Consider the following 139118-nt stretch of genomic DNA (forward strand, 5'->3'; position numbering starts at 1 on the left):
ATAGCTATGCAGATGATACACACATTTACATTATCATTTCACCAGGAGACTATGCTCCAATTAAAACCCTGAGTAAGTGCATCGAACAAATCAATGACTGGATGAGTCAGAACTTTCTCCAATTAAACAAAGACAAAACTGAGGTCATTCTTTTTGGAACAAAGGAGGAGCGACAAAAAGTCAGTCCTGGGCCTCAGTCAGCAAAGTTCAAAACAACAGCTAACGCCAGAAACCTAGGTGTAGTCATGGACTCTACTATTGTGGTGTATTAGATCTGTTCAGTTAGTAACTCTCTGAGGTCATAGAGAGTGCAGGGAAGATGTCGTTCAGGGGCCATATGGTGGGCAATCGCATATCGCAAAACAACGTCCGAAATACGTTAGGGGGCCCCTATGAACGGACACATGTCACTTAGTGAGGCATACATTGTCATTGATTACCTCCTGTGAGCACACACACTTTGGATATGCACACACATTTTCTTCTATAAATTGTATGCACAAAGACAGTTCGGGGGGACTTCCACAATTGGCTATGGAAACCTCGTATTGCCCGTGTTGGTGTATGATACTATGCTGTTGTAATAAACCTTATTATATACAAGCTGGTGTCTCCGGAGACTTCTTCATCATCTTCACAAACATCGCTACAAGATATACTTCACTATCACCTGAAGAACATATCTAGGATTAAAGGACTAATGTCACAGCAGGATCTAGAAAAACTTGTCCATGCTTTTATCTTCAACAGACTGGACTACTGTAACGGTGTCTTCACAGGTCTCACTAAGAAATCCATCAGAAATCTGCAGCTGATTCAGAACGCTGCGGCTCGATTCCTCACTAACACGAAGAGAGTGGATCATCACATTACTCCAGTTCTGAAGTCTTTACACTGGCTTCCTGTCTGTCAAATAATTGATTTCAAAGTTCTGCTGCTGGTTTATAAAGCATTGAATGGTTTAGTCCCAAAATACATTTGTGATCTCCTGCTACATTATGAACTATCCAGAACTCTCAGGTCTTCTGGGGCGGGTCAGCTTTCTGTCCCCAGACTTAGAACTAAACAAGGAGAAGCAGCATTCAGTTATTATGCTCCAAATATCTGTAACAAACTCCCAGAACACCGCAGGTCCGCTGCTACTCTTACTACTTTTAAATCCAGGCTGAAAACATCTGTTTTTGCAGCCTTTTTTAATTGAACTGTTCTTATGTAACATTGCACTGTAACCTTTATTCTGCATTCTAACTTTTATTCATGTATGTTATACCTGTTTTTCAAATGCCTTTTTATAATGTGTTCATGCTGCAGTATTTCTAAATGCTCTTAATGTCTTTCATTTTTGTAAAGCACTTTGAATTGCCTTGTGTTGAAAGGTGCTATATAAATAAACTTGCCTTGCAGTAGAGGCCTGGCAGAGCATCACCAGGGAGAAACCCCATCGTTTAGTGATGTCTATGGGATTTGCAACCAAAAATGAAAAGTGACAATTTTATTTATGATTATGTAACTTTGTCCAATTACTTTTGGTCCTTTTAAAAACAGGACACCATGTTTAAAATGTGTTGGAATTCCTACACCATTCACCTGCTATGGATGTAAATACCCTCAAAATAAATCTGAAAGTCTGCACTTAAAGCACATATTGAATGGTTGATTTCAAGTCCATTGTGGTGGTGTACAGAGCCAGCATTATGAAAATTGGGTCAATGTCCAAATATTTATGGACCTGACTATATTTTTATTGTCTTCTTTAGGCGTTTGTGAAACACAGTGATTCAGTGCTGTTACGTTATGATAAACACACAAGTTAATGTGCAGGATTCTTCTGCTTTCCTGAATAATTGTACTTGAATAATCTATATTGGTTAAGTCCTCTCAAATAAATAGAATGACAACGAAAAAGAGAAACACTCAAAGCAAGAAAACATCTAGAGGATCATTTTTATTTATTTATGTACAGAATATAGTAAAGACCAAACAATAAGAGGGACTAACATCCTCTGGCTGCCCTGGTGTTGTTGCTAGTCTAATAGCTGACAGTCTTGGCGGGCTTTGTATCATCCTGGTCAGCTTCCAGGTAACGGAATCGGCGATGGCGACGTAAAATCTCGATTGCCTTCTGTTCTACAGTGGAAGGGGTGATGCCTAGATCCTCAAGACCAGGGAGTCCTGGGTACTTCAGGTCTGTTGCATGAAACTTGCAATTAAAAAGCACAGTGCAGCGTTAGTGTTGGCTTGTGAGGCTCCATAGTTGGTGGCGCAATCCCAAAAGTTGATGTCGTTTCAAAATCTTGGTTGTCTTACCCTCTCGATTTTGTCTGCGGTTGTCCAGGGCTCGAATGGGCTCATTGCGAAAAACTGAGCAGCAAGGCTAAAAGCAAAAAAAGAAACAACTATAACATGATTGTACGGTTACTAGTTGTTCTGTAAGAGGATATATTGATGAGCAGGTTGCTGTTTGTGGTTGTATAGTGTTCAATCAGCACACAATACACATGTTAACCAATTCTGGAGAATTTGAAATGAGAAAAAAAAAAAAACTCTAAAGAACCGGCTTGTGTGTGTTCATACCTTTGGTGTGGTTGAGTTAAGTTTAAAAAATAGGATTAGTTTTCTTATATAAAGCACTTACTGGTAGAGTGGGCGTGGCAGGGGGTAGGCCACAAAAGGTCTGTGTGCCACAGCGTAGATGTACTCCACCAGGTCATGCAGGAGGTAACGGTTGGGACTAGAAACCAGGATAAAAGAAGAAAAAAAAACTGGTTACAGAAGAGAACCCTCCATGCAAGTCTTTGCTGACACTTACAAATGCAGGTAATTAACCACAGACGACAAGATATTTGGAAAAAGGTGTTCCATTCTTCAAGGGACAAACCCTGCACACAAGGTACTCCTTTCAGATGCTCGCCTGCCGTTTTTCCAGCAACCCCGATCCGGAGCTGGAGCTGATAAAGATCTGGTTTTTCGTGTTTCCGCCAAGCTGACCACACTTGGATGCCCAGCAAGATCCAAGAACCAAATACGTCACGCTTACGTCGGAGCGGGGTGAGATTAACCTGAGTTTAACAGTTCATGGCGAGTACAGAAAATAAAAGTAACAAGCAGTAGCGCTGAGCAAAATGACTGGAACCACACACACAGAAAATAAACTTAAAGTCAGGCAACACTAACCAGACTGAGTGTGATTCTGTTTATTATAATTATGGCAACTTCTTTTCTTCAGGACAGAAACCTTAGGGACTACAGAAGGAGTGTTTTTTGCATAGTGAGATGCTTTTTTATTTTTCCCCTTCTTGTGTGGACAAAGGCTAAATCTGACCTAATGGTTATAATGGCGTGGAGTGATCTTGCCATAAATTAAATATGTAAATAATTTGTTTTGTGTTATTACTGTAGACTTTCACGATTGCTTTACTCCCAGAGCAAGGTTTTCAAACAAAGGGATTATTTAAGGGCTGACCACTACCTACCCAACTAAAGCGTATGTCTTTCCATTAGCATCCGGGTCTCTGATTGCATTGACAATGGCCTTGGCCACATCCACCACCTGCAGGAGGAAAGAGACGGTTAAGTCAGGTTTGTTTTTTTTTTTTTTAATTATTACTGTCTATCATTTCCTCAAGACAAACAAAGGGAACAAGACACTGTTTCTCCTTGGAAATTCCTTCCGTCTTAAGGCAACTTAACTTGAAGTTAGGCGTTTAACAGAGACTCAGATGCTTAGCAATTGCTGGATATTTAAATGTGTTATAAAGGGATAGCTTTCAGAATAGTGTAATCCTTTTAAATAAACTTACATGAACAGGCTGCTTCACGGTCTTCTTCCCCTGAGATATGAGTGGAACGGCATTGCCAAACCAACGCATGTCTGAAAAAGATTTGAAGCAATACATAACATTGAGTTAAACTCTTCGAACTGTTCCAGGCTGTTCTTTAAAAATACCAAGATGTATTTCTCTGAGACTGGCACACTGCCATTCAAGCCTTACCACTCACAAACAATAACCTTACTTGCAAAATAGTTAAAGAACCTGTCCTCCCTGCCAAACATCTCTGAGGGCTTCATGATGATTGTGTCCGGAAACTCATCTCTCACTGCTGCCTCTCCTACTGCCTAGGGAATAAACATCAATGACATTTTTAGAGGTTCACTTTTTACTGGCATGTAACCAACATGCCACAGACACACACTATGTACTATTTGAAAGAGAGGGAAACAACCCTCTACCTTGTTCCTCAGGTATTTGGACGGGCTGCGTATGTCGGCGTTGAGGTGAGATATGTGGACGAGCTTCTCGATGCCGGCCTCTCTGGCTGCCTTGGCAATCTGCTGAGGGATGCTCACGAACACATCCTCGAAGCGATAGTTACTTTAAACAAAAAGAGCAGAAATACTTGCTTGTGAATGTTTACCTTCAATTCTCACGGCCATTCAGCATTGTTCTCTTACTAACATCGCAGAGACAGCTTTAATTCTATTTCATGTGAACAACAAAATACAACATAAATCTAGGGATGCACTGATGCAGAGGCAGTACATCGGCCAATAGAACAAAATTAAAATGACAGATGTAATTTTTCCCAAGAAATACACAAAATGAATGAATGAATTAATCATAGTTCAGTACATTTGTGTGATGATTTTGTGATCATTCAAATTAAGTGTGATGTAGGGTTTATGAACATGTTACTTCCCTAGTACAAAAAAATAAAGAGAAAAATATTAACATTGGCCAAATTGTAATGCTCAACACTGGTATTGGCTGGTATTTTTAACCAACTATACCTTGTCTCCCACTCTCTGCCCACCAGGTTGATGACAACATTAGAGTGCTCCAAAGCCCGTTTGATGGAGTCTTTGTTCCTGGCATCCCACTCCTGCAAAGAGACCGAAAGGAGACAACGAGTTTGCATTTCATTTAAGGCTCAAAATAGTTTTTTATATCGAGCACTTATTTACATTATTCCTGCAAGATTCCTGTGTGTCCGTGTTGATCTCACCATGAAAAGGATCTGTCCAAGATCACCCATGGGTCTAAGGTACATGACGTCATACTGATCGCAGCGGTGAGGGATTACAACCTGAGAGCCAATCCTACCTGCAAATCATCATTTGATAAACGCATGCAATCAGATCTTTGAGTAAGGAGCTAAGAGAGGAGAACACAGGGGTCATTTGTTTTTGAATAGCTTACTTGGAATATGATGCAACAATACTTACAAAAGCATAATACCAACATTTAAATGAACTGCAGTGATAGACTCCAAAATATATGTGCCCTTTCTGGAGGTTTTCTTTACATTGTTGTCTGGTTATCAAGAACTAAAATATGCAAGATTAAAAATCAGCTCTTGTCAGCCACTGAATTCAAACACGTGATCACAGCTGAGATTATATTTTATAGGTGATATAGCACGCATGGGGGGAAGTTTTCAAGCACCAGCTCAAGTAAATAAACAAATGTGTTGAAGATGAAGCAAATATTGTCGTGTGGGAAGTGATTTTACATCCATATTGCACAGTATATGTTAAACTCACCAAGCCTGTTGACCACGTATCGCCCCAGGAATCCTGTGGCACCAAACACCGTTGCCGCTATTCCACTCGAGGAGGAGCGTCCTCCTTTCCCCTTGGGGAGGACAGCATGGTGGAGCTTCCTCTGCTGGACTGTGGTGACAGAGGCTGCTGACAACACAGCAGGGGAGTAGCCACCTGTAGCGGAACACATCAGGTGATCAGATTCAACCTCACTTCATGCTGGTTATGTTTATATTTTTGGAATTGTTTTTATTGAGGGTTGTCAAATTGTTACTGAAGCTTGCTTTGGTTTAACCACATCCATCAAACCATCTATCATCTATCTATCTATCTAATAGGGCTGTCAAAGTTCTCTGTGACATTGGTTTTATCGATGCTATTGCCAAATGCGGGAAAATTGTCCGACTTCATGCAAAGGTTTCAGAAATCTTGTTATAATGTAGTTTTTTAATTTTTTTTTTACAAATGTGTCATGTAATTATTTTTTATACAGCATCACACATGTATGTTTTACACCCCCCCTCCCAAAATACAAACACTATTGTGTTAAGCATGATTAATCAGTTTATTATTGTTTTTAATACATAAAAACAAAACACGGAAGGGTGTTTTTAATTGCCTAATTTAAAACACCCACAGACTACAGCATTGAAATCACATTTTTACAAAGCATTGCATTGTTATGGTATTTTACACTACTATTTTTTGTTGCCTCTCTCTCTCATTACACACTACAAAACTAGCTATAAGTAATAGGAAACTGGTGAATGCACTGAGCAGATGAAATGAGCAATAAGACGTATTTTAGGGATCCATGCTTACTTAAGAAAAATACAATTCCAAACAGAAACTGTGATGCAAAATGACAAGACACGAAACAAACGGTAGCTCAGTGTCACTGTGCAGACACATTATTAACAGCATCGTTAGTGCAAAACAACAGACACGTTATTAAGTCATGTTAAGAACTGGGATTGTACATTTATGAAAAACTGTCACGTTGATTAATATCTTTTCAGCCACTAAATCAGACGTCACGTCAAGATGGACAAATGGAAAGGACAATTGCTAAAGCTCACCCAAACGTAACGCAATACCTTCAATTTAGAATGCATGCAAAGATTCAGGTGGTAATCTAGTAAAGTAACGCAGCTGATAGTATTTTAAATAATCAAAAACTTTAATTGTAAACTAGAAGCTCACTAAAGCCCATGCTAGCAGGCAACTAGCCGAGCCTGTTAGCAAGGTCACTCAAGCCGAATGTGTAGTCTAACTGTGAGCCTGGGTTCGCAAGACATGTGTAAAGATCTTAAATCACACCATAATACTTTAAGTTATTATTGTAGTTATCAAATGCACACTGATTTGACATTACTCACTTGAAATCCTTGGAAGGACACTCACAGGACGGCTAATCAGCGCTAAGGTCGCCATCTTTCCGACTACGGAAACCCGCGTGGGCCAAAACACGCATGTGTCAATTCACCACAGTGGCACACGGAGGAAATCCCAAAACGAAAGGTTGTTGTCCTTTACAAATGATAGGCTATCAAAAAACTCTTCACAAAATGCAGCGTCTGGTTTATGAAAGAAACAAACAACATGGGCATTGGGCAATATGGGAAAGGCCTCTGAAGAAATCTATTGTGCATGTTTTAATGGTGTGAAGTCGGGACGTAGCTTTATTTTGCTGTGATCATTAATTTACATGGTCGTGAAAAAGGAATATTTATGTTATAATTTGGACTGTTTGCATGAAGTTTTCTAAACCGTGGCTGATGCTGTACTGAAGGAACCAATAGCCCATATGAAGTAACAACCATTAAAAATAAAGTTCAGTGTGTATCTGTTAAATAGGAAATATTTTTCAATAACCGTTAAACCAGTCGTGGTTATAATTTGAGGTATTTCATGGCATTGTGTGTCTATATATTTTCCAGCACTAATGGCGTTATGATTAGGGACAGACCATACCATTGATTCAATAGTCCTGGGCTAAGGATAGACAGTCGATTCTAGTCCCATCTCTACTTCAGCCTCTATCAATTCTGACTGGCCCCAAACGATATGGAGTGTACCTCCAATATATATGAATATAATTTATTTATTTATTCAAAATTCTATAAAAGATATCTTGAATTACTAATTTAATGCACTGAACTGAAAAACTCCAAGTAAAGGAGGTCCAACCCACTCCTGTCATCACCTGTTCCTGTACACAGCAGCAGGTGACAGCACATTAACATGTATCAGCCATTCAGAGCTCCTGCTGCTGATGGCACACAGCTCACACATCTTTAACCATATAGAGCAAATTGAAAACTGTAGATGTTTAAATGGAGGCAGATCCTTTATGCAGGAATTGATACAAATTAGAAAATGTAGCATGTAGTCTGATTCAGATTTCAATATTGTGCCATCATTGCCTCAGTGTCATTTAAAGTTGAAGCAAGGAAACAAAAACACAAAGGTGAAGATGAAATGATGAAATATTAAAGAATATGTTCTTTGAAACAACATTTTATTTTATCATAAAAGACAAAAAGACATAATAATTCATATAACTATAACATCACTTTTTGTTATTATTGGGATATGTTAATCGATAGTGAGGGCAAGGGTCTGAATTCACTTTAAATTGGATCTCTGTTGACGACAAAAGACATAAACCAATTGTAAAACGCTGGTTAATAAGGTATGTTATGGCATAACCGTATGTTTTGGTAATGTTAGATGAGTCATCATTTTGTCAGAAAAAGGGATCCTGGCAGGGTCTGAACCTGTTGATTTGTTTCTAATCTGAATGTATACACACATCATTAAAGTGCAAGATTCCTAATACTGCAAGGCACAAACTATCAAGAACACGGTTGTCTTTTTGTTTCTAATATAAAAATAACGCAGACATACAAACAATATTTTCATACAGTTACACCACAACAAGTAAAACCTTGTCTAAACCCTCAACAAATATCTGAAATATTTTCTTAAAATATGTTTTATCATACACAAACATAGGAAATTACAGAAGACATATAAATATACAATAGATTCTATTACATATTTTATGATTGTTGGATGCAGATGTTTAACAACGTTGAAACAGAATCAAACATATTCCAAAATAAATACATTAAATCATCAACAATCTACTGCATTACACAATTAAAAAGTTAATGAAAGTAGTTTTATGTGTCAACATGATTTAAAAAAATCTTTTTTTGGCTCAGCCTTTATTGCACACACTTCTCTAATATTTTACCTATATTGAGTTAATGCTAAAATGTCCAAAATAAAAAGAAAATAATATAATAACAAAGATTAGGTAGCTTTTATACCCATGCACGTATCATGTACTGCTTTTTATCACAGAAACTAAAACTGTTTATGGAGACAGAAACAGCCAATAGCTGATGCTGTACTTTGAATTTTAACCATTTGATCTAATTAACATGTGCATCTTTGTGTGGCAAACAATTGTGACACATACAAAAAATACAAAATAAAGCCTGCAACTGCATCTTAAAAAAATTACAACTGGTTGACTTTACTGTCATACAAAGTTCCATAGAATAAAATAAAACACTGTAGCTGTAGACTTAAAACAATAAATAGAAGATGTCCATCTTTGCTGATGATCAGTGTGTCCCGTATACATTAATATTTATATTCAATAAGTGGAAACTGGTTTGTGTTCTTCCTGTCCGTAGAAAACATCCACTTCTTTCAACCTTGAAAGTCCGACTCATGCATGTTGTTCTGTAACGTCACGTAGAGACTGAAACAACATGGCAGAGTTTGTAGTAAATGAGAACACGTATTCTCATAAATTAAATTGTGTGCAGGGACAACAAAATGCAACATTCTCTTAGCTGTCCATTTACTTCCACCTCACCAACTCTATCACTATAAACCTAAACAACATTTTTGACTTTTCATGAATGCAGCACGATTCGCTCTGCCTGTTACATGATGGGGGGCAAACACTGAGACGACTCCTGGCTATCTTCTCTCTCTGTTCCTGCTTCTTCTTGAGGCTGGATGATGATGTGAACGGGCCTCTCTCCACCCCCTTCTTGCTGCTTTGTATCTGTAGAGCGCTTGCCCTCATTTTCACACACCTCCTCTTCTGCTGAGGCCCCGATGGGTCGCAGTCGCTCTGCGGAGGCCATCTTTTTTCGTGGTGCTGTCCCGTCTCTCTTCAGTTTGTCCTTAGCGCTGCTCTCTGAGCTGACCTTCTCCACTGTCGAAAGAAACAAAGGAAATTAAATGGTAACTCAAGATAGATAAATAGATTCTTTATTATTCCATATGTGGGAAATAATTAAAACAAATTAAGAAGAGTCTACATTTCACCCATCCTATTATTAGGAGCAGTGGGCTGCCATTATGTACAGCTCCAGGTGAGCAGTGTAGGGGAAGGTGCCTTGCTCAGGGTCATTCTAAAACTTAAACCAGTGACCTTTCGGTTCCTAAACAAACCCTGCAGACTACCACCCCCCAATTGGCTCAGGTGAATTTAAACCCACTCTCTTGGTATGTCTGCTGCTTGGGTAGCAGTAAGACTCTGCTTTATTATAGCTGTTTGTATACTTTTCACTTCTTCTCCAAAATGCTACTTAATAAAGACGATGAGCTGGACCGCACTCTTACCAGGCTTACTGGTCGAACTGTCTGAGGCCTTCTTCCCTGTCGGCCTAGTTCTTGGTCGGACTTTGTTAAAATTTCCCTCCAGGATCCACTCATGCTGTAGCCCCTCATCTGGAGTCATGCGTTTGGTTGGGTCCCAACTGAAAACACCCAGAAAAATAATTACATTTTTCAAGTATATTTATATATATATATATATATATATATATATATATATATATACACAGTGGGGAGAACAAGTATTTGATACACTGCCGATTTTGCAGGTTTTCCCACTTACAAAACATGTAGAAGTCTGTAATTTTTTATCATAGGTACTCTTCAACTGTGAGAGACGGAATCTAAAACAAAAATCGAGAAAATCACATTGTATGATTTTTAAATAATTAATTTGCATTTTATTGCATGACATAAGTATTTGATCACCTACCAACCAGTAAGAATTCTGGCTCTCACAGACCTGTAGGTTTTTTTTAAAAAGCCCTCCTGTTCTCCACTCATTACTTTTATTAACTGCACCTGTTTGAACTTGTTACCTGTATAAAAGAGACCTGTCCACACACTCAATCAAACAGACTCCAACCTCTCCACAATGGCCAAGACCAGAGAGCTGTGTAAGGACAACAGGGATACAATTGTAGACCTGCACAAGGCTGGAATGGGCTACAGGACAATAGGCAAGCAGCTTGGTGAGAAGGCAACAACTGTTGGCGCAATTATTAGAAAATGGAAGAAGTTCAAGATGACGGTCAATCTCCCTCGGTCTGGGGCTCCATGCAAGATTTCACTTCGTGGGGCATCAATGATCATGAGGAAGGTGAGGGATCAGCCCAGAACTACACGGCAGGACCTGGTCAATGACCCGAACAGAGCTGGGACCACAGTCTCAAAGAAAACCATTAGTAACACACTACGCCGTCATGGATTAAAATCCTGCAGCGCACGCAAGGTCCCCCTGCTCAAGCCAGCGCATGTCCTGGCCCGTCTGAAGTTTGCCAATGACCATCTGGATGATCCAGAGGAGGAATGGGAGAAGGTCATGTGGTCTGATGAGACAAAAATAGAGCTTTTTGGTCTAAACTCCACTCGCCGTGTTTGGAGTAAGAAGAAGGATGAGCACAACCCCAAGAACACCATCCCAACCATGAAGCATGGAGGTGGACACATCATTCTTTGGGGATGCTTTTCTGCAAAGGGGACAGGATGACTGCACCGTATTGAGGGGAGGATGGATGGGGCCATGTATCGCAAGATCTTGGACAACAACCTCCTTCCCTCAGTAAGAGCATTGAAGATGGGTCGTGGCTGGGTCTTCCAGCATGACAACGACCCAAAACACACAGCCAGGGCAACTAAGGAGTGGCTCCGTAAGAAGCATCTCAAGGTCCTGGAGTGGCCTAGCCAGTCTCCAGACCTGAACCCAATAGAAAATCTTTGGAGGGAGCTGAAAGTCCGTATTGCCCAGTGACAGCCCGAAACCTGAAGGATCTGGAGAAGATCTGGATGAAGTGAGTGGGCCAAAATCCCTGCTGCAGTGTGTGCAAACCTGGTCAAGAACTACAGGAAACGTCTGCTCTCTGTAATTGCAAACAAAGGTTTCTGTACCAAATATTAAGTTCTGTTTTTCTGATGTATCAAATACTTATGTCATGCAGTAAAATGCTAATTAATTACTTAAAAATCATACAATGTGATTTTCTGGATTTTTGTTTTAGATTCCGTCTCTCACAGTTGAAGAGTACGTATGATAAAAATGACAGAATTACACATGTTTTGTAAGTGGGAAAACCTGCAAAATCGGCAGTGTATTAAATACTTGTTCTCCCCACTGTATATATATTTCAATTTGACCTTTAATACAGTACCAACTTAATTTGAAAGTCACATCCAGTGTTCTTACAGCACAATACATATAAAATAACGTAGATGCGAACATACGTGAGGCAGCGTTTGATGAAGTCTAGGAACAAAACGTCATTTGTTTTCAACGCAGCTGACAGTTCCTTGGAGTTTGGCCTCCTCTTCTTCCCCTTGCTGTTCGTGATGTTCCTGGGGTTTCCTTTGGAGTCTAAACACAATCATCAAACACAGTACAGATTGGCAAAGTTCCACCCTAGAAATGTATTAAACTTTTGAGAACATTAGTAATCCTATACTCGGGTAGAATCTTTGCAGAAATAAGACATATTAAAAAAGATACAAAAATGAAGATAAATACTCACCAAAGAACAACCTCCTCCTCGATGCTGACTGAACAAAGTCATTTGGAGGCATCCCAAGAACCTGTGAGTCAAGATATATATCAGAAATCTTAAGAACCTTGAGCAAATCAACAAGCATATTGTAAAATTGTTCCTGTATTTACATTTGCGAAAGGCACACAATTATTTCCATGTCTTACCTCCATTACGCAAGCTATTTGCTCCACTTCACTCTCTCCTGGGAAGAGAGGATAGCCTGTGTACAGTTCACCAAGGATGCAGCCCAGACTCCACATATCAATGGCCATGCTGTAGGGGTGACCCAGGATGACCTCTGGAGAGCGGTAGAAGCGACTCTGGATATATGTGTACACTAAAGGAAGAGACAGAAGAGACTTTGATAGATATACGTTTTCAGGATGTAACATTTCTTGGCATATTCAGACATGGTTCATATTGTTAAATGTTCTCTCAGTTGAGTCTTTAGCCCCTACCTCTTTGTTGTTCGTAACAGCTTGATCCAAAGTCCACCACCTTGATGTTCCCTGGCCCTCTCTGAGACAGCAGGATGTTTTCCTGTTCACAAGCAAAAGCAAAAAAGAAAGTTCAAACACTTTGCCTTTATATAATGCTACTGCACTATTATGCTCATCCACAAGATGGAGCAAAATTCACAGTTTATGTATGCAGATCATTTTGCAGTTGAAGTGAGTACCGGTTTGAGGTCACAGTGGATTATCTTCTCCCTGTGCAGCATCTGAAGGCACCGCAAGAGAGCATGGGTGAAGCGGCGGATGAGAGCGAGACTGAAGCCCTGGAAGTTGTTTTTTTTAATCAGCTCATACAAGTTCACCCTTAGGAGAGAAACATAATGGGATGTATGGTTAGCCTACAGTGCTGTTGAAACTGAACATTTTGTTTTGTTTCCCTTAGCTATAGAGAGGTATATGATGATGATATATATTTGATGAAGTGATGATGTATTTTTGTTAGCCGACCTGGAAGTTAGCATTGCAAGGGCTACCTTCACAAAAAGCTAATTGGAAATTGGATTTAATGGATTTTTAACTATTGCAGAGAATGAGTAACAAACAACCCATTTTAAATAGGGTAAACTCCACACATTAATACCAATTTTTAATAGTTTTAGCAAGAATGCAATTGGCAGAAGTTAAACGCTAACATTAGGCTATCAACAAACTACACAATGGTCGCAAGACGCCAACACTAAGCTAAAGGCGAACTCCTGTTCAACATGATGACGTTTAGTAGTCTCATTTAGTCCCTTTTTAGAAACCACATTTGTGAGGTAGTCATTAATAAAAAAAGAACACCTGTCCATGGAGCCAGGAGCAAAGGGTGCACTATTTTCATTAATGAACTTTGTTGCACATTATTCAACTTATTACACTACCCATACTAAATAAAGCAACAACTTGACTCAGAATATGAATTGAAAATATTTTTATTTGCCTAAAAATGATTGTATTTCCTCCACGAAGAAAAGAATACTCACTAACAAATATTAAAACAATGCCAGAGTCTGTGTGTGTTTATTTCCTGTCTACCTTCTTCTGTTGATTTCTCTGACATCCAATACTCTGTCTTTTCAACTCTTTTCCCTCTCTCCCTTGAATGTCCTTAGCAATTATTTTGCTTAGCAGCGGTGTGTTATCGAGTATTAACAACCTCTGAAGAATTAGCGCATTCAACTAGGCCGTGTAAAGAGCATGTACCACTGCTCTTATTTCAGGCCTCTAACCAAAAACCAATAACTTCACATCGAGGGAACCCAGAATTGCTAAAGTTCTAACTTACAGTATTTCCGGGGTTTGGGACTCATTCCTGCACCACTGTATGATTTCATATATTATTATTTATATCCACATACTTTTTTTTCATAAAATATTAAGAACTTCATGTTTCTTAACTAAATGATGAGGGAAAAAAGGCTGCTAAATCTGAAGTCCCTCTACATTTTACATCACCTTTCATATTACGTCCACTGTCAAGCGCATACTGACATTCAGAGGGATGGACAGTGTCCTCTTACTATTTTAGCTACTTCTAATAAGCATAAACTTCTTTAGAGTGTGTAACTTGAGCCTTCACACCATGAAGCAACAGGGGGTAAGAGATATGTCCCTAATCAAGGCCTTAAGTAAAGGATTCTGTGACAGTAATGTTAGACAAGGTGGCGGTCCAAGACGTCCTCTAAAGGTCATTCAGCCTGAGTGATACACACAACTATGTCCCTTCAGATGGATATCAGTTCCTAAAACACAGGCGGCTTAAGGTACACAGGTGATCACTTAACTCCTGATTACCTGTGGTCACATAGTAATATTACTGGGAAAAAAACGAGTCAGAAGAGCCTTTGATAACATGGTGCAGTGATATAAGCGTGTTGTTATTCTTGGGAAAGGTTGCATACCCGGAATACACTCAGATTAATTGTTCAGCAATGTGATAACTCATGACTGTACCAACCCGAGAAGCTCAAAGGAGATGCAGAGGTGATTTCGGAAGTAAAAGTACTCCTTCATGTGGATGACGTTGTGAAGGTTGTCTTTGTCTTTCCTCTTGATCACATCCAGGATCTTCAGCTCCACCAGGGCTTGGTGATGAAACCTACAGACACATGTACAGAAGCTGTTAGTTAACTGAAATTCAAAAGTATGTGATTGAGATTCATTTTTTATATATATTCTAAGAATGAAGGGGGAAGAAGACTTAAAGGGGCCCTATTATGCTTTTTGGGGTTGTACCTTTCCTGTAGTATGCTATATAGGTTTTTGTGCATGCAAATGGCCTGCAAAGGCTTAAATCCCAAAATTAATAGTGACATTACTGCATAACACTTGCACTTCTATTGGCTGGCACTCCAACACATTGTACGTGATAGGCTAAGGGGCGGGACATCTCCAGGCAGTTGACCAATTATTGCAGAGCTAACCAATTAGAGCAGACTGGGCTCTGGTTTCAGACAGAGGCTGAAAAGAGGTGCTGCAGCACAGGCAGTTCGAGAAAAATAAAGACCTTTTTGAACATTAAAGCATGTAAACATGTCACAGTAGAGGTACAAAACACACATATCAAGCCTGAAAATGTATCATTAAAGGGCCCCTTCAAATGCATTTATTCAAGATCTTTGAATCCGAAGTGGTGATAAATCCTTGGAATCTTTTTTTTATTTATTAAATTAACATTTCTGCTGATGTTTTTCTCCGCTGTAGAGGTTTTTCCAATCACACCACACCCTTAAATCCTTAAACATTCCTTTATGTGAAGAGTTTTTGATCCTCTCCCAGGAGAGATAAAATCGGCAAATGGGCAGAGTTTGCTCCCGCTATTTGTTTTCTGCATTATTAAAGTGGCGGTAGAACCTGATGGCTGCTGAGCTGAACTTACATGACCTTAACGATCACTCTGGCAGTCACTGCCCCAGTGATCCTGAGGGAATGACGACAGGTAAGATAACACCCAAGGGGTCGACTTCTATCATGCTAAAACAGGATCTCAGCAATTTGGCAGAATCGTTAAATGTAAAGTGAGCACGGGACCGGCATTTGGGAAAACCTCACAACAGAGTGTCAGACTTCAAGTGAATGCAAAAAGATAACTCCTTAAATGTGACACATGACTTATTCTATAGAGTGATATACTGTAATTTAAATACAAGAATAATACATCGTGTATTTTATACAAATATTCTAGATTAGAAAATTGAAAATCATTTGAGGAAAAGGTTCAATCATATGTAGCTGATTGAGAAGGAAATATTTCTGTGTACCTTTTCTTATTGCGTATCATCTTGATGGCTACCAGCTCATTGTTCTTGTGATCGAGACATTTGAGGACCTGCCCAAAGGAGCCTTTCCCGATCACTTCAAGCACTTCAAACCTGTAGCCAATATGGTCATGCAGCACCTTAAGGAGCAAGGAGAGCACAGTGAATATTTGAACAGACCTCAATATTATGTACTGCATGATTATATTGTTGAAAGTCACTTTGTGATGAAACCATAAGATCGATCTGAATCGTTATATCGATCAAATGATCAAACATGTAATATCATGGATGCAGAGTGGAAACCTTGGTATATATTATCATCTTTAAGATATGCATTTATTAAAAAAAAGAAGAGAAAAAACATGTTGTCTTGAGAAATGTTGCAATTTATAGTGAATACCACATTTCTGAAAATGATATGTATTAAAAAGATGTTATGTATGTTTTATCATTTAAATATCCAGAAGAGGACAGTAATACATTTATCAAATCAAATTAGAGTGGCTTTTTGTAAGTATATACAAATGTAACTGATCCAGATAAATGTGTACATGATTCATTCATGAACATTTTTAAAATTTGACAAATTTCCCTTTTTAAATATGCCAAACATTGTTAATTATAGAAATGTAATCTGTAATAGCTACTGTTAATGGTTTCTCATGCTCCCTCACACTGATCTGCTGTGTGTGCAGTGTTAACTGTGACAGTGGAAGCCTCAATGAGAGTCTAAACAATGGTCCATCACTCAGTCATAAACAGCTCATTCATTACATATCGCAAAGCACACACCTGTCTGTCAGTCACCGGATTTATACCAGATGATGACCTCAGTTCAGTTTATTGTGCCAAATATTAAACAATGAAGTCAGACCAACAGACTGTTTATGTCTGCAGCTCCAGGATTAAGGTCACATGAAGGCATCCGGTTGTGTAAAGGTCCGAGTTTTATAGAACTATGGTATTTATCGGTTTTATTTTATGACTGAACACTTTATAAACGTCATCATACGTCGTTAGATTCAATTACTATTATTGTTGTAGCTACAGTGTGAGTTTTGGTTCTTGCTAGCAATTCATGAAAGAAATGCTTCAGATACATTACAAAAATCATATTTAGTCACCTTCTCTCTGTCAAAGCTGACTCAAGCAACTGTTGGTGCGTTTCAGTATCTCTGGGAAATGTTTACATCTAACACTTGGGAGCGTTTGGACATTGAACAATAGTTAAAAAAAAACAACTATTGTCATATGTGACAAGGAAGACTTTTTCCTAAACAGTCTCTACTTGTAACCACCTATTTACACTGCAACAACTTGAAAACAAAATGACATGATTGTGACAGACCACCCATCTTACCCTGACGTAGCTTCCATGCTCATCATCATATCCATTGTTCTGCGGTGTTCCTTGGGAACCCTCGATCTTCTGAGAGCCCGAACCAAGGAACCAGATCTCTGCGTAGTCCATGATTTCCTCCTGCTCAAACTCTGTCATCCGGTCCTTGAAGTTCTTCAGTGCCTCTGCAACAGGAAGTAAGAGGAGGGGATGAGTCGCTATGTTATTGATCACATCTCTGCCAAAAGCAGAGGGTTGTGAACAGTTGACTTCAACGCCAGCTTTTTTTTACCGCATCAAAATTGTTCCTGAGTTATATGTTTGTGAGGCAACTCCCTCGAAAGATTTTAAAATGGAATGGAATAACATTTCTGTAATACACTGGATTTTTATCCACAATAACATACCCTTGGGGGACATGGGTAGCCTTTGTCCCTCGTATGCCTTCTCTTTCTCCAGCTTGTTGCTGATAATCTTGCTGTTGCGGGAGACGGACATTTTATCCATTGCTGCACCAAAGCGCATGCTGAACTGCTGAGCGGGCTTCTGCCTATCATCCTGTACAACAGACACACAGAGGAAGTCCCTTTGTAATTATGAGCAAAGAAAAGATTATGAAACTACAGTTGTGTGACCTTCACAATGTTTTTAATCTCTTAAAATTTGAGATATACAAGCCACTGATGTGTATTAGTGTATGAGAGCCTCACCGGGTGTGACTGATAGTTGTTTTGGCCCCCCTTGTTGGCAATTTGGGGCAGGATGCTGTCCGACTGCTGGTTCTGGTTTTTGGCATTGCTGACCACCACCTGGACCACAGGTGGCTCAAGCTGGGGCAGGGTCCCTACACCAGAACCAAACTTCTGTAAACAAGAGGAATTGTTTTAATTTCAGAGCCTTTAATGGAGGAATGTGTTACATTAAAAAAAAAAAACATTGACAACTTGGTGAGATGATGGAAGAAACATGATCTTCTGTCGTGTTTTTCAAATTCCAATAATGTATAGCAGTGCGACTTGGAAGAAGGAAGATTGCAGTGTAATTGGCATACAGAGAATATTTAGGAAAATCAAGAAAGACATTGGCCAACTTCCACAGCTAGAAGTCTTTTAGGATATTTTTCTGTGGGGAATAGTCCACTGTCTTTCAACACTACAGAATGAGAGGCACACCAACACACAACAAAATAACCATTTACAGGGAGTAGGTCATGGAGTGTGAAATCTTAAAGGTTTATTCTTTTTAGACTTACAACCTTGTTGTTACTTTTTTCCCAAGCATGTGTCTGTGTCTGACTGCATCTCGTCAGTTTTGTATTCTCCGCTAGTGATCTACATCTCTTCTTTATCTCCAGGGGCTCAGATGACCAGGACCCCCAGCAGGCCGCGGCTGGAATTACTGATCAGGTTGAGAGTGAAATTGGGACAAAGCCTGTGAGGCTGTGTCCTGACAAAGTCTGTCTGTGGCGACTCTGTGGGGGAGGTAAAGAGTAGCAAACTGCTTTTCACTGGCTGCCATCCTGCTTGCTCTACTAGCACGATTACATGTGTCACAGCTTTGCAAAGCTAAGCCCTGCCAATGACTGGCAAAATTAGACCTCTATGCTATGGCAGAGTTCTCTGGGAAAAATGTGATATCCCACCAGTATCCATATTAAGAGGAGCATTATTGATTATATGTAAGAGTATTTTCACTTACTGAGCTGCGATTCCACTCAAATGTCATGGGGAAAAGCTACCCTATTACTGCATGCTATCATGCAGCCTTCAGGGATGTATAAGCAACATAATATATGCTTTCATATTAATTATTAACAGCATGACAGGAAATAAAAAAAGGTTTCCCATCCTTTTGGTAGATCTGATATTCCATCTCATGTGTTTAGAGCTCCTGCAGGATCTGCCAACTTGGTAATGACGCATAGAGATAAGGCTAAATATAGGTTCAAGCACCTGCCACAACAGGCAAAGGAAGTAAACACAGTTGCGTGCCTGTGTACAGTCAGCGGGGGAATGCTGCTTAAGTAAACTGCACTTGTATCAATGAAAATCTGTGATGGGTTGCTCGGCATAACCACATGTGATGACAGACGGGTGAAATCACATCCATGTTTTTTTTAGGTAGTTAATAAATGTCCATATAAATGAGTTAGAACATCATCACGGATGTTTTAGTGCGACATTCAGTTTCTAAAGAGCAGCTCTGTCATAAATATAAACAAAATAATTAGTTCGTCCTATTTTTCGAATATGTAAATAAGTTTTATACGATTTATTTATTATATTTATTGTATTTCTAATTACATTTGTAAATGTCTTACTGTTGATTGTAACGTTTATCAGATTAAAAAAAAACGGTTTAATTAACATTTTTGTGATTGTGATTTATTATAGTTTTTTCTGAATTTTACAAAATGCTATCTGTTCTCATGAAGAGCTCTTGTATTCAAGCAATGAGAGTCAAATGTATCAATAACAATAGTCCATCTCACATTACTCCAACACTGAGGGGAAAGATGAGTGTTGATACATATTGTGGTTGGGGTCGTCCTGACCTGTGAACACGGTCGGTTTGTTCCAAGACGGTTTCCTTCTGCTGGGAGTCTGTGAGGGTGAGAGAAAGCCTCCGGTCGAGATGTCTGTGGGAGGAATGAGAGCAGTTAAATAGGAGAAAAAAAACACAAAAAGATGCTGTGACATAAGAATGTCATCTCCGAGATGAGATAAAGGAACTCCTATACCTTATCAGATATGGATTAAAGCAGACATAAATAATATTATGATTAATAATATTAATATTCAGGCTTCTTGATTTCGTACTGCGTGGATTCTGCATTCTCCTCAGAAACACACAGTATGTGGGCAGCAGAGCAAGATTGCAGGGAAAAAATAATAAACTGTGATCTTATAATAGATCACTTCTACAAAAACCTAGCAACAACGTCCCTCTCTCTCCAGTATTCTCTGTGTACCTGCTGGTTTGTGAACATGTGCATAAACATGTGTTTGGCAGTGGGTGTGAACATGCCTGTGCGCCTGTGCTCACTGCAGACCCAGCTCAACGTGTTAAAGGGAAGACAAAAAATTTAATAAAAGAACGGAGTTCCGGATATAAAAAAATAAAAATAAGTACCACGTGAACGTCTGCACGATTCTCTCTGACACCAAGCCAGCTTACACGTGCATCAATAATCAGCTGTTGGGGCGGACACCATATGGGTGAACTCAAGCTTAGCCCCATATGGGGATACGTGCTTAACACTCTCTGCCAGCCTGGCAGTCGGGGAAAGAGGCAGGGAGGGAGGGAGGGAGACTGAGTGGGGTGTTGTCCATGGGTGCTATATAAGAAATAGCTTCCAAATCATGATCTTATACTTAACCACAGATTGAGAGGCAACATCAGCTGTCACTGCAGTGTCGTTTAGAAAAGAAGGATGAGCCACTGAACTGACTCCTAACCTTCTGGGTCTCACTGCTCAATGGATAAAAACACATCCTACAAACAGGCACGGGCCGCGCTGCTCATATTGAAGTTTATATAATCTTTCAGTAAGAAAAACAACACGCAGCCATAGAAAGGAATGACACAACATTGTTGTCATGTGTTATTCCCAGGACCATGTTGAGTGGTAACAGGCTCCATGTGGGTCAATCTGGCAGGCTGGCTTCTAAAACACCTCCTGTAAACAGTCTGTGGTAAGCCTGGCTGATGAGCAATTAGCCATTGGAAACCCAGTTACATCATAGCTCGTGCCCAGGTGCTGTGCCATCACCATTATTTGTTGCTCTGATGTCCCAAAAGAATTATTTGTCCAAAAACTGCCAGAAAATATTGCACATTAACGTTAATTTTAATCTTCATTGAAAAAATGTTCAAACTATTTTTATAACGGATCGTAACTACTGAATATTAAATGATATAAAGAATTTGAACATCCCAAAAATCCTTATAACATTGTCAAAAGGTATGCCAAATGTAGTAACACAGTCAACATGATTAATACAAATGTACAATTCAAATACAGAAAATGTCACAAGGCAAAAGGGTTAAGATCCCAAACAACAGAGCATTCATATTTATCGATGTCAGTATCACCATCTAAAATGTAGTTTTGCAAGGGCAAAAGACATAATATTTCAAGTGCAGATTGGATTTTTTTTTTTTGTATGACACTAAATTCTCATCCCTGTGTAGACATACGGTAAATGCAGTCCATTTATAAAGGAAACATGATTGACTGCGTTTCCTCCTAATGTGCCGACAAGTTCAAATAAAGTGACAGAAATAGATGGAAGGGAAGACACGGAAACAGAAGTCAGGAGCAATGCTGAGATCTTCGTTGGCGGTACAGTATGACCATCACAGCAGGGGTCTGTCAGCCCATCTGGGGTCAGTTGGTCAGAAGGTCAGCAAAGCAATAAAACAACTGAGGGTAAACATCAACAAACTGTACATGTGTGCCTCGTATCACTATCAGCTGTCAGACATGCAGAGTCATTTTTCAATGTTCAATCACGCAGGCTGTTTACTGCAGGCATCAAATGTGACAGGATCAATCCATGTGTTATGGTAGTGGTTTGTAAAAGCTAGTCAAACTTACTTTGCTTTCTAAAACCAGTTAAAAATTCTACAAACCAAAAGCAGCAGGGGTTAAATTTACAAGTTTCCATGTAGGGTGTGAAAAATACACCAGAACACATATAGACTAACGGAATATGTCAGCACAACAAATGTGGTTAAACAACGACTGAAATAGAAATGGATCAGATTTTTCATCACATCTTGGCATGGCGTCAGGAGGAAGGGGGTGGAAAATAAAATAAGAATTCAAATGGCCAATATGAATAATTACAAAATGAGAATAGCTTGAAAATATCATCACGGATCAAAAAGATAAATGGAGAATGAACAGTTAAAAAGGTACAGATTCTTTTTTTTGCCATTGTAAAAGGACACCTGTGGAGGGATTTTCCCAAAAAGGAATTGGTCTGGAATGAAGCCCTGTATCTGGGCAAAACAAATTCTTATTCCGTGGAAAAGCAAATATAGGAAATATGTAAGTTAACTTTAGACAAGTTGATATTATGCTAGACCAGCCCTGCCATTAAAATACATTCATAGAGACACTCCCATTTACTATGAACAGCTTTCAAATTGACTATGAATATAAACCAGAAAACCACAGTCATAACATTATCAAAAGGAAACAAGTGTTTTACAACCAACCAATCCACTTGCTTACAAATCAAAGTGGCTCACCTTGTTGTTAATTTCTGGCAACATGCTGTGTTCTCACTGTCAGCCCTTATAATTGCTTGGCAATCCAAACTCAGAGGAGAGATTATAAAATCCAAGAAAGAATCATAGTATCCAAATATGTCATTCCAGCCTCAAAAACAAGACGCACTATCCAAAACTTCGCGAAGAGGACTGAATCAACACTGATGAGTACAATCCTGATGACTGATCTTATCCACCAATTCAAACCTGCAGGACTCCTGGTTTTACGCGCACGAGGGTAAATGCTCTGTCGTCAGAGAAGCGATTAGCGAGACAAGCTGTCGAGGGTCTCTGCCTTGGCGCGTTACTGCGACGGCTCCGAGGGAGCCACCTGTTCAGGTTTCTGCCGCGGACAGCCGGGGCTTTCCCGATATAGATCGCATTTATCCGCTTGCTGTCGTCCACCTACACCATGCGGTATGACTGATGCGCTCTCCAACACCGACGCTGAGCAGAGAGGGTTTCACACCGACGCACGTACGTCGTGGCCATACTCAATTTACAGAGGGTGTTATGAAGACCCCTGGCTGTTAAAATGAGCTCCAGCGAGGCTTTGCACCCGTAAAATTGTGTCACACTGGAAACATTTTATCGTGTGAAGAGATCAGACTCTAGCTTTACGTCAATGGTTTTTTCAATGGTTTCAACTTTGAGGGAGCTGCAAAATCAAAGGAAAACAGAGTTTAAATTGAGTCACTAAAGAAAATAACAACGATGCCTTTTAGGTTTGTATGCGTGGGAAAAATATATTATATCAACAGATCACCAGGTTTGAATTTAGTTTGAAAAAGAACAAAAGTTAAATACTATACTTTAAATAATAAGCGGCTTCTCTTGTAGGCCTACGTCATTAGCTCCATTCAATATGTTAAGTGATTATATGGATCTGTGCTCCCAAACCTGTCAGATTCAAAATAAAATATTGCTTTAAGACTATTAAAAGGAGTTTGCGTTAAAGGCAGACAATAAGAAAGAAACGTAATAATTCCTAATTTTCCTAAAACCGTCTAAACATTCTATATAAAGGCCTGAAAATATATACACTGACCCCCCCTAATACATCCTCGACATCCAGGAAACTATTACTACTATTTAACCGGGTTGGTGTCTCGAGTTTTTTTATGGCCAACACGCACCAATGCAAGACTGCAGGAAACATGTTTTCTGTTTAATTGATACAAACAAAATATTCTCCTGTTTTAAACCTGAACACTTTATTTTCTTGAGTCATGGAACAGACTTGACAGACAGACTTCAAAGTTTTCTCAAAGCAGAGAGCAGGTAATAACCTCAAATTCATAATCAGAGAACAGCCTTTATATAAGAATATTGTTCTCCAGAGACTAATTCCCAACACATACTACAACTCAGTTGCTTAATGCGATGAGGAGATGATTATGATTAGGTGACAGCTGTTTTGTAACAGCAGTGGCCACTACAGTAATCAGCCTCAGGACAGGATAAGCAACTGTTTCCACCCTCCTTATTACTCTCTCCTAATCTATTCCCTTATTCCCTAATCTGTTTCTGGTTAAGAAGTTAACTGTACAATAAAAAAACTGTGATCATGAAGTTAAATCCATGGAGCTAGATCAGACATATGTAAGGTGTTGTTAACAAGCATGCAACAACTGAAAAAGGATTTCTGAATTTCATTCAGCCCCTGCTGGTGGAGTGGCCCTTCAGGAGAGTGAGGAAACAGAGGGACAACAAGAGGAGAACAGGTTGCACTCTCAGGACTGGGAGGCTCTTTTAAATCTAGCCTGATTAATAACAACAAGGGCTGCAGCAGGAAGCATACATCTTATACAACCTAGAATACAGCTGGAGCCAAATAGATGCTCATTGTGCTGCCGTGATATAACTTTAGACACAGTCACACATTACTTTGCATCTTAAAATATCCCTACACTGCACCGTGCTTAGACATTTTTTTACTAAATGTGTTAAATCATATTGTCGAGAAACCACAGACTATATGGAGTAGGGCCTGACTACCTCAAACCTATGTTCTCGCTGACATAATAACTATCATTTGTCGACCGATAGCATTCAAGTGAGTGTTAATATTTAGCCCAAGCTAAATTCTCACCACCCAAAAAAATAAGCATATTTCGCAAAAGTCAAACTATTCCTTTAACATTTAAGCTTGCAGATAAAATGAAAGGTGCCAGTCATGCTCTAGCTCTGAAATGTACAGTATCTTCAGCATACATGAAACAGTTGGCTAAATCATCAAACCACCCGCAACAAGTCAGCCAATGCTCACCTGGGACAGTCATAATGCTCTGTGCATTTTGTCACCAAGGCGACAACGCAGCTGTTAGCAAAACAATGCAGATACAGTATATCTCACCATGGCAACTAATAATAAATCAAAGAAAGTGTCACAGTTCATGTTTTTCCGACATGAGCCAAAACGAGGACTTTGCTACCAGTGAGCAATTCTGAAAAGAAAGACTATAGGATTTGGAACAGGTAATAGAAAAAAAAGGGGGGAAGAAAGGAAAGAAATAGGTGGTTGCATCCTGTTGCCTCCAAGACATACCTCAGGCTGGACCCTCCTGTTCCTGCCCCAGCAGCAGCCCTGGAAGAGGCTAAAACCACAGCAGGCGTCTTCCCACATAGCACATCTCCCCCATGCTGTCACAAGCACACCCTGAATCCCACTTCAGCCTCTAGACAACATTTCCAGCCAGAGGGGAGGAAGTTACGCAGCAGGTCAGAGATCAGTTAGCCACCCTCAGAAGCAAAATGAATGATGCTGAAGGTGATGCTGATGGTGATGCCAGGGCTGCATTTCCTCCTGCTGTAAGTCTAGAAACTGCAAGTCATTGTGCTGCTCCTTTACTCCATTTGACGTAATCAAATTCTTCTTGAACTTGACAGAGCTTTGATGCTGCAAAGTACAGTTACGCTGGATCCCCACTGTCTTCTTCAGATGTGTCCGGAGAATATAACTTCTCAACGCAGAGCTTACTGTGGTTCCACCTAACTCTCCCCTACACTCTGGACTCTGATCAAACTCACATTCGGTTACATTCTCTTTGTTTGGGACCTTGGTGCCCCTTTGTTTTCCTCTGCGTCAGTTTCCTCCACACTATATTTCTTGGCTCCGGGATACAGACAGAGTAGAGAGGCAGGCTGCAGACAGACAGTGAGAGGATGCTTTCTGCTGTTTCTATAATGATAGAGGGAGTGCTCTCTGTCTTCAGTGCTGCCAGTGACGTATGGATTGGGACTCCACGAGGGACTCATCCTGAACCGGAGACAAAGCAGCAGGGGCCTGGCACTTTGCTTCCTGTATAGGATGCCTCTGGGAGGCAGGTAAGGAGAAGGAAGAGGGGGTTTAAGAGAGAGAGGTATCCTCCCAGGTGGGCTCTTCATGGGGCTGAGGAAGTCAGACAGGGAGGAGGTGCATCTCTAATGGGCCTCCCATGTGGTTAAACAGACGTCCGTCACTTTCCTCTGCCTCCTCACTTGCCACTGTATCTAGGAGACACCGGTAGAGGGGCTGTCAACTCCCCCACCTCCATTTGTTCTACCGTTCCCCACCTGCTTCGCTGCTGCCACAAAACCCCAGTGGGACGCAACAGACTTGCTGACAAATAGTGCGTAGGTGAAATCTTATCTCACCACACCCTGGCTACCCCTGGCCTCCTGCCTGCTGCACACAGCAACGGGGAACTGCAGAGCCCACAGCAGGCCAGGACACAGCGGCTGAGTATTTACACTGCTGATAGTCATAGGGGAAAAAAGTGTAGTAATGACCTCTATATGATATTTTTGATTATTACATTATTTACTGAAAAAGACTTGGTGATAAACGCTTCTACAACACATTTTCCACTGGTTATAAAACAGTTATAATTTAATACACATGCCTAATATATATATATGTATCGTACAAGCAAGAAGATTGGGGTTTTCCTTTTTCTAAATATTAATATTAATGCCTGTCATGGGTCAGAAAAGTAGTATAAGTGTATGGCGTATACTTGGGCAGCATCAGCAAAGGAAAGCATTTCTGATAAACTGAACAAATGAAAAAGCAAAAAGGGACAGTGATAGAGCGTGGGCAAAAAACAACAGTCAAACTTATTAGCCATTAAACAGAAGGAAAAGAATTGGAGCGATTCGAGACTTCACTGCAATTGTCTCTCTGCGCTCAGGACTGGTATTTATATGTATATTTCATTTTTTAGATACATTGTGGGACATTGCTTTTACATCAATATATGCATTTAAACTGGTGGCTTAAACAAAGCTAACTAATGCTTTAGTTAAAGTTGGGTGAATGAAGCTAATGTTAGCCACATTAGCCACAAAGCAAGCATTGCAAAGCTTTATGTGAGTTTGAGCATGATAAAGAACACACTGGAGAAAAGACTTTAGGCTAGTTTGTAAAAAAAGTGAAGAGGCTAGATCACCAAGTGAGTAAACCAACTCAAACCCAAATTCGCAGATTGCTATTCATCCTGTTGGCATTAAACAAATACAATGACAAATTGTATTACAATTACATTTTTTTTTTTGCATTGTTGCCACAAACAAATGTTCACTCTAGCCATACATGAGACGATGGTGCTAAAAAAACACTAACAGCTTTTGGGCCAAATAAATCAACATGATATGAAGTCCTTATAGTCACTTTAACAACCCAGAGTAGCTTTTCATTTTAAATGTTTTCAAATGAAAGGAGCCATCCTCGAGAGTGACTAGAAGTATCTTACATAACTTCTTCCCCTCTACTCACCTTGTTTTGGTTACATGAAAAATGTTGCTATTTCTGTAGCCTGAAGCTCCAGGCCACTGTATTTCATTACTGCCCTGTCAGCCATTCTTAAAGCTTATGTGACACACAGGGGTATCCTCTGTATCTCTGTTCCTCCTACATCTTGGGATTTTAATTCACATAAAGTAGTCCATGGCTTTATAACACAATCCTTTGACCAGGTGTTGGCCTGCATGGGTTGCACTCTTCCCAGGTTTTTAAACCAACTTTGAAAAATGAACAGCAGGTGGGTGAACGGACTCGAAACCGCGCCAAATAACCTCCCTGTAGATGACCAAAACCTGATGCTTAAATTCTTTTGGGTACTGGCTAATTGCTACAAGCTGCCAAACTCGGCAAACTGGAGAGAGGTGCGCTGCCAGCCAAAACAGACAGTATCAGAGTAACTCTCATTTGGCAAGAGAACAGTGTGGGTAGTTTGACCCGGCTTGCAGGCGGATTGCAGCATCTGCAGTTTTAGACGCAGAACATGCTTCTCAATGACAGGGTGTCACCATGTGAGATATGGGTCGAGTTCACAAGTTGACACAGGCAAAGTCACTTAAACACTCTCAGACATACAGACAATTATAGGCTCAACTGCGGCTTACATGATAATGGTGATGGGGATGGAAATGAGTCTGGATGAGCAGATTAACAAATCTAGTGGACCAAGACTTTTAAGAAACATAGTCAGGTGAGTTTTATTGACTCAACAAGACAACCGTCACATTGGAGCTGATGAACAATCAGTACATTGTATCAAAAATAACCCCCAATAAGTCAAACCAAATTATGAATGTTTTACTTGAGTATCATCCTCAAAAGATTGAGTGATTGTGTGTGTTTGTCTTTGTTGAAGTTAATCTGTGTTTATGTGATTGACAAGGACACAGCTGAAAATTAAGCAGGGCTCAGGCCAAGGCAAATCCTATTAGCCACGTGAAGAGGCTCACTTCATCATGGTGAAGAGGGTGAGTCAAATCAAACAAACAAACAAACAAACAAACAAACATACCCCTTTATTCATCATGTGTCCAGTCACACAAGCCAGTGTTAAAAGCCCTGTCAAGGTCAAAATGAGCTAGTGCATCAGTGGAAATCTGTCATTATATGTTTGCTGTGTAGCTGCAGTCTGGAACATTCTGTACTGATGTATATATATACACGCTGTCTGATCACTCAGTGATATATACAGTACATGTAGCTACAGAGTTAGAGCAGGGGGTGTGGAGGGGGCGGTGGAAAGTTGTTGTGTTTTGATGACATTTAATGCAACTGCATGGTAAATAAGGTGGCTCACTATGCCCCTTGATAAATAAATAAACAAAAACTAAACATAACTTTCAAAATGCAATCATATGATCGTATGATTTCAAAACCATTGGTTCCAGCAATGACGTTGTTTGGTTGAAGGATTGTGTGCAGGGATCTATTAGCAATTCATAACTGTGTTCATTGGTGTCAATCACCTGAATCTAAGCGTTGTATTTCGTTACCTTAGAATAAGCCCTTCATTATCTACAATGGAAATATTTCTTCCATGGAGTCTGCCATGTTGCACTGCCTTGTTTCTAGATTTGCCCTGAATGGAAAAGCCAAAAACTGGCTGTCCAAATACTATATTTTTACTTTAGTATGTAGTATGCAATATTCATACAAATAAATGACTGCTTCGTCAAAATAGTGTGCCTTGAACTCTGATTGAAATTCTTATATACATATAGTGTTTCGTTCTGGGTATTATGTTACCCGAAGGCCACCTTAGGTTCTCACGCTCGAAAAGGGAGGGGTAGGTGGTAGGGATTCAGTTGGTTGCAATCTGCAACCTCACCACTTGTGACCAGTAAATCCTAAACAGCAGGCCTTACATTTGGACAACAGACTTTTGCAGAATAACTACTCAATAAGTAACTCAAATTATTGCTATAAATGTTATCTTTATTTTATTTTTACATTGTTGTTCAAGCTTAAGAGATCCTTAACCTTGTTAGTGTTTGATAGACTGACATTACACCACCATTATAACAATGTTTGTGTGCTTTTGGGCGTGTTCTGTGGGGTGGTTGATGGAGCTTGACCTACCACTTATTATTTATTGTCCACTGTGGCGGGCCCTTAAAACCATCAACAAAAAGACACATTACCCTTTTGTCCTTCATAATACATGACACATCACTTTGTGTACTGTAATAACCACAAACAGAGATACAAGTGCTTCCTGTCTGTCTTCTTGAGTAGACATAGAATCAGACTGTCCCAGAATTGGGCTATAGGCCAAGCTCCCTGGTTTTGCTTCTCAGATTATTAGACTGTGGTGGAATTATAAACAATAGTATTTCCAACTTCCCCAACTCAGAGTCTAGAACATTAATCCCTCACTTTTGAGGCTAATCTAAAAAAACAGACAACCCTAATCCTAATGTCCTAACAACACAACCTTTTCTTGTCATCGAATGTGGTATCACCAAAAACAAATCTATTTCCCACAGCCATACTGTATTTAAAGTTCTTACCTCAAAACATTCATTGAAACGTTAAACAGTTATAGTACTCAGAAAGGTCTTTTCCTAATCTCTCAACCCTCAGAGATGCAGCCTTCAGAGAAACATGGCCTGCAACCGAATTTTCATTTGCCCTTGTCTTTATTGACATATTTTGGGAAGCAATTCAATCATACAAAGAGAGAGCTTTGTGTATGTATTGTAAAATCCTTGAAATCAAATTAGAAAATAAGAGAATAAGGTAAGGTCATTGCATTTGTCAGGTCAATACATACTCCCTTAGCTTCTTTTGTATTAAGTGTCAAGTAAGGAAACACAGGAACCTAAACAATTGTTGTCTTATTTAAAAGAAAGAGTTGATAATCAAACAAATACTGTAGAAGCTTCTTTAACGTCCCTTTATTCATGCTCTACCTAAAATGTATATACTTTTCAAAGCAACATAATGCTGTCTTGCTCAGCTATGGAAGCCTTACCTCATTAATCATCCTTTCATCCAAGATCTGCTGCTTCCAAGCCCTGGAATGAGAACCAACCCAGGGCCCCATGAATGGCTCTGCTCTCCACGCAGAACCCTACTGTTATTTCAATAATTCCAATCCGATAAAATGATTATCCCAATGCGAGACAGATGAAGCGGGTGTTGTACAGGTACATACAGTATGTGCACGAGTTTACCTATCAAAATTTGAACGTTACATGTTTCACTACTTCATATGCGGACAACAATGCAGGCTTTAGCCCCTATCATGTGCAGTGCGGCTGTTGACCTGAATGCCCCAGACTCTGCCCTCTGCCAGCTCTGAGAACCTGAGGATGGAGGAGGTGCTCTTGTGCCGCCAGGTCTGTGAGTGATGATGGCCTGGCATCTAAGGGGCAACACAAATTGTCCTTATTGGCTCTGATATGGCCTCCCTTGACTCCAAACTTCAAGGCAACCCATTTTTTTTACTTCCCAAGAATGTGTCCCTTCTCTTTTTTAAAATTTTTTTAAAATCATGCTGCTAGTGCTAAAACTATGTATCCCACAATCCCCACAATGCTATACTCTGGAACCCTTCTCTTAACTCCTACAGAGGGCATGGGTTAGCTTAATTTCTCACCCAGGTAAGATGAGCATTGTCCGTCCTTCTTTTGACCCCATAAGCACCAACTCCCCTGTCACTCATCACAACAACCTCGCAAGGTGATCCGCTTTTGTCGCCACCTGTATACAAAAGACCCCATGTCTGTGCTAGACAGACACAGACGATACATTGCCTTCCAACTGTGACAATTAGCGCAAATTGCGGGTTTTAATCTGATGACATGTTTGGCAGATGTGGACAATGAGGGCTGAAACGCTTGTTGTCTTCAGGTGCCACGCAGTGTCATTAAAACACAGTAGGCAAACGGAGATCCTGTCCACTCTAACGGCTTTATTATCCGAGGCTCAGGTGTTACCTTCCCAGCTGGCATTCATGCCTATTTCATTCAACAGATGCTGCAGGTGTATACTGACACACTCTGGCCTGTGAGACCAACACAGACATGACTAAATACAGATTAGTTTGAACACAATAACTTACCAGAATTATCTATCTTATTGTAATAGGACATTTTACGTTTGTGCTTTGGCTGTGTAAAATCATACTAGGGAAAGAAATAAAATGCTTAAAGATGGATTCCTGTATAGATCAGTATGACAGTTATACAATCTTTAACATCAATACCATGTGACTCCCAATAAATTATAAAAAAAACTTCAACACCACATGGAAAATAAAATATCAACCTAATATACTTGCTTATTATGGGTGAGAACTGGAAGAAATATGAAAAGTGTGAAATATAATTACATTGTTTTAGTTGCGCACAGTAATTATTTAATTAAACGGCTTGGTTCATTCTACAATTGACTAGTAGCCGACCACGTTTTCTTCTTCTATCCTATTTTCTGCACCATGTAAATGGATTAGGGCCTCTTTTATTTATGCTATTATTGTTACTGGCATTACTGGTAATATTAGTGGCAGAGTTTGCTGGTTTAGAGAGTGGTGGTTATATTTAACACTGAAATATAATATGATTATGAAATTACCATATATGAAGGAATCAGTGAGTCTGACAAAGTAACAGCAAACAATGCTTACATAACAACATTCATAAGACCTTGCACATTATTACACAACAACGCTCCTGAGCCTAAGAAGATGGAAGAAGAGGGTGCGACGGGGGAGGACGTTGGCATACCATGCTGCAGCTTTGCTTTGCATGACTCACCGTTAAAGGAAAACAGACGCTTCATGCAACCAAGCCAGGCACTCATTAACAAATCTCCCTGGGTGGCTGTTTACCCAGCATTCTTTTATAAATCCAATTAATGTTTGTCAGAATTGGGGAGTTTCTCAGTCCAGCTGTCCTCTCCATGGTGAGGATGATGAGCACCTCCTCACTATGGAAATGTGCAGCTGTGCCATAGCAGCACAAGTAGGCTCAGGCCTGGCAGCATAAGGCCAAACACAGCTTCACAGCACCGTGTGGACCAGTGGGAGGGAGAGTAGTCATACACAGCAGTCAGGATGATGCTATTTATTAAGGCACTACACGGACACTCGCATGTTGAGAAGTGCCATGTGACGACCCTGACAACAAGCCACAGGCTGTTCTGTAAATGAATGCATGCAAACACGGACTCAACTGCACACAATGTCAGACAAAGAGGTGACAAGGAAGGTGGCATCATATCGGTTATAATATAATTCATACACAGTGTGTGGTAGTGTGAACCCTGTGCACTGTGACACTGATATCAGTGTGTAATTCAGCAGAGGTGAGCTCCCTCTAATTGGCCGCTCTTAATTCAGGGGGTCCGGTGTCAACAAAGGACAAAGCTGTGATGAGAAACCCTATCAGGGGCAGGGTTCATCAGAATAATGGGAATGCACTCTCCCACCAGGTGTATGCGTCTGCCCTGATAAACAATAACTGAGAGTAAAGGCTTTCAACATTTTGAAACTTAAGCCCCATATCAGATTGTTAAGAGTTCCCCCTTCCCAAAAATATAAGGAAACAAAACGGTGTTGTTAATTTGTGCCACTGTCAGATTAACTTACACATTTTTTTTATTCTGCTTAGCCTCACTGCCTGCCATATTGAATCCAAATGTAATGTATGCAGGGTCATATTTCCTCACCACACAGGTTTGAGATTTTACTGGCACAGCATTGTTGATTGTTTTGTTTTTGTTTTTTACCGTTATCTGAGGTAATGTTAGCTATAGGTGGAAAAACACCTTTTCACTACAACTGGTGATTTATTGATTGGCATAGTGAAATAATGGCAAATTGGTCATCTAAAGATTGAGTGTACTAATATTTGTATAGGGATGCAAGTAGAGCTTGATTAAAAGACCAATAGATCAACCATAAAAACTGTGACTGCTTTGTTGATCAATCAATGATTACACCATACATTTTCTGGTTCCAGTTGCTCCAGTAAAATTAGCTTTCTAGGTTAGGTTAGGATTAAATTCATATACTCTGAGCTTTGGGCGTAAAAGACGAAACCTACAGTGACAGACAATTTCCACAGTTTGTTTCAACTCACAGAGTGAATTATTAATAGATTAACTGAGAAAATAATCAGCAGTTGGAAAAAACTTTCAACAATCCTGAAAATAGGACATGCTATAATCCCTAGACAATAAGTGTGATCCAGCAGACCCACTACTGTAATAATGGTTTGCCCTAAATCTTAAAGATTAGTCTTCAGCGAGTGGACGATAACTCAAAGATATGTCATGTTTATCTGTACAGTAAAATGAAGCACTTTATTGTAAGCCTCTGACCTCTCTTTATGATATAAAAATAAGACTGAAACACCGAATGGGGCCTTCATCAGTGAGTCATATCGTGTAAAAGGTGCAAACATGAAATTATACTGCCTGGTAGTCTCAGGGCGTTTCACATCTTGAAGGGGTGCATCTGCTCAGAGCAGCTGCTTGCGTCAGTGCTTTATAATGACGCAAATGTACTCTATTGATATCCTCTCTTCACTTCGAGAACATTTTACTCACAGTGCTAACACGAAAAGGTTCAAATGTTGCTCTTTCTGGTGTTTCTCACTGATGATCAAAGACTGTTAGCGTTTTTTTTTCTGAACACCATCAGGCTTAATAATCTGTTGGCAGTGGTATTGCTTATTAATGACAATATAGGGGGCCTTTAAAAAAAAATCAAAGCAAATACAAGTACCATGATGTGATTATGCATTGGAGAGAGCAGTCAACCTACCCTGCATAAGAAATATCTACATGTGACCAAGAATATATTAAGTATGAGGTTGGTTTTTAATCTACGTTTGACTGTCATGATGGATATTACTAATGTTTCTCATCGGCATCTTTTGAACTTTTTTAAAGGCCCCCTTCTCCCATACACACACACTCAATCCATTAATTTTATGTTGTCTGAATCTGATGCCCCTCATGCCCAATATTCATATGTTATCTACACTGTGTTCCCTCTCTATTCATCTATTTACATCAAAGTGTCTCTGTTTGAGCACAGGTAGCTTTAGAGTGAGGTGACCAGCCCAGTCCTGAACAGTGTTCCACATCAAAGGGATTCAGTCGTTCCTGCTGCACTGGACTGTCCTCCCTCATGCGAAAAATGTCCAAACTCTATTTAAAGTACAAAAGTGTCCCACAGGAGCTTAGTGAGGGAGATCCGAGGGGCTTTGAAACTATCTTATCCCTTCATGTGGGAAGAGATGGGGCAAATGGATCCACTGCTGCATGGATGTGTCCTTTTAGGGCAGAGCTGACGTTGTGAAATACTCTAGGAAGAAGAGACTACGGGGATAATCCAGGTGATGTCAGTACAGATATAGTACCTTTTAATTGCTCCAGGTTTGGTATTTCTGCTTTTGCCACCTCTCTCTGATGGTTCAGTGGTGCAAGCCAACATCACAAGGTAGAGTATGTTCCCAATAAATCACTTCTGCTGAGGGCACATAATTGCCTAAATAACATTTGTTTAATGGCCTGGAGCTCAACACAGGGTGTAGGGTTGCTTGGAGGCCAACAGAAACATGACCACCACTTAACTTAACTTATAGTGGTGAAGCAGTCAGGTTGTCAAGAAAATAACTGAACTGAAGCCGATCAAACACGTAGTAAGCACATGATGGATAAGTCAGAAAGTTATAGTTATCCTCATACCTTGATCAGCAGGGGAAAAGTGCCTTTCCTCTCCTTAAGAAGCCTTTCCAGCTTAGTTTTGGAGCCAATTCTGTGCAAAGAGGAAACATTTTGTTAAAAATTATTGCACACAAATTATGGATGGACACATATTACTAAAAGTGTTAAAACATATCACGTCACTGGTAAAAAGTGAACACATCTTTTGTAGGATGCAGCTAATGTTGTCCTTGCTGCCCTTGACCTTGACTCAGATGAAAGGCATATTTAAAAGTTTAGATTTCTTATTTCACTTAGATTTGTGATAGAAAGTCGTAAGAACATTTTTCATTAGTGCAGCCTTTTACATAAACTACACTGACACCTTCTGGGCACGTTAGTTTGTATCATTTTAAATACATTGAGATCCTCTGCCTTGTTGATGGAGGTGTCAAGTCAGTCAGACAGTTGTTGGTGATAAACAAACCAAAAGTGAATAAAAAACGTTTCTGATTGCACAAAACACATTAAGCTAACTAGGTAAATCTGTGGACAACTAGTTTAAATAAATATTATACTGAAAGATACAAAGACTATAACAACATTGTGTTGAACATAAACAAACTACGAAACTTATGGCACACAAATTTACAGGAGAATTTCGCACTAACCTTTTGTCAAATGATTTGTTCGGCGCACTCATGGTGAAATAAATCAACAACGTGGCGGTGATGAGGCAGTCACGCGCGACATGCCCAATAGTTTGTTTGAAGTCTCCGACCCAGTGCTAACACTCACTGCCTGTGTTCTGCGGAGCGTTACCAGCACAGGCTTATCCAAACAAAAACAATGGCTGTTGTACCCGCCACACTAAGTACTCACTGACAATTTGAGTCTGTTTTTTTTTTCCTCTGACGCAGCTTTTAGGCAGGTGCTTACGTTCGTGCTAGCGCTGCTATTAGAGAGGGAGGAGGGGGAGAGATAGCTAGACAATAGGAGAGACAGGCACCCACTGGGCTATACATTTTCCGGTGTATCATTGCAATAACAAAGCATTTCCTGTATGTACAAAGTTTAGTTTTACACCAGAAAGGCTAGCTTCCACAGATGTTTAATTTTACAACATGTTTTCTTATATTCATATGTAAAAAAAAAAGTTTATGTAGATTTTAATGTTCAAATTGTTGCCATTTAGAAATGTAAGCCTTATTGCACCAGGAGAAAGTAAGATACTACGAATACGAGTATTAATAAGCAGAATTTTTCATGAGCTTGTTTTATTGCACTGATCCAGATCCCTTACAGAAAACAGGGACATCAAAAAAGTGATTTCAACAATATGGTTTATTTAGAATAATCAAGGCAACATTACAGCACCAGTCAGAAAACATTCAGACTCCACTTTAGCTCTGCACATGAATGGTTAATAGCTTTTTGTTTGACCCCTCAGTTTATTATGTGACCAGCTTATCCTGTTGGTATTATTATAGGCAGCAATATAAGTGAGCACCATTTGCAATTTTAACAAGACAACTGCAGTTTTATAAAGCAAGTTAAGTTTAAGAATAACATAGAAGATTTTTGTTGACCAGTTTCAAACATCTGCTCAGTGTGAAAGCCCTTTCCTGCACTGCAATACGGGATGAGATAGTGTAGAAATACAAGTATTTTTTAAATAATGTTATATAATGACTTAAAATTATAAAATGTTCCCACAATCTTACTTCAGTAAATTAATTTCAGCAAAATAATCACAGATATAATACATACAGTTTTATTTTGAAGGCATAATCCACCCCTAATCTATCTTTCAGTATCAAATTACAGACAAACCATTTTAAATTTATTTTGAAGTTACAGTCAGCATCTGTTGGCCATTACTATCTACAGCTGTTCCAAATCCACACACTCAATGGATACATTCTGTTAGTTAGATTAATTAGTCTGAATATTAAAACACATTTGGTTTTAGTTTAACTAGAGAACTGCAGCTGGAAGTTGTTCTATTTGTCTATAAAACTTTCCAGATCGCCCTTCTGAGAGCAAGACAGACATACAGCCACAGAAGAAATTAAGAGACCACTTCAGCATTATCAGTTTTCTCTGGTTTTATTATTTAAAGGTATGTCTTTGGGTTAAATGATTTTTTCTTTTTTGTATTGTATTCTATAAACTACTGACAACATTTCTGTTTTGGAATTCAACAGACACTGGAATGGCTGCCATACATGTAGATAAAGATTTAAGAAAAACTTGGAGTGGTCTCTTAACTTTTTCCGGAGTTGTATGTGTAATACGCCCGCATGGTTTTGATTTTCTCTGCTGACCAGCCTCAAGGTTGGAGGGTGTGATTTTCAAGAATGAGAGAGAGTTGCTGGGAGAGTGAGGGTTGTGTAAAAATGAAATAAATGGCATTGGTTCCTTTTCAGACATTTGCTGAACAGCTTTGGTGCACAGCCTCTCCTCTGCTCCGCTTCACCACAACACCCTCTGTTCCATTCATTCACACACTCGAGTCAGAGAGAAAGAAGAAAAACATTTATTTCTTTGGCTGTGTATTGTAGTTATGACAGACTTCTCTCCTAAAGGTGAAGGTCAGGCTGAAATACAGGGCTTTGCAAAGAGGAGGTAGCAGCTGTAGGCCATAGAAAGCATTCAGATCTGATCCTGGTTGAGGTCTGGTGGCAGAAGATCGAACAGAACTGGGCTGACGTCTGAGGTTGAGTTATGGTCGTAGCTGAGTCTGAGGTCAGGTTGATCTAAGAACAGATAAAAAAGAAAACATAAGGCTTTGTGGACAGGTGCATTTTGTCTTTGGTTTTTGATATGTAATTTAAAGTGGCTGGAAACATACTTCATCCCAGGTGCTTGTGATGATGTTTTTCGTAGCCCACTGCATTGCTCGAGCTGGTACCTGTCAGTGAAGGAGCCATCATCATGTCAGGCAGATTGGCGCTTATTACTGATTAGGTAAAAGTAAAGGTTTTCAGGTTGTCTACATTACCTCACTTACCTAAGTAGTCCTTGTAGTCCTTGAAGTATTTGTGCCTGAGACCACGTCCATCTTTAACATGAACAAAATGGGAATACAAAACAAGAGACTTAAACCTAAACTCCACATGATAGACGTTGCTCTTACGCCAACCACTTAGCTACAGAACACAATTCGAGGCAATGTTCTGAATTGCCAGGTCATTCCAATTTGTATATGGCACCTACGACATTCCGGTGAAATTAAAATAGAGAATTAGGTTTGTGAAAAGCCTGGATTCAAAGCTATAACACAGTGCCATGGCCAACAATTCAGTTATTTTAGTTAACAGAAGTACTTGAGCCGTACCTGAATTGCCACGTTGCTTGATGCACTGTCCACGGTTTGGGATGCCTGCTGCAGGGTTTCCTTGATTGATGATGTGACACTCGTAACCCGTAGGACAGTGAAGAGGCTCGTCTCCATCCTCTGTTGTACTGCAGGCCTCAGCTATTGGGCATGAAACACACCAGAGTAATTTTGCAGCGTATGTGGTAAGTACATTTGCTTTTTTGGTTTACTTGTTTTAACCTGCCATGTCTATGAATACATTTCCCACTCAAAATACTAGCATCCGAAATTCTGCAAACTTCAGACGAATAGCATAATGGCAGTTTTTTCGAGTCATGGGTGTAATGAATCATATCGAGGCATTGAGTATTGATAGACGAGGAGTTGGTCTCTTTGCTGAATTTAAGTCCCCCCATATATACTGTAGCTGAGTGTTTGCACACACAAGTACGCACTTCCTGTTGTGGTTCTAGTGGATGGACCCCAAAATACCTTTACTTTGATATGACAAAACAATAGAGCTATGGTAAAATCAACCTTAAAATGTACTGGAAGTCCTAAGATGCATTCTGATTTTGAGAAGTTAGGTAAGAGTTTTTTAAAAGTCATGCAAGTTCACCATTAAGTCCCAGTATAGGTGTGAGTACTCACCCTGCAGAACCTCTTCAGGCCCGTCTAACAGCCAGCCATTGCCCCCTAACCACCTTGGCTTGGGCTGCACCAACCAGTCCAACACTGTTCAGAAAACACAAAACCACATCCAATAAAATGCCAATGAATATCATTTCAAACATAGTGACAAGAATGGACTCATTTCCAAGTAGATTAAGATGCAAACACTTGTATGTGTCCGCATGTGTCTTAAGGTGTTGCTGACCTGGTGGAGGCTGGACAGACTCCAAGCAGGCATAGATGCATCCGTTGTAGCAGCAACGTTTATGTCGCTCACACTCTGAGTCTGAGCGGCAGCCCGGGACCTCACAGGCTCTCTCTGGCAGCATCTGGGGAGGCGGGGGACACCGGTCATTCTTTTGGTGCTGTGTGGACTGGGGATGATTGGGGTACTCATAGTCCTGAAGGAGAGAAAAAGGATATAAATTATATACACAGTTAGGACAGCACTTCCTGACTAGGTGATGTGATGTGAGTCCAAACAAGAATGGGTGATTTGAGAAGGCACCAACATTTTTTGTTTATTGTTGTTAATCAGTTCTGTGAACACTTATTGATGACAAATGATTTTTTTATTAGGCTTGCAACACGACTTTTAATTGTGGAATGGACATAAAGTGTACTTTCTGGCCACCAGAGGGCAGCAACGGATCTTTGTGATAACTTTTCAGCTCAGCACTGCAGGTCTACAGCAGAGACACTGATGTTTGGGCTTTAGTATGCATGCCTGCATGATAACGTCTTGACCTGAATTGGTAAGGTAATTCACTGTGGGAACAAGCATCCCTGGTGATCCTGAGAGGTGGAAAGTAGGCCACAGAACCCTGAGCCAGGCAAAGACACACTTCACAAACTTCAACGGCTTTGGTAACACATACATACACATGCATGTGTGCACAAACAGCAACAAACACACTTTAGCCCTGATCTGCTTTGTATGCTTTGCAAAGGCTCATATAATGAGATCTTTTACACAGCCACAGCCTCTGTTGTTTAACTGTTTTTGTACCAAGCTGCAGCTTTAATGTTTCCTGCTTGTTGGTTTGGACATGTCCAGGAAATCATTTGTTGGTTTTCACACTGCTGGTATCAAATATCACATGATTTGGGCCACAGTTTAAGCGGCTACTCTTTGATCAGGTTTATGTACACATGGAAGATATTATAACAACATCCCAAGAAACACAGCACTCATAGACTAAACAATAACTCTCATACTTTCTCACATACTGTTTAGGCTGTTTTAAGAACAGCTACAGAGTGAACAAATTCATTGAACTCCTTTCTTCCTACTTACTTACACAGTGGTGTTTGGTATTCTTAAATCACATTTATAGCAACCAAAGGTAAACAGCATAAAAAGGACATTTCTATGATAGGCCATTTGCTGGGTGCTAGGTGGTAATCGACTGTTTGCACTTCTACTGCAAAGGAAGTTACGTAGAAGTTTGTTTTGTTATTTGATCCCTTTTTAAACATCATCATCATGGCACTGCCTCATATTTATTCATGCAGCTTGTTTGTCATAGTAACACGCTGTGTCAATGGAAAACAAGCACAACCAGAGAGTTAGTGAATTTATGTATTTTCAGTCATATGGGTGAATGTTTCCTGATGTTACAGTCACAGCCATGCATTTGGAAGAGTGGTGAGAGTGGTGTTATTCTCGAGACTAGATTAGTAATTAGATAATCAGCTTGTGGGTTGCACATGGTAATTAAAACTGTACTGTTTATTTGACAGGCTTACTGAACGCTCTTACAAACCAACCGGTAAACGAAAGCAAGTCGCTCACGTTGGTATCTCTCACACTGTGCGTATGTGTGTTCACTATAAACACACATTAATTTGTTCTGGCAGCTGAGAGCTCAGTGGGTGGAGGTTTTTTGTTAGGGTTAGATGGGGGCTTCACACCATGGGGCTATGGAGGGAACAAAGCATGGCTGAAACAGTAAGAACTTAAAGAGTAACTTTGAGGTCCTTCATGGGACTTTAAGTTTTTCAGTTTCAATTGAAAATCACTAGTAGGGATGGGTTTAATATTTCAATACTTTTTCTGTATATGCTGTAGCTATGAGTCTTTGAAACATATTGCGTAGAAAGGTGGCATTACAGCCTTAGTCAGGCTCTGTATCATTTGTTCCTTTTAAAGTTGCTCTTTACATTAATATAAAGAATGGACCAGATGACGATGTGTTATCCCTTCAGCCTTGCAGAGACTTTAAGCGTCTTTCAGCTTAATGTTTTGGTTTTGAAACTAGCAACTGTTTTGAATCAGTCTTATTACTCCGTTAGCATTTTTAGAAATGGCAGGTAGCCGGTTTTGTTGAAAATGCTTTCATAAGTCAATTGTGACAAAGTAAGCAACTAGCTATTGGATATAGTTCATGCATACAGATCATCCAGCATCCAAGAAGCCTAATGGTAGACATTTTAAATAGATTCCTCAACATTACATTGACTATATCTGTACATGGTTTGCAAAGTAAAGGATGCAAAAATATCAGGTTTCACATACCCAGACATGGATTGCTATAAATTTCCTTTCTTGTTTGAGATTAGATGATATAATGTGGAAAATCTCTCTGCTGCCAAATAAAAGGAATGACTGGAATATTAGAGGCTCTGTGTGTGTGTGTGTGTGTGTGTGTGTGTGTGTGTGTGTGTGTGTGTGTGTGTGTGTGTGTGTGTGTGTGTGTGTGTGTGTGTGTGTGTGTGTGTGTGTGTGTGTGTGTGTGTGTGTGTGTGTGTGTGTGTGTGTATGTGTGTGTGTGTGTGTGTGTGTGTGTGTGTGTGTGTATGGTGTATCTATCGTACAGAGCAGTGCTCCAGTGTCAGTTCAGTAAATACGCCATTCTTAGCTAAAACGTTTACTATATCAACTTTAAAGACAACGGTTTGTCCAAGTTGTTTAGATCTATTTATCCTTCCCCCCAAGTGGCCAATTCTTGTCAAAACCTGGTACCTACAGTGTAACAATGCAAATAACTTGAGGCAATATATTGGATTTCCCACAGCTCTCCCTAGAGCAAAAATGTGTTCATGTGCAACAGTGATTGCTGAACCCTGTAAACAGACTTGGTATGTGTAGAATTGGTGGTTTCCCATTGAGACATAATTGAACATCTATACATTTGAGATGTTTATTCAACAAAACATGTTCATATTCTTTTGGTATTATTGAAGTATGTTTTCTCCTTGAATACATAGCCCTAATCACTTGAGCATTTTACAGTTACTTCTGCCTGTACATACTCCCACACACTGTAGTCTGTAGCTTCATTCATGGTACTTAGGAGATAAGAAGCCCCTGTAGTTCACAAAGTCTCTTGGTACAACTACAATTTATAAATGAAGACTACAAAGTATGATGTGATTAGATAATGACATAATGACCACTGCCCTTACTCCCTTTGCCTCATATCCGATCTGCTCTCAAAGTCTTGTACAAACGTCCCCTTCAAAGGGTCAAGTGTGCCCTTCCTGTTTATGTGACCGTGATAGTAATTTGGACGTTTGCATGTACACATGACTTACCTTCTGAAGCCATTCATTCTTTATTGAGGTTGAACTGATACTGGCCAACATTAAGGTTCTTTTTTACTGTACTTTTGCCCGCATGTCATTCACCTGCTTCACCTTCATGGCTCTTCTTCTGCCTTCATGTCTGTGTATGCCAAACGTGCTGCCATGCTCTACATCCTGAGCTCTTTCACACTATCCTGGCCACATCTCTCTGATGTTCCAAGAAGTTTATTTGCACTCCTGTCTGCTGTGCCGCGTTCCTGTAGAGACACTGCCTGAGGGTCTGTGTGTGATGTTCATGTCTATCTGTGGGCATATTTCCCCCTCTCTGTCTGCCTGTCTCTCTCCTAAGCACTCTCACTATCTCTCTTCCTCTCTGGTTTTTTCTTTCTCCTTGATTTGTTTGGTGTTGAAAAGCAGTGGCATCATGGTGACTGTCTCAATTTATCTCAAACTTCCATCGCTAAGTTTGCCTTTACTTGCTTTTCTCTTTAGCTCTTTAATCTGTGGTTCATTGGGTGTTTGTCAGGGTGAAGCCACTGGAGACCCTATCTGGTTCCATAACTATACTGGGATCAGACCGTTCATGCTTCCACGCAGAGATCCCAGACAGATACTGAGTTGCTCTGCTTCCTTTGTGCATAGATTCCTTCACAAGCACAATCTCAGGCATATGCGCATACAGTACATTAGGGTCAAGGTTGTGCACACTATGCATAAACAAGGAAAACCTGTGTTCTTTCATGCAAGCGTCAACTGAAATTCACCAGATCTCCAATGCCTACTAAATGAAGTAGCCAACAGCAAACATCTGGTTAGCTTTTAGGTTGTCAGGACTCATTTCCTGTCTCTATAACAGCCGTCTGTTTGACATAAAGATAGACAGACGTGCAGAGACACAGCAGACTAAAGTGTGAGGAAAACAGACTGCTGTAAATCAGTGGGAAATGAGCGTTTCAGTGAGTGATGGAATGACGTGCTGACAGACAAACAGGTACATTCACAGCTGGGAAAAGCAATACTTGAATTGTGAACATACTGACAGAGTGGTGATGTCTCACCTACAAATACAAACAAACATGCTGAGGTGTAGTTTACACAACAGGAAGGTAGTTAACCAACTGTGCATGCAAATAATTAGTGTTGGGAAAACCAAGCGTCTGCTACCTGTCAGTCGTAGCCTGAGGTGGCGCGATAGGCCCATGATAGGCCCCCCCCAAAAAGTGTTCTGTATTACACCTCTATTCTGAGCGCGTTGCTGTTTATTGTATATTTTGGTTATGCAGAGATATGAATACAAACAAGTCTCACAAACTTAGATTTGCCATGAATTTTGACTATGTTGGTTGTTGGTCTGTGGTTCTGCGATACCAATTTAATGGAAATGCGAGGTGACCAAAGGCCTCCAAAAATATATATTTTACTTAGAAATACTGCAGAAATAAATGTAAAAGTCATACAATTTACCTAAATGTAAGTTCAAGAGCAATTGGCAAATATTCTTCAAGTTACAAACATTTATATTGTGCAGAAGGCTCGTATCAGAACCACATTTGTTACAATGCAGTGGATTATAGTGGTGCATTCATGTGTCGTCATGCTGGGTAGCTTAACCAATACATCATGATAACTATATGATATATATTTTGTACTATTAAATCTGCTGTGTCTCCAAAAAGATTTGTAGTAGAAGTATAAAGTTGCATAAAATGGCAATACTAAAGAAAATATCAAGAACCTCAACACAGTACTTGCATTACACCACTGAAAGAAAGTGAAGCAGCAGTTTGCGGAAATGCTTTGCGTTCGTGTATCTATGGTTGTAAGAGCAACTGCCCCAGTGTTACTCCAATAATGCGCTTCCGACCAGCAGGATCATCTGACTCAGATTAGTCCTGCTCTCACACACACACACACACACACACACACACACACACACACACACACACACACACACACACACACACACACACACACACACACACACACACACACACACACACACACACACACACACACACACACACACACACACACACAGTGTGTGACTTGCTTTCTTGAGTCTGAGTAGTTTCAAATATGGTACGGGATCTTCATATGACTATCTATCCATCATATTCATTTAATCGGTGTTGAATACATTGTTGCTATTCATTTGTTTTTTGCATGCAGCCTGGAGGACTAACTTAACCTTTCTTTATTGTTTATTAAATAGAAAAAGAAACTTGAGAGGGAAAAGAAAGCTCTTCAAGTAACAAGGTTGCTAGCTTAGCCTGGTTGTTAATGAGAAAATAAGTTCCCACGTTTTAAAGATGTATTTGTACCTATGCCTACAGTCTCATGACTGTCAATCATGTCTGTGTTGTGGAGCAGTTTTTAATCTGACACAGGAGGTTAAATAAAATATGAATGGTGCAATGCAGCACCATTCTTCTGTTTTAAACCCTCTGCCTCTGCATCCACTAAAAGGTCAGCAATATGTAAAGGGCTGCTTGTATAATGAATTAATATCAGTGATTTTTTTTCTTTCCAATGGAATTTTTGCCATTTTAAATGCTGGTTTGACCTTTAAACAGCTTGCGTTTGCCAAGGCGGTGCTGCATTTGTCATGCATTCCCAGACTTGTCTACTGTCAGCCTTAAAGGCCACAAACTTTTTGCTTGGTGAGTAAAATGCATTCCTTGCGTGAAGAAGTGAACCTGTAATTTCAAATCAACTAATCTTACTAATATAACCTCTTTATAAGCTACACATTTCCCTCAGTAAAAAAGCAGTGTGTGGTTTTGTTTTACGTAAAGGCCCCAGGCCAAGTCAAACAGACGTCCAACCCAAGAACAGGAAGTACACATGGTCCCGAGCATCTGCAGGGCCCGTGTTTTAATACCAGGTGCTTTCAGAACGGTCCACATCACATCAAATAGATGAAACTGTAAAGACTTGTGGTAGCCTCACTGTTCCAGCTCACTTACAGTGGGGCAAAAAAGTATTTAGTCAGCCACCAATTGTGCAAGTTCTCCCATTTAAAAAGATGAGAGAGGCCTGTAATTGTTATCATAGGTATACCTCAACTATGAGAGACAAAATGAGAGAAAAAAATCCAGAAAATCACATTGTCTGATTTTTAAAGAATTTATTTCAAATGATTGTGATAAATAAGTATTGGTATAACCAAGTTGCATGCAAATACATTGTGTTAAAACCCAATGTCTGCAACTGTCAGTCGTACTAGTGCGCATAGCCCTGATAGTCCTCCCCCAAGGTGTTTCACACACGTTGCTGGTATTTTTGGTCCCAGTGAATACACAATCTCCCAAACTTAGTTGATGATTTTGTATGGGTTGTTGCTGGGCAACACAATTTACAACCCCTCCAAAATTTTTATAGGGGTTGAGATATCTAGAGTTCAAGAGCATGGCACTCTCAGACAACTTTAATGTCAAGGCTCGTATCGAACCACATTTGTTACCATGCGGGTATAGTGGTGATCATTGTCCATGCTGTAAAACCCAGACACAGATATCATATTCATGCCCTTGCTCAAAGATGGAGAGAGGTTTAAAGTTCATAAATGCTACTAACGAAATACAGGCCCCACATTCTTGCCTTTACACGGAAAGTGCCAGTCGTAAGCTTGCGTCCGTTTGCAGAAAAACATGCCCAAGACTCATAATGTTTCCGACCCAGATCTCTACTCAGTATGGTCTGTCTCACAACTCAGCACATCTCCTCCAAACACACTGACCAAAAACATTACACACACCATACACACCACACCACAACCTCCACACCAAATCCCTCACACAACTCAGACCGTGTGACTTGCTTCTGGCTGAAGCAGGTGGGACTCGTCTGAAGTGCAATTTATCCCTCTAGTTCATTTAATGGTGCTTGTACTTGTTGCTTTCATGGTATTTGCACTGCCCCCTGGGTCTAGATTACTTTTCTTTTTGTTTATTAATAGAGAAGAACTTGCGGGAGGCCCTCAGAAACAAGGGAGCTTAGCATGGTTGTTATGAATAGTTCCCAGTTTTAAATGTATTGACCTCTCCTACAGTCTATTGCTGTCAATCCAGTCTGTTCTGTGCAGACAGTTTTTCGACACAGGAGGTTAAATTTTGTCATGGTTCTCGTTTGACACCCTTTGCTCCAGGCAGGTGTCTGAGCCAGACTCTGTTTATGGCTCTATGAGAATAAATAATCTTGTGTGTGTGGGTGTAACTTCTGCTGCCCACACTACTCCACCTGTTTTCCTATCTACCCATCAAACGCATTTCTCTTGATGGTAAGTTACCCTCTCACGCCTATTTCTTACCTCTACACCCTTATTACAAGCCATGTATTATTAGGCAGGCATTCCCGCTGTCAAACACAAAGAGGAAATTGGGAAAGTACAACTGGTTACTTTTGAACTTTGAGGTTGGGGAAGTCTAGATAAGGGAGGATGGAGGACATGACTGTGAACCAAAAGGCCATCTCTGACGGACTTCAGATTTACACATAAAGGAAGTTAGGGGCCAAGACTGCAGGAAAAGTAGGATATATAGGCAAAGAAAACTTAATTGAGAAAAATTGAATTTTATACTTATTGTAAAGAAAGATGCATGCTATAAGACACTCAGGTTTGGAGGCACACTTTGGCCTGTAAAAGAAACAAAAGAAAAAAACCCTGTAGCCTTTATTTTGAGTTAGAAACTTTGTCATTATGATGAATAAAGGCTCTTTTTTTCTTCACAATTCACACATTTATTTGCAATTTTCTTCTTTTACACGTTGCAATGGTCTTTAATATTTCATTTACACTGTTACCCGTGGAATATATGTAATAAGATGAATGCAAGACATTTACTGAACATGCTGGTGGATTTTGTTTTTTTAAACATTTCTACCAATTTTCCTTTCAAGAAACTATTCCATAGCGCAGTTACCTACATGAACTACTCAGTTTCTATAATTTGTCTTTCTGCAGAGCACCAGTGTTATGAGTGAGGCTAAGGGTGTGTATGTATGAGTGTGTGGGGGAGGTGGTGATAAAAAAAAAAAATGAATGATTGAAAGATTCAGAGATGAAAAGGGTTCAGAGGGGAAGAGACAAACTCCAACTGCCCAGCCTTCTCAGCATGTTCCAATTACAGAAGCTTTGAAGCAGAGTCCAGCAAGACGCTGCTTTTGGCCCATCCTGAGAGCAGGAGGAGCCGAAAGAAAGAGATGTGAAAGAGGGAAAACGGGGGTTGGTGGAGTGCTGAGAGAGGCACATGGCCGAGGGTAAGGAAAAAGAAGGGCAGAAAGACGGAGAAAGGATAACTGATTTATATGAGTGAAGGGCATACAGATGAAGGCCGAGAATGGCAGAGTGAAAAGGGGCCAATGAGGGCATAAACCATGTGAAAACATTGAAGCAAGAGAGGGAAAAAGAAAGACAAGGCACCATGCTACAGTGAGCCCTTGTTAGAGTTGATCAATCAGCTACACAGAGCTGAGTTCACAAGCAGGGCCCGGTCTGCGAGTGCAGTTCCTGCACTAATAATCCATTACAAACACACACACATTACAGTAAACTTGAAATTCAGCAACAACAAAAAAATGTCCAACCTGTTGCATACTACACTCCTGTTCCTCATCAAAACTGTCAATTTGTCACTTGTCATGCTTCAAAAATCTAAGTGCGCATGCAGACCAACTGTTAATTTTCCAATTGTGGAAGATTTTTGTCTTTTGGGTGGTCTGGTCAGGCATCATACTTGATGACCATACAGTTTGTTTTGCTGCAAAAACTGTATTCAAAATAATAATTAAAGCTGTCAAAAAAATGTAGTTCAATGGAAAATATTTACCTATATCCCTTGAGTTAAAGTAAAGAAAAGTAGTAAGTAGTGTGCAAGTTCTTTATAATCACATTTATTTATACAGTACAGTAAATACAGGCTACAGTTGGCAAACCCATTAGCTGAGCTTAGCTAACCATAAGGACTGGGAACCAAACAAATAAAGCAACCACATATTATTTTAATCCATATAAGTAAAAACACACACGCAAAACCTGGAATGACTTGCAGTTATGTTTTGGATATCACTGCTCCCGGCCAATAAAATACTTGTAACAACGTAACAGAGGCATTTTTCTTTTATGGGTTAAACGTGAACACATGGATTAGTGATGTTTGGAAGTGCTGGTAGGGGATAGAGCTCTCTAGCTGTTTTGCAAGTTTGTTCTTCTCATTTAACTCTTTGCAACAAATGAACAGTTAGCTTTTTCTTAAAACTCGGTTAATTAACACCACTGCTCTTTGGCTACTAGATTCAAGCACTCATACCAGGTCAACTTGCCCATGTCTCACCTCATCCACATAACTGCTTTCAGTGTGTGAAACAGCTCTGCAACAGAGCCAGTATTGTACTGTATGTCTGTGAGCTTTCACCTACTTCCACTTTGGAGGATTTTCTTAAAACAGCCACAAGATAGAGATAGGGAAGAAAGCCACACACTCATGCATGTAAAGATGAGGTTAGCAGTCCCACCTTATGGTTGAGTCCCCTTTTCCTGATCCTCCTGGCATCACTTCCTGTGGACAGGACCAACAGGGACAGCAGGAGCACCACAGAGCCCAGCATGGTCTGTGTCCTGCACCCCAACTCCAAACTCTTTCTTCCTTTCTTAGAGGTATTCCTTCTTCCTCTTTCTTATTCCAAAGTGTGTCCTTTACACGTCTGTTGTGTCTTCCCAGCTGAAGCAATAACTCTCCAGTGCTCATGTGCAACCAGAGATTACACAAGCCCTTTCCCTCCAACCGGACCTGCTTTTATATCCGCCTGAGAAAAAGTGCAGGACAGAAGGACAGCCTAGAGAGAAGTAAGGGGAAAGTACAAAGGGAATGAATGGAGGCAGTGTAGGGAAGAAATGAAAGAAGGAAAGTTTGGGGATCAGGGGAAGGGAGAAACAGCAGCTGTCTGTGCATCAGTTGTCGAGAGCTGGAACTGTCTGCTGGCACAGCGTGCGCACATGTCTCTGATAGAGGAGGGGAGGAGGGTGAAAGGAGGGAGGGGAGAGCATTAGATAGGGTAGTTTGTGAGACCTCCCCCTTGCCCCCTAGTTGCATCTCTCTGAACATCTGGTGATCTTCATGCGAGTTTGAGAGAGTTGTGTCAAAGTGCTGTTGGATCATATGTTATATTCTGTGGCTTTGCTTCACAGGTTTTACTGGAGTGCGGTTCTGTAGGGATAAGGGAAAATAAATGGATTTGCCAAGTGTCGGCATGAAATACTTATGGACTGCTAGCTAACAGTTCAAGAATGACTTGTAACCATTAACTGTCCATACGTGTGCACATTCTCGGTTTTTCTTAGGGACATAGCGTGGTAGGGAATACTTGTACACACCTGAATAGTGTGTCCATTCCTGTGTAATGAGTTTGGATAGGATGATAGTTGCATTGGACCATGACAAATGAAAGCATGTGGTGTGTTTCAGGGAAAGGGGGCCTCTCTCTCTTCCTTTTTCACAATTTCACAAGTTGTACCCTCTCAAACTAGGACATGTCCCCCAGTCTCACCCCCACCTTACCCCTAGACCTTTCTCCCCTTTCCCGTCCCCTCCCCTAACTCCATGCTCACTGTCGTGCACTGAAAGGGCGAAAAGAATGCTAAGCCCGCACAAATCTCAGTCTTTATTAGTTTTACAGGAGCAGGGCTCATGTCACAGGGAGGCCCCAGCTTCACTTACACAAAAGACAGAGTAAAGAGTTATAGAGGGAGAAAAACGAGAGAACAGTGAAGGGGGAGATGAAGGGATAGTGGAAAAGGCCGCATGAATGAATATGTGAGACGGACAGAGAGATGAGCCTGTCCATTACAAAAGGTTTGGTAGCATTATTATTATTTTGCATTTAAAGGGGAAATATTTTGTAAATGTTTTGGTTCATAATTGCATTTTGTGTTTTCTACCAGAACATGTTCATACACTTTTATGATAAAAAAACACATTTAAGGGGAGAAACGGATGGGAGGCGGGACATTCTAATGAGGCTGCATTAGAAATAGGAAGAGAAGCCAAATCTGAATGTTTCATGAACTAGGTAGCCCACAGAAAACAAACTGGATTGTCCTGTTTCACAGCTTTTGTGTTGGAAGGCACAAATGTATGTGCACTACGAAAGTCTGTTTACAGGATATGTCGCTCAGCTTTCTGTCAAGATTCATTTTTTGCATCTGAAGAAAAATTCTCAGACAGAGGTAGAAAAGCAGGCTACTCATTAACACTGTAGCTGCCGATAACAGTATATACAGTATATATATACATACATATTTATATATTAACTACAATATTCACTCCAAAATATATAATCAGGTCTGTGTTTTATTAACTTGCCCTGTTTTTGTGAAAGTGTACCACACCCAGATTTACAGAAACTGAAGTCCTTTTTATAATTAATGGGAAAAAAACTGCAACTGCAAAGCATCCAGTAGTACACATCATGCTCATATTGCCAGACATCTTCTCACATCATCCATATCCTGCCTTCCTCCAAAATCTGGAATGTATACATGAATATTAAATAAACTAAACAAGTGCATTCATGGACAGAAGGGGGGAAACATTCTAGCCTACAGATACAACATCTCTAAGTGCATGCACACACACACATACTGTACAGTACTGTAACTCTAGACACCTGGAAGTATAAACATAAATACTCTTACTTAGCATTCAGTCTGGACACAGCATTCATTTATACAGTTGGGATTGCGAGCAAGATGCACATTTTTAAAGTTGTATATGAAAAAATGAGAGAGAGAGAGAGAGAGAGAGAGAGAGAGAGAGAGAGAGAGAGAGAGAGAGAGAGAGAGAGAGAGAGAGAGAGAGAGAGAGAGAGGGGAAGGAACACCTCTGAGATAAAGTCTGCCAACGATCAGTGTGTTCAGAGACGGACGCTTCGCTCAAAAGACAGAAATTCCTTTCATCTGAGAGGCCTTCTCTGGAGGCAAAGCTGCATTGTAGCTGTATCTGCAGGGTGGAGCGTGTGAGAGTCTCAGGAGGCTTCATATCCCATGCTCCTCTTCTATGGCCAAGATTAATTCCAGTCTGATTCGTGGTATAACACTTGGTAGCTTTCCTGAGAAGGATCTGGCTCCGTGGTCAGTGCAGCTCTGACCTCAACCACATGTGACACAGTTAGTATGTTATTCAAACCAAATGGGAATATGTGGCACATGTTTCATAATGAAATCCAGCTTGTGCATCTGGATGGAATATGTGCACTCTGTGGCCTAACAGAGGTTTGTTTTTGCAAAATGTATTTATAGTGTGGTTGCTTTTCTGTGTACTCAAAACATTTACAAGGTGCAATATATATATATATATATATATATATATATATATATATATATATGCTTTATATTGGATTACTCTGTAACTTAATATATTTATGGCTGAATCAAATTGGAATTTTGTGTCACATCAAGACACAAGGAATGTTTAGAAATGTGCAAAATTAAGCTGGATACTGCACTGTGCTGTATCTTAGCAGGGGCTAACATTAGCATGCTAACATACTCCCACTAACGATGCTAAGATGCTGATGTTTGTTGCATAATGTTAGCCACGTTACAACGACATATTTCTTTTGGGTGCGGCTACTTGCCGAAAAAAGCTTGCTACCTCAGCGTTCTGTGTTTTTATCTCAAACCTAATTGTGAAATTTGAGTTGCCTAAAGATGTCTTGTTCAGCATTTAGTTGTACATTACTTGACCCTTTTTGTATCACTTTACGGTTCGAAAAAGAAAATACACACTCGCCCTGCTGCGCTTCTCCTTGCAATTTAATATTGAGCCTCCTGGGACCATGAAACCTTTCCATGGAAATCTTAAAGTTGTTGAGACATTTCATTTAAAACTATAAACCTTCTATCTCAAGCTCCTCATACAGTTGTGGGTGACATTTTTTTAAATAGGCAGGGGATTAAAGAAATATAATTCCTCATCTCGAGAGTATGAATATCTGTAAAGTCATCGATAATTATGAATAGTTAAGACACATTTCAGCTAAGACTGAAGAGGTCCGCATGACCAACAGATTACCGTTTAAATCCAGCAAAACACGAAGAAAAATAAGATATTATTGTTTTTCAATTAAGTATTTACTAACAAGGTGAACAGGGCACTCAGCTGTCACTTCAATGATTATGAGCAAGCTCCTCTGGCTGCTCTTGTGTCAGTGTGCGGCAGCTTGAAACAGAAGCCTATCAAAGCCATTCATTCCCAATCAGGTCTGTCAGTCGGGGTCAGAGGTCAGCCTGATGGCTCAGGGTCAGCTGTGATTGGTTGGTTTGAAATAAGTTTCTCAATTTGGATTGGGGTGAAAGTTACACTTACAGGCTGTAACCTTTTGTACAGATGCTGAATGATACATTTAAAATACTTATTTAACACAATTATAATCCTCAATTATGCCTGGAGAATGTACTAGATAAAACTACATCTTTTTTTATTCTCATTTTATAAGACTTTAGAGCACTTTGCACAAATGTTCTCCCTATGACATGCTGTGTAACAAAACCATTAAAAATCTTCTTTGCTCTTTTTTTACGGTCCAACATTTAAAAAGTTCAGCAAGCATTTGGTTTAACGTGTGTCTGTTGGAACATAAACCTTGGGAAGCTGAAGAGGGCAGATAAATCTCTGACTTGATGACTGTGTTATTTCACTAATGGGATGTGTGTTTGTCTTATTTGGTCAGTTTGTGGGTGTGTGATGTGATAAAAGTATAAATACACAGTCATACAGTATGGAGAACAAGACTGTGTATTGGATTTAATTGACTATAAAAGGAAGACGAGAGTATTACTGGCGCCAACCCCTCTGCTTTACCGGAATATCAACAGCAGACATCAACAAAGAAAAGTTGCGACAAGGATAATGGAATCAGGTTATTTTATCACTTATACTTTGCTTTTAAAAACACATATTTGTGATGTCTGAAAGCTGATATATTGTTGCTTTTTCATGCTTTTATATGAAGCCATCTTGCAACACAATGACCTTGATGAGGTAAAGTGAGACAGCTGTTAAAAGGTGCAGGCTAGCACTGGTTTATGGAAAGAAAAAAAAAAGAGAGGATGAGGAAGATCAAGAGGGAAAAGGAAGAGAATAAGTAGAGATGGCAGAAGAGATACAGATGTGTTGATAAAGAGAGAGAAAGTGGAGTGCAAGGAATAATTGACAGCAGACAAAGTTATGTTCTCGTAGACCAAACATCTGCCTCTGAAGTCTTCTTAAGCTTGTGTGTAAAAAGTGTTTTTATGAGTACAGTGCTTAAATTGCCAAAGTCTTGCCGAAAAAAAAAGAGTTGTTGAACTTGGATAACGGGCCAATGATTCACTTCAGCACATTATTTATTGGTAATGGACTGCTTTCACCTCTCAACAAATGAAGCTTAAAGAGGACATATTAAGCTCATTTTCATGTTTACATTTGTATTTTGTGACTCTTCTGTGATATAGTAATATGAATTAATGGTCAAAACGTGCTTTATTTGTCTCGTACTGTGTGTGTCGCAACACCTCTTTTCACCCTCTGTCTGAAACCAGAGCCCAGTCCGCTCAGATTGGTTTGCTGGCCAGCTCTGTTGTGATTGGTCAACTACTTTGAGATGTCCCACCCCTAGGCATATCACGTACAATGAGTGAGAGTGCCAGCCAATAGAAGCGCAGGTGATACATGGTGATGTCACTATATCACTGAAGTAGACAGAGGAGTCCAATTCAGGCAGGGATTGAAATCCCAATAGAGTGAACACAGGTGTTTAGCCTTTAGAAACCATTTACATGCACACAATCTTATATAACACACAACAGGAAAGCGAAAACCCCCAAAAGCATAATGGGGTCCCATTAATATGAGGTGCAATTGAATGAATAAATGAATTTCCTTCATCATAAAAGCAAGGTTAAAATAGTAAACTAAAACTGAAACCAAAAGGAGAATAGGCAATGGAAAATATTGCCGTGAACTGAAGTTGAATAAAAATGATACACTTGAAAGCTTGGTCTTAGACAATAGCCTTACTGAAAGGACATTTTCTGTTTAAAAGACTGCTAAAAATCAACTGATTCTAAAAGAAAATGACACATTTTTTAAAATGAGGATCATCTCAGAACTTAAGATTAGCAACAGACTCTACATGAGACTGTTGATGTGTGCAGTTATCTATAGTTACGCTGATAAAACTAAAGCCATTGTATACACTCATAATTTCTCATTACCCCCAAGTCTGTCTCTCTTCCTATATTCAGCAAGGAGGTTAGAGCCATGCACAATGTCAACTGCTTCCCTTTCATGACTATTTCATCCCTGTATCATCATACTTTATCCTCTAATGGCCCTTACCAGCACACATTCGGACTGAACTGTACTCAGCTAGCTCTGAGGGTTTCCCAGCACTCAGTAATTGCTGCTTCTCTGTCATCTCCTTCTCTTTCTTCACATTCACTTCTTTTTCTTTTCTTTTCTAGCTTGGCTACTGTTTCTGTCCCCTCTTGGGCTCCTCTTTCAGCTAAAAATGTCCTTCTTCCTGTTTCCCTGTCCCAACTTTCTCCCAGCTGATTTCTCCTCTTCCACACTTATCCTCTCTTCTCTTGTCCCCCATTTCAGTTTCCCCCTCTTTCTCTCCCTCCTCTTTACCTTCTCACCTAGCCTCTTTCTCGTCCTACTGCTACCGAGCGCTTTGAACTCAGGTAGCTGTGTAGCATTCCTCAACATGACCCCCGGGAGCAAGGTCAGCTAAAAAGTTTAAAAAAAAGAAAAGAAAAAGTATTTCAGCTGTTTCTATAGCAACCCCTGAGCCCAGGGGTTCCTCTGTGTGTTGAAGTGACCGGTATTTAGTTGTAAAGTATTTCAGTTATTGTTAAGAAACTAAACTGACACACTGAGGTTACTGAAATCATATTTTTCCTTAAACCCGTGAACCCAGGCAGTGTTGTTACATTTAAAGTTTCAAAATATCAAAAGGTGTTGCTGTCAAATATGTTATTAATGCAATAAAATCGTAGAGAATCTGTAACTTTATTTCATCAGGTAATGTGCCATCATACTGGTTGGCTGTATAGATATGAAAAGTGATGACAACAAACAAGTCTTACCTAAAAAGCATTACTTGTTTCAAGAAGACATTGCTGCAGACCCCCATTCTCAGCATAAATCACACTAAATACATAACATTTATTCACAATCATTCTTGGCTCTCATATCTTCAAGTCTACACATATTTCTGGTTGCTCTGCTGTACACAGAACGTTTCCTTTCATCGGAGTTGGAACTGTAAGCTGTCTATAAGCATACATCATTCTTTATTATGAGGTTCACCAGTAAAACCGCCCTGCATGCATTTCAGAAACACTGTTCCAGCTCAGAAACCAGGTGGAGAAAGCAAAATGGAGGATAAGGAGTCTGTAGAGTTGGAACAGTAATGTTTATAAAGCACACTCCTGGAATAGCTGTAAATCAAGTTTCCAGTAATAGCTTCACAGCCATGCTATGTGTATTACTCATGGGTGCTACTTTCATAATTTTTTTTACCTCTTGTTATTTAAACAAATATCAAAGTTATTGTTTAACTTTTATGAAGACAATAGAGATTTTAAAGAATGGCAAAAATCAAATCAGCAGTGTACTAACTGTCCCAATGTTTAGTCTCTCGTGGAGATCAAGCTCCTAAAAGGCTGAATCATACATTTCCCATTTCCCTCAAATCAATAGCATCTTTCAAAAGATTCTCCCTACCTCATACATGGTGATTCCTTTCTCTGCCCATTGCAGGAATACCCTTTTTAAGTTTCAAACCAAGGCCAGATTTGTTCTGATGAGACAACAAATTACATCATCAGGGTTACATTTTTTAAAACTTTGCAAGCCCCCTCCAGAGCCAACAATTGGAATTGGAAATCTTGAACATTTTGAACCAGCAGTCTTTATTTCCCTGACGATAAGTGGCGTCTATTCTCTTGGCAATCAGACATTGCATAAACTGTGTGTGTGTGTGTGTGTGTGTGTGTGTGTGTGTGTTTGTCTTACTATTTGAGTGTGTGTTTGGTTTTCATATATGAAAACCAAACATGGATTATGTCTTTGTTCCTGTCTGGAAGATAAAAGGTCTGTGGTATTTTGTGACCAGCTCTTGATGTGTGGGGGGTTTTCTTGACTGCAGTCTCTTTCCTCTGGTGTGTGTATCTGTGTGTGTACAGTACGTGTGTCAGAGGGGGGGATTCCAGTGTGGGCCACTGTTTGTAAACCTTGGTTTGCAGTTTGTTATTGCAGGTTTATGCAGAATGACATGTTTATTTATACTTGTTATATGTGCATTATAGCAGGACGAAGATGTTTATCTTGTGCCTCTTGTTGGTTGGGGGTAATAAAAGCTTGTTTTCCCGATGGTTGCACATACCAAACATTCTACAACAGCGGAGGACAATGAAAAATACACTTTCCTAACTGGGCTTCAGGTTGCATTGGGTTTGAACTTGGAAAGAAATGTACTTAATTCATGAAGGACTTTTTCTGTTGTTTCAGTAGGGCAATTTAACACTCTTGATTGTTTTTAAGACTTGCTTTAAAGTTAATGGGAGTAGGCTTCATACATATTACTTGCGGCAGCACTACATTCAGTTGGATTACTGAACCAAAGACTGATGCAATTTACTGTAATTTGGCTGTTTGATTCACATCTGATAATACCCAAATCTCCCCTGTGCAAAAATATGTAGATATATATCTTCAGCTTAGTTTTGCTGCTGAGAAGGCTGCAGATGTAATGTTAGAAGCTTCTCACAGGAGGGAGCTAAAGTCCCATTTTCACTCTGTAACACAACAGTCATTCATACATAAAACTACTGCATTAAGGGAAACACACATAACAAAGACTGACTTGCAGTATATATGAAACATGTGCTTTTGCTTTTTGTATACTATTCTGATTTTAAAAAGTAATTAAGATGAATCCATCTTATTTTTCACATTCCTAACAAACCACATCTGCAGGGTTTTTTTATATTATTACAGTTAAGTGAATTCTGGATCAATATGAGACTTAAGGGACTGTATCAAAATTAAATGTGTAAGGTGAATGGCTGAACCTTTTCACTTTTGAAAAGCAAGACCCTTCCACACATTATAACAATTTTCTCCTTGACTTGGGATGCACCTACAAAACCCTTTCACCAAAATCTTTTAAAAAATACAAAAGTAACAATCAATACCTAAAAGAGGAAAAGCAAAACCAATTTAAGATGAACTACCCTGACTTTAACATTGGATATCTTTATCAAACATTACTTTTTCACATTGTGTGCAGCTAGTACACACCTTAGACAACACAGTACTGATGATTCAAACAGGTGCTACAAACCAACTGCTACAGCACCATTACGTGTCATTTGTTAGACGCTTTCATCCAAAGCGACTTGCATGCGTTCAATACTGTGGACAATCCCCACAGGAGCAATTTGGGGTGATGTGTCTTGCCCAGGAACACAACGACATGCTGACTGCAGTGGGACACATATTCTTTGATGTATTTTGAGTGCAAACTAATCATACTGTGATGCATAATGTCCACCTTAGTTGAAAGATAATATGTTCCTGTATTTACAACATTTTATTTAATTGAAAACATTTTTTAAACTGTCTAGTTTTCTGAAAATGTAAAGATTTAAGAGTAGTTCCTGATGGTATTGTGCATGTTCTCATCCCTTCGTCATTTTCAATTAATGTTGTCATTTGTCAAAAAGAGAATGATAGAAAGCTAATAATCAAATGGAATTGTAGACAACCAGTTGAGGATAAGCTACTTGGTTTACAAGGCATATTACTACAAATTATATGGTTTCAAAAAAGCTTTCAATTATGTCCACTGTAGTGAACCTATGACAAATAGTTTTAAGCGAGGCAAAAGACTGGAGCAGATATAAGGCAGAGAACCTAGCATGAAAATTCATTTTATCCTAAGGCAGCAGTGCTAGTGCCTTCATCCCTTGATGGAAACATAATTAGAACGCTTTGATGAATCCTCAACATCAACTCTCCAGTCTTCAAAGTGCTCAAAATACAGAACGGTACAGCAAATAAGAAGTCTCTCTGTGTCAGGGGGATCATGTAAGTTATAAATAGATAACACTACCTCTTCTTTAATGAGCCTTTCCTTCAGTTTTAGCCCTAAGCTTGACCTTAAATTAAAAAATCATGTTAGTGGTTTTGCTTAAATCCAAATTGGAAGGGTTAAGGAATTTGAGCAGGAGTATTGGGGATAATAAAAGGAAAATTAGGAGTGAAGCACTGAAATAAGAGGAATTTATTGTGCATCTTCCTTTATAAATAAGCTCAGGGAAAGTAGACACAACAAATGTAAAACTAAGAATAAATACTGGACAGAAGAGAAAGATCAAGTCTTTAAACTGCTTCCTACAGAGCAAAAATGATGGCAGCCTGTTTATCATAAATGACTCAGATTGATCTCATTCTGTGATTTTGCAAAACTAACAACATTCTCAAAATCCATAAATACTATCAAATTAGTTCGAACTACAATAATGTGACTGCTTTCTTTTTCCAATTCGTTGAAGAGGTTTGCCTGGCTGATTTACTGTTTGCCGTGCTCACAGGCGGGACACTTTCTGGCAGGGGTTGCTGCGCCTGGGTGCCAAAGTCATGCTGTGAGTTTTTCAGGCTGTATTTACTGCTATTGTTTGGAGTTATGTGTGGAAATGGTTCTTAACCCTGATAATGGGGATCAAATGCTCACTGGTTTGTAGGAAAGCACTGTGGGTGGTGGGCTGCAGTTTGCACAAAGAGAGAACTACAAAAATAAACTGCTGGATGTGCCAAGGGCATTTCAGTTGATTTGTTTTTCTCACAGTGGCATAGATTTATTAAAGGTAATTGCAAACAGATTGCTAAGGTAGCTAACAGCTTTGAGAGGATGTGCTTCGCCACTAGCAAACAACTCTTCTTCCCAATGTTTTTACATCAATTTTTGAGGGATGGAGGGACAGGACATTTTATGAGAAACTACATAACTACTTATTTTGAGAGAGAAAAGTCTGTGATGGGGAGTATTTATCGTTTTAGTTTGTTGATGGAAATTAAAACAGAGTTAAAAGGAGAGTGAATGTTGGACTTGCATTTGTCAAGTGTTAAATGGATGCAAATGTTGCTTGTTGTCACTGCTTCAACCTATAAAATGTGACTGTTGTGTTTTCAGCTTGTCCCCATCACTATTTATTGCTTTGGTCACAATTTGGAGCAAGTCTGAGAAAAATAAAATCTTGTATGGCATTTACAAGATGTCTGTTTTATCCACTCCTTGTAAATACTACTTTGTTTCCAGTACAGTTCGTCTCATGTTCTCTAAGTGTATGAATCTGGACAACTGTCACCAGTAACATATTGGAAAGTCAGTGGGAAAGAAACTCCATTTAAAAAGGGAAAAAATAATCTTTGAAAATCAAACAGCCATGAAATTAACACAACCATAAAGTACCATGATATTGTAATTTTTTGCACAGTTACTCTCTGAATAAAAACCGCAGGTCCGGTTGGATTGACCGGATGACAACCTTCCTGAATAATTGAAGGGTGGTGCTGCATGTCATGAACGTATAAAAATCTAATTTTTTGTTGAATAGGCTCAGTGGGCTGTGGGTACAATGCAGAACAATGTTTAAGCACATCCATTGTGTGACATTTAATGTGTTGGATGAATAGGCTCGAGAAAATGACGGGCAAAGTAACCTTGAGTAAATGATTGGAGTTTTTTCCTGGGCTAACAGAAAGGTTAACATTCAAAAAATGATGTAATATCCCTTTCTATTATTCTCGGTGTGGCTTTGGCGTTGAGGAACTAAGTAACTAAGGTCATTAACTCAAGTACTGTGCTGTAGTACTACATCTACCACCAGATTTATTTTTAAAGCTTTGCTCGTTTTTCAGATCAAGGTTTTGCATAACAAACATGTAATAAACAATTGTCATATCTAAAGATTAAACCAGAGCACGTATTTTTTTTACAAAAATGTAAAGAAAATACCCACTTTATTAAAAAACACCTAAGAAAGAATGTAGTAAAATGTTACTTGATTCAACAATACTAAAGGGGCCCTATTATGCAAATTGTTCAGGTTTCATATTTACATTTTGTGCCCTTACGGTGACATGTTTACACTGTCTAATGTTCAAAAGGTCTTTATTGTTTTCATTCTGCCTGTGCTGCAGCAACTCTTTTCAACCTCGGTCTGAAACCACAGCATTTGCAGACCTTTGCAGACCATTAACATGCACACAAAACTTTATAACACACTACGGAAAAGGGAAAACCCCAAAAAGCATATTAACGCCCCTTGAACAATATGTAATTTATATAATAATATATAACATTTGGAGGCCATGCTAATGAAAATGATAATTATGCACTTTTGAATGTAGGATTTGACTAGTTATGGAATACTTTGACAATATTGTATTCAAAGTTTCAAGGGCTTTATTGTCATACAGTATGCACACCTATAGTATAGATATGCAATGAAAAACTTAATTCACAGGCCCCTCCAAGAATGCAACATACATATAACTATACATACATAAAACGAATAAAATAACTAAAACTTTTTCTTCAGTAAAGGATTTGAATATTTCTTCCAGTAGCTTTTGGTTATATTTCTAGCTTGCAGCCAGCTACCATGTTGGAACAGATCACAGGGAATTTTACAACAACAACGTAAAGCTGATACCAATTTCTCTTTCATATGCACAGTATGCACCCTGTGTACTTGTATTTAACTATAAAAGCATAATTTTCGCTCACCAGCAATGGGAGGTCCAAGCAGGCCTCAGCAAATGCGTATTCATGAAGAACCCCAGGGCGCTTCCGGGCCTGTTGACGCCCACAACCTCACATATCACGATGATGTAGATGGCGACCGTGGCCCCATATACCATGCGGTATGCTGCGCTGAAAGCAGCCAGCTCTGAGAATGAGGAGGCCAGCGGGCAGAGAAGCAACACAGTACCCAGCAGAATCACTGTAGTTATCAGCTGCTGCACCTGGTGGGAACAGAGACACATGTACAGCAACTGTTTTGCGCATACAGTCGCCTCCAAATTTATGTAGGCAGTACATGGTTACTTTACAGGAATAGTTTTGGGCAGTGCTTATTTGCTTTCTTTTTAAGTTTGTGGTGGGAAGATTGATAGCCTAGCCTACGCTGCTAGTTAGCTTTGCTTAGCATAAAGACTGAAATCAGGGGGAAACAGCTAGCTTGGCTTGCTCCAGTTCAAAGGTAAATGCCTACTGCATATGTGTTGGACTATTTCTCTGAGACTTGGATTTTAGGAGAGTTGTCATAACTGTGAGGCAGCATTCACACCAAACGCTAACACCCTTTCACCTTGCGATACCCCTGCAACTTTGTTCGCAAGATCAGTTTGTGGAGATACATGATTATTTGTGCTTTTTTGGTTCTTTGTAAGGATCATTTAAACTGGGTCACTGCAGTATGGACAGATTTTGTTGCGATTTAGTTGAAATTAACTGATCAGAAGGATGCCAAAAAACGACATCATGATGCAGATTTACACAAAGTCTGAACTCTCGCTCTGTCAAGTGCAGTAGCTGTCTGCGTGATGACAAGCAAACAACTAATAGAATGAAACACATTTCTAGCTACTGCAAACTTTAAAATGATAAGCTCACGCATAGGCGCCGATTTATGTTTCTGCCGGTGGGTGCTCTAAAAAGTTTAAAGCCCGACCCTCGACAATCTCCGTGTGTGCGGTTAAATCTCCGTGGGTGCTCGGCAATCTCCGTGGGTGCTCGGGCCCCGAAGCACCCACGGTATCGGCGCCTATGAGCTCACACATATCCAAGGTGCCTACAGACAACACAGATTCAAAGTATTTTAAGTTTATTCATTTTTTTTTTTCAATGAAGGGGCGTAATAAAAGGTACTGATTTCTACAAACAAATCGATTTCAAATTTATATTAACTTGTTATAACAAAAATGTTGGCTAATTACCCACTATTTGAATAGTGCCCAGAGGTAATCCAAGATGTTGCTGTTGCTGTGGTTTCAAAGTGATGATGGAGCTCAACGTAAAATACACCAAAGGCCTTGATGACACCAAAGGTCAGGCCGAATACAAGGAAACAGGAGAGCAGGATGAACCAGGTGTAGCCACCATGAGGAGCTGCTGCTGATGCCACAGCTACCCTCACCCTCTGAGCCTTCAATGGGACGTCCATGTTGTTCGGTTTTCTGCCACATTCAAATGTTCTGGGGAAAAAAAACACATTGGTGTTATACATTTACTTTCAGATGACTGACCATTTTAGTTTTTTCTATATTGCACGAGATCAGTGGAACCAAAGAAATTAAGTGGACAACTGAACACGTGTAAAAAGGGGAGTTGAACCTAAAGCCGATTGTGGTAGACATTTCACTTTTTCAAGACTTGCAGAAGGTGCAAATGAAAATTGTTGATGGATAGATGCAGTTCTTGTACTGATCAAATTGGACTATTACTGAAAGGGGAGGAAAGTTATAATTACTCCAACTGATGACTCAAACAGGTTAAAATTTGATCATTTTAAAACTGAAAAAGCATCTCACTGACACTTCAGCAAGATAAAGTAATCAATGTTGACAAAAATAAGAATCATCAGTAAATGTTTTATTCAGCTCATGAGTGACATGAGCTCATGTAAGTCTACACAATTTTCCAGGTTCACAGTCCAGTTGCAATTGGAACTGATCCAACCATATCAAACTACAATAATACAAAATAATCATTAGACTGTATATATAGCAGAGCAGCAGCTTGTTTCTGTTTATGACATGGTGATGTAACATCCTCCTTAAGAAATACATACACCATTTATGATCACATTTGGCATTTTCAGGTACTTAGATATTACGTTTTATTATCTTTATTTGGAAAGACAATTTATAACATAATGCATTTATTGGAAATCTTTAACAGCCTAAGTATTTGTTCAAGAATTCTCTTAGAAATGGAAAGCTAAATTTGCCGTTGTAGACCGTTTGTCATATCTTTGTACCACAGGCAGTCAGTGCAAGCAGATTAGAACAACCATGCATGATTGGATTTGGATAAATGATTTTTTCCCCCGTTGATCAAAAATACATTATAACAATAATGGAATTTCAAAAAACTACATAAGAACATGCTACAAAGGATTTTCAAGCAATTTAATTAAAGAGATTACCCACCTCACATTGGATTGGACTGAAGGCGGTCTGAACCTAAATCTGGATCATGACCCCGAAAGCTTACAATATAAGCCAAGAAGAATCACCCAAAAAATCCAACAGACATGACATAACAACAAATGGAAAATCACATTTCAAACAAAGCCCACCTGTTTTGGTCACATCATGGCCAGCTCTGTTCCCTCTTTCCTCGTCACATGCTGCAGTGTGTTTTACTGACACAGCATAAAATACAACAGGCCTAACATGTTTCAGGTGAAAGGTTGAATGGGTCAAACAAGGACAATAAGTGTAAGCAAGATGAAGAAAAGTAAAATAATGTGAAGACAGCAGAGTCATAAAAGAATGGTAATTTTTATGTTCATGGCATGCCTTGAATAACAAGTTATGGTATTTGTAACTTGTGCAGTGGAGCAGCTAACTACGACAGACATTTGCAACCCATCTTGTTTTAAAGAGTCCGTCATTGTCCCTGTCCCCAAAAAGACAAAACCCATCTGCCTCAATGACTACCGCCCAGTTGCACTCACCTCCATCATCACAAAGTGCTTTGAGCGGTTAGTCAAAACTTTTATCACCTCCTCCCTCCCTGACTCACTGAACCCCCTGCAGTTTGCCTACAGGGCAAATAGGTCCACGGATGATGCCATCTCCCTCACCCTCCACACTGCCCTCTCCAACCTGGACCAGAGGAACACTTATGTGAGAATGCTGTTCATTGACTACAGTTCAGCATTCAACACCATTGTGCCCTCCAAGCTCATCATTAAGCTCAGGGACCTCGGGCTCAACAGCGCCCTCTGTGACTGGATCCTGAGCTTCCTGACTACAGGAAGAGGCAGAGAGAGGCAAACACACCCATTACCATCAACGGGACTCCTGTGAAGAGTCAGCAGCTTCAGGTTCCTCAGGGTTAACATCAGTGAGGACCTGACATGGACACATCACACCAGGGTCATATCCAAGACGGCTCGACAGCGGCTCTTCTTCCTCCGCAGGCTGCGGAAGTTCAACATGGTCTCCAGGATACTCTGCAACTTCTACAGGTGCACCATCGAGAGTATCCTGACTGGTTGCATCACCGCCTGGTATGGCAGTTGCACCGCCCTCAACCGTAAGACTCTACAGAGGGTGGTGAAAACTGCTCAGCACATCACCAGGACGGAGCTGCCATCCATGGAGGACCTCTACACCCAGCGGTGTAGGAAGAAGGCCAGTAGGATATTAAAGGACCCCCATCACCCCAGCAACAATCTGTTCTGTCTGCTGCCGTCTGGCAGATGGTACCGCAGCATCCGGACCAAGACCACCAGACTCAGGGACAGTTTTATACCACAGGCTATAAGACTGCTGAACTCCTGAGCTCTGTGAATGTCTACTCACATCTGTTTATAGTACACATATATATATATAGATATATATATCTATATATATATCTATATATATAGATATATATATCTGCCATATACATCTGTTTATACGTAATATATGCATCTGTCCATACCTCCTCATTCCACAGAGTAAAGTATTTAAATACTTTCAATGTATTCCACATATGTATATATTTCACATCCTTAAATCTTTATTGTTGATATTGTAAATATTCTTCTCTCTTTTTGCACTATTTTATCTATCTTATTTGCACCATGTATGTTGAGTTGTTGGAGGAGCATGGGATATAAGATTTTCATTGCCAACATATACGTTGTATATGCTGTGCATATGACCAATAAAACCTTGAAACCTTGAAACCATCCAACAGTGTTTGTAGATGCTGAAAACAACCCACTATGTGTGTCAACAAATTTTCACCAAATGTTTGTGAGTTTTTGTGTGCGCATGTGATTCAGAGTCAAGAGCAAGACGAGCCGATGTGAACTTTAGTCTTATCGTATATTTGATACTGTCAGTTTCTCTCCCATGTTGAGAACCTGTAATGATTGTGAAATGGTAAAAAAAAACACGATACTTGATTTGATAAACATCGTCTACGTTACGGCAGATGTTGCATATAATGTTTTGTTTCTTTAAAAATGTCAAAACCCTGAAAAAATTGTTCCAAATCCATAATTTTATCATTGATTATCAATATATTTCTGACTAAATAAGGAAGAGTAAAATATAAGGTTTGGAAAAAATCTGCTGGTCATAACATTTAATAGTTCAATGAGTGGCGGCGCTAGCCAATAGAAGCGCAAGTGTTATATAGTGATGTCAAGTCCAAACTTAGAGTTTCAGGCAGTGGGGGAAATGTATGGAAAAGAAACTCCTTCTGGAGGAAACTTTAGGATTTTAGCTTTTGCAGACCATTTACATGCACAAACACTTGTATAACACACTACAGGAAAGGGAAATCACCAGCAAATAGGGCTCTTAATAGTTTTTGAGTTTGGCCAGGGTTGCTGTAAAGTATACTTGAGCACCACTAATGTTTCAATGAGCTCTGCTAGCATCCAGAGCCGGTTTAACATGTCTTTATTAACATATCAAAAGATAATGTTGGATATATTGTGTTCACTCTGCATTTGTTTTCTTCATTTTTAAAATGAGGATTTTCTATATAATTCCTATGGTTGTGCAGCAGTGTAACATCCAGGCGGGGAATTGTTGCAACTGTTACATCAGAAGTTTTTGATATAGAATAAAGTCAGCCAATATTAATTGGCAACTGATAAACACTCCCATGCCGAGATTAACCTGCAGGCTCAGACAGTAGAAGTAGAAATTCTGCATGGGCGAATCAACACAGTGGGGTGCTGAGCAAGTCGTTTCAGATGTGATAAGCTTCCTCATGTTCACGTCTCTCCTGCTGCTTTACAGACAGTTAACATGAATGCTCTGATGATCCCATAATAGGTCCAATAATGTGTCAAAAACGAAAACAAAAGCAACAAGCGGCTCAACAATTTTTTAAAACAGAGGAAGCCTAGACAGGATGCTGTGTGGTGCTAGGAATTACTAAGAAACACTATTAAGTCATTCAATACCTACATAAAACACATTTTTTGTTATTCATTGAATTTTTAACTGTGAAATTCATGTTTTGAGATATATATTTGGCTTACCATTTAGCAAACATTTTCAAATGGTTTTGAAATGGCACGCTTGATGACTTTAATACCCCTCAAAGAGCTAAGAAAAATGCCTTGTAAATCCCCTGTAACTGCCTCTTAGTTGTACATCCTGCCGATTTTTGCTTACTACTAATGCATCCATGAAATGCATCTTTTATGTCTTTACAGTTCACCAAAGCGGCATAATACCAAGGCTTTGGGTGTGTCACACCATTACTGGGGATCTATACAAAGTTGAGTGCACAGTTGTTTTTTGGCCAAGTTTTCTGCAGGCTCAGCCGAGAGTTTCAAAGACAGGTTTCAGTCTTGCATTAAAAGGGCAGCAAATTATTATGCAAATTTGTATTTGGGGTCTTCAATGAAATAAGATCTTCTGGAACTGCAAGCAAACAGTAGAAAAATGTTTCCTGCTTTTGAATCTTTGATGTATTCCCGTTATATTGTTATATTTGCATGATAATATTGACCGCTTAAAACATTTCCATAAGGGATTATAAAGGCCAACTGTCACTTTCACTGGAAATCTACCTAAAGTGTATGTTTTATTGTCTTATATTGCCGATGTGATCGCATGAGACCACATTTAGAGGTGGTCTGGGCAACATATGGGCAGATTGTTTTGGCAAACTGATGTCCTCTTCAGAGGTAAACCCTTAGTTGCTAGCTTTGTATGGTGGTGGCTGCCCTATATTAGGCCAGTTCTGTACTTTTAAAGGTAATTTAAAAAATATATATTACATCAACTTTTAGAGTTAATCTTGTTTTTTTTTTACATTGGTGATGTGTTGATGTCTTAATTCCACTGCTCAGCAGAGGTCTGACATGTGTCCGTCTGCACTTATCACCTGCTATCCTGAGCTCTGTTGCGCCATGGTTGCCTGAAAAAGGTGGTCCACAACCTTTTAACCTTTTCAACCGTTTAAGGGTTGATAACATTTTTATGAAAAATCTAACACATAAAAAGCCTACTGCCCTCAGACCGAAAAAAGTTTGCACATATCATGATTAGTCATGATGACACTGTAATATTGATTTACCACAGAGTGACAACTAAACTGTATATACGCACACACTTTGCAATAGGTAGGCTACTTGTGTATGCAAAGGGGAATTATTATCCTGTTTATTCGCATAGAGTAGGTTAATAAAATAAGATTAAGTGGTCACGTATGTGGAGACGCGTGTTAATATCAGGTGTAAACAGAGGGGCAAACTTCTTCCACTGCGGCTGTCCAACTCACAGAAAATAAGAAGAGGCTATAGATCTCCAGTAAAGTATTATGTCATAATATCATGAGCAGCATTGTCTCTTGCTTTTTCCGAAGATCTTTTATTACTTTCATGGAAAAGCGTACTTTGGTGTACAGATCATTGAATTATACATCCCCAACGGGTGTTCTAAAAAAAATGAAAGATTTATAGGCATAGGTGATGAATTATAAATCTATGGAGGGAATGACTTGGAAGGTGAGAGCAATGGTATGGATTGAGAGAAACACCCTCTGAATAATGAATATGAGCTGGAGAGGCCTGACATAGCGGGCAGGGACAGAAGTGTTATTAGACGTGTTAGCTGGACTCCTGATTTATTTGTGTTTGTCTCCCTCGCTGGTTTCACTGAATCTGTCTATGTGTCGTAAATATTGTTGCAGCAGGGACTTGTTTGTCTGTGCAGGCTGATCCTAAATGTCACCAAACAAGTCCCGGAGAAATAATTGTATACTGCCTGCCATGTCAGCGCTTTATGCATGCATGTTCTGTCCATGGTTACCCTGCAACATGTGAGTAGCAGACAACATGGTGCTGGTCTTACCTAAGATCATTAAAGTTTTATCAGTGTTCGTGTTGCACATGCACATGGTCAGTATTGCATTCATGTGTTGAGTGCTTTCCAAGGAATGACTGAATTTAATATAAAAAAATACAAAGTAAGCAGGTATTTCTGAGAATTGCAGCATATTTCAAGGGAAACATTGCTGACTAAATCTTCGTAGTTGTTTATTCATTTATTTGGAAATGTTAAAGACTCTAGCTATTTAGTAAGTTAGTGATGTAATAGCTCTGAAATAGAGTCTAAACAGGTCTTTGAAAGAAATGTTGTTTATAGCCGGGTTCCTCTTTCTTCTTACAGTATATGTGTGGAATTTACTGGGGTTTTATTTGCTTGCTTAGTGTGTGTGTTAATAAACCCTGATGAGTTGGGTGATCCTCAGACATTTCCTGTGTCAACAACTATTCAATAGATTATCATGAAATGTGTTACAGACATTTATGTTCAAATGAAATGTAGTCACTATATGATGCCTTAACTTTTTCGTGGCGCCAACATGAAATGAAGATCTCTGTCCAATCCTTTGTTTTATGACATTCCCGTCTGCCCCAGCTGTTTTAGTTTACAGACGATAAGGGTTAACACAGTTACCATTATACCTGATAAACATCAGCAATTTAGCCTTTCCATTGGGAGCAGGTTAGCGTTATACTCACAGCACCCCTGTGTATAATTACACTTGCAATGGTTGTACAGTGGGGCAAAAAAGTATTTAGTCAGATACCAATTGTGCAAGTTCTCCCATTTAAAAAGATGAGAGAGGCCTGTAATTTTCATCATAGGTATACCTCAACTATGAGAGACAGAATGGGGGAAACAATCCAGGAAATCACATTGTAGGATTTTTTAATGAATTAATTGGTAAATTGCTCGGTAAAATAAGTATTTGGTCACCTACAAACAAGCAAGATTTCTGGCTCTCACAGACCTGTAACTTCTTCTTTAAGAGGCTCCTCTGTCCTCCACTCGTTACCTGTATTAATGGCACCTTTTTGAGCTCGTTATCAGTATAAAAGACACCTGTCCACAACCTCAAACAGTCATACTCCAAACTCCACTATGGCCAAGACCAAAGAGCTGTCAAAGGAGACCAGAGACAAAAGCCTGCACCAGGCTGGGAAAACTGAATCTGCAATAGGTAAGCAGCTTGGTGTGAAGAAATCAACTGTGGGAGCAATTATTAGAAAATGGAAGACATACAAGACCACTGCTAATCTCCCTCGATCTGGGGCTCCACGCAAGATCTCACCCCGTGGGGTCAAAATGATCACAAGAACGGTGAGCAAAAATCCCAGAACCACACGGGGGGACCTAGTGAATGACCTGCAGAGAGCTGGGACCAAAGTAACAGAAGCTACCATCAGTAACACACTACGCCGCCAGGGACTTAAATCCTGCAGTTCCAGACGTGTCCCCCTGCTTAAGCCAGTACATGTCCAGGCCCATCTGAAGTTTGCTAGAGGGCATTTGGATGATCCAGAAGAGGATTGGGAGAATGTCATATGGTCAGATGAAACCAAAATAGAACTTTTTGGTAAAAACTCAACTCGTCGTGTTTGGAGGAGAAAGAATGCAGAGTTGCATCCAAAGAACACCATACCTACTGTGAAGCATGGGGGTGGAAACATCATGCTTTGGGGCTGTTTTTCTGCAAAGGGACCAGGACGACTGATCCGTGTAAAGGAAAGAATGAATGGGGCCATGTATCGTGAGATTTTGAGTGAAAACCTCCTTCCATCAGCAAGGGCACTCAAGATGAAGCGTGGCTGGGTCTTTCAGCATGACAATGATCCCAAACACACCGCCAGGGCAACGAAGGAGTGGCTTCATAAGAAGCATTTCAAGGTCCTGGAGTGGCCTAGCCAGTCTCCAGATCTCAACCCCATAGAAAATCTTTGGAGGGAGTTGAAAGTCTGTGTTGCCCAGCGACAGCCCCAAAACATCACTGCTCTAGAGGAGATCTGCATGGAGGAATGGGCCAAAATACCAGCAACAGTGTGTGAAAACCTTGTGAAGACTTACAGAAAACGTTTGACCTCTGTCATTGCCAACAAAGGGTATATAACAAAGTATTGAGATGAACTTTTGTTATTGACCAAATACTTATTTTCTATACTTAATTAAAAATCCTACAATGTGATTTTCTGGATTTTTTTCTCATTCTGTCTCTCATAGTTGATGTATACCTATGATAAAAATTACAGGCCTCTCTCATCTTTTTAAATGGGAGAACTTGCACAATTGGTGGCTGACTAAATACTTTTTGCCCCACTGTATCTAGTTATCAAGTGTTGATCATGTGACAAGGGCTTCACCTGCTTCTAAAATCACTCTGGAGTTTGTGGGGCTTAGAATGACTGTTTTTAAATGCCTTTTCTTTTTTTTTTACTTGCCTTGCCTTGCAAATAAAATAAATGTCCTTCATTGACAACAATCCAGCTCAATTGAAGAAACAGTGGGCTGCAGTAAGATTTTGTTTACAACCACAAATATTTGGGAACACGACAGTACAAAGCCACAGCAGTGTTACACAAGACACAACTTCTCTGATTACTAATGCACCCTGAATGTGTCCAACAGCCACTCACACATGCACCACCAGAGTAATTGCTATAAAAGCTAACAAGCCAGCCGGGGTGTGCTTGTGTGGTGCAATCAGAAACTTGATTGTGTGATGAGCCAAGGTCATTGGAAAAGAACAATGCGCTGGTAATCATAGGCCAGCGGGAGAGAGTCCGCTGGCATCAAATGTCGTACTCTGTGATTATTGAAGCCAAGAGTCTGGCAGATCCCCTTTATACTAATACTACTCACCTATGTGTATTTGTCAGACACACACACACACACACACACACACACACACACACACACACACACACACACACACACACACACACACACACACACACACACACACACACACGTGTCTGATCAAGGATTTGACTTAGTGATTTAAAGTTGAGGTAGGCAGTTTATTTCTGCCGTCACTGGGGAAAAAAATCCATTATAACCTTTCAGCACATTGTAATTCATGTGACACCCCTGTGGCTGTTCCATGAAAAGACACAATATAAGCCAGAATCTTAAAAAACTTAAGTTAATGTTTTGTTTCTTTAAAAACTCTGAAAAAATTGTTCCAAGTCCATCATTTTATCATTGATTATCAATATATTTCTGACTAAATAAGGAAGAGTAAAATATAAGGTTTGGAAAAAATCTGCTGGTCATAACATTTAATAGTTCAATGAGTGGCGGCGCTAGCCAATAGAAGCGCAAGTGTTATATAGTGATGTCAAGTCCAAACTTAGAGTTTCAGGCAGCGGGGGAAATGTATGGAAAAGAAACTCCTTCTGGAGGAAACTTTAGGATTTTAGCTTTTGCAGACCATTTACATGCACAAACACTTGTATAACACACTACAGGAAAGGGAAATCACCAGCAAAATAGGGCTTCTTTAATACTATCTTAGTTTTTGAGTTTGGCCAGGGTTGCTGTTAAGTAAACTTAAATTAAGCTTTTTCATCGCCCCTCTATGTTCTAAGCCCATCCCAAGAGAAGAGCATGGACAAATAATTTGGATTCATTCCTTAACCTTAAGGATATTCTGTTAGTACTAGTCATTCGTGATCATCATTATGATCATGATCGCAATTCTGTTGTGAAGCAAGAAACAAGAAATGGTTAGCAGAAGGCTAAATTATCAGCAACATTTTCCCCGCCATTTCTGAAACACCGCAAATATTGTCAGACTCACTTTCTTTATGTCTTTTTTAGGTTGCTTTGTTGTGTAGGAAGCTGTTGTAAATCCTGGAAAAGCCCTTCTCCTATATTATATTCTCCTGTGAATAAGGCTTTCACCATCTGAAGGGAAGTTCATTTGTAGAACAGTCAATAAGAACGCCAAAGTATCTGGCAACTTTTTCTAAAGCCTGACAACTGAGCTAGGAGGAGGGTCAGAAGTCTAGTTTTCTCTCAGATCACTTGAATTACAATATGCTAAAATTACATTATGGATTTTATGCTCAATGATGCCAACAAAACTGGCCAACCCAGGCTTAAAGTCTTCATGCTCTAGTTGAAAATGGGTATTCAATTACTCTGTCCAATAGAAACTCTGCTGTCTAGAACCAGTAAGACATGCGGTTCTAAGGCCCCCATACATATTCATGTGTGCAGCCTGACAGCTTGATTGGCCTCTTATGTTTAATTAGAAAGAACTGTGAGGTTGTAAACTCTGCCATGCTGGTTCATGAGCTGAAGAAAGTTTAAAGATATCTTTGCTGGCAAATTTTTAGGCAAGTCAGGTTCTGTAAAACTGGCCCCCGGCACCTTCCTCACTCTGTCTTCACCGAAAAACGGCTTAGTCAATAATCATTTAGGATTCAGCCCTGCTTAAAAACCAACGCATGTACGCACCCTCACTCACACCAACCCACACACACTGCAGTCCTGTGCTGCAGTAACACATCTGCACACCCCTGTAGCTTACAGATATCCTTTCATCCATCTTCACATTTTCCTCAGCCCCAAAGAATATTCAGCGGACGTCTTTGTTTTTAGCTGAGTGTGAATTATTCTGGTGAATGAATAGGAGAGTGGTGCAGGCTTCTTTTGGCTGACAGCCTTGTCAGAAATTCTGCAGACACACGCAAACCCAGCCAACACTTGCTGCAAGCTCGAGGGAAAATAGATTTGACCTTTTTGACGTGGATACCCATTAATCCGGCCGTATTGTGCCAGAAAGGCGGGGAACAGGTGTGTTGTTAAACCCTTCTGCTCTTTCCCCCAAGCTATATCTGTAGGAATTATGCAGACAAAGGTAATGAGTGTGTGAGATCAGTTTCCCAGCAAAGCTCTATTGTCATTATATATGGAAACTAAATATACTGTTCCTCACATCATATGTCATTCAAATTGTTCTGCTCCATCCATATTATATTGAGCATATAGACATATTTTGATAAATCACTAGCTGGATTCTTATTCCTAACAGCTGATTGAAGCATTACATTTGGGACTTTTTAGAAGCAATCTTTTGAAACTATACTGTATATGGCGAAGTTGATGCAGTCTCTCCCTTTACCACCTGTCTTTTTACAGCCCTGCATCCTGTCTCCTGCCCTCCACCTCTGCCTCAATGCTTCAGCCCTTGCTCTCTGTGGCGCACTCCCAGAAAGCACAGGTGTGTGTGGGTTTAACCAGATGGCTGTGTTGCTGATGGAGAGTGGAGGCAGCCAACTACATGATTGCATGCAGGTCATCCAACCTTTGATAAAAACTTTAATCAGTAATGTTTCCACAAATGTGTGGGCTGCTTAGCACATCTTACAGGAGAGGAAGAAAAACCAATGAATACAATAATAAGTCATATTAAATCTTGATTTTGTAATCCCAAAGCAATGTTGTCAACATATTTAAATAATGAGAAATGGATGGTTATACAAATATTTAAAATTACATTTATACCAAATTAACTTTCCTGTAGTGTGTTATGTAGGTTTTGCAAGGTCTGCAGAGGCTAAAATCCCAATGTTCACACTAGAGGGAGTTCTTCTCCCACACACCTGAAAGGCCTCAAATGTAGTCCTTTGTTTTTTTCGTAACTTAGTGACATCACTATGTAATACTCGAGCTCCTATTGGCTTGCGCTCCAAGACATTGTAGGTTATACAAAGGGCTATCTCTAAGCAGTTAACCTCACACAACAATAAAGCCAACCAGCTAAACAATCAGAGCAGACTGGGCTCTGGTTTCAGACAGAGGGTGAAAAGAGATGCTGCAGCACAGACAGAATGAGAAAAATAAAGACCTTTTTGAACATTAAAGCATGTCAACTTGTGATGGTAGAAGCATAACATATATGAACCTGAGCATTTCAATGCATCTTTGGAGCTTTAGCTACAGATAAAATAATTTGGAAATGCTGATATTGTTGGATGTTTGATGTGCGTGTTACACTTACCGGACACACTATTATTTCCTGATCAATGACTGCCAAATTGAAATACATCCTTGTTTGGTCCTCCTGTCACTATTACAATAAACAGGAGAACAAAACAGCACATGACCTTGCCCACATTCACTTGCAATGAAAATGATTTAACCAACAGTTACAGATGTTTGTGTTTCAACATGCAGGGTATATACTGTAAAAAACAACAACATGAGAGTAAGGGGTTTACCTGCTGATGTGAAGCTCTGGTCACCAGGTGAAAGGTGTTGAGCTAGGAGGTTGTTTCCAGGAAATGCAGAGGTGTTTACTGGTAGATGCAAGAGGGAGCAAGGGCTGGGGCTTAATGAGTGGGATCAGCTGCTGTCGGATTAAACATGTTTAAATAAAGATTTCACAGGGGAATACCTCCCTTGAGTTTGTCAACATCTCCCCTTCCTCAATTCTTAAACAAAGATATTGCAAGAAAATCGTACAAACGGATGAAGGAAGGTTTGCTTTTACCAACATCCTGATATATTGCATCCAATCACTTGGAAATGTTGAGGGTGTTGGTATTCCTTCATAGATCACATTTTTGAGGGACAAAAGACATTTCTGTTTTTATCAACTACAATCAGATAATGTATTTTTATGTTTAAAAAATGTAGGTAATTTGGCAATGTCTGATCCTCACTTAATCCAGGAATTTAGTTGTAGTGGTGTTCAAGTGAAACAGAGGCGTTTACTTTCAAATCTGAAAAAAATCACTAAATATCAAAACTAAGAATGCAAACAAAAACAAGGGTTTGTGATCTGTGTGTATTTAATACACATGATAACAATGGCAGTCTGAGCAACAAGGCAACATCTCGGTATCTGCTGCAAAGGTTTGCAATGGGGCCAATTCGTTGCTCAATATAATATTTGTTCTTGTGGAAAGAAACCATAAGCTGATTTACTGAGCTGTACATACTGTACTGTTGTTGTGATAATGCTCGGGTCTTGAAGGCAGTGTATGTGGTTTTTGTAATAACAGAAATACCTGTTGTATTTATACCCTGTGGACAAAACTTAAAATTGATATAAAATACAGATGTAGTTCATCTCAAAACACAATAAAGTGAGAGGCCAAACTATGAGCAAACTGTAGTTAGGTATGAACTTGACTGAACATAAGACTGAAAAAACATGTTGATGCCAAATAAAAAATAAAATGTATATTGTTCAAGTAGTAGCTAGTTGTATACTTAGACATGCACGCAGATATTTTACTTGAGTAACATTAGAAGTACCAGCGTGTACTCTGTTACAAGTAAAAGTCCTGCATTTAAAATGTTACTCAAGTAAGAGCACAAAAGTATTAGCATTAAATATATCCTTAAAGTACCAAAAGTAAAAGTAGTCATTGTGCAGATTGGTCCAGTTCAGAATAAGTAGCTTGTGAAATTACTCCAGGTGTAATTAAAGTCTGATTTAAGTGTTAGTTATATTTCACATCATAATCAAAATCTAAAGTAAATAAAGGTAATAATTAAATGTAGTAAAAGTAGCATAAAATGAAAATACTCAAGTACAAGTACCTCAAAATTCTACTTAAGTACAGTACTTGAGTAAATGCACTTAATTACTTCCCATCTCTGTATGCAAATAAGCTCCCAAACAGCCAAAGAAAAGACAAAAAATCAATTAACTTCTCAAAGCAGCTTTGGGAAACAGCTTTGTTCTATTACCGTAGAGCAGGGGTTTTCAACTGGTTTTGTCCCAGGGACCACCATTCGGACTAGAAAGCAATCCGCGGCCCACTGATGTGCCTGCGCGTGCGCGTGTGTATTTGGTGTTACATGCATAGCTCAATGCATGAAACATGAAAGAGAGGCCACGCAGATTTTATAATAATAAAAGTAGATTTATTAAATTAAATTAAATTAAAGATTATTTTAAAGAAAGAATAAAGAATAATAAAGTGTTGTGCAATTCAGTATTGGGAAAAGTAACTAAAAATGTCATGCAAAGTCAGTCTAGGTGTGTGACAAAACAACAACGGAGAACAAAAATCCAACAACACCGGAGAACCAAAATCCAACAAATGAAGACCAAGGCAGCCTCAACTGCTGGCTGGTCAGGGCTTTTATAACCCAGCCAGGACAGACCTGTCACCAATCACCTGCTGTAGAGACAGAGAGATTGAGAAAAGCAGAGAGAGATTGAGAAAAGCAGGGAGAGAGAACAGGCTTACCATTAACACAGGGCGGGGCCTAAACCCGCCAGGGTCGTAACAGTGAAAACATGGGAGAATTAGGCCTACCTGTCAGTGTGATATCTGGGCGTGGTGAAGTCCACACAGCCTGTCTATTCGTGGCGAAATGGTAGACAGAGACAGTCTCATGTCATTCTCTGGATCAAGCCTAGCCCTGTACTTATTCTTTAAGTACGCCAGTGTAGAAAAACCACTCTCACACAGGTATGTGGTTGGAAAGGGCAAAAGACACCTCATTGCTTTTGCAGCAAGCTGTGGAAATTCTGTCTGGCAACTTATCCAGAATTTAACAAGGGGCTGTGTGTCGTACATATGCCTCCTGACAGAGTCTGTGGACATCTCAATCAGCTTATCCTCTTCCACAGCCGTCAGACTTGACCCTACTGATGCATCGTCACTGAATGGGAGCAGGATCCACTTGCTGTCACGGCGCCACTCTTCCGAATCAGTGAAGTACTTTGCGAATTGACGCACAAGCTTCCTCAAATGCTCACATATAGTGTCGTTGATGTCAGTGCTGTCAGGGTATTCCTCAACTGAAGGAAACATCGCCAAGTTATTGCTCTCCACTCGTTCGATCCACTTTGACATTTTTTTCACAAATGCGTCGAGCTTCTCGTAGAGCTGCATGACGTTTGCATCTCTCCCTTGCATGGAGCTGTTCAACTTGTTCAGCTCTGCAAAAACATCTGTGAGGTACGCCAGCTTAGTTAACCAGTAACTATCGTTGAAATTGGAAGCCAGATCAGAATGCTTCTCGCACAAGAACTCGTAGATAGCTCCGCGTAGTTCAAACACACGGGCGAGCACAGCGCCGCGAGACAGCCAACGCACCTCTGAATGATAAAGGAGAGAGCTGTGTTCACTTCCCAAGTCATGGCATAGGGATGAAAACAGGCGTGTATTCAATGCGTTTCGTTTTATGAAGTTGACCGTCTTGACAACGACATCAAACACACCACTGAGCTCAACACTGAGATCTTTGGAGGCGAGAGCCTCTCTATGAATCAGGCAGTGTGTCCAAATTACCCCCGGAGCCACCCTCCTTACATGCGCAAACAGTCCAGTCTTGCTGCCACTCATGGCTCGGGCCCCATCGCTGCATAATGCAACGCACCTCTGCCACGAGATATTGTGCTCCGTGAAAAAATCGTCCAGTGCTTTAAATATTTCTACACCGGTAGTTCGCCCGGGCAGTGGTTTGCAAAAAAGAAATTCCTCGCACATAGTGCCACTGTCCTCGTATCGCACAAATGTTAACAGTTGCGCATCATTAGTAACATCTGTCGTCTCGTCGATTTGAAGGGAAAACAGAACTGTCTGAAGTTTTGCCATCAGCTGGTCTTTGACATCATTTGCCATTTCCCCAATTCGTCTTCCGATTGTGTTGTCTGACAACGGAATAGTTTTTAATTTGTTGGCACATTCTTCGCTTACCATAGCTCTGCACATATCTATGGCTGCTGGCAATATAAGCTGCTCTGCAATGGTATGGGGCTTCTTACTTTTTGCAACCCTGAGAGCGACCAGATACGATGCTTTCAGTGCGTTTTCATTTATTTTTGCACTCTTCCTCATGGTAGCCTGCTGTCCTTTGAAATCACGCAACATCTGTTGCATGTACTCAACGGGTTTGGCCTTCAAGTGGACGTGATGCGTCTCCATATGCCGCGTAAGTTTCGACGGCTTCATAGCTTCATTACAGAGAATTGTTGAACATACGAAACACAGTGGTACCTCCTCTCCTGCTCTGTCTGTCGTCACTGTGAATCCATATTTAACATATTCCTCATTGTATTTTCTTTTTCGTCTTTTTTGCGAAGTTGACGCTTCGGAAGCCTGTCCTTGCCCTATCGTGGCGGCCTGTCCCTCTGTCGTGGCAGCCTGACCCTCTGTCATGGCAGCCTGTCCCTCTGGCACTTTCCTCACTACAAAACGATCCATTGGTGCTAGATATATAGCTAGACTAGTACATATGTAACAAATGTTTGCTGTACTACAACCTATCTTAAAATACTCTCGTCGGCTATGCTTATAAATGTGTGTCAACTTTGCTCGCAAGACTGTACGTCAGTGGTCTGCAACCAACGGACCGCGGTCCGGATACGGACCCAAATGCAATCCCATCCGGACCCGGAATAAATTGTTAAAATATATTTTGACGGGAGAATTCATTTTAAACCGGAGCGTTACTTTTCCCCCTATCTGACACAACAGTGATTTTACCAGCACTACACTGAGCAAGGATTGGAAGCTACAAACCAATCGCGTGCGAGTCATACTAACCACATGGTTCAACTAGCCAATCAAATCGCCAGCTTGAACTCAGCGCGAGTTGTATGAGCAAACCGAAGCCGAGGTTTGTAGCCAGTCAGCCAGGCACAGACATACACGCAGTGTGATAAGGAAGAGAAGGTGAAAGGCAAGCGAAAAGCGATTGAAGCGAGAAACGCAGGGAGATGATACAGGAATACAGGGCGTGAGTTATAGTCAGAAGAGGTGCAAACACTATGGCGCTTTCAAAAAAGAGAAAAGTAGACGCCGAAAATAGAGCGTTCAACACGGAATGGACTGATGCATACATGTTCACAGTGTTCAAACTATGCCGAGATTTTCGGGGGGTCCCATTTTTCTCTCGGGGGGGGGGGGCGCTTGCTCTTGCGCTTGACTCAGAGCGCGGATCTCGAAAACACAAGCCTACATACGCGGACAGCACAGCTTTACGGCAATTACGCACACAGGCAGTGCCGCTGCTAGCCATTTTGGTGCCCTAAGCATAATTCCTTCATGATGCCCCCCCCCCCCCCCCCCCCCCCCAATAAAAAAACATTATGAGTTGTGATGAGTGAGTGGGGAGGGGAGGGGGGGAGGGGAGAGGGGGGCACCATCGGTACCTTTGAGTAGTATGCCTAAAAAGTGCCTCATATTTCTGTAGTCTACTGAAATAATTTCGGCCTTATAATTATTATGACGATTTTTCATTAGGCTATTTTTGGTGGTGCCCCCTCGACACTTGGTGCCCTACGCACAGCGCGTAATGCGCGTTATGGGAGCGGCGGCACTGCACACAGGCTCCACACCTCCACACACGCATCGCGTCTGCAATCATAAGGGGAAATCATGTCCGTTGGCATGCTCAAAAACAACATCGCGTCAACAATAATACCACACGCAAGAAAAACACAGGCAACATAGGCCTACTCAACACATCCACCAAAGATCACTGGAAATCATGTTCACATCGGCATACACAATAAAGCAACCAATCTTGCACGGCAACAAGCGTCAACAAACAAATAGGCACCACAAACATGAACGAATCCATCAGGCGTTTCCAAACCTAGCATATAGGAATAATTAAATGCATCATGTCTTACTTTAAAGCAAAATAGACCACAAAGGCCTTGGCTCGTCTTCCTTGGCTGTTGGTCCAGAAACCCATGACGTGGACATGCGATGACCTGATTTGATCCATGATGTGATGAAGGGTGCTGGGTCAAAACGCTCCAGTGGGGGTCCATTTAAATCCACAAAAAGTAGCGATGACAGGCTTTTCTCGCGCAGTCTGTTGCGGGTTTTACTGTCCGTATTATTGGCGGCCGAAAACCCCCTTTCACACTCTGACGAGGTTGGGAGATATGTCCTGCTTGCTGTACACAACTTTTCCAGTGTTTTGCCCGGAGCGCCACCTTGCAACTTCCAGTCACGAAACTCATCCGCTGCCTCTTTAGCCGACTTGCCTAGTGTTTTCGCTAGTTTCCGTACTTCATGTTCTCCATACATGATTAACGAGTTGCGGTCTTTTGGCCAGAAGTGCTTTTCCAGGGGTTTCAACATCTGGACAAGGTCCGACTCTGGCATGCGCATTTTAAGTCCGTCAATCACCGACTGATAGAACTGGCGCCGGTTAATTTTCTCCCTGCTCTCGGACAGTTCCACATCTTTAAACAGGCCCACGGACGCGCGTTGTTCGGCCTTCAGTGTGGATTTCCCTCCGCTCTCTTTCATGGCTGTCAGGACATCCACTGTCTGCTGAATGTGGCGAGTGGCATCCACTAGGGATAAGTCTCTCCGCTGGAGTTTTAATGATAGGCCCTGCAGCTCACGTAGCATATCTTTCATGCACGCCAGATCCATTAAAAACCCTTTGTGTGTGAGATGTTTGTATAGCCCCAGGAATTTTTTTCTCTCTGTGTCATTTCGACCTGGATCTTCACTTGCTGTTTTGAAGTGGCGCGCTAATGCGGGGAAGTTGTTCCACACTGCTCTCACGGTGTAAAGCTACTAGCCACCCATCGTATAGTGAATATTTGTCCGATTCTCAAAACCTGCATATTGAGGTCAGCAGCCGCCTCCTCAAGCAAGCGTGCATTCTTTGCGGACTGGTGGTACAGAGCATAGAGCTTGGAGATGAAAATCTCAAAGTGGTTACATCCAGCAACCTCCTTGAGTGAGTCATGGACAGCCAATTCAAGGCGGTGGGCGAGACAGTGGATTGACTGTATGTTGGGGAAATCGCGTTTCAGCCTCGCAATCAGCCCAGTGGTTTTACCGGTGAGGACTGCAGCACCATCTGTGGCGATGCTAATGAGGTTCCGGCCCAAAAACTCGTCATCTAACCCAGCTTGGCGCAAACTCTGTCTCAAACTATTGAAAATGGATTCTGCATTTGTGCCCTGTGTCAGCTCTGCAATGTCCAAAAATACATTGTCCACGTCTCCTTTCCCACTCACGTCACATCTTACATAAATAATGAGATAGGCACGTCCGTGCACTGTGCTCTCATCAATGGTTAGGCTGATTCTTGAATTCATTTCTTTTATGTTTGAAACTAACTGTCTTCTCATTTCCTGCGCAATATGACCAATCATTTCAGCACATGATTTGTCTGATTTGTGCACAGGACCCACTTTTGCCCCATTCAGCTCTTGCAATTTCATTATAGCAGGTAGCTTCTGATAGGCTAGCCTTTCCTTGGCCACCATATAGGCCGATCTAAAGGACAGTGCCGTTTCTTCTGTCGCTTTGGCATTAATCGCAGTAACTCTGTTGGGTAGAATGTCCTTTTGCTTGGTTTCTGTTATCTCGACTGCCCTTCTGTGCGCGTTGCTATCCCTATGTTTGTATATTTTTTTACGTAACCCGAATTGTGTCTGGCTACTTACATCCCCGTGTATCCATTCCTCAGACAGGTGTGTGCCACTTCCCATTTCCGATAAAAGGGTTTTTGTGTCCCGGCAGACAGAGCATCCCAACTTGCCATCCTTTGTATACAGCCAGGGGTTTCGAGACTTCCATTCTGTCCACTGCTGGCTCGTCCAGATGCTCGGGTGAGAGAGGGCCACGGACGGGGACTCACCGGCAGATAGCTCCACGCTGCCTGCTCGATCCTGCTGCATGCTCGATCCTGCTGCATGCTGCATGCTGACCGTTGGTCCTGCTGCATGCTGACCGTGGGTCCAGCGTTTCCAGTAATGCACGTGGTTGCGGACGCTTGTCCACTGTCATCTGCTGACTGAACAACATCTTGTTCCTCAGAACTTTTGCTTTTTAAAAAAAATCTAAAATTGGAAAGAGTGCCTTGCTGTCGTTTAGCCATTGCTAACGCTGACCACTTGCACTTACACGATCTGACTGAAGACGGAATTATTAAAAAAACACTTTCTCAAACTTCGGCCACACCCACAACATACATTGTATCAAAATGCGCATGGGAAAGAGGCACAACCACACACAAACAGGCCTAGAATTCGTGAGAAATTATGGGGATAGACTGCAGTCGTTGTCATATCTGTTTATTTTATCTTTGATGTAAACACAACACTTCTGATATGCAAATAGTTCCTGTTACACACGATTTCAATATCAATAAAACACATTTTGCCAATATTTTAGAGACCCCCCAACATTTCCCAAATCATGTTTTCGGGGGATCTCGTGTCAGTTTCAGGGGGTCTCGGATCCCCCGAGTCCCCCCGTAGTTCGGACACTGCATGTTCATTCTTCCGCCTGAGAACACGAAACCAGTGTGCCTCATATGCTCCGAAACCGTGGCACTTATTAAAAGTGCCAATGTCAAGCGTCACTATGAGACTAGGCACAAAGCATTTGACCAATCATACCCACCTAAGTCCGAACTCCGGGCGCAGAAAATTCGAAGTCTCACTGCCCAATATGATCAGTCCACCAGGGTATTAAGCCATGCTTTCAGCGCACAACAGCGTGCAAATGAATGTTCTCTCCGTGTTGCTTGGGTTTTAGGAAAACACAAAAAGCCCTTTACAGATGCAAGTGTTGTCAAAGAGTGCATGACTGAAATAACAGAGGCGTTACTTGATGGTAAAGAAAAAGATGACCTCTGTGACAAAATAGAGAAAATACCCCTGTCAGCCTACACAGCCACAAGGAGAAGTGAGATACTAGCTCAAGATACACTGTCCCAGCTGGAAGATGCTATTTCTAAGGCACCGTGTGTAGGCTTGGCTGTGGATGAATCTACTGATGTGTCTGACAATGCTCAGCTGTTAGTTTACATACGATTCTTAAACAGGGAGAAAAATGAGTTCTGTGAAGACCTCTTAGGCCTGACTCCCCTGCAGACCACTACCAAAGGAGAAGACATCTACCTGGCCATTAAGGAAATGCTATCAAAGCGAGGAATAGAGCCAAAACAAGTCATATCAATAACCACTGATGGAGCCCCTGCCATGATAGGGAGAGAAAAGGGAGCTGTGGCAAGGTTGAAACAAGACAACGCTGACCTCATCTCTTACCACTGCATTATTCATAAGGCTGTCCTTTGCTCCGCCCTGTCAGATGAGTATGCTGAGGTGATGAAGACAATGATGAAAATCATAAACTTTCTCAGGGCATCTTCTTCTTGTCAGCATCGCATGCTCAGGGAATTTCTCAGAGGTTAATGCAAACTCTGATGATCTTTTGCTCCACAACAATGTGAGATGGCTCAGCAAAGGCAGGGTGCTAGAGTGATTTTGGTCAATTAGACGTGAAGTAACAGCTTTCTTGGAACAACTGGAAAGTCAGAAAGCAGCAAACTTTTCTGTCTTTCTAAATGACGAGAAAAACGTGGATATCTTAGCTTTTTTGGCTGATATCATGTCACACCTGAATGGGCTTAATTTGCAGCTGCAGGGAAAGAACAATTCCATTTGTGATCTGATGACAGCTGTCCGCTCATTTCAACGAAAACTTGAGCTGTTCAAAGAAGATCTGCAAGGAGACTACACACACTTCCCAAAAGTGAAAGAACAGGTGCAGGGCCATAGAGATGTCTCCTCTTTTGTTGACTTTGTTGACAAGTTGATTGAAAACTTCAGCAAATGCTTTGATAGCTTCAGCATTGGAGAGGAGCTCACCCTCTTCATACAGAATCCATTTCTCATCACTGATGTCAGAGCATTCTCAAATGATGTCGCACATCACTTCAAGTGGGCAAACTCTGGGCCTCTCCAGATGCAAATGATTGACCTCCAGGCAGACGTGGCCCTGAAAGAGCAGTTTGCAAGAACCGAATGTACCACCTTCTGGCTCCAGATGGTTTCTGAGAAAGCTTTCCCAGATCTGAAAAAAGTGGCCCTGTTTATCTTGGCCATGTTCGGCATCCACATACAGCTGTGAGGCAGCGTTCTCTACAATGAACATAATAAAAACAAAATATCATTCCACACTCACCAATGAGCATCTGCATGTGCATGAGAATGGCCTTGACCTCCTTCAAGCCCAGATTTAAAATGTTGGCAGGGCAAGCCAAAGCTCAATTCTCACACTGAGCAGGGGAAATGATAGGGGGGAAGACAGATGTGAGAGAAATCTGTAAGAGAAATAGTTAAGGTGTTTTGAGAATGTTTTGTTGAGGAGAAATATTGAGATTGTTCAATCAAAAGGAAACTGAAGCTGCTATTTTTTCTTAAGCACTTTCTTTGTTTTTGAATACATAAAATAGTTAACATGTTTTGAGAATGTTTTGTTCAGGAGATATATTGAGATTGTTCTATCAAAAGGAAACTGAAGCTGCTATTTTTTCTTAAGCACTTTCTTTATTTTTGAATACATAATTTAGTTATTTTTTATTTAAACTGCAGCCTCACAAGGTTATCCTGTGTTTCAGTGCTAATAAACTTCTTTGAAATGATTTTAACCTGTATTATTATTTTTTTAAACACAATTTATTCCGATATCGTCATACTGCAAATAGACATATGATGTTCCGGACCTCTGCTTGAGGAAATGTATTTGAACTGGACCTTCTCATAGTTTTCTTGAATACCCCTGCTGTACGTAATGAATAATAAGTGAGGTTAGCGACGCAACTCATTACCATTAGCGAATCACAGGCTACCATAGACTGGATAGGCGCAAGGCTACATTCTGTCAGCTTGAATTTCCTTTATATTATTTTAAACATATTTTTCACGATATGTAACGGTATTCTGGAAATGTGTTGAAATATCAAAGCGAATTTATATTAAAAAAAAACAATGGTGAACTGATCAACATAGGCTCTTGTCACGGACCACATGCAATGCCGCCGCGGACCACCAGGGGTCCGCGGACCACCGGTTGAAAACCCCTGCCGTAGAGTATTAATGGGAATTGTCAAATGCAAAAAGTATGGTTACATAAATGAACATCAACAGAACATTTGTGGGCTTGCACTTTACCAAGCACAGATACTATTTGGACCAATCCTCTATTAGATAATGGGAAAGTTAACCAGGAAGATCTCTAATGAATCTTCCTTGATTCAAACACAATTGAGCAACATGACCTAGTCAAACACAATTATAATGAATTTGTGTTATTTCTCCCACTGAGATACTCTTTTGGTGCTCCTGGATAGGGCTCGAGTTTGAAAAGCCTCCTGTGTGGAAGAGTATTGTTGTCCTAACAGACTTCAATATGCTGTTTGAGCTGCCCTCCTGCTGTGCTTTAGGTATATTCTCTGTGTAAGTGTAATCGTTTCTATTCTGTTTTTTATGCAAGTGTGCTAATATGAGTTAGTTTTGTTTGAAAGAGGAGTGGATCATTAGAGTCACATTGACAACATATCAAGGGTTCATTCCAAGTCCGAGCACATACTGTAGTCCGGTTCATTACGAGGCTGAAAACTGTTCTCGGCTTCACAAGGCAGATAAAAAGACTCCCTTCCTCTCGGTCCGCCCATTTTTTCTATCTTTGATATCCTACTGCTCGCTGTCATTCTGCCTGTCCTCATTACTGTCACCAAAAAGGTGTTTTTTTTCTAATAGTTTTACATTTATATCAAACCCCCACATTTTTCCGATTTCTCCCCGACGCTCTGCCTAACCAACTTTTACATTTCAAATATGAAAGAAAATCCAAAACAACTTCACTTTTCATTGACTTACACATTTTAGGTAATTGGTTCTGGTGTCCCAACAGTGAAGCAGTGTTGGCAGCACAGATTTCTTTCACTTTTCCATTTCATTCCTTTAAATTAGGGAGTAGAAGACACTCGGGGACTCCCTGACGACTCGTTCAGCTGATTAAACTCTACATTTGCAGTCTGAGCCACGGTCTCTGGATCTTGATGGTGGGATGCTACCTCTTTAGGGCTTTCTATCCTGATATTATGTGTGGTTTAATTGGATCTGCGTCTTATCAAAATCTTGTGGTGTGCATCCACCCTGACAGGGAACAGAAGGGAGCAAACATGGACTGATCAATCTGATGATGAAGGAGGAATTCAAGAAGACATTTGTTATAACAAAGGGGAAATGAATGCTATATGGTGGCATTCTCCAGGATGACCTTCAACAGAAGACGGACAGTAATGAGACAGGGTGCAGAAGTGCATAAGGTCACATGGGAATACAATTCATTGTGTAGAGAAATTAGTGACGTCCAATGCAATTTGCTTTTCACTCGTGAGTGATGACAGTGCCATTACAACATGCAGTACAGAAAATAAGCAGTTTATTCAATTAGCAAATTATTTATACCTTAGCAGACTGTTGAAAATATATTTATCTTTTCATCAGTCCAAACTTGAATATAGTCCATTGGGAACAGCTTGTATTGCAATATTTTCAGAATTATAATGGAAGGTCAAGTGTTAAAAAATAACAACCTTGTGAACCAATTCTTTGTAAAAACCAAAGAAGGACAGTGTTTTATATTTGACACAAAGAGACACTTTAGATGGTGATCAGACGGAAGCAAAATTCTGCTAACTCTTTTTCAACCTTGACTACTGAAATACAATACAATGGAAATAATTTCAGGTTTAAAACATGTAGAAGTGCATTTGCTATAATCCCCCATAATCATTTAAGATAGAATCGCTTTGATTTTGATGTTATTTGATTGGTTATGTAAATCTGTAGGCAGACACACAGCATGTGTACGCCTTTATTTAATCTAACATATGTTTTGCAAGATTACATCACTGATCTGATTAGCACAGCGTTGCAACAAACTGATGACTTATGAAAACTTCATCCATTCGTCAATGAACATGTCCAATTGATTAATCCAGACCAAGTCCAACGCTTTATAACAATCATATCACCATATTGCACACACTGCAAAAGGCAAGAAAATATTGAGTCACTATGAAACAGAAAACACAAGCAGGGCTGAAAATGTTCTGCTGAATTTTCTTTTTTACCCTGAGATGGTAAAAGAGGTTTTTATACTCCTTCTAAAAGCCACTGATGTATCTTGTTAAAAGGTGACCTACCCTTAGGGCTGCACATGGGCCAAGATCGAGGGTGTGCCTCCACACACATACACACTCTTTTTCCTTCAAAACCTTCATCAGTTGACTGATACTGAAAGTCGAGTGGTGGCTTCACTGTGAAAATTAGCACTTCCTGCAAAGCACCCCTCAGGTGAGACGAGCCCCAGCACTTGACTGTAGCTGCTGCGCCACACTCAGTATATAGGATGAAAGTAAAGCCAGCTTTAATGTCTTTTGGCTGTTTGGGTTTTTAGAGACCGCTGGGTGTCCAAACAGAAATATATCAGACCTGCCGCTATTACATCACACAGTTCACTAACAGAGTTTGGATGCAAATGCGTGCTAACATATGCAGTGCACACACATATTATATCAGGGGGTTCTTTGACATTTGGAGAAATATGCTTATCCATTCTGAGAGAGGCATGAGAAGAGTGTAGGGTAAATATCAAGCTAAAGCTAGCCAGTGGGTTTCTCAGTTTAGCATAAATATTGGAGGAGGGGAAAACGGCTAGCCTGGCTCCAACTTAAGGTAAAAAAAAGAAGCTTAATAGATTTTTTTTTATGACCATTGGATACAGTAAAGCTGGCTGCTTTTGTGCTAAACTAATTTTGTGCTAGCTAGCCACAAGTTACTGGCTAGTGGTTTGGATCTTCTTATAATTGTATGAGGAAAAGAATAGTATGAAATATCCACTATTGTCAAAACATTTTTTTCTACCTTGCATTTGTGCTGGACCACTAAATAATAATAATAATTTTTAAAAAAAAGGTTATTTACCTGTAGTATACCTCACAAAATGGTTCTAAAAGGCCAGTGGGCAGTCTGACTCACATTCTACTCCATGTTTTGGCAGCCTCAGGAATCCTCTGATGAGAGAAATATGGAAATTTCATTAATATTTAAGTTTGAAAAAGTACTAAGTTACTACTACAAAATGTTCCCCTAATCTGAATTGTTTTCTATGCAGAATCAGAGAGGCAGGAGAGAAAGAGAGAATAATAATGTCAGAATAACATTTAACTGTTTCTTACCATATTTGTAAAAAGGTTTGCCAAGATTTTCTTTAACGTCAAAAGGGTAGTAGGGAGGCAGATGACATAAATGTCAGTCGATCCATCTGGTGTGTCTGCCGAGTCTTCATCATAACCTTACACCATCAAAAGACATAACACTTTTCTACCCTGTGCATCAGAACCTCCCTCCTTACTTACCAGCAGCAAGACACACACATTTAAGTTTATTTGTTCAGCCTTCTTAATCACAGTTAAATTGTCCAAGGACTTCCCAACGCCTACTTTATGGGAACAATGAATGCATGCGGGGAACCCTTCCGCCTTTAGACTCTCATTGAGCAAGAAAAACACCCACTACATACTCAGTCTGCAGCGTGAATATGCGTGTGCGAGAGAGCATTGTCTGTGTGTATATGTGTATATGGGTGAGCTAGAATTGCCAGATATGTCATTAAAAGCTCTTGGTGTTCTGTTTACATGTGATAACATTTCCAGTAGGCAAGATATAATGGTGGGGTCCTATTGTTTCAGCTGAGCAGTCATGTCAATATCGATAAAAGGCGATTTGAGAAAGAAGAGAATGAAGAAAAATGAAACAAAGAAAACAACTGGGAAAAAAAAGGAAAAAAGAATCAGTGTAAGAATCAAGTATTTTTTGTATTGTGTATTGTGATAGTGTGTGTTCAAGTGCAGATTTCTTTGGCAGCAACCAAGTCTGTGATGAGCATGCAGACACGATGAAAAGAGAGCACTGAAAAAGGGGCCAGACAGGAGAGCCATCCCAATGAGATCCTAAGAAACAACCTCTGCTTTACCTGCCTGTTTGTGTATGTCTGCAAGATGCTGAGAGTCAGTACGATTTCCCAAGTAAAACAATGTATATGTTTGGGAAATATATATATATATATGCTCGTAAAGCTTTTCTCAAACAACAGGGAATCATCCCAGTATCATTTCAAAAGTGCATGTAAATGTGAAGGCTTTTTTGTTCTTTAGCTGTTTTGCTTTACGCTTATTTACGCTTATTACATCCAGTGATTTTGTTAAATTGCCTTGTCGCTGATATCCCCTCTATTAGTTAGTAGAGAGCAACAATGAACTGAACAAGTGCCTTAAAAACTCAATTTATTTCCAGTAGAGCAGTTTCATTTTAGTCAATTAACACAATTAATGTGAGTCATTTATCCAGCCTATAATGAGAGGTTTGTGTGGAAACGCTTACTGTAAATCCTTGAAGTATTATTCATCCTTTGATTTATGTAGCCTGATTTTGTCGCAGTGTTAAAGTGTTACATTGAGAAAAGAGGTGTGTGACTTGAATGGCATCGTAATTCAGGTATGATGTCTAGTAATAATATGGGAATTATTTTCCTTTTTGGGTGCAGAAGTTTGATTACAGCAGTCTATAATTTCATGATGGGATGCTTGTTGGATGTTGCCACATACTGTATGTGCTAATAATTTAGGTTTACATGACACAATACCCAAATAACTATAAGTAGAAAATCAAAAACTTTAATATTTAAGAGGGCAAAAGTTATATATATTTTTATATCATTTTACTCTTCTTCTGCGAAAACACAATTCTAAATTGATGTCTTTTAAAACAATAGGCTATATTGGAGGAGTTGTTCTTCATTCGAGTGTTGCTTTGTTAAAACTGATTATTTTGTTAATACAGAATAAATGATAGTATATGCGTTAGTTTTTAAGAAACAAGTCGCAATATTTTCCTTAAAACAATTAATAGAATCATGCAAAAACAATTTGCTATCTCATCAGACTTAGCTGAGGAGAAACCTCTTTGTCTGTCCATTTATCATGTAGTTAGAGCTGATTTGCTCAGCTTTGTTAAGATTAGCTAGCTTCACTTATTTTATCTTATTTTAGCTTAACATAAATCCTGTAAGAAGCTGTGAAACTCGAGTTATATACTGGTTATAGCACAACGTGTCGTTTATACATTTCTCTCTATGTATAACTAAACAAATACGATCAAATTGGATCATTTCTGAGTTTAAAAAATACTTTTTAACAGAAAGTCAAGCTGATTCCCAATGCTTTCAGCCTTACTAAACTAAACTAGTACGGTCCTCAAAGCAAATGTCCTTGAAGGAGTCATTAAAATGATATTCTTTGTGCTACTTCAGAGAATGACAAGAAAGGGGTGCTTTGTTCACTTCCTTTTACATCAATATTAAGATGACTTTGACGGACTATTTTTATTCATGTGGATTTTCATCAATAAACCCACTGAGGCAATTCTACCATCTGAACTAAAACACATTTATTACCTGATGAGCATCATTATTGCTTATATGAGGTTGCAGTATTCCTATAACCGATTTTAGAGTTATGATCCATGTGAGTTATGATCAGAACTGTGAAATATCATGCATTTACTGTTGCTCATGATATTGATGTCTCTTAAATTATTTGATATACAGATGGTTAAAAGCCTTAGTCTGTTTAATTCATCCATAAATCTCATCATACAAAATTGGACTGCCTCATGCAGATTGGTATAGTATGCGTCTGAGTTGGTCTGCCATATATTTTCACGGGAGCTCCAATTAAAGAATACCATTACCATAAATCTTACTAGACCTACAGCCGGTGGGATGCCATATGGGAACGAGATGCCACAATACACCAAAATCAAATCCAAAGCAACTCGATGAAGTTTAGTTGCCTCTGGGGTTTTTAATCCCCATTTTAATCTAGATTACATTCACATCTGGCATGTCCCTGCATTCCTCCGCATCGTTTTGGGGCTCAAAGAAGCTGACCACTTTTCTCAGAAAAGGGAGAATGATCGGACCACTGAGAAAAACCTGTTTATACCAGGCTTCCATAACTAAGCTTTGTAGCAAGGCACGGCTCCCTGCCAGAGTGGTGTAACAAGGAAGTGATGTAAGAAGGGGATTGTCAGAGAATGTTTGTTCACTGAGTATTTATCTGTGTGTTTGGCTGGCACAGCTGTTTCTCTTTCTTCTTCTCTCGAAAGATTCGACGACAGGACTCTGACTGAGCATCCCGAGCTAGCCTAGGAGATTAGACTTTCATACTCAGAACAAACCAAAAAACTGCAGCAGAAAATTGATTTCTCTCAGATTACTAGGAGAGCTTTTATTTGGAGCATTGCAAAGTACAAGTCATGGTAGTTGGTGCTCATTCTCTCTCTCACTCATACGCTTTCTCTCCAACACAAACAATTCTTCTTTCTCGTCACGCTTTCACGTCCTCATTTGATAAAAAGAAAAACAAGTCGTATCGTACTTCTATAATATTTGCACACAGTTATCCTGGAAGTCAAGGAAGAGTAGGGAGAAACCATCATCTCTTTGAGTCCAAGCATCCAAACATACAGTACATGAGAAAGATAGTGATGGATATCATATATCATAGATATGGGCCAAACTCTATGTTTGCTTATATTTCTTCTCAGAACATGGCTTTTAAGCTTCTCAAATAAAACTTAGGAGGAGCGATTATTTGAGTTAATGACAGAAAAGTAGAGTATTCAGTATGAGACACTTTTCCAGGGCATACTGTAGGCAACTTATTTTAAATAATTTAATGAGAATGAAACTAAGAGATGCAGTTGGGTTTATAAGTATTTTCACAGTGGAAGGAAAAGCAACTTTGGATTGAATATTGCATGTTCATGGAAGCAGCGGGTTACTAATATTGCTGCAGAGGCTTTCCGGTCAAACAAACTGGACCGTCCAAGTTAAAGGGTTTAAAGTCTTTTAGTTTCCGTGCAGTCTACAATGTGCACATTTGAGCTCCTTACCAGCAGACCCAAGAGCAAAAGAAAGGCTGTCTGTTTAATCTCCTTTAACCCATACAAGATATATCTTCAACAATTTATCAGGCTTTTGGAGCATAAGTCATTTGCAGTACAGAGATTAGTGGGCTCGTATCTTCTTGGAAGTTTAGGATTGAGTCAGTTAGTCTGAGTTCTGTTCAGAAAGCTGCTGCTGGCAGGCTGTGGTTGTTATTTCCTGCAGCATCCCCACCTTTCCCTAACAGAGTGAGAGACTCCAGTGGGTGCACAATCTCCTTGTCTAGATGTAATCCCAGCCCAGGTGGAGTTGAGTTCTCCTTCCCTTCATCACCTCCTGCCTCCTGCAGTTCCCCTGAGGCAGCAGCAGCAGCCGCAGCAGCCGCGCACTCCTCTTTGAACAACCGGTCGTGCTCCATCTTCAGCTCTTGGTAGGAGCGGGAGAACATGTGAAAGATGGAGGTAGCAGGAAAGGCCATAATGAGGATCCCGCTGAGGATGCTACTCAGCGCTACAACCTGTCCTGGAATAGACCTGGGGACCATGTCGCCGTAGCCCACTGTGGTCATAGAGATGATGGCCCACCAGTAGGAGGCAGGGATGCTGCTGAAGTCATGGGAGCCTGTGAGCTCGCTCTCAGCAAAGTGTACCAGCGGGGAGAACAGGGTGACGCCAACGCAGAGAAAAAGCAAGAGGAGGCCAAACTCACGGGTGCTGCGCCTGACCGTCAGCCCCAGCGTTTGCAGGCCGAGGGAGTGACGAGCCAGCCGCATCACATAGAGGATCCTCAGTGCCCGCAGAATTCTCAACACAAGGCCCAGCTTGTCCAAGTAACCCTTACCTCCTCCAGGCCTCTCATGCTCCAGGGACGGGTCCTCCTCTGTCACCACCAGGGAGACGTAGTAGGGAAGGATGGCCATGGCATCGATGATGTTGAGCGGCCCACGGAGGAAGTCCAGCTTGCTGGGGGCCTGAATGAAGCGCAGGATGAACTCCAGGGAGAACCAGGCAACACACACCGTCTCTATGATGAACATGTTGTAGCACTTAGACGAACACTCACCCTGAGGTAGAGAGGGGTGAGGGGAAAGAGGGAAAGTGAGAGACAGAGAGATTGAGGATGAGAGGAGGAGTTTGACAGGGAGCAAGACCGATGGGGTGAGATGGGGAGAAGACAAAAATCCTTAGGTCAGATAATCACGCTCGGTAATCATTCATAAATCATGAGTTACAGACACTCAGTAGGATGAAGCTTCTGCAGCTGCACAGACAGATAATGCACTGGCACGATAAATCAATTATTTCATTAGGGCAGGTTTCAAAGACTAATGTGACACTTTGTTGGAGCCATGACAGTAAGCAATCAAGTGTGCATGCCCTCTAACTGCAGTATCAAGGAAAAGCAACGCAACACTTGTGTCAAGGTACAAAAGAGCGTAAAGGTTTGCTGTAAACATAAATCTTTTTTTTAAGCCTTTATTCCACCACACATTTACAATTTTGCTGCAATAACTGAATTTATTATTCAGTCTGTTTTCATACTTCAGATTTTTATTTTTATTTCTATAAAGCAGTCACAGTTACTGAAAACTAGCACTGAGGCCAACGGAAAGTGCTTTTACAGACATTTTCACAAAAAATTATGCCCAAGAAAGAGTTTCTTTAACTCAGTAGGGAAAAATCTTTCAGACAACAAAATGTAATTCAAAACTTGTTGTCTAATTTAATACCTCTATTGTGTGTATTGTAACTTGGTTTCCATTAAAGGAACACACAGGCTTAGAAGAAGTAATCGTTTATTGAACAACATTTGTGCAGAATTTAACTTCATCACTTAAGGCCCTGGTATACTTGAAATAAACTAGTTTGCCATTTGACAACGCCAATTACTTATAGCTGTTTCAAATAGCAATACTGAAATGATGGAATAACACTTTTATCATAGAGAAGGAGGTCTAAGTACCCTTTCCTCCAAATTTAAATTAAAATGTTCTCCCATTTGTCTCCACAATAACACATACATGTATAAGCCTTTATAATTCCATGCCGCGACATCATAGTGTACTTAGGGTAAGATAAAGGTTTGGTAGCATTTAAAACCTAATAACTACTTGGCTAATGTTGATGACTAGTTGCAGGCATGGTTAACAGAACCCAGCGCTGACTGAGGAGTAATAGAAAGTCAGTGCAAAAACTAAGATCAGTGGTGTCCGGGATCAAAGTCAGGTCCGCCCCGTCCACTTTCATCTACCTCTCTTTTGATTCTGCTACAGAGGGATCATAATTATCTGATCTGCTGGGGTTTTTTATCACTTGGAGGTATTTCATTATTGCTTAATAACTGATGCTGTCATTTTTCTTGGTTGGAACCTTTTTTCAGTCAACATCCCGTTGTTGTATGATTTAGATTTGAATGATTATTGAATATATCATTGAATATATCTTTAAGGTGAACATTATTCAAGTGTGAATTAGGGCTTCTTCTTTCATTTTCTAGCTTCTCCCCATTTTCTCATCGTTCACTCTGCCTTTATCTCTAATCCAACGACGCTCATCTATTTTCCACCCTTATCTATTCTCTCTCCTCCACCCTTTCTTTTTCACTTCCTGCCTCTGTCTCCACCTTGTCATCCCTCATACTGTTTCCTCCTCCATCACCCTCCCTGAAATCTTTCCCTCTCATCCGTAATTTTGTCTTTGGCCCTCACTCTGCTCTATCTCTACTTTAATTCCTTCGTTCAGCCAGCATCCCTCTAAGTGAAACACATCTTCCTCCATTGTCCGTCTATGCATGATGCATCCTTCACCCTCGTGTCCTATTCCTCACGCTCTTATTTATCATCCGTGTCCTCTCTGACTTCCTCACTGACTCTCCTCCCAGTATGACTCTGAGCCTTCACTTCATTCTCACAGAGTGATGTGTATTTGCATCATTTTTAGGGTTGCAAAATGTATGGGCTGCTTTTATTAACCGATAATTTACACTTACTGTAGAATTCCCAAGATTAAGAACATCTACTTTTCTAAATCATTTGCTTTTTTCCACTGTGCGAGTTTAAGGTGATGCTAGTAGTGATGATAGAAGAACTCCTGGGCTGTATACTCTGCATCCATATTTACAGTATTAGAACTGCAGTGTTCATGGCAGCATCTTTTTAGCCCATTATGGACTCTGCCAAAATCATAACTGCTATCATAAAAGCATGTGGTTGGTTTGTTTGCTTTCAGACCACAAAAAACCTAACAGAGTCAGGTTGAAAGCAAGACTGACCTTTTGGGGCACCCCTCGTTTCTTTTGTGTGGTCCGCACCAGGGTTTTATTTAAAGTGAAGCGAACAGGTCAGGTGAAACAGCACCCTTACCTCTGTTTTGCAAATATCTCGCTCTAAAGATGCTAAAAGCTCCACTCAGTCAACAGTGGGTTATTAACTTTGTATGCCATATGGTTCTGAGAGTTGTGGGATATTATTGAATTTTTATTGCTTGCTGATAAAGACATATTTATGTATAAATGCTACCAAAGAGGGTTTTAAACTATGAAGAGAAGTGAGCTTCATGACAGAGTTTATGGTGAGCAAAACATAAGAAAGGAACTGCATTCTGCTTCTTTATTCACAGTGAACACTAACTTTACGAATAACTTTTACAAGTTTGAGAGGCCCGTGAGAGGGACAGAAGGAGATAGGGGTAACAGGCACCTGGGTGGCCCGTGACAGTAAAGTTATGATAAGAGTAGAGAAGGATTATATGATAGGCTGGACACCCGGAACTCGTGGATCCAAGAGGGAGGACCCTGCCTGTCCTCCAACCAGAAACCAACACGTACACACATTCAAAAATATACATATAACTTGTCATAAGGGGACTGCCTCCTTTTCTCCAAAGAGTTTAAATATTGTGTGATGTCATATGTCGAGGCTCTGGGTGGGAATGATACCCAGGGACCTCATATTGAGTATGTGTATCCCTACAACTGGAAATAAATCAGCTTTATTACAACCTTACTACTTTGTTTGGACTCCTTGCCTCGTAGAGAAATTCAAGAACACAACAGAGTTCAGAGGGTTTTCAGAACTTTAGTGCTGCAAAACATCGACCCTTTGCATCTCAGAACAGGTTTTATAAAAGCGTGAAGATTTACATGATCTTTGGTTAAATATTCAAACCAAAGGGCACTGGTTCTATATGGCTGTAACAATCCATCTTCAGAGTTATAGTGTGCATAATTTAGCTTATCGTGTCTCGAATGTGACTACTTCTTTGTATATTAATATTCCAAATGCCTTTTAATGACCAAAAAAAAAAAGCTTCCTGTTAATACTAAAGGTCAGTTAATGTACTAGTGCTGTATGATGTTTGCTAAATGTTGAACACTCACATAAAGCAGATTTCTCTCAGTGCTTCATCATTCTAATTGGGTTAGGGTTAGAAAAAGGGTTTAGGTAAATTCAAATAATAAGGGGTGGTTTATACTGCTACACAAAGGGGTTTCATGAATCAGTTTCTAATCCTTCATTAAAACAAACTCATTCAAAAATGAACACTAAAAGTTGGCACGTAGTAAAGATCTTTATTTAAAAATGATATTTTGTGTTATAATATTCCTTGCCTAGATGTATGTCTACAAAGAGTTTCTTTTAGGGGGAAGTTGTTCAGATTCAGCAGTCTTGAAGCAACATTAGCATTCCTTTGGAGTGACACTGACATATGATAGTAAATCCACTCACGTTCAGGTCCTTAAACTTTTAATCCTGCCATCCACTGACTCCTGAGGGAAAAAACTGGCTGTTTATCTGCTAAGTGCTCCACTTTTTCCACCATCTACTTTAGCTCTCTGACGCTTGATGCAGGGAAGGTTACAAATAAGGATTCGATCAGCTTTTTTAACGAATAACAGCAGCTGAAAGCACCTGAAAACAAGGTTAAAGACAGCCGAACATGAGCTTTAAATGGCTGTAAATAAAGCATAGGATAATGGCAGATTCAAAAGATAATTCTCTCAAGCGACATTGCAAATTAAAAATGTTATTGTATGCAAAAAAATATTGGTTAATACAGCTTTAAAAAAAACATACTAAAGACAACACAATGTAGACATGATAATAACATATGAAATATCCATTTTATTAATTAATCATTCACTCCTTGTTTTTAATGCATTTGTAACTTAATTCATTGAATTTGGCTCCAGAACAGCAGCACAGCAGCCCACAAAGTAAAACCTGGGATCCACAATTTCTCCAAAGAACATAAAATAGAGACCGGGGTATTTGCTCATCAAGCAAATTATCTTTGCAAAAGGACAAAGCAATAGTTAAAGGATTTCTCCCTTAGGATTTCCACTAAAATAAATCTCTGACTAAATATCAACCTTTACACTGCTATCACGCCATAATCTTTCCTGAATTCCTTAAGTTTTTTCTGTCTCATGTCAAGTCCTGCTGAGAAATCTGGTTCATCCTGTATCAATCTTTCAGACAGTTCCTCCCCATAGCTCACATGTTCTGTCTCTCACGTGCGCTCTCTATCTCATTTATTCCCTTCCTCCCTGCTCTTTCTCTGACATTAGCCCCATCAGGGCATTTCGACACCGTCCTTCCCCTTGGCTTGATGGGCCATTTGTTTTAGCTTTTCACTTCTGTCTTTCACTTTTTCAAACACACACAGTTTCACACAACACTTCCCACAATACCCACCATCTCCATGACCTTATCTCCTCTGTACAACTCCCTCTGGAACCAAAGTCAGCGAAGCTCATTTCAACTGTTCACCCAAGCAGCTGTGGTGTTTCACATTACCAGTGTTTCACATTACTGGACGTGCATTAACACCCCTCAATGTCAAATTAAAACAAAAGACAAGGAGCATACAGAGCTTTATAGGGACTTATGAAATTACCACATGCCAAAAACCGACTGCTGCAGAATCCCACAGAAAGGGAAGTGGTCAATCTACCATTAACCTGCCTGTCAAAGAAACCTCAAGCCAGAATAATTAAACAGGCTGACAGACCTATTAAAGAAATGTGACCAAGCAAGACCATAAAGGACAACTCACACACACACACACACACACACACACACACACACACACACACACACACACACACACGACTGACGACACGACCGTCATCGGCCTGATCACAGACGGCGACGAGACGGCGTACAGAGAGGAGGTCAGAGCCCTGACATCTTGGTGCCAGGACAACAACCTCCATCTCAACGTCAGCAAAACAAAGGAGCTGATTGTGGACTACAGGAAGAGGCAGAGAGAAGCACACACACCCATCATCATCGACGGGACTCCTGTGGAGAGAGTCAGCAGCTTCAGGTTCCTCGGGGTTAACATCAGTGAGGACCTGACATGGACACATCACACCAGGGTCATATCCAAGACGGCTCGACAGCGGCTCTTCTTCCTCCGCAGGCTGCGGAAGTTCAACATGGACTCCAGGATACTCTGCAACTTCTACAGGTGCACCATCGAGAGTATCCTGACTGGCTGCATCACCGCCTGGTATGGCAGTTGCACCGCCCTCAACCGTAAGACTCTACAGAGGGTGGTGAAAACTGCTCAGCACATCACCAGGACGGAGTTGCCATCCATGGAGGACCTCTACACCCAGCGGTGTAGGAAGAAGGCCGGTAGGATATTAAAGGACCCCCATCACCCCAGCAACAATCTGTTCTGTCTGCTGCCGTCTGGCAGACGGTACCGCAGCATCCGGACCAAGACCACCAGACTCAGAGACAGTTTTATACCACAGGCTATAAGACTACTGAACTCCTGAGCTGTGTGAATGTCTACTCACATCTGTTTATAGTACACACATACATATATATATATATTATACACATCTGCCATACATATCTGTTTATAGTACACATATCTATATATTATACATATCTGTTTATAGTACACATATCTATATATTATACATATCTGCCATATACATCTGTTATACATAATATATGCATCTGTCCATACCTCCTCATTCAACAGTGTAAAGTATTTAAATACTCTCAATGTATTCCACATATGTATATATTTCACATCCTCAAATCTGTATTGTTGATATTGTAAATATTCTTCTCTCTTTTCACTATTTTATTTATCTTTTGCACCATGTATGTTGAGTTGTTGGAGGAGCACGCGACATAAGATTTTCATTGCCAACATATACGCTGTATCTGCTGTGCATATGACAAATAAAAACCTTGAAACCTTGAAACCTTGAAACACACACACACACACACACACACACACACACACACACACACACACACACACACACACACACACACACACACACACACACACACACACACACACACAGATGTACATATCTCCAGTGCTGTTTACAACATTGCAGCAGACATTGAAGAATCCCCATATTGACAAGCTAGTGTTGGCTCTAACTCTGGAGTGTAATCGGTTGGTTTTTTGCAGTGACCCCCCTGATTAACCATCTGGCATTATTTGCATGATGATGATCATTTTCAGGGTGTTACATTGATGTTTGCGTTAATGGCCTGGGCAGATGGTCAGAGGGAAGAAATGAGTGCCACAAAGTATACTTGTCTTTCTCTATTTCACACACAAACTAACACAAAACCCGCCATCTTGTTTTTTTTAATCTAAGAGTCACGGGAGAGGATGGAACTGACAACAGAAAGACTAGATTGTTTTTCAAAACAAAAAGTAACCACATCCTTGATGATTTTTTGACTATTTTACTCTAAAGGGGACTTCTATACAATGGGATTACAATAACATGTTAGAAACATAAACCAAAAAATGACTTCTGATGTATCAGTTTAACATAAATTATTACTGACAAAATAAAACAAACACTCCTTCTTTTTGTGAATAGTGAAAAAAACAACTATTATTCGAGCATACTTTCATCTTGCTTTTTTCCCAGAACAAATTGAGTTTTACATTAACAGCCTCCCATCCACCCTGTGAGAGTGACCCATTACTAACAGCTGCCTGATGCCTGCACAGCAGGGTCACTCTCTGTTCCAGGGTTTTGAAGTGTAAATGTGTCTCTTTATTGTTGGACAAGATAGGGCTTCTAAAGCCCTGAATTATGAATGTGTTTTTTTTCTACTTCTGGATCAGATGAAGCTCTTCTTCTCACTGTCTTCGGTTGGTAATTAGGACGACTCTCAATATATGCAGCTGCGTGGATGTGTGCTTTTCTAACCCTTACATGACTATAACCCCCAGTATATTTGAAATGTTGTTATCGTACGTAGAGAAATGCTTCCTGGGGTTCTGTTCTAACTTTTAATGTCAGTCTCTCGCTCCGTCACAGCATGTTTCTTACTCAACAGCTGTCTCTCATCTCTCTCCCAATCAGGTGAAAAAAAAGCCCCCCATGATGATCCTACCGCATAAAAAGGATTTGCGTAGAAAAGGGAACAAAAGATTCAGCCCATCAATAAGCTTTACCTTGCTGTAGACCTTGAACGTACTTTGCACAACTGAACGCCACTTTTCAATGCTGCTGAACTGACCTTGCACCCACTTTTAGTTTCTAGGAAAAAGAAGAAAAGGGGGAGTGAAGGGGCGGACGGCAGTGACAGAGACAAAGGAACCCGGAGAAAGAATCAGGGGGTGTGGTTGAACGCCACCTGGCCTTTGCTGAAATACTGTACATCATGCAGTGTGTTCACTAGTCATGGGTTATTAAAGGGGTCGTATCATTTGACACCTTCATCTATCATCAAGACGGTCTCCTGTAACCTGATAGATGCATGTATGCATGATTGCACAGTGCATGTTGAAGGAGTACTTCAGTCACAATATGACCATTTGTATCAATTACTCATCCTATGTTATCCTGAATTTGTGAAAAAAACTCTGTTTTTACTTGCATGCCTCCTCAAGGTGAACAATGAAAGTAAACGAGAATAGAGATTGGGAATAAGACATCATGAGCAGCAAGTCGTCCATATTTGGAGGATACCAGCGACCACAACCAGTACCGACTAACTTTTTCACTTTAAACTTTTTAAACATGGTCGGTAGGCAGTTAATGTTGCGGGCTGTAACAGCCACTTCTATGAACATTGAGCAAAACAAATAAGAACCATGGGATTAAATTTAATATGTTATGCTAACATGGAAACGAGGGAGACGTAGCAAACATCGGCAAGAGACGCTGTGCTGTATAGCAGACATCTGCTAACTGTTTACTGCAAGTGCAGAAATTTGCTGAATTACATTTACACAAACTACTACACAGTGAAAGGATTCAAAACATGAAATATCGCAGTATACATGAATATACAGGTAGACTTATTATGCGTTATAAGCCAAGTTTTGTTAGCATCCAGTTAGCATACCATTAGCTGTGTTACGTCTGCCTAGATGACTCTAAATTAGGGTGACCAGATTTGAGGTGGCGAAAAAGAGGACACTTGCGACTGTTGGGGGGGAAGTCTAAGTACAGTAGACTTCTGTGCAAAGCGCCTTTCAATTTAAGTACACGCCTAATGGTCCCATGAAAAACTGTGAAAACCGGACGTTTTCATGAATTTATAAAACCCCCCGGACGCTCCGGACAGGACATAAAAAGAGGACATGTCCGGGCAAAAGAGGACGTCTGGTCACCCTACTCTAAATATTATAATATCCTTTAATATAAAGAAACCTGTAGATTTGAGGGTAATATATCAAGTTGTTTGTAAACTTGACTTCGGCAGTTTAAAATTGCCGTCAGTTGTAGACACCAACTGTAAACACCAGAAAGCCGCCGACATCAGTAACAGTAATGTCCATTGTTTTCTCAATTCATAAGTACAGATGTCATTAATTGACTATATATATATATATATATATATATATATATATATATATATATATATATATATATATATATATATATATATATATATATATCTGTTTCTGCCCAGAGCTTCTCTTGGTAAGGGCATTTATGTTGTGCCTATTTTATTCAAAGCATCTGACAGATGACCCGGGGAAATCTGATATATATTGAAGGCTGATGTCTATGCTATAAGCGTTATCCTCAAAGGTGGCCACAACACCCCAGAACGCACAGCGGTTTCCATTCTCTGGTATGTAAAACAACAGCAAAGCTATATCAAAACATGACACTCTCACACAACATGCAGTATCATCAAAGACTCGATTTTACAGTTGTGCGTTCACTACTTAACAAACACATACATATTCGCTAAAAGGAGTAGGGTGCCTGAGTAGGTTGTGTTACAAATTGTAATGTCTTAGTAATATTCACATTTTTGGAAGTATTAAGCAAAACACTGGATAATTAAGACTTGAATTATCTATTCAAACATCTGTAAAACTTGTAAGATTGATTTACAATGGGTCATTGTGGTTGAAACTCTGTTTGCACCCATTCAATAACTTGATTTGTACCATGACTAAAGACATGTCCACTGACTCCACTGACACTTTACACTGAGCAGAGTGTGAAACAGTTTCATCTCCATATGAGGCTGCAGTGCAGGCTGCTGAGTTTCCTATTACTGACAAAGACCAACAGCTTGTCTGCGCGCAAACACCCTAATGGAAAAAAATGACTGAGGAATGGCGGGGGGATAGATGGATAGAAAAGAGGACAATAGATGGAGGAAGAGTAGGTGGCTGAGCGTTGTAGAAGGAGAGGGATTACAAGATCAGCTGATGAAGAAAAGATGAACTGACATCTGAGGAATAGGGTTCCCTTCACACCCCATAAGTCTCTATTCTGCCTGAGCCAGGAAGCTACACGCACATACACACACACAAACACACAAACTACCCACAAACACGAACACTATGCACTATACAAGGACCCTGCGGTTCTCTCTACAAAATGCATCAAAGCAATCCAGCGTTGTTAAAGTTTCTCATCCAATATTCTTGAGTGTTTTAGTGTCTCATCAAATTCAACATGTTGTGCGTCAGCATTGTGCTTGAGACACATTGAGTGTACACACTGACACACATGCACACACACACACACACACACACACACACACACACACACACACACACACACACACACACACACACACACACACACACACACACACACACACACACACACTCACACACGCACACACATTAAAGAAAGGAAAGGAGCCATGTACTTTTATTATCACTGCCCCGTGCAAGCAATAAACTGCATATTCATTTATTTTGCATTTAGGATAACACATTGAAAGTGTCCCATCAATTTGTTGCATCAACAAGCATCTCAGAAAATTCGATTAAAAAAACACAGGCACCCACACACACAGATCCGACGCTGACTCTTAAGGCCACAGATACTGTGGGAATGCTATGATTCGGTACAGAGGGTGCGCTGTGTGTCGGGGTAGAGCTGAAGTGTGTTTGATTTTTCTGTATAGGATGGGATTGAGATGCCCTGCAGTGATCAGAGAGGGCATCTCTGCAGGGGAGGGGGGCAACTGCTGCTCAGTATAAAATATTGGGGTTTAAAGCTGCCGCTGTGTTTCCGTCCCCATCCTCCTCTGCTCTCAGTACTTTGCTCTTTGTGGTATTTCTTAGTTTCCCTGCCTGTGTCATTCCTCACCTGCCCAATAGGTGTCCTTGCTGTGCTCTCCTGTCCCGCACACCTGTGCTTAATCAGCCCTGAACTGTTGCTGCCTCCACAGCTGCTCCCAATCACTAATTAATACCTCCAGAGAAATACAGGCCCAATCCAAATGTCAACAATCACGGAGCGCTACACTTGGAGACCTCAATAATCTGGGCTGTCCGTCTATATAAACATGGAGGGATTTAAAGTACTCTTGTTACAGACATTCTGAGCTCTTTATGGTAAAAGAACTGTACGTATATAGCGCTTTATCCAGTCTTTTTGACCCTTAAAGCACTTTACATACTACATTCACACCTCATTCACACAGAGCAATACAGCTTGTTCTAGGGAAGTAATTTTCATACACCGTTGGCATGCCATCGGGAGAAACTCGGGGTAAAGTTTCTTCCCCAAGGATACATGGACATGTTGACTGCTCGGGTTGGGATCGAAACCACAACCTTCTGGTTGAAAGACAACTGCACTTCCTCACAGCCACAGTCGCCCCTTAAAGCACATTTTCTGTTACACTGCATTTCTTCAAACTTGCACTGCTGGAATAACCTATTCCCAGGGTTTAATAAAAGGTAAACAAAGACGATGCAGAAGCTTTTAAGGTTTACACAGAAAAACAACATTAACATTTAAGATGGTACCCCAATGTACAATACACACAACAATTAGATGAATGCATGAAGAACATTACGGGTGGGTATGTCCATCAACGAGCCCGACACAAAGAGGAGGAAGGTTGATCTTTTTCTGACAGCTGGCTGTACATTATATAACTTATTACATGGCCACATACTAAACAAACTAACGACTTGACTCCCATTATTAATCTAAATAATTGTATTGAGTTGAAAATGATCGTATTGATTCTGCTAAGAAAAAGGCAGCTCTGATTGATGTTTCTGTGACTGTCCAAATCTGTTCAAAGTTTCTTTTCCACTCACAAGTCCTTAAACACTACAGAATTACACAATTGTTTAGTTGTTTCAGCCAAAATTCCAATTCTTCCGTTAGAAGCGATTTTTTTTTCTTGAGGGCGAACAGCATCACTGGTTTGTTCTGTTAAGTCTTATTTTGGCTTCACCAATAGGGCGCAGATTCAGTCCACTGGCCCGAAGTCCTTTTAAGTCCACACCTTTCCTACACCATTGTCAGAGAACATCTTCCTCCCCTTTTTGGCAGAACTGCACAACTACGAAAGATTGCTTACATTTATGGAACTTTGTGTCTTTGATAAATATTTGTTTAATTCTTAATGATGGCTAAGATCTTTAAAAGAGACCAAAGTAACCTGCTTAAATAAAAAAGTAGGAATATCTGGCTGTGTCCATTTTATCAAGCACATGAAGTAACAAAATGTAAACAAGGCAATCACTATTTCAGCCATCACTAAGACATCAGATGTAAGATGGGTAACGTGCTGTGCTGTTCAATCCCTTTCTGGCAAGGACCGGATAAACACCTCATACTTTGCTGTTCTCTCCCATAATCCAACTTGGCAGCCATTCAGCACATCAGACAGAGGGAATACAGCTTGTAACCAGATAGTCCGCAATAGGCATGGAATCTGCTCCAAACTGATACAGTCGAAGGGCCTGCAGACATCAACACAGGAAATACATGTGAAAGCTAATTATTGGTGCATGTACATTCACACACATGTATTCTCAGTGTTTAATGGGTATTGGTAATTATCATATAGTTCAATCATATAGAACCTCTTGTGGTTTGAGGCTGTTAAAGATGGTATCTCTGCTAAACAGTCGAAACCTGAGTAGAATTTTAAACATCTTGGACTTTTTTAATGTCTCTTGATCACCTTGAATGGTTTATTTCACATTCTTGATGATAAGGTCATGTGCAGCTGTAAGGTCATCCCCCTCTCTATGTGTGTGAGACATTATGAAAACCCCAATGGCCTCCAATGAGTTTGCCACCCCTCTCTTCCCTAATGCATCTGCATTATCTTTCCTCTCATTGAAACTCCCTCTCCAGCTGCCAGCATGCCTAAAATCCTATTTACTTTATTTGACTTATAGTCGCTCTGACCGACTGCCAGCTTTAGTCCCGCCCCGCTGAGCCGACATAGCTTACAGACTTGGACACGTAGCTCCCTTTTGTGTTCTTTAAAGGGAGGCGAAAATTATGAGGAAGGAAAGATGGCTCATGAAGAATACATTTTTAATTTTGCCCCTGATGTTACACACTCTAACAAGGCTCATGATTGATGATGGTGCTTTGTCTTTTCGGCTCAGCAGATGTAGCCAGCTGACTCTGTGTATGGAAAGACAAAGAGCACTCCAACACACACTCCAACACACACACACACACACACACACACACACACACACACACACACACACACACACACACACACACACACACACACACACACACACACACACACACACACACACACACACACACACACACACACACACACACACACACACAGTATTTTGCATCTCCAGTTATGTCACTACACACCCCAGGAATAGTAGTACCTTAAATAAAATGGTATGCTGGAAGGACCTACAATACAATTGCATCAAGATTAATTTCTTTCATACCGTCGGCTGTGTTTCATTGAGCTGCAGGGGAAATTCATTCATGTTTTCAAATTCCAGATAGTAAAGAGTGTTGGACACCAAATCACAACTCCCCCTCAGAGACAATAAATGTGGATACTTGCTTTGTGGATTCACATAATTCAATTCATCACAGTTTCAGCAGCAGCGCGCACACATACATTCTACTGAGATTTTTATCTCAGCCAACACTTTGATCTTTTCAAACTCTATCTCGCTGGAGCCGGACATTGGTGCAAAACAACAGATAAGAAAACACATTTTGCCTGAATTTGGCTGCTGGAGATACGACAAGAAGAGCTGTAATGGAAAATGTTTTTCCCACTTTTATCAGAATAATGTATATTGTAAACTGCAAATGAGAAAACTCCCTGGGGCCATTAGATTATCTTTATTATTAAACAGCTCTGCAGCCTGTCTGTAAGTGACCTTACATGGAGAGTGAAAAAAGATTGTACTAAAACATATCTTCATTACTTGTCACACCCAGGAAAATTGCAGTCACCATTCTTTAAAAATAACTCGGTGATCATATCATTAATGACTATCCTCTAGTTTTGCATTTCAATCACACTGAGAATAGGATTCAAGATAGTGATTGGTTTCAGGTTATTATTATCACCGCAGCTCTGTTGAACCAGACGGCGATTGAAGATCATTTGATGGACTCAGTGTTGCACATTATTACAAAATGACTTTATCTTAATGAAATTACCTTTTGTAATGTAAAATGTTGTATGCGGTGCCATGGACAATTCATCTTGCCTATCCTGTTTAGCCTCTGCAGCAAATTTGCTGTCATGGTCACCAATCATGATTAAGTTCCCAGTGTTCATGTAGTTTAGAAGGTAGCAGAAGACATGTGTGTAGAAAAAAGGTTGTTTTTACAACTTGTTAAGATCCCAGAATTACACTTGTGTCCTAATGATGAAGACACTTTTCTTAGCATCTATTTATTTCTTCAGATGAGGAAAAAACAAGATAATAAGAGAAATCTAAAAAAGACATCTTCATTTATGATCTATCTGGCCTTCTCTGTTAATCTAATGGTTATTTATAGACAATTTGATACCTTCAAGAGAAACAAATGTTATAATGAATGTATTTTGTTGCATCATGCTCATTTAGACATATGAGCTACTTTATGTGTTGAAGTAATTTTTTAGTTTTTTGTTGCTGTACCACATCCCATATAATTATTCAACAATTATTATGTGTCTTAATTGCTGTCTTTAAAAATAATATGACTATGTTTTCAAATAAGTTATGAATGCATGTGTTTGCTTTACTTAGTCTAAAGTATGTGAGTCACCTTCTCCTTCTGTACCCAGGTGATATTGCCTTGTCTTAAAACTTGGAACAGCTCCTCTGGGAGGAAAGATGAAGGACAGGGAGGATAGAAAGGAGTCTTCACGGCTGGTTTACTGTTTACTTCCTCCCATCTGAGTGTGTTCTCTTGTTATCTTACACTCCTTCTCCATGACCCAGACTCCTCCTGCTTCCAATCTAAAGCATAAAGAAACACCGTATCTCCGCTTCAGGCGTCACAAGAGACACGTTATCTCACTCACTCCATGTCTCTTTCAGTTTATTTTTTTTGTCTCATAAAATAACAGCCATCAGCCCTCTCTTTAATCACTTGTCCAGACAGGTTTGATGTCCAGGCTCTACTTCAGAACAAGGTCAATCAGAAAACATATCAAAATCCACAAGCTGAAGTCATGCAATCTTCTATTCAACAGTCCCTCGCTCTCGCTCTCTGGTGACTTGTGATTGATGCCCTGGGATGTAATTATTGAACAGCAAATCGCTCTCCAATTCATGGCATTAAGAGCATAAAACGGCCACTTGCATTACTCCCCAGGCCAGAATAAGACTGAATTAGGAAAGGGAGAGCAGATCTGATGAGGCTGTCTGAAAATACTCCATCATCCAGCGAGAATATAAGAGGCATGAATCTGAGCAACACTTTGATTGATTGTGTCCACGGTAAATGCATGAAAATTAATTCAGGAAAAATCTCTGCTTTGCTGAAAAGTTATAATCTGAAATAATGTAGATAGAAAGTCAAAGTCCTTTGGTGTATGTAACTGAAACAGTATGTGGACTCAGGCTGGGTACCAATGTGTGCTGAGACCTGCTGCTTCCGGAGAGATTTAGATACTGTATATACCCTATTCCTTCCAATCTAAACACTGATACTATCCTCCCAGAGATTACCGGGCTCAGGGCTGGGTCAGGACAGTAGTCACTGTAGAAATGTGTCTCATCAAGTACTGAATATTGCCATCGCAATGTGAGATGTTCATGGTAAAGAGAGAAAACACTTACATTATTATTACATTAAGAACCCATGACTAAAAAGGGAAAATACATGGATATAATTAAATCAAGGTCAATGGGAACACAGCAGTGGATAGTTGCATACATCTGACTTCAATTCTGGTTATTTTGGTTATTAATGCCATGCAGAAACAGCTTTTTTTTCAAGAATTAACTTCCGGAGCAGAGCTCAACCACACCTCTAATCAGCTGCTAAGCTACTTATATCTGTCAACACATCCAGCCTTGTTAGTTTCAGATCTCACAAATCACTCTCCCCTTCTTCTTTCTATTCATCCATTCCCCTTCCTACCCTATCTTTATCCATGTATCCCTCCTTCCCTACACCCCTTCATCCCTTCATCAATTCTTCCCTTCCTCTCTACATCCTTTGATCATTCATCCCTCCCTCCCTCCCTACATCCCTTCATCCCTCCCTACATCCCTTTCTAAATTGCTCCTTACATTCTTTCATACAATCATCCCTCCTTCCCTACACATTCCCCTGACCCTTCATCCCTTCATACAGTACATCCCTAATCCCTATCTCCCCTCATGCCCCAATAATGTTGAAAAATCCATCCCTTCTTCCTGTCTCCCCTTATCTATATAATCTTGCTCATACTTTTGTGTTATTCTAGGTACCGTCTGGGTGGCTTGATTCAGATCGTGCAGAGTTAAGCCTGAAACAGAACCCCCTACCCTGAGACTACTTCTACCTGGACTTTGGTTTGTCCTTCAGACGGGCCTGACAGTTATCCATCTCCACCTCCCCTCCCCTTACATATCTCCATTAAAAAATCTTTAACCAACATATTGTTGTTCCATGGTCCTTGCTAGTGAGCTAGTTATTATTTTTTAATATAGGAAGGTTGCTAAAAGCTATGGAGTAATATGACTTCCCCATTCTTAATTCCCATTTTCCAATCTGTGATGTTCACATAATAACCTTTGACATTTTAGTTTTGGTACCTAACTTGAAGACATTCACAGAATACTACTCAACTCTGATTTTGAGGTTACAATGTTGTTTAAAATGTTAACTTGTGTTCATTATGATCCTTTTAATAAGGAAAATTATGCCAAACAATCTCCCAAAGCAGTTTCTATCAGATCTATTAAGCCACCAACTTTTTGAATTGTATTGTATATAAATATTTCAATCATTCATTTGCATTCAAGAAAACCATCTGGGGATGTTGTGCCTCCCATCACCATGTTGCAACTGATTGAATAAGAGTGGCTCCTGGATGATATGGATTTTTTACGTAAAGAGCAGAGCACTTACAAAGTGGAATGATACACACCCACATCAGGGGGTGTAGGAATGACAGAGTGTTTTTGTTTTATCAGGAGTTATGAAACCGAGCCGTATGATAAAGGATCCCCCCCAAAGCATTCAGTTCATAGAGATATACTGTTTGATAGAAGGGATCAACTGAGGACAGCAGAAACACATTACAAAGATATGCACAGAGGGGAGCAGGAGGAGGGGGGAAATGAAGCACTGTTTATCTCTGGCCTTTTTTTCCCACCAGAATCTCATCCATTCCCCCCTTTTAATTCTCTCACCAAAACATTAACTTCACTACATCTCCACTGCTCTCTCAGACGTATCCAGCATATGTTGTCTTCCTCCATCTTCCACTTATTCTATTTTTCCTTTAACACTCAGAACTCTAACCAGGGGCAGGCAGAGGAGCAGATTAATGATGCGTGGACCAGGGGAATTTGGCACAAACAGATAAGAGACAGAAACAAACAGGGGCCATGTCAATTAAAGATGACAGCAGTCCTGCAGCTCCTGCATGGCTTGGCTAGCCGGATCGTGTGGATGCTGTTCAGTAGCTGAACACACAAGACTAGTCCGACAACCAGGAGCATGCAGAGAGAAAATGTTAACACAGCAGATGGACTTGTTTACTTTTGGAAGGAGCTGCCATCCTATTTCCAAGAATTACCCCAAATGTCCTTACAACCTGCAATATCCTCACAAGGCAGGGAGTTAACACACACTTGTGTGTGTGTGTGTGTGTGTGTGTGTGTGTGTGTGTGTGTGTGTGTGTGTGTGTGTGTGTGTGTGTGTGTGTGTAAAGTTAAGAGGAGTTTGTGGGAGTGCACTGGTTCTATGGAAGTACCCCCGACTGCTACAGTGCACCTGGGTAATTTACAAGCACAATTTCCTGTCAACTTCTCTAATGCAATTGTGATACTTCACATCAGGAAATACAATCTATTTGCAATTCTACAACACTTGTATTGTGTCTCCGTCTGAATATCTGGGCGCTTTCTGCCTCCCGCTGTATATCTGATAATTTTGTTGTGAACCTTGTCACTGCTCTCAGAATATAAATCTACAGAGCTTCTGACTCCACTGTACCTATAAGACCATTCTTAGAGATATGATAAATGCTGTAAAAGGTCCTTATCCAAGTCATGCACGTTTACAGCATGAACCAGAACCAGATTCTCTGTCTAATCCTGTCCATCTGTGTTCCTATGACTGACACCAACTGCTGGCCTCCCCCCTGGCAGCGAGCTCAACTCATCAAGCATTCTGCAACGGGCACTCCTCAGCCTCACTAAACTCTCCAACATCACCCTCCTAAAAAGATCCTTTGGCTGACTGTGACTGCTCATAATAAAACCAATACAGGGGCATTGCTGTTGATGACTTCTCAACAGCTGTTGAACAGGCGTGTGCAGTTTTCATGCAGCACAAACACAAATATACATACTATTTATTATTCAAGGGCACCTTGGGATAAGATGGAAAAAATGTTAATTGTGTGAAGATGGATAAAGTGTTCCTCGAAGTTCAAAAATGTTATGTGTTTGTGCTGCAGTAAGACTTTAGTTAGAAACATAAAAAAAAGAGTAAATGTGTGCAATATTCAGAGAGAGCCGTGTTGGTTACTGTGGATGAGCTTATTACTATTGTGCACGTGACTGCCAGTGCTTGTATGTGCAATTTATTGTGAGTATGAGTGCGTCTGACTGAGTTGCACATTTGTGTGTGTGCGCAGGTTTTTGGTGTAAGATACAGTAAGCCCGTTTCATTATTCCCCAGCGTTTACTGACAGATACTGGACAGGCCTCAGTGAGCAGTTCTGGCTTCATTATCCCAAACTGCTACGGGTAGAGAAAGAAAAGGACGTGCACAACAACAGAAACACACACACACACACACACACACACACACACACACACACACACACACACACACACACACACACACACACACACACACACACACACACACACTGCAGCATCCCACAGGGATACTTAAGGGGGTGCCACAACAGGGAGTTTAATATTTTAGAATATTTAAGACCACATTTTTGCAGCATCACAATGTCTCCCACAATCTGAAATGAATAAAACATGACTCTAGCACATTTGTTTTTTGACTCACTCTGCCAAACTCTGATAAACACTGACATAAGGGTGATATGATTCAATGTTGATTTCCAGGAAACAAAGTTAGTTGAAGATGATGAGCATCCAGTTTATCATGTTAAGTAATGAGCATCTCTGTTGCTTTATGGTGACTTTGTCTGTGAGCAAAGAAGAACTGTAAGAATTGACAGCTGTAATCCGTCACACCCCTCATGATAAATCTCGTTGACAGTCGCTGTAGGCATCTCAGTAAAAAACCTTAAATTCTTGGGCCCTATTGCAGTTTAAGGATTATAGTTGAATTGTTAGTATCAGTTTGACTTTGCTTCAGAGCCTTTTGCTACTTTCAGAACATTCAAATACTGGTTCACTCACCCTTTCCTCCTCCTCTCTGAGGTCCGGCATGGTGCTGATACACAAACTGATGACCGTCACTGCGACCATGATCACCGACAGGCAGGCAAAGATCTTTCCTGGTATGCCAGACTGCGGATTCTCAACCATATCTCTCAGCCAGTTCATCACCTTCCGGTATCTGGTCTCTTCCACCGGTATGCGCTGCATGGCGTTTCTCTGCCTGCGCTCCTCCTCACGGCGCTCCAGCTCGCTCATCTCCTCAATGCGCGTGTACATCTTCCTCTTGCAGCAGCGCTCCATGTACGTCAATTCCACCCCCCAGTAGGTGAGCTCATCATGTAGGGAGAGGACGCACATCTCCCGCAGAAGGCGCAGTTTACCCGCAGCTAGGAAGTTGAGGATGACCCTGAAGGCAGATGGCGAGCGGTCGAAGAAGAACTCCTTGCAGGCTTCGTCATAGTCGTCACAGACGCTGGCGATGTCCTCAGGTGACCTGCAGCCACAGAGGCGCCCAAGGCGTGTGAGGGGGAACTGCTCCAAGGTGCTCCACGGGAAGGTGTAGCGATTTCCCCCTACGTTGATCACCGCCAGCAGGGCATGGTCGATGGACACCAGGTCCTCCGGCCGACGGATGAATTGAGCCCTCTGGTAGTACACACCCTGGGGAGTGAACAATGAAAAGGTTCAATGCATGAGTGCATCTAAAATGTATTTGATAAAATTGTTCACTTAATTTTTATATTTGATTGTAGTAAAAGTCCTATTCATACCTTGATGGTCTCAGTCTCGGGGATCTCTGTGAAGATGCGATCGAAACTGCTGTCATCGCTGAGGGACAGATTACTGAAGTCATGGTTGGCGTTGCTGATGATGGGCATTGCAGCATCTGGAAAGCTCGCTGCTCCGGACTGGGCAGCTCAGACCAGGTAACAACAGCAGAACAAGCCTACAGATTGCTCCAGGCCAACTTTTTAGCCTCAGGATACAGCAGTCCTTTCCTTAATCGTAACCTCCAACAACTCACGTCAAAGCTTGCACATGAGAAAAGAGATCCTGCCACAGCCCAGGTCTATTGTAGACGAGCAGATCATAAAAATGTCTGTATCTTTCAGACCTTTTGGCCTCAGAACCCTTCATAACAATGAGTTCTCCAATGACAGATAAGATATGGCTTTGGCTTCCAACCAACAAAGGAAAAACACAAAAAGGAGAGGAACGAGGAGTGTCAGGAATCCTTTTGTCACATTTGAACGTGGGTGAGTTTTGAGATTTCCATCAGAGGTCTTCAATAGACAGCGGATCACGTTTCAGCATCAGATCAGTGGGTAATCCCTGTCTGTAGTAAGAGTCTGGAAAAGGAGAGCCCCAATAGAGAGTGGGTTAGGATTGATCAGTGGCTGATAGCTGCAGAGGATGAGCTGCATGAGTCAATGAGGTGTCCTGGGACTGTGCGGGATCCTCAGTGTTGCTGCAGCAGGATTAGGGAGGACTTTGAGACATAGTGGCATCATGCAGCCACTGAGAGAGAAAGAGAAATGTCAGAATTGAGTTATGAGAATGACTGAGATTACGACTTGGCAAAGACTAGGATAGAGAAGTGTGCAAAGACAAAAAAGTGTGAGGAAGAGATAGCACACCTCAATGATACTGCAGTGTTGTAAGCTACACCCTCCTCTTTCACTTCCTCCCAGTCACACATCACATCTGCTGATTAAATTTGTGGTCAGGCCAACTAGATCAGATAGTGATGGTATTAAGTTCAAACTCAACATCTGATACAGACAGCATGGATAGTTTATTTAGTACGGGTGTTTAAAAATCCAAAGAATAAGTAGAAAAGAACATTCAGGTCTGTGGTGTTATTCACACTCAAATGGGCAGTATTCCGAACAACAGAGGGTCCGAAATGTTTTTCTTGGCACTACAATTGCCCTGAAACTTTTTGGTACCATTAGATGTTACAGTTGCCCAGAATGGTCCGCTGAGTATCAAAGCCTTAAATAGTTGTGGCTAATATCAAGCTGGGTCCTCTTATCACTGTATTTGTCATTTATTACGTGAATAACTCATAGCTTGTCATGTTCCTATTGCATAGTTACTTTAAAACATACAAAAATACCAGCTGTCAGCATAAAAAGAAGTCCAAACTCCAAAAACTGATAATAGACCTTTTCCATAGCTGACATTGTGACGGTCATACGGAAAAAGCACAGGCTACTTTCCAGTTCCAATTTCACTTGTGTTTGGGCTGCTATGACATCTCAATGCATAGCTTTTTGCGATGTGTTTTGATCTATAGATATAATACTTTTCGCAAGTGGCAGTGCAATCAACCAGCTCGACAACCATCTGAGATGAAAGCCACTCTGTGAGGCAGTGGGTGAGAATGGTTTTAGTATTGAGTGGTTTGGAGGCAAATGATGAAAGAATAAGACCCTGGTTGAAACAGCTGGAATTATCCTTAGAGACTCATTGTTCCTTTCTTCTTGTATCTAGCTTCTCACAATAAAGCTGACTTACATTTGGGTGGCTGCCCTGAGCTTTTTCTTTTGCCAGCTTTTGTTGTGAATACAAAGCTATGATAGATTTTCTACACATGCTATGCTGCACATTAAGTAAACAAGAATCTCTAAGGGCAATTATAGACTTTTCTACTGGTTTCTAAACACATACGCAGGTACCTGGGGTCAAAGTACCAATAACACTCTCTAAAAATACACCACTACACTTTAAAGTCTTGCATTCAAAACCTCACTTTAATTGAATTTGTTGCCAAAATACTGCTAAATGTATTTTTATTTCTGCTGTAGATTGTAGGAGGTACTAATTGTAACTACTTTATATCTTCTTGAACTGTTAAATCCACAGCAATGTATCTTATTCGAAAAAAGTCCTTATATCTTTGTATCGTCAAAATCCTATGGGAACCGTATATCACATATACATATAATCATATTTTACTTTTCATGAGCTAAGACATACAGCCACGGTTTCAGCTTTGTTGTATTGCATTTTCTGGCTACTGCAAAAGGGTTTCTCAATACTTTACTCCTAAAGAGAGGGCTCATGTTCTCATCACTTAAAGAAAACATCAGTTAAGTGTAACACAAACATTCAAATAAAAAAATGACTAAAGCTGTCAGGAAAAGCTGTCACATAGTATCCTGTTGTCCCACAAGGGCATTGCATTCCAATAATGAAGGGTTATTGCTTGATCCTGGAGCTTTTTGATACAACTTATAGTTAGGACTGGCTCAGGATTGCCTTGAACCAGCCCCTAGTTATGCTGCTTGCTGCTATAGGCTGTTGGGGGACCCCCCTTTATCCTCTCTACTTCAAATACTCTTAATTGCACTTATTTTCCATTAACATATTTTACTAACTCAGCATCCAGGCCATCATCCCCAGAGTTTGTTGTACATATAATGTTCACATTTTCGTGTTTATCATTTGGTCTGTGTTTATGTGTTATTCTTTTCGTGTATATACTGTATATATATATATGTACACATGACATGAATTAAATGAATGTCAGTCTTCTATTTTTGCCCAAGTAATTAATGGGTTTCTCTAGGAGTTTTACCTTGTCCACTGCGAGGATTTAAGGACAGGAGCTGTGCACTTTTTAAACCAATACAGAGTCTAAAAGGCCTGTGGGTTTGCCATAAGTAAAGTAGGACTACATATTTTGGTAACACTTTACTTGAATGGGTGTTCATAAGACTGACATAACATTGTCATAACCATGACATGACAGCTGTCATAAACATTAATAAATACTTATGGCAGTTGTCGTTAAGTGTCTTCCCGTAAGTTATGTCACTTTTGATGCAAAGGTGACATTGTTTGAGATGTCCTTGTTATGACAACTTGACATAAACCAAGAAAACAAAACCTGTCATAAACATGTCATAGCAGACCTAACTCTCAAACTTAAGAAAAACGTTTAGCTTGATATCTTAGCGCGACATTAAACCGTCATATATGGATATCCCATTCAAGTAAAGTGTTACCCATATTTTGTTCACTACAGCTTGTATAGAGTAGGAATATTATCATCAGTATTGTGATTATTCTGCTCATTGACTATTTACAGTTGTACCCACAGGCTTATTGAATGTGTGACTGGACAGTGGCGACAGTTTGAAGCATTGGGCCGCACCAACAGGCTTCACTTATTCAGATCCAGGAGAATAGGATCCTGTACTGGAGGAACCAATAAATCACTTCTGTCACAAGGGCTGTGCTTCATTTCCATCTCACAGGGTGGAGGAGAGAGCATGATAAAGTATTTATTAATTGATTTGTATTCCCTGTGAATGTGGCCGTTTTTTCTCGGTGGGAAATGTAATTGAGGGAGGTGTTTCCAGCAGAACATGGAGGCTATCAGCTTTTCTCTACCTCCCCCTGTTCTCCGCTGGACACAAGTGATAGACTGTAAAGCGAAGGATAACAGATGAAGTGGAAAGTAAACTTGCTTTTTTCTTTTATAATTGGAGTTTAATAACATGTGAAGGTGGAACGTTTTGCAAGATTGATTTACTGCAAACATATATATTAAAAGTACTTAGTTTAGTTAGTCCTTGAAAAGAAGAGTGGTCGAAAGATGTTGACTCATAAATAATTAAACCACTGAAATATAGGTTCTTTAACAGTATCCATCCTCATTGCTGATCGCCATTGTGCTTTTTCCATGTTTTCCAAGAGCACCCAACATACTTTTCATTAACATTTGAGTATACAGGTCAACCAGTGAAAATACTATGGAACTGATCAGACTTGTGCTCGTTTTGCTCTTTTGCTTTTTAAATATTTTTTGTTGTATTATACTGTCCTCTGCAAATTGCCCTTTCAGCAGTCTATATTAATTAAATTGGAATTACAAATTAAATCACATTTTAAGTAATATATACATGGGCCAAACAAATATGATATAAATTCTTTTTCCCAAATGTCTTTATGGTTATGATGTACATATTTAGTTTGTTATTGAATCATGCATTCAGTCAGAGAGCTTATATTCATAGGCAAGTCAACTGTATTTGCCAGAAGCTAGTGGAGAGCATAGTCTCATATGGATTCTCCGTCTCCCTCTCTCAACTTGAACAAGGAAACACACGCGCGCGCGCGCGCACACACACAAACACACACACACACACACACACACACACACACACACACACACACATACACAGCGACTATTTTCGCATATCAAGCTTTATTAAAAAATGGTTTATAATGGCCAATGAATGTGCTTCTCATGCACAATAGTGTTTCTATGATGAAGTGAATGGAAAACATAAAATGGGACACCTTAAGTCAAAGTCAAATGTTATTAAAAGGGCAACATTAAATCCCTTCCTATATTACCATTATTCCTTTCTCATGTTCCCAAACATCTGCTTAAACAAATGTCTATCTGTATCTTTATTATTCTATTATTCTACTGTATTTGTGGAGACGAAAAGAAAACAGCATTCCTCATTTTAAGTAGAGTGACAACATTACAACTTCAGGCAAATACCCAGCTGAAAACCCCAATAACTTATGAAGTGCAGCTTACCATCCTGAGCCCGGTACACATCCCTCATAACGGCCAAATCAGCTCGCTGTGAAATCCCTGTGCCGCCTTGCAGTCACTCCGATCATTCAACAGCAAATCAGGGTGTCAACGATCATTCCCAATCGCCACATGTTGTAATAATAACATGCATACCTCTCCGGCTTCCCCATCATCCGAGCCGGTGCAAGGCGCGCATGGAGTGTGAACATACCAGAGATGGAAGGGGGTACAGGTCTGGTGCGCTTAAAGTGTCCCGTTACAGCTCGGTTAGTGGCGCTGCAGGAGGAGGAGGAGGGGGAGGAGCAGGGGAGGGGGGAGCCCGAGCCGCGGTGCACAACACAGGAGAGTTCAAGTTTGCGTAAAGGTGACAAAAATCTCCAGGAGAATGTAAGTATCTGAGCTCCTGATTAGACAATGGTGGCATTTTACCAACAATTGACACTCAGTGTGAATCTCAGTGTCCACTCGACTTCTCTCCTTTCCTTTTAAAAATATTCTGAAATTCAAAGACACCAAGGAGATGCTCTCAACCATGTTTCCTGGCCTGATCACTTCACGCGCAACAGGGGGCGCGGTTAGGTTACTAGCCCATTACTGTAAACTCAGTCAAAATGTTATATACAGGCATTACAGCGTTAGCCTACAATTCAAATAATTTCAAATAGAGGGAATTAGTGGAAACATGTGTAAAAAACGCCATAATGTCAGTTAATGTCTCGTTTTATAACAATCAAAGTTGATTCTAATATGTCAGTCTGAAAAAAGAAAAGTAGACTAGTTTAATAAACTATCTATTATGAATGGATGATTTTATTTTTCCATTGTCCTTGTTTCCTGGGAACTGCACATTAATAAAATAAATGGATTTTGTGAATATGGATGATGTAAACTAAGTTGATTATTGACTATGAGATATGTTCTGTCATTTATTTTACAACTGCCTTCAAGTATGTTTTTTTGGCTCTTGTATACTTTGTGTTTTATTTGTAATTCTAATGATTAAGTTTTTACTTGTCGTTATTCTTTGGTTTAGGTTAGGTTTATTTTATCTTATCTTATCTGAGGAGAAATTGTAGAGTGGCCGACAGGGGCAAATGCATTACAACAGCCCCAAACACTTCCGTTAGGAGAAACACCCTGCACTTTCAAAAACTATGCAAATGAAAAAACACAAATATGCAAACACATTCAAATGAAGAACAATGTTCACCAACCTGAAAACACAAGTGCAGCTTTTGGAAAACATTTACCAACTTGATAAAACATGCGAAGCATTTTATAGAAGCACTGCAAATACAAAACGCAGCAAGAAGCTCAAAACACAACGGTAACAGGGACCCTAAAAGGTGATGCACAGTGCTGGGATCGGAGTGCTTGTTGATGTTCGGCGATTATGAAGTCGGCCCCCTGTCACTAAAAACTGACCTAAAAGGTAAATTTTGTTGGCTTATTTAACAATGTGGTCGCACGATTCCTTCCAATATATGTATTTGACTGTTAAGGCCAGTTTCACATAAAATGCCCACAGTCAGGATAAACATTTGGATTGCAGTAGTTCTTTATGTTGTATGATTTGTTTGGACATTTTCCATTTTCCATAAATGTTTTCTGAAACTATATATAAATACCTTTACAATACCTGTACAGTTGCAAATACTGTACATATATGCAATACTACTGAGTGCCAAAGATGCAGTCTAAGATCACAGAAGCGCAGATTTCTGTCTACACAGAATCATCATGGCAGTGATATATCAAAGTGACACTGAACAGCTGGTCAAATTTTTGGTTGTGCTTTAGGTAAATAGACCTCAGTGTACAATGCTGACTTTGAAAAACAGAACATCTGATCATGCCAACCTCTGCAAGGCTGACCCTGAATTTGTAAAAAAAAAGGTAAAAGTTCAGAGAATAACTTATCAATATGCTTTCAGATTTGTCTACGTCGCTGGCCTCACACACACACTCTCACACACACACACACACACACACACACACACACACACACACACACACACACACACACACACACACACACACACACACACACACACACACACACACACACACACACACACACACACACACACACACACACACACTTTGTCCTTGAGAGGCTGCTCATTAGGTTCCATGTGCCTGAGGGAACCGCTAAAACAAGCAAACACTTTGTCCAGGCCCTTATGGCAGCTAACGGAGCAGACAACACATTAGTGAGGGTAGAGATGGAAACTGAAGAGGTGGGGGTCTCTCTTTGTGTGTGTATCTGTGTGTGTGTGTGTGTGTGTGTGTGTGTGTGTGTGTGTGTGTGTGTGTGTGTGTGTGTGTGTGTATGATAGAGTTATTGAATTCCTCCATCACTATTCATTAACCTACAGTTCAGCATATGCCCCGGGCTAGTTAGTGTATGCAACATGAGACAGATCACACACGCTTGGCTATTAGGTTGGTTTTTTTTGACAAGGGGGACGCATTTTAGTCGCAGCTGAATGGATTAGGTGGCCAGCAATCCCCCTCACTGAGACAGTAATGAACAAACTTACACACAGTCAGAAAGAAAGAAACACTCGCACACAGAGGTTTTTTTTTTTCTGTCCGGATTTTGCACAGGTGGCGGATAGGGAACATCCCGCCTCTCCAACAGTGAACCGGCTAACTGGTTTATGTGTAGCACCACCCCCAGCACTCTCTCTGTTTCCCTGCCTCATTGTTTTTTATTAATCTCTCACACACCCATATACCTGCAGCTGCCTTCTCTCTCTCACACACACACACACACACACACACACACACACACACACACACACACACACACACACACACACACACACACACACAAAAAAACCACAAAGATAGCCGCAGCCCTGTCGCTACTAATAGCGAGCCTCAGTCTGGCGGATTAAGAGTTTAATCCCTCACAGGCAAGAGGGGCTGAGATGAGATTGCAGCAGCCGGAATGCAGCCGAGTCGGATGAGCAGGGGTGTGAGGTGCGTGCAGGAGAAGAGCAACGACTCACTCAGCTATTTCCACACACACTATCACCCCGATGGCCACCTTAAGATCCCTCTCGAAGGATCTTCCAAACTTTCACCACAAAACTCTCTTTTTGCCTCTCCTCACATTTCCCAGTGTCTCTTCTCTCTGTGTGATTCTCTTACGCAGTCCCCTGCTGAGATGTGTTTGATCTCAGCACTTCGAAATTTTGATCAGGTTAATTGCTCTCTCAGAGGAGCGTGTGAGTAGACGGACTGGACGGGATGGAATAAAGAGCAATGGGAGGGGGTGACAGGAAAAGACAGCAGAGAACGGACAGAATCTGCGTAATGGAATACAGGAGCTGAAGGGGATAAGGGATTTGTTTGGGAAAAGGATGACAACGGGGAACATCACAGGAGTGAAATAAAAAGGAGAGGACGTGTTGATAAAACACTAGGGTGATACAAGAACACTGTATGTCTCTGACAACAAGATAATATTAGTTTCTTTTCACATGAATTAAATCCAAATGTTGTCTGATCTGTTTTTCACCTAGAACTGTAGACAGAAACAAATTTAGAGTAGAAACAAATCCCTTGGTTTACAGAAGACTGATCTGGTACAATGCCAGGCAAAACTGTAAAAGCTATCCAGCAAATACAAGGCTGAACAGATGAGGATTCACAGCAACGGTGACACATACACAGCTTTTAACACAACTGATTCTCAATGACCTTGACTAACAGCTCAAAGACACAGTGTAACTGGCTGGTCTGGGTATGAGTGGCTTTCTTTACTGAATAAATGGACGGAGTAACAATCACCTTGCTGGAATTGAAACAGGATTGCAAGAAAACTAAAAGTCCACAGCTATGCTTCTGACTCTGTGAGGCTGCATCTATTTGAGATACATGTTACCAACAGGCTAACACTGATCATAAAACACTTTGATGTTTAAAGGGTAATGTTGACCATGTTCACCATCTCAGTTTTGTGTGATCGCATGCTCACATTCACTGATTAGCACTAACAGAAAATGCGATCAGATAACCTGCCTGTAATACAACGCATTACAGGAAGGGGAAAACCCCCAAAAGTCCTCTGTAAAGCATTATGTTTGACCTATGTTACCGTAATAAGCCGAGTAAGGTGACTTTTAGAAGTACTTGTTTCTATTGTATCTTCTATGTTTTCTCTTCTTCTCTCTGCACTTCTTTTGCTGTGTCTTAACTTGTCCCTGAATGTCAGATATACTGCTGAGTCTATATGACTCATTAGGGGGGTGGATACATTTCCTCGTTGGGAGTATTTTATTCCTCGCTATGGTCTGAGGTGCCTGCAGAGTGAGAAATCGTATCTGTATAAACTGCGGTCCTTCTTTTTATAGATCTATTTATTTGAATTTATGTGACTGATTGAATGAAACCAGTCTCTGATCACATTTCTAACACACCCTGCTCAGCTCCTTCCCTTAGGGCAATTCATCACTGTGTCATTATTTGCTCTCACACGCTGTGAAACTTGATACAAATGCAGGGAATGACAGGTTCTGTTAATAACTGAACTTTGAACTTTTACTTAATTTCTTCGACTGAATTATGTCTGAAGACAATATTAACAAAAAAAAAGTTCACCAAGTCATTATAATTGATATAGCTTTGGACAGAGTTTACGTGGATATATTACATCTGTGATAATCCAATGTGTGGTTTTAATATTGGCCAGCTGTGTAATATCCCGTCAATGAGTCACTGGGTGTTTAGATAAAGACATGGTGATACGCCTCTCTTTAGTGATGTTGCCAACACAAGGAAAACTTTCCAGTTCAGACCGTGTGCTCAATAACTTTTGTACTCAGAGGAATATCTTGTTGTATACATTTTAGAATCTTATTTTTTTTAATCGCAATGGCTACTAATGAGGCTATACATGTAAATTATCCACGATTTGCAGAATTGTTTATCGGGTTTTTCTCCTTCGGTTGTGTTGCACTGGTTAAATTTATGTACACAGACCATGAGGCAGAAGAGGAGAGGGAGAAGCAGCGGTGGCTCTCCAGTAAACAGGTGAGAGATAGAAATAGGCTTATCTTTATGCAGAATATGATTGCTTTTGCAGGTTTCCTAAACTACTTAATGTAATTGCTCAAAATGAACAACGACAAGAAAACATATACAAAAAAAACATATTAAAATATAGGTAGCAAATTAATTTTGTATGTTACACATGCTTTTTAACTCTCAGTTAACTGTGATTTAATGGTACACAAAACAAGGTTTGTTTTAATGTGTCTAGGTAAGGTCACACATACATGACATACTATTATTAATGATATATTGTTCATAAAATGTTGAAATATAAATCAGTTTGTTGTGCTGTATTGTCCCTAATGCTAAATACACACATGGTATTGTATGTATATATAGATTTTGGTAAATTCTGCTATTTCAGTGTAAAAGGTAAGTGAAGATGAGCAATATTGAGTGGCTACTTCCTGGTTCAGGCTCAGTGTATTATGACTATCCTTGGCCTTCCAGTATACCCAGTGACACCAGATGGGGTCTTCTTTGTCGCCCAGTGGGTTCTTCTGCTTCTCATATGCTACCCTGTGATCGCCCTTGCCTTTGTATGGTTCACCTTCTTTCTGAGAAAACTCAGTATAATCTGACTATCCTAGGGTAGAGCAAAGTGTTCTCATCCAGTATAAGACAACTCCATTAAATCAAGTTTTTGTATCCATGCACCAAACCTCACCAGGCTTTCTACCAGTGTCTGGTTGCTGTTGCAGGAATTTTGGTCACTGGTCTGAATGTGCCCTTAAAGTATGTCAACGACTTCCTGCAGGCTATTGGACTTCAAGGTAAATTAATTAATAAAATAATTTACAGTATAATGTTCTTTATTAGAGTTTATTCCAATGAGATTATGTTTTTGGCAAATCAGCTTTTGTACCATTATGGTTTAAAATGACAATAATCCCAAGAAACACAATTATTGGACATTAAATGTTTCATTAATATGCATTTCATAGTTATGTAACAATGTATAATATTATATAAGGCCCTGCATGGCAGTCCTTTTGTTCCGCACAGTCAGTCCTGTGTTGTACTAATGTCAATAGCTCCATTTGGTTGAAAGGATTAAGATTACATGAAACGTGAAAAATAAAATTGTATTTCCACTGGTGTTACCAGGCATTTCTCACAGTTTGCTAATAGATTTAAGTTACATGAGTGACTTCAAGTTAATATGCATTGTTAATTCTTGCTGCATTTGGGTAAATGATCAACATAAGCTATAGAAATGTATTCATGCAGCTGGATTTAATGGCAGGGATCACTTGTACAACCCTATTGCTTCTGAGGAGGCAAACTCCTCCACCAGTGAGCCAGAAATTCCATATAAACATTTATGAAAAGGCTACAGTTTTATTGCCAATTCTTTATGGGTAGATAGACATAATAGCTTGCAAAACATAGGTATTCTGACATTTGATATGTAACGTAATTTCCAACTTCGTAAATTAGGTATGTTAGACTACTTTGTTTACATAAGCAATGTCAATTTAAATAACTCAACTTTGACTTTTGGTTTACAGAGTAAACAAAGTCCCGTATCCTAGGCAAAAAGATGTGATGAGTTTATCATATCGTATTCTCCCATGGCTATTTAATAACGGCCATTTAATGTGCTGATGTTATTCGAAGTGGGTGACTTAACCTTGATGGTAAACAAAAAAGTTGTTTCAGGAGCAAGACCAAATAGATAGCTGTCTCAGGGCCTAAGTCTGCATGTTCATTGCATGTTAGTATGTTGGTTTTTGATTTGTTGCAAATCACGTTTTTATCTTTTAAATTAATCTGAAATAGCAAAAATGTATCTCTGTAATGATGTTATGATCTCCTTTTGCTCCACAGTTGGCCTTCCTGTATACCCAGTGACACCAGATGGGGTCTTCTTTGTCGCCCAGTGGGTTCTTCTGCTTCTAATATGCTACTATGTGATCGTCCTTGTCTTTGTATTGTTCAGCTTCTTTCTGAGAAAACTGTGGTGGCTGCTGAAAGTGGCATTGGCTTTGGCTTGTTTCGGAAAGATCCTAAACGACGATAGTATTGACACAAAAACCATGGTTTTCAGGGTTATGTGCCTAATGTGTATCTGCATCCTATACGCCATCAGGCCATGGAACGATCGGACTATGACAGCTAGAATTGTTTATCTGGAAGGGCAGGTGAAGATTTTAGAAAATCGTGTGAAAGAGACTGACCTATGGAGAAAAAGATGTTTGATTTTGTTTTTTTGTCTGATAGGTCTTTTGTGTTTTGTGTTTTTATGTTGTGTTATCTTATTGAAGTTAAATACAAGAGGGTGGTACACATGACAAATCCAGAAAAGTTAATGTTTTCAATCACTAACAAACAATTCAAATCAAACAGATTGGCTCTTCCATTTCACTACACTTGATATTAAAACCAATTATACAATGATATAAAACCACTGAAAATTAGAGGAGAATTAGGCTGGGGGTGGTCTTGCTCATTTCAAACCCCTTGAGTCGTGTGAGTCAGCATGTTTCCAGGCTTCAGTATGTAGCCTTTTGATGTTTGTAGCCAGAATTCATGCAAGCAGACTTTAACTTGTCGTTCATACTTTTAGTAACCTATTGTAATTTTATATAATCATAAGTAACCTCTTTCTTCATATTGACGGGCGACAGCTGTTTTACAGAATCCATATGAGTACGGTTGAAATAAAATATTCAAAACTAGACTACCTTCAATAGGCTAAATCAATCCATATCGAGTACCATTGCATACAATGCTCAGGATGAAATCATTAATATTCAAAGCAGGTTCACAGCTTATCAACAAAGCTCCCTGATGACTTTAAAATCTCTTTCCAAATAAAGGGAACCCTATACAGCAGGCTGCAATCAGTGCTCCCTTCAATTTGTTTTTTTCTGTCCTTCATTTGATTTTTATTCTTTTCATACTATGAATGAAGTCAATATTTTACAAACTACAGTTTTAGGGGAGATTTTGTCCATATCTTATATACTTAAATGGTTTCCAATGTGTGTCTTTATCGAAGGAACTCAATTCAAATTTCAGCTAGTAACTGTTTTATGCGGTGGTGCTGGCCTATTTAAAACCAGTAAAAAAAATGGAAATATAATAAGTAACTCATCAAAAAGACTGCCCTTTCCTGTCCTTCGCTCTCAGACGCCAGATTTCTTTAAGAAGACCGCTCTGAAACTATCAAGCCACCACAGGAAAAACACTCAACGCTCAATTTGTGTCTCAGCTTTTGGCTGAAAGCTTTTCTTCTAAGAGTCCTAAAGATGTGAGGGGCTTTTTACTATGGCAGGAATGAAGGCAGCTGTCGTCACCCAAATAGGAGATACAAAAGTGTTGAAACGTTTTTGTACTTCCCCAAGTGCGATGAATGATCTCATTCTGGAGAGATTTCTCAGCTAAAGAAGATGAAGCTGAGAAAATACTCATGACCTTTTCATCAAATTTGGATCAGTATTACATATAGTTATCTGCTGTATCCCACACTGCTTATATAATAACAAATTCAATGGAAAGTGTTGGTAACCCTTTTTTTATAAAGGCAGTGTAAATGGGATTTTTGTACAGCAGCAGCCAGAACTCTCATACTCTTGAACCAAACACACGAGATATATGAAAAAAAAAAGGTTACGGCAATCGGACTGTATCAGAATGGCTCCTGGATATGTAGTTCAGTAGCCGTTTGGTTATTAGTTATCACAAGTATGTTTTCCTCACTGCCCTGATTTGATCCTGGAAATGTTCTTTATATGAGCAGACAAAGGAAACAGTAGCCCAACATTTGGAAACACTATCCTTGCTTACTCTCATTACGCTCTCAAGTTGTCACTCAGGTATATTTCTCTCCTCTCCATCTTATTACGGGTAACAGAATACACAGTATCAGGCCGTGGGATCAAAATAGAGCTCCTGACAGAGTGATAATGTCTGTGGCGAGAAGAAGAAGGACCTAATCTAGCCAGTCTGACAGCAGTCACCAACTATCCCTCTGCATTACCTTAATTGGATAGTTATCGATTCTCTTGAAGGAGCGGGATACATTTAGCAGCATGATTCTGCAGGGCAGCATGTTGCTCCTGTTACTTAACATTCCCATACACGTGATTTTCTCTGTACGTGCGCGTGTGTGTTAGGTATGTTTCTGTTATTTCTTTATTAAGAGTGTGCTTCTCAACATCTTAGATTATATAGTGTATTATGTGTAGTAAATTAAACAATAAAGGTGAATTTCTAGAGATACAATCTGTGTATTCAAAACCAATTCCATACAATTCAATTCAACTGGGATTAAAAATACATATGGAAAATTCTTTATTGAGAGAATTGTGAAATTATTCTAGTTATTTCCTTATTTTCAATTCGAAAACTCAATCAGAAACACCCTGTAATGTATGTCAATTACCAAACAAACAATAGTGGGCATTGAGACAGTGATTTACTATCTAGCCAATCACTAGGGAGGGTGCATTTTTCACAAAAACACACCTGACCAGATATTATTAACGTCACTTCCTGTGTCATAATGACCAAATGTAAACTAACCAAACAAGGCCAGTGAGTTCAGAGAAGTAAAACAGTTTTCTATGTATTTCTTTTCATGAATTATGACCACCCTCAGGCCTCTGCCTGGGCTTGTGTTGTCAAGAGACTGAAGGCATCTGGCCTTTGCTTCCAGTTTAATAGCCCGTCCCATTCTGGGTGTTTGTGGGCTTCCTCTACACTAGCATCATGTCAAGATATTTTGAGTTGCTGTTAGATGCACAATAGTCTTCTTTACCCTTATCCTAGTCGTAATGGCAGCATGGTTTTCCTACAAGTAAATGATACATTTGAATTCCACCTTTGTGAAATCAAATTACTCTCTTTTAGTGAACCCCTTCTTGTAGCTTCACTTATTTGCTATGGACTTGCTATGGAAAAGTAAGAAGTCAGTATTTTTAAACCAATGCAGTTTGGTAAGACCTTGATAGGCTAATTGTTGCTTTAGTATATATAATTTAGTAAGTGACTACATTACAACAAATACATATAATATGCATATACAGTATATAATATTTCACCTTATCTCATGGTTGTTTTGTTTTCATTTTGGCATTTTAAATCGTTTATAGAAGTCTTCTCTATTTTTTACTGGAATGTATACTACGTTAAGCTCAGTACCCAGACGGGGGCATTTTACCCTCTGTGGGATCATACAACATATACTTATACATAGTATTTGTACCTTAACCTGCTACAGTGTAGTAATATTTGAGAGGTCTGAGGGGGTCCATGTACACTTTTGTTTATGGGGGAAAACACTGTTTTAGCCGCACATACCAACACTCAAACAGGTATAGAAGTGCAGAGAAAGAAAGAAAGGGAGACTTGGACAATGTGAGAGAGTAATATCAATATGTTATTCAAGATTTCATGCAGAAGTTGGGTGTAATCTGCAGTTGGGAATTGATGAAGTTGTATCTGTGACCCTTGAAGCCTTATACATTTTTTTTAACACATTCCAGTTCGGATTTGTTCGTAGGTTTTATTTATTTTTTCCCTGGACCTACAGTGTGAAAGGTCCTCTCTCTCTGCACATATTGTGTTATGCTAATGTACCAGCATGTTGGCCAGTGGCTCTGGTGCGTGCTGCGGTGTCTTGCCAGTGGTCTGTTTGCTCTTTTGCCTGTTTAATCATGGCTGCCTGGTGTTTTAGAGTCAGCTGCCCTCATTGTTAATCAGAGCATCCCCTCGGTACATGTCAGCATGCTAACTTGTTTTGAGTGGTCATTTTTTTAACCGCAAGCGCTCCTGGGTTTCCTGGTGGAGAGTGAATGTAGCAATACTATCAGTGTCAGAGGTATGCAGACAATAAGTCTCTATGACAGAGGGAGAAACACAGAAGAAGAAAGAGTGAGTGTGCTGAGAATGTGCTAACAGGAGGCGAGGACAAAGACAGTTTGGAATTATTGAAGCCCTCTATCACGACGCAGTGTCTACACTATGCCCACGGCTGGTTAGTATGAGACTGATCACACACACTGGCCTTTTATTTCTCCCCTATTTGATGTTGCAGTCCAAACTGAAAAGGATTAGCTGGTATTCAGACTGCCTCTCTGTGACAACAATGAGTTTGTCTGCTGGTCCCTCCAATTCTGCCCTTTCCTCTTTCATTTGATAAACATAAAAACTGAAACCAGGTATTTCATTGTTACCGAACAACCTGTCTCCAACACTTCTTGTGTATTTTTATTTGACAGTGTTACACGCCTACATCATCTGAGCTGCAACAAAGATGAAATAAATTGAGTGAGTCATGAAATCCACCAACGCTACGATCACCATGATGAAGGTGATGATGCTCAGTTCCAGTCGCTACTGTCACAACTACCTACAAACATTCTCAGGATCTCCAGCAGGGTTTAATTTAGCTATTAATTTAAAAGGAAAAGGAGGAGAGGAAATATTACAGAAAAAGCCATTTGGAGCTTGTTCTTGTCATATGTTTACGCTTGGCAGTAGCTTTTATGAGCATTGCTCATTTGGACTCAACCTGGACTGACTACTTGCTTGTTCGTATTATAGGGTACAGGTGCTTGGTGACAAGAAAAACAACTGGAGCCTCAGCATGTTGACTCAAAGTCCCCAGAGTGGTGTTGAGGAGGAATTGAAAGGAATAGAAACATACAATTGCCTCCAAATCTCAGGTGTACTGTAGTTCAGTGTTGAGTATGGTTATCAGACTGTATATGGTCTCAAAGGATGCGCTTAAACTAGCCAGACAAAGTGTCTAAAGTAAGTGGCACAAAGCATTGAATACAAAACACCTAGGAGAATTCAGTGAAAGAGGAAAATGTCACCAAAATGTCTGACTGCTGCATTTGTTGCAGCACTGAATGCAAGACTATTTTGAGTTGCTCCAACTGGCACCTTTAAATGATCCCAAGCTAGGTAGTAGTATAGGTGTAACTTACATTACATGGATGTTACGACCACTACCAGTGGATTACTTTCATTCTGAAAAAGTAACGACGTTAAGAACAGCCTCTTTTTTTCGTTTGGGAACCATGAAAAAAAGCATTTTGATTTCTGTAAATTATGAATCAAAGCAGAATTATGAATTTTTGACTCAAATTGGGGCTCCCTTCAACTCATTTGAAAACCTTAGATTCAAAGACACGGTTTGAAATGTTTGGAAATACTTATCTGAACAAGAGGACTGAAAACAATGGCTAACAACGAGCCAACTTCCTTCAATGGAACAAAATCGATTTACCAGTCATTTGTAAATAACATACTCTGTAAAAAATTATGTTCAAAGGGTGCCATATTTCGATTTTATGCTTAGCTAATCGCTGATGGATCCAGTTCCATGCATACCAGATTCGAAAGTTGTTCTTGTATTTTAGCCCTTGGAAACATACATGATTCTCCCAAAAATCGACGGAAAACAGGCAAGCAATTAAACTTGTGTGATCTTTAATGGTGCACACACACTTCCTCCTGACTTGAAAAGGTGTCTATTAGTGTTGCACGGAAACAAACACATGCTTCCACATCCATAAATTCTCATCAATTCCTCTCAGCATCCCCAGATCCCTATCCATCCTAGCTCTCATCCCGGACTCAAGCAGCGCATTACTTAATTCCCCCTCCAGAACACAACATGAGGAGTGGAGAAGGAGCAAGGGGAGCCGTGTCAGCAGCGGGCAGAATAATGACAAGAAAGAAGCAGAAAAAAGCTGGAATGAACAATGAAGCTTGCTTTCTCTCCATTATTCTCGTACTTTCTCTGTGGCCCTGACGGCCTCATACACAAACCATGTCATCAGTCGGATCAGCAGCCTCCGACATGGACAACAATAAATGTGCAGCGACACAAACAATGTTCATGGAGGATAGCAAGCTTCTTTCTGAAAGCAATTCATGTTTTGAAGTCTCTCATGAACAAGGCATCAATAATGTATCATACCTTGAATCTATAACCCTGTATCTCAATTGATTCACATTAATGGTGCAAACAGAAAACCACGAGAGGAAGCTGCAGAGCGGAAACAATTGATCCCAGCGTTGCCTATATAAAGAATCTTCCTTAGCAAGCAGGTTATTCCTCTGGGGAAATCCTCTGTTACTCAACTGTTTGGTTAACTGTTGTTTTTTTGTGTATGGATTTAAAATCCAAATCGGAGGCCACGGTTCTTAGCAGGAAACATATGGACTGTCCACTCCAGGTAGGGAATGAGGCCTTACCCCAAGTTAAGGAATTCAAGTATCTCAGGGTATTGTTCTCGAGTGAGGGAACAATGGAGCGTGATATGGGCTGGAGAATCGGAGCAGCAGGAGCGGAACTGCAGTCGCTTTACCGAACGGTTGTGACGAAAAGAGAGCTGAGCCAGAAGGAGACGCTATCTGTCTACCGGGCCATCTTCGTTCCTACCCTCACCTATGGTCATGAAGGATGGGTCATGACCGAAAGAACGAGATCGCGGATACAAGCGGCCGAAATGGGATTTCTCCGCAGGGTGGCTGGCACCTCCCTTAGGGATAAGGTGAGAAGTTCAGTCATCCGGGAGGGACTCGGAGTAGAACCGCTGCTCCTTCGAGTGGAAAGGAGCCAGTTGAGGTGGTTCAGGCACCTAGTGAGGATGCCACCTGGGCGCCTCCCTAGGGAGGTGTTCCAGGCACGTCCAGCTGGGAAGAGACCGAGGGGTAGACCTAGGACCAGGTGGAGGGATTATATCTCTTCACTGGCCTGGAAGCGTCTTGGAATCCCCCAGTCAGAGCTGGTTGATGTGGCCAGGGAAAGAGAAGTTTAGGGCTCTCTGCTGGAGCTGTTACCTCGGCAACCCTGACGGAAAAGTGGGAAACGCACAAACACTCAATTGAAACAATTAATGTGCATCAGGAAAATGGTTAGCCATGTTGTTGTTTTGAGTTTATATCCATCATAGTAGCTTCTATAACAAAGGGGACAATCTTTTTTCTCTGTTTGAAGTGTGATCTTTTGACCTCAGGCACTGGAAGCTGTTCAAAGATAGCCAGAGATTTTTGACATAAGAAAATTGTGTATATATGTGTGTGTTTGTGTGTGTGTGTGTGTGTGTGTGTGTGTGTGTGTGTGTGTGTGTGTGTGTGTGTGTGTGTGTGTGTGTGTGTGTGTGTGTGTGTGTGTGTGTGTGTGTGTGTTGGAGAGAGAGAGTGATGAAACATGACTTGAATTCTTTAAGCAGCCAAAGGCAAGCCTAGAGAAAAGATATACAGTGAAAGGTGAGCTCATACTCAATCCCTTTATCGGTCTGTCCCTCTTGTCTTTGTTTCCATCTCATCAACTCATCTCTACTTCTTTCTTTTCTCCTGCTCCAGCTTGATAAGGTTTTTCATTTCTCTCGTTAACCACCTTTAACTCTCGCCACTCTTGTTCTCAATTACTGAAATTAGAGCGTGCACACAACAATGAAAGGGGCAGATGAAATTACAATTAACCTCCAATCATTGTTCACTGTTGAGTGGCACAGCGATGTTGCATGATGCATTAACATATGGATGGGCAGGGCTGTTCTGGGAGGCAGAAAAGGCCAACTGTTCTCTCTAATTGTCACGCAAGAGTCTAAAGAAGGGAGCACAGCGCTGCAGGCAACTAGCTGGTTCATGAAAGAAAGGGAGGAGATACTGTAACACAACTAGTTTAGTAAATAAAGGTCGGAAAGAAAGTTTTAATGAGTCAGCACTTTTTGAATCCATTTTCCATAATTCCTAATCCCTTCATTCTTATTCACGCAGCAAATTAGCTCTTGTTCCTCTTCCAAACACATTAAGTAAACAATATCTCAGAGTAAAAGCTGCAGACCACTTTAATTGGCTCATTTGTAACTCTCTGGTCTACATCTGTGTTCTTCTGCATGGTGTTTGAAAGATGTAGTGAAAGCCTCTGGAAACAGGAATTACCATCACATGGCCAATCAAAAGATGCACATTTAAATTCAATTGTAACATTGCTCTAGTTCAATCTACAGACTTTCTCTTTTCAAAGCCGTTTTGCAGATGTTACATAAATGATAAACAACTTTGCCGAAAGCCATGTTTGGTTCCAGTGGAGTTCCCATTAATGTACCGAATCACAACTTTTCACTTTGAGGAAGGAGGTATATTTAGCGCTGCCCCTCCTCCCCCTCAGTTGGTCAGGTTTCTGCTCCAGTGTTTGTCACTCATCATGATGAGCTGTCTACTTTGAACAAGCCTTAGCCTGAGGCCGAAATACCAGGCGTCCGTTGGGAAAAACAGAAGATATAAAACACAAGCACAAAGAATGAGTAATTGTATATATAAAACGAAAACAGTGTTGCCATTTTGAGCAGGTCTTCCCTCCTACATTTATAACCATGTCTGTATTACATGATACACATCACAATTAGTGGCATAAAACAATCTGGAAAACAAGATTCAAGCATGCATGCAAAACAGGGGAAAGAAACCTAATCCATTCATATTTGGTTGCACCACCATAGTCTGATATGAAAATATGGAAATGGAAAAAAATGTAACACCAGACAGAAGCCAGGACAGTGAACAAAACCAGGAACCTGAAATTAGAGCAGCTTAATGGGATTCATAAATCATACTAAAAGTGATGTTATCAGAAAATATGTTTCCTTGCATAATCGTAACGTTGCTCCAAAAAAATGTGTTCACATTTGTTGTTGCATAAAAGAGCAAGGAGGGGCAGGCTAATTTTTGTTTAACATTTAACAGGTTTTGAAATAATCATAGGATTTTGGGCTCCTTCTCAATCCTTATTTTGACCAATTTTGATTATTTTGTGTACAACAGAAACATGAAATCTAAACACATCTGTTTCCAGAAAGAAAGTCAGTTTATCTAGATAATCCATAGAACAGCTCCAATCACCAGTATTATATGGGTGATGGCAGAATGTCTTAGGGTGGCATCTCAAAAGCACAACACATACAGTGAAGCCACAGTGACATATCTAAAGCAGAACCAGCCAAAGTCCCTATCCTGATCAGTGGGTCATATCTGTCTTTGATAATTCCAGGCTATTTGTGAACAGCCAAAGAGTCACACATAACACGCTTGAAAAGACACAATGAAAGGAACTGGGAATCCATAGTAATCAGATGATCAAATGATTTGCGCTCCGTGAACCAGAGACTACCTGTGACATACAGTAAACGCAACGTTTGCACTTTGTAGCCTTGATGGTGTCTGGGTTCGCCACAGAGATTGGATGTAGCTGTATATGTTATCTCTTCCTGTCTTCTGCATAGAGGCCGCTCTTTGCATGCTGCGGTTCAATTTTCCCTTGACAGACTTGGTGATGCATTTCGGGAATGAATTAAAGCTAGAATATGCAATAGTAATAGTATGTATGGAAAGATAAATGTGGCTTTGGTGTCATTCCTTTCCCTAAAACTTGATTTTTTTTGTTGCGTTTAAGAAATTTACGGCATTTTGCTGTGGTCACAGTGAGCAATAAGCTGCTATCTAGTACTCAGAGTTAAAACAGCATGACAGAAGCAGTCCAAAACCCTTTCAACCTTAGCGTACTGAGGAATCAAAGAGTGATGCTTTAAAGCATTGCAGCAGTAACTGGATAATCCTCTCCACTTCACACACACATATGCACAAGCACACACGCTGGAATACGTTTCATTGATTTTGGACCCTTCTACCATTGAGTTTCTTCTTATACGACATTCATTATTGACATTAAAAGCAGAGAACGCTGCATGAGCCATGTTCCTACGCATGCTAGTTATGTAGTTACTAAGCCGACAGACAGCAGGAGGATTCCCTCAGCACCCCCTCTGCAGACTCTCCACAAGTGTTTGCATGGTTGACTGAAAAATGAGAGGGCAGCGCAGCTTAAGACAAAAGTGAAGATCCCTGCATTTAAGCTGAGTGTTTGAGAGACGCTCTCCTCCCCACCAGCCTGTCTGGGCTTGCAGAGCCATAGTTAATAATTCACATGGGGAACAAGAGGTCCAGAAAGGCTCGCAATGATACAAGAAGAGGAGAGGAGAGGCGCCTGCTTTAGACAGCGAGGTGTGTGGGAGGAGAAACGTCTCCAGCTCTTTTTATCTCCATCTGAAAGCAACAGAGACAGAAGACAAAGCCAGTGTGTGTGTGTGTGTGTGTGTGTGTGTGTGTGTGTGTGTGTGTGTGTGTGTGTGTGTGAGGGTGAGGGTGTGTGTGTGTGTGAGGGTGTGTGTGTGTGCGTGCGTGTGCGCACGCTCTCCATGTGGGCAGATAAGTCACACAGAGGATGTTATGGAGGCAAAAGGTCGAGGAGTTGTTTACCAGCATAGAGGATCCGCAATGGGCATCCCTTGTGTGACAGGTTGTGTGTGTGTGTGTGTGTGTGTGTGTGTGTGTGTGTGTGTGTGTGTGTGTGTGTGTGTGTGTCTACTTTGTGACTAAGTGTTATTCTTTTGTGTTTGAACAGTATATAGTATGACATCCAAACAAAAAATCAATGTGTCAAAGACAAAGTTAAGTTGAAATGTATTTTTTGAAACGAAAACAAGTTGTGTTTTTTGTTCACCAACCATACTGTGCCTTCTATGTCCCTACATTTCTGCTTTGGACTGTCCTTTTGTTTTGGCATACATTGTTAGGTGAAGGTCTGTCGATTGTGTGTCTGTAATTTGTAAGTACTGGACTGATTCAAACATTTATTTTCGATTTGTATCTTTGAGTTTCACAGTGAAAAACTGTTCAACTGTACCCAATCTCTTATGATAATAACACCTATTCATTTATGGTTATGCTCTACTCCAGCATGACTGTTAACCATATCCATGATATTTATCCTGCATAGTCAATGATGATAGCGACTTACTCTCTCCCTGAGGGGACTGCTGACGTTTTTTCTGTCCTGCTTTACCAACTCATTGAGAGCATCCTGGTGGAAGTAGAAGCAGTTTGTCGCTGTACTCACCATGCTTATCAGGGTAATAGCAATGTCAATGGAGAACAAGGGCTTGCTGATAGCGTTCCAATTTCTTTTAACATAATGGACTTCAAAGTGACAGCAAAATGTGAAAATCACTGTTCCGTATTTGTTTGTAATATATCGTTAATGCTTCATTGATTCCTTTCCACTTTGGTTTACTTTTTTAAAACTCTTGCCTCTATACAAAAGCAATAGTTCACAGTAGGGGATTGTTTTTCAGCATAAAAGCTAAAGAACACATATCCTTTTCTCCAACTCCTCTGTTGTCTCGTATGTAAAAACTGTAGGAGCATCAACGTGCAGTAAGTGAAATGCTTTTTAAATCTCATCTTACCTTTTCAATCAATGATTATGTTCCTTCATACCTACTTTTGTTTTCCTTATACCCTCTTCACCCATGGCTAGTTTCCCTGTATTCTGTATCCTCACTACTACGCCTTTCTTCTCCCTGCTCTCATGTTGCCATTGCCAATAAAAGCATTCTCAGCTTACCTTCCCATTCATCGGCATGTCTCAGAGCAGGTATCTAATGGGTCGGAAAAAAACCCCATTAGATTTGGTGAAGATCAGAGATCAGTTTAGGCAGCCCCGCTCAAATAACAGTGATGTGAGAGGGATTCCGGTCAAGCTGCAGAATGCATTTGTGTGTTTTCATTTATGAGGAAACAAGTAGGAATAGATATTCCTCATGTAGTGAAAAACTGTTATCTCCTCCTTAAACTACATTTATTTATTTGTTTTCCTGTTTATTTATGGTCAGGCATGCCCATTAACTGTTATTACCTTTCAAAAGAAAATACCTAGACATAAACACTGCAAAAATGTCTGAAGGAACTTACATTTATATTGAAATTCATTTTTTTCTGAAGAATGACCTTGCACACATCTTTTATTAAATACATTGTTGCAAATTAACATCACTGTCTGTATAAATACATTTAAGTATGAGACAATAAATACAAGTATGTACGTGTTTTTTCATCACTTTTCCAGTGTGTAAAGGCTTCAAGGTTGTTCTGTGCTTGTGAGGTTGTACAGTTACGGCTGCATCACGACTTTTTAAAAATCCATTGAAAAATGAGTTTCAAATCCGAAAACTTGCATGTCTTTTTTTGGCCACTTGGGGGCAGCACAACCAGCATGCAAATGTTTTTTTTCAAATAGTTGTTAATTTACATAGAGCTGTCGTAATATTATGCACCTGATGAATGATTGTCGAGACGCTCACTGTATTTTTGGTTAGCGTCACATTTAATAGGAAAATGTAATCCCTTTATTTAAGTCAGTGCAAGAAGAGTGGTTGTTTACTGACATATTTTAGACCCCAGACTTATTCCCGGCATCTTATAGAAAATTCATTGAAAAAAAACTATTTCCTTTGAGAACATGAAGTGCAGAAAAAAAGGGCCAAACATCCTTTCCTCGTTTTTTTTCGCACTCAGTCCTTTAAACTCTCTTGCTCCTCTGCAGCAAATCCAAGGTCAATCAGTGAGAATCCTGAGTATCCATGAGACCGCACAAAACACCTCTCAGTCTACATCCACAGTGTGTTGTAGACACAGAAATGCTGCAGTACTCAATCAAGAACTGGCATTAAAGTAGCACTAATGAGAAATGATTAACACGTACTGTATATCACATTGAAAAACACTTTAAATCATCAGAAAGTTCAAGCTAAAAGGTACAAGCTGCAATAAAAAGGATTTTGTGACACAAACATAAAAAGTGACAGCTGTACAGAATTCCCTGTAAGCTGCTGAAGAAAGGTGTGATGGGGAATGAAGCGTCCGAATTAAAGGCTTCACAGACTGCACACTGCCATTTGTTATTCTATCCTCATAGAACAGAATAAACATTATGATGGAATGGCAGTTATCACCAAGATTTCATCACCTTTTTTTTTTTTTTTTTTTTACACCCCAGCACACTCGGAGGAATAATAAGGAGACAGCTGGAGCGTGCATATGAAATATCCGTACACTCTTTTTTTGTAAGCTTTAAACCCACTTTCTTTTTTCATCATCTTTTCCCTCTTATACTGTATGTCCTCCCATCCCTGTCACGTAGCCTCCCGTTTCAAGACTTCACAGTCAGATTCAGCCATCCTCTGCTCTTGACTCATCCTCCCCCCTTCTCGTCTCCTCCTCTGTCCTCTCACCCTCCAGCCATCAGTTATCTCCCTCAGGGTGAGGCAGGGGAGGGCACCGCTGCCTTCGGATCTCAAGAGCACTCACAACATCTGTGCCTGTATTTTTACTATCCTACAGAGGAACACACACAGCAAACTCACTGCACTGCGAAATATTGGAAAGTATAGAACAGAGCTCCTGAATATATGTTTATATATTTAAATGCACCTTGCACTACTCGCAAAAACTCAGATCCACAAAGAAAGGCTGAACTGTGTTTTGATTTGGGATTAAGTATTAATCCTTATGCCTAATATGCCACCTGTGCGCTAGTGAGCAGACGTGGCTGAGTCAGGTGCAACTCTGTATCGTTGCAACTAGATAGCACCTTCACTGACTCCTGCAGACCCAGATTGACAGTGTAGCTGTGATTATAGCCATTAAATAATTACTACTTGTAATTTGCTTTCAGGAATGTTTCGTTATGAATATGCATATGATCATGAA

General features: G+C 40.3%; 5 protein-coding genes and 1 long non-coding RNA gene across 12 annotated transcripts; 1 reads left to right on the forward strand and 5 right to left on the reverse strand.

Annotated features, from left to right (window-relative positions):
• Window positions 1–1925: 1925 nt before the first annotated feature.
• LOC134859048 (NADH dehydrogenase [ubiquinone] 1 alpha subcomplex subunit 9, mitochondrial-like) lies at window positions 1926–7125 on the reverse strand. The gene is made up of 11 exons (XM_063875340.1): window positions 6922–7125; window positions 5543–5716; window positions 5005–5102; window positions 4790–4881; window positions 4232–4373; window positions 4015–4117; window positions 3801–3871; window positions 3474–3550; window positions 2636–2731; window positions 2308–2374; window positions 1926–2200 (listed from the first exon to the last, which is right to left on the reverse strand). The coding sequence occupies exons 1-11, from the start codon at window positions 6974–6976 to the stop codon at window positions 2030–2032; spliced, it is 1146 nt and encodes a 381-aa protein (XP_063731410.1). The 5' UTR covers window positions 6977–7125; the 3' UTR covers window positions 1926–2029.
• Window positions 7126–8044: 919 nt separating this feature from the next.
• Window positions 8045–36080, reverse strand: dyrk4 (dual-specificity tyrosine-(Y)-phosphorylation regulated kinase 4). 5 transcript variants are annotated; one of them, XM_063898477.1, is made up of 15 exons: window positions 35916–36080; window positions 35287–35356; window positions 20080–20163; window positions 18236–18388; window positions 17933–18083; window positions 17547–17710; window positions 16187–16323; window positions 14884–15024; window positions 13109–13247; window positions 12888–12969; window positions 12594–12766; window positions 12415–12475; window positions 12131–12260; window positions 10196–10332; window positions 8045–9785 (listed from the first exon to the last, which is right to left on the reverse strand). In XM_063898477.1, the coding sequence occupies exons 1-15, from the start codon at window positions 35945–35947 to the stop codon at window positions 9508–9510; spliced, it is 1932 nt and encodes a 643-aa protein (XP_063754547.1). In that variant the 5' UTR covers window positions 35948–36080; the 3' UTR covers window positions 8045–9507. The 5 variants fall into 5 exon arrangements, with proteins under 5 accessions (XP_063754547.1, XP_063754572.1, XP_063754555.1 ...); XM_063898502.1 differs by lacking the exons at window positions 35287–35356; window positions 35916–36080 and adding an exon at window positions 30560–30595; XM_063898485.1 differs by lacking the exons at window positions 35287–35356; window positions 35916–36080 and adding an exon at window positions 25354–25496.
• A 490-nt stretch (window positions 36081–36570) lies between these two features.
• On the reverse strand, window positions 36571–49753 carry wfdc1 (WAP four-disulfide core domain 1). Of its 2 annotated transcripts, none has more exons than XR_010167030.1 (7): window positions 49280–49753; window positions 39444–39639; window positions 39218–39301; window positions 38585–38725; window positions 38249–38308; window positions 38099–38158; window positions 36571–38003 (listed from the first exon to the last, which is right to left on the reverse strand). XR_010167030.1 is itself a non-coding variant. In XM_063898179.1 (7 exons), the coding sequence occupies exons 1-6, from the start codon at window positions 49370–49372 to the stop codon at window positions 38100–38102; spliced, it is 624 nt and encodes a 207-aa protein (XP_063754249.1). In that variant the 5' UTR covers window positions 49373–49753; the 3' UTR covers window positions 36571–38003; window position 38099. The 2 variants fall into 2 exon arrangements, 1 of the variants encoding a protein (XP_063754249.1); XM_063898179.1 differs by having other exon boundaries at window positions 38258–38308.
• A 26853-nt stretch (window positions 49754–76606) lies between these two features.
• On the reverse strand, window positions 76607–79191 carry LOC134875342 (SCAN domain-containing protein 3-like). Its single transcript, XM_063899891.1, has 2 exons — window positions 77175–79191; window positions 76607–77036 (listed from the first exon to the last, which is right to left on the reverse strand). The coding sequence occupies exon 1, from the start codon at window positions 79068–79070 to the stop codon at window positions 77178–77180; it is 1893 nt and encodes a 630-aa protein (XP_063755961.1). The 5' UTR covers window positions 79071–79191; the 3' UTR covers window positions 76607–77036; window positions 77175–77177.
• A 12774-nt stretch (window positions 79192–91965) lies between these two features.
• kcng4a (potassium voltage-gated channel, subfamily G, member 4a) lies at window positions 91966–118716 on the reverse strand. Of its 2 annotated transcripts, none has more exons than XM_063899738.1 (4): window positions 118479–118716; window positions 113686–114264; window positions 112934–113575; window positions 91966–93717 (listed from the first exon to the last, which is right to left on the reverse strand). In XM_063899738.1, the coding sequence occupies exons 2-4, from the start codon at window positions 113791–113793 to the stop codon at window positions 92836–92838; spliced, it is 1632 nt and encodes a 543-aa protein (XP_063755808.1). In that variant the 5' UTR covers window positions 113794–114264; window positions 118479–118716; the 3' UTR covers window positions 91966–92835. The 2 variants fall into 2 exon arrangements, with proteins under 2 accessions (XP_063755808.1, XP_063755799.1); XM_063899729.1 differs by having other exon boundaries at window positions 113686–114433; window positions 118479–118692.
• Window positions 118717–123297: 4581 nt separating this feature from the next.
• LOC134884062 (uncharacterized) lies at window positions 123298–127699 on the forward strand. The gene is made up of 3 exons (XR_010168371.1): window positions 123298–123521; window positions 124213–124315; window positions 125373–127699. It is a non-coding gene; the product is annotated as an uncharacterized LOC134884062 (long non-coding RNA).
• The last annotated feature ends 11419 nt before the right edge of the window (window positions 127700–139118 follow it).

The sequence above is a fragment of the Eleginops maclovinus genome, chromosome 2 (genome assembly GCF_036324505.1).
Source record: "Eleginops maclovinus isolate JMC-PN-2008 ecotype Puerto Natales chromosome 2, JC_Emac_rtc_rv5, whole genome shotgun sequence".
NCBI classification, from domain to species: Eukaryota; Metazoa; Chordata; class Actinopteri; order Perciformes; family Eleginopidae; genus Eleginops; species Eleginops maclovinus.

Coding starts and splice junctions, on each gene's coding strand:
- LOC134859048 (XM_063875340.1), bottom strand. CDS start 6,976: ATGGCGACCTTAGCGCTGATTAGCCGTCCTGTGAGTGTCCTTCCAAGG. Junction 5,103..5,542: donor ATACGTGGTCAACAGGCTTG/GTGAGTTTAACA, acceptor GATGATTTGCAG/GTAGGATTGGCTCTCAGGTT. Junction 2,732..3,473: donor AAGACATACGCTTTAGTTGG/GTAGGTAGTGGT, acceptor CCTGGTTTCTAG/TCCCAACCGTTACCTCCTGC.
- dyrk4 (XM_063898477.1), bottom strand. CDS start 35,947: ATGAGTGCGCCGAACAAATCATTTGACAAAAG. Junction 12,767..12,887: donor CTGTTACGAACAACAAAGAG/GTAGGGGCTAAA, acceptor CTCTTCCTTTAG/TGTACACATATATCCAGAGT. Junction 12,476..12,593: donor AAATAGCTTGCGTAATGGAG/GTAAGACATGGA, acceptor CTTGACTCACAG/GTTCTTGGGATGCCTCCAAA.
- wfdc1 (XM_063898179.1), bottom strand. CDS start 49,372: ATGCTGGGCTCTGTGGTGCTCCTGCTGTCCCTGTTGGTCCTGTCCACA. Junction 38,726..39,217: donor GCCTGAAGAGGTTCTGCAGG/GTGAGTACTCAC, acceptor CATGCCCAATAG/CTGAGGCCTGCAGTACAACA. Junction 38,159..38,257: donor GGACTACAAGGACTACTTAG/GTAAGTGAGGTA, acceptor CTTCACTGACAG/GTACCAGCTCGAGCAATGCA.
- LOC134875342 (XM_063899891.1), bottom strand. CDS start 79,070: ATGGATCGTTTTGTAGTGAGGAAAGTGCCAGAGGGACAGGCTGCCATG.
- kcng4a (XM_063899738.1), bottom strand. CDS start 113,793: ATGCCCATCATCAGCAACGCCAACCATGACTTCAGTAATCTGTCCCTC. Junction 113,576..113,685: donor CCGAGACTGAGACCATCAAG/GTATGAATAGGA, acceptor TTCACTCCCCAG/GGTGTGTACTACCAGAGGGC. Junction 93,718..112,933: donor TCAGAGAGGAGGAGGAAAGG/GTGAGTGAACCA, acceptor TCTCTACCTCAG/GGTGAGTGTTCGTCTAAGTG.